The sequence below is a fragment of the Delphinapterus leucas genome, chromosome 14 (assembly GCF_059928025.1).
Source record: "Delphinapterus leucas isolate spDelLeu-1000000601 "Yukka" chromosome 14, BTC_Dleu_Yukka2, whole genome shotgun sequence".
Lineage (NCBI taxonomy): Eukaryota > Metazoa > Chordata > Mammalia > Artiodactyla > Monodontidae > Delphinapterus > Delphinapterus leucas.
Window position 1 is genome coordinate 15,498,300 of NC_143142.1, and position 144,179 is coordinate 15,642,478.

The 144,179-nt window shown below is 42.5% G+C and overlaps 2 protein-coding genes across 5 annotated transcripts; one reads left to right on the plus strand and one right to left on the minus strand.

Moving 5' to 3' along the window:
* Window positions 1-43,240: 43,240 nt before the first annotated feature.
* On the minus strand, window positions 43,241-121,368 carry PTPN11 (protein tyrosine phosphatase non-receptor type 11). Of its 4 annotated transcripts, none has more exons than XM_022600319.2 (17): window positions 121,137-121,368; window positions 103,187-103,309; window positions 97,186-97,380; window positions 95,218-95,410; window positions 92,103-92,219; window positions 91,335-91,448; window positions 73,793-73,889; window positions 71,906-71,983; window positions 71,089-71,168; window positions 70,804-70,962; window positions 66,475-66,606; window positions 62,219-62,373; window positions 61,239-61,306; window positions 60,593-60,744; window positions 50,282-50,394; window positions 47,967-48,069; window positions 43,241-47,258 (listed from the first exon to the last, which is right to left on the minus strand). In XM_022600319.2, the coding sequence occupies exons 1-16, from the start codon at window positions 121,148-121,150 to the stop codon at window positions 48,000-48,002; spliced, it is 1,860 nt and encodes a 619-aa protein (XP_022456027.1). In that variant the 5' UTR covers window positions 121,151-121,368; the 3' UTR covers window positions 43,241-47,258; window positions 47,967-47,999. The 4 variants fall into 4 exon arrangements, with proteins under 4 accessions (XP_022456027.1, XP_089750657.1, XP_089750658.1 ...); XM_089894531.1 differs by having other exon boundaries at window positions 62,219-62,384; window positions 66,474-66,606; XM_089894532.1 differs by lacking the exon at window positions 71,906-71,983 and having other exon boundaries at window positions 62,219-62,384; window positions 66,474-66,606; window positions 121,137-121,367.
* Window positions 121,369-134,119: 12,751 nt separating this feature from the next.
* On the plus strand, window positions 134,120-139,160 carry RPL6 (ribosomal protein L6). The gene is made up of 6 exons (XM_022550887.3): window positions 134,120-134,344; window positions 134,435-134,533; window positions 136,300-136,443; window positions 137,007-137,055; window positions 138,077-138,261; window positions 138,969-139,160. Exons 1-6 carry the CDS (start codon window positions 134,120-134,122, stop codon window positions 139,119-139,121), a joined length of 855 nt encoding a protein of 284 aa, XP_022406595.2. The 3' UTR covers window positions 139,122-139,160.
* The last annotated feature ends 5,019 nt before the right edge of the window (window positions 139,161-144,179 follow it).

The following is a 144,179-nucleotide window of genomic DNA, read 5'->3' on the forward strand; positions in this document are numbered from 1 at the left end:
TGGGTGCTAGCTTCCCTTCAACTTTAAATCATCATCATCAGAGTAACAAACCATAAACACCCTGTCACCTGGGTACAAGGTGTCCACCAAAGTCGGAAGCAAGGTCAAAATGAAGTGGGTTGTTAGGATCCCAGGCAAGACAGGGAGAGAATGACCAACACAGCTCTCTGGCAGAAGGTTAGACTCCCAGGACTCTGAGCCTTGGAGGTGGAGGCAGAGTCTTCTGGTGCTTTCTAGGCAAGCTGGTCCCCAAAGCATCCATCTTCTGCCTCCTGCCCAGACAGTGCTAACAGGGGATAAGAGTGAAGTTTCACACAGCTCTGAAGCCTTCATTTTATAAGGGCTAATGGCTGCAAACCAGGGAAATGCCAGGCTCAGGGTGACTTTCAAAACCCATGTGTGTTCTCTCTTCAGTGTGATCTGAAGGCATCACATTTGGTCATCAGTGCAAACCAAAGCTTTTTTGTCCCCCAGACTTCATTGGTCTTCATAACCATGGAATTTGGCCTAAATTGCTCTATCAGATGATATTTATACAGTAAAGAAAAAAAAGGATAATGATAATATCAGCAAGCATTTTTTAATATTTATTTATTTATTTTGGCTGCACCAGGTTTTAGTTGCGGCACACGGGATCTTCGTTGCAGCATGCAGACTCTTAGTTGCAGCATGCGGGCTTCTTAGTTGCAGCATGCGGGCTTCTTAGCTGCAGCATGCAGACTCAGTTGTGGCATGCACATGGGATCTAGTTCCCCGACCAGGGATTGAACCCAGGCCCCCTGCGTTGGGAGTGCAGAGTTTTACCTACTGGACCACCGGGGAAGTCCCAGCAAGCATTTTTTGACCACTGATTGTGTGGCAGGCCTTGGGCAAAACTTTACAAGAATTATGTCATTTCATGCTCACCACAAAACTCTTTGCGTTTTAGTAACAGTATTTTTTAGGTAAGATAATTGTAGCTCAGAGAAGTTGTGTTTTGTCTAAGAGCACACTACTAATGGTTTGGAGAGACAAGATCTGGACCCATTTCCCAGCTCTTCACCACAGTGCCTCTCTTCCAAGTCTCTGCTGTGAAGGTTCATTTAGTTAAAGAATGTAGTTCCAAGAGGCCAAAGAAATGGTTTCTGAAATCCCCCATGCTCCCTTCCTCAGCAGGGCTTTGCATATGCTGTTCCCTCTACCCAAATGCTTTTCCTTTTCCTCTGTCCCCTCTTCTAAGTCTGCTCACTTTTTAGATATCAGTTCAATTGTCTTTTTTTTCAGGGGAACCTTCTCTCATTTCCTTGACCAGGTCAAATTCCTCTATTATGCTCTCTCGGAGTATGATGTACCTTTCCTGGGTTCACTAACTGCAGTTGCAATTTCACATATTTTTGTGTGATTGTTTGATTAATCACAAAACCTCTGCTAGTGAAAAATTCCATAAAGGAGGGATTGCATCTGTTTTTTGCTCATCCCTCCATCCCCAGCACCCAACAGAGCCCTTGACCCATAGTAGGTATTCTTTTGTATATATATTTAATTAATAAATTACTAAATTACTGAGTGAGAGAGTGAATGAAATAACTAGAAACATACGTTAAAATCAAGATTAGAGGGTTTTCCTCGTGGCGCAGTGGTTAAGAATCCGCCTGCCAATGCAGGGGACACGGGTTTGAGCCCTGGTCTGGGAAGATCCCACATGCTGCGGAGCAACTAAGCCCATGCTCCACAACTACTGAGCCTATACTCTAGAGCCTGTGAGCCACAACTACTGAGCCCGCATGCCACAACTACTGAAGCCCGTGCGCCTAGAGCCCATGCTCCGCAACAAGAGAAGCCACAGCAATAAGCCCGCTCACCGCAACTAGAGAAAAGCCCGCATGCAGCAACGAAGACCCAATGCAGCCAAAAATAAATTAAATATAATTAATTAATTTTTTAAAAAATCAAGATTAGAAATATGAAGATGGGAAAATGCTATAAGAAACGGCTGGGGGTTGGACACCTAGTAGCAAAAGATTATTTTCAATTGTTTAGAAAAGGAAAACAAGAACACAAAGTCTTAAGGCAAAACTGAGGAATAAATTGTATTGGTTCCCATTTATGGTGAAGTTTTAGTTTTAGCTTTTAAAAAGAAAAATAACATCTTAAAAATATAAAAAAGAAACAGCTAGCGGAGTTGAAAATAGCTGCCTCAAGGGAAAGACTAGGAGAGAAGTAGGAAACTAATATTTTGTAATAAATATGTTATAATCTGACTTTTAAACTATGTGTATGTATTATGTCAATACAATCAAATCATAAAAATTAAAAGTAATGACTTTACTGGAATTTTTTTAAATATAAGAAGAAAGATGAAAGCGAAGGAGAGTTTTTCAAACGGAAAGAGAATGGAGTTGGGAGGGGGAGGGGAGGATGTCAGTGAGGAGGCATCCCAGAGAGCAATCCATGCAGTTCAAAGGATCTGGGTACCCACAGTCTAATACTGAGAATTAGGAGTCAGTGCTGACCTTGAACTACACAGTGTAATAGAAAGAGGCCCTCTATGAAATTGTATACAAGATAAAGTATGTGTGAATTTCCCAGGTTCTATGGCTTTGGTCAGATTATCAAAGGAAGCTATGATGAAAGGTTAGGAACTAGTAAATAAACAAGGTAAATATTTTTATATTTTTAAAAATTGAAAGATTTCATGTAAAAATCTAGATTTCCAACTTCTGTCTCCCAAAATACAGTAACACTAACACTGTAATGGCTCGTGGTAATGATTGCCCAGAGCTGAGTTGCAGCTGCTCCCTGTGTAATATGGAAGACCAAATCTGACTCAATACTGGATCTATTTCTTTTACTTTAACCTTTGTATTCTATTGCTTTTGCTACTAATTAAGAATGCTGCCTAGAGCCTGAAATACAGGATAGGCCATTCTCAAGGCTCTGACCTTTAAAGGTGTAACAATTTTCCTTCATATGGAGATAAAAAGTTGCAGAACAGAGAATAACATTGGTCTTGTTGGAGGTTTACAGGAATATGGTGACCTGACCTAATGCCATAGCTGCAAGAACAAAGGATTCCCACACCAAGAAGTTTGCAGCAACCAGCCACACCCGCTTTTAGCATAAAAGAAGCCTGAATTCTAACTCAGGAAAGATGGTTTTTGGTTTTTGTTTTTTTCCCTAGGAAGAATTTTATTGCCAAGTAATTCCCTTAGGGAACAAAGTCTTCTGAGAACTCTGAAGCACACTCTCTCCCCCCTTTCCTTCTGTGATTTAAGATGGTTCTTGGGACGCTAGACCACCATCTTCTCAGTCTGATGGCTTTCCAAATAAAGTCTCTATTCCTTGCCCCAACAACTCACCTCTCGATTTATTAGCCTATCGTGCAGGGAGCAGTATGAGCTTTACTCAGTAACACCTACAGGTGGAGCATATGTTCTCCAACTCACCACATCCTACCACTCTTGTATTCTCCTGGCCCAGCCTGCTTCACTTGTTGTCATTTCATGCCTGAACCCTGTAAGCAGTCGAGTGTGCAACTCCTAACTGTCAGAAAGTGGCTAGTTCAGACTAAAATGTGAGTGGCTGATATGTTTGCATCCTTTTGTGGTTTTTTGTTTTTTTAAATAGGAGATTATTGAGCCCATCAAAATCCCTAATGATGGAATTCATAGGAGACATATTTCTGAGTCCCACTCAGACAATGTTTATACTCCTCACTCTCTCTCCCATTCAGGTTGGACCAAAAGAACAGAAATCCGGTTCCAAGCATTCTCCCTCTAAAAGACTTCTGTAGACGTTCCCAGATTTCTCTGCATTCTATTTTCGTTGTTAATTTAGTTTGCATTGGCTGGTTTTTGTTTGTTTGATTTTGGAGTCTTTTGTTTTATTTTTGGATTGGTGGGTTGTTTATTGTTTTTTGTGGGGGGTTTTTGGTTTGGTTTTTGCTTTTCTAAGACAAATTGTTAGCTGCTGGCAATCATAATTTTGCCTGTCAAAAGAATCTTGGCCTCCAAGAAAATGGGGAGTCAGTAGCTCCCTTTGATTGACAAATACATTTGAAAGCTTTTGTTTTCCTCCCTAGTTCTGAGGTAACAATCACAGACAGCCACTATTGCTGGGTCATGCTGAGAAAAACCCTGTTACCTTTCCATAATAAAATGCTGTGCAGTTTGAAATCATCTCATGCTGGGCCCATTTTCCTAACTGCTTGGCACCTGCAAAGGGACAAAATGACTTTGAATTGAGGGGTGGCAGTGAGAAAAACAAAGGCAACGAAGCCAGAGTCTGTGATGTTCTTTATACTACAAGCTTGAGAACACTGACTTCCACTGCAACTGAAAGGGAGAGAGAGATTCCTTGCCTGAGGCTGGTGCCCAAGAGACTGAATCTCTACTTTACTTGAGTCAATTACATTTGATTCAGTACTTTCGGAGCATCATTATGTGAAATGCAGTATGCCTGACTTGTGGGGGTGCAAAGATGAGGAAGACACAGCCCCAGTTCTCAAGGAACTTGAAGTCAAGTAGGAAAGATCAGACAAAAACTCAAAGACTGATAACAAATATGGTTTCCAACTACATAATCTTTCTGATCTTTCCTGACAAATGTTTATTCCCACTTTTTTTGGTAAATACCACTATGTTCCCAATCTCAAGCTATTTGGCCCAGGTTAGACCCTCACCCCCCCCCCCACTTTCCTATTGCTTCCTGAGAGAGAGATCAAGTTCCAATTACACTGCTTGAGCCCCTAGATCAAGTCATACCTAAAATCTTCCCCCTTAGTCTTTTCTGAGCCTTCAAGCTGTCAAGTCCGTTTGTTTGTTTGTTTTGCCTAAGCAGGTTTGTTATCTTTTTTAACTGAAAAAGTCCTAATAAAAATATATGCAAATACTCTTACTTATATTACCTCATTTCATCTTCAAAACAATTCTGTAAGACTTACAAGAAGGACCCTCAGGGCCCTGAAGAGGGTAAGACCGGTGTGAACACTGCCAGTTCTATTATGTAATGTAACCAAACCTTCCCAAAGAAAATGCTTCCTCCACTGAATTATCTGGGGCCAGACCTGAGCTTTAGGGTATTAAAGGCAAGAAATGCAACTATAACATCAATAGAAGATTGTGAACCTGAAGGCAAGAAGACCTATCAGGAAGGAGGCTAATATAACTTGTCCAGGCAAAAAGGCCTAGACAGAGCAGTGCACTTCTCAAACTTTAATATGTATATGGATCAGCTAGGGATCTCATTAAAATCCAGAGTCTAATTCAGTAAGTCTGGGGTGGGGCCTGGGATTCAGCATTTATTACCAGCTCCCAAGAGATGCTGATGCTAATGCTGCTAGACCAGGACCACACTTTGAATAGACAGGGCTCAAATCAGAGCAGTGAACAGCTGGAAGTGTTTAGGACAGAAGTGGCCAATGAACATGTTTTATTTGGCTCATACAGTATTTTTAAAAATTACAAAATGTTACTATACCAGTTTATTTTTGTGTATGTTTGAAATTTTTCACTATAAAAAGTGTTTTTAAGTTTAAATTAATTGTCAAAATATGAAGGTGATTTTACATAAATGTCCCAAGTTCTAGCTTCTCAAGAAATCAGATGATCTGGCCACTATGGGCCCATAATCCTGCCTGGCAACGTAAGGCTCTCTGGTGGGGCTCCAGTTGGCCCCACAGTCCATTGGCTCAGCACAGCACAGTGGTTAAGAGCCTGGAATCTGGACCCATCCTGCCCATCTGGTCCTGACTTGGTACTTCCTACCCATGTGATTGTGGTCAAGTGACTTTCATCAGTTTTCCTATCTGTGAAATGGGAGTGACATACCGTGAGAACTAAGTAAATGAATATGTGTAAAGCTCTCCAGACAGTGCCTGGTTCCCAGCTGGGACCAAGTAAGGGTTGGGATCATTATTTACCTCTTGGTCCTTGTATGCACCCAAGTTTGCAATCCCTGGTTTATAAGGTGAAATTAAAAGATCACTTTCAATGGGCAAGGCCAGGAATACCCCCTCTTACTATGAAAACCACCATCCCTGGGGTAAGAAGTGAAGATGGGGGTAAAAATCTGATACACACGGGCAGATGCCCACTGTCTCTTAAGCGTCCAGATATCAGCACTTTCTGCATCTCCCCTCTACCTATCCCTTAGAAAGACCCTTGACCAAGGCCAAAGGAGTAAGAGGTATCCCAGCTGATGCCAGGCAACCCCTAGGACCGCTGAAGAAGGCTCACATCCAACACGCGTGGCTACCCGGACCAGGTGTTAACCCCCTGCCCATCTGGGAAAGAGTGACACCGCTGGAGGCACCGCCGCTGCGCCCCAGGCACCACTCGCGCTGGCTACCACCTGTTTTCCGCGCCCGGGCGCTGCCACTAACACACCCTTTCAGGGACCCGCCCCCCCAAATTCCGGTCGGGTCCCGCCAGTCCTGAGCCTTCTCCCCGCCGTCCAATTCCGTCGTCGCCCCAACCCTCAGTTTTAGCGCATCCCAGCTACAGCAGCCCCATTCCCCGGGACATCGCCCTGCGTCCCCCCACCCCCACCCCGCTTCCCGCCCCCAGATAACGCCCCCACGACCTCCGACCCAGAGCTGGCTGCAGCTCCGGAAGGCAGGGCCTGCGGCGGCCCGCCCCCCTTCCCGCAGTCCCCGCCCTGCCCACCTTACCCGCCCGCAGCGACTGTGGGCCCGCCGTCCCTCCGCCTCCAGCCTTGTCGCCTCTGCGACCGCCACCACCACCGCGGCAGAGCCACCTGCGCGTGACCCTCGATCACCAACTCCCTCCCCCGTCCCCCCCCACACCTACACACCCGCGTGCGTGCTCTGACCTTAGATGTGGGAGCAGTGGATGAGGGGAAGCTCATAAAGGGGAAGCTCAAAGATCGAGACCACCTCCCTCCTCCTCCACCACCGCCTGTGCAAGAAAAGTTGTCTCTGCAGTTGGGTTTCTCGGCTGGCAGAACCCATTCACCTACTCCTCCCTCTTCCGTTCAGTCATTCACTCATTTTCCTGATCCCCAAATACACAGTGGTCTTCGGCCCCTGGCAGAAGGGGGGGTCGTCACTTGCTGTCCCTCTACTAGGAGCACTTTCCTCCCCTCCTAAGGGTCCTCAAAGGGAAAATCAGGAAAGGTGGGGTTGGACAGAGGTGGCGCGGGGGTGAGGGTGGGGGGGGTGGGGGGTCAACTGTCATCTCTAGTCTAAAAAGGAACTGCTGCCTGGAATGAGCAAGATTTTTAATCAGTGACTTATACAGTGCCTAAAGTGGACTTTCAGCCAGTTTATTTAACCCCTCTGACCAAATGAAATAGAGTTAATGTTGGAAGTATTAAATGCATTGTTTTATGTAACAGGCTTAAAAAGGTGTCTGGCACACAGTAGGCACTCAATCATGGCAGCTATTATTATTGCCCGCTTGCATTCAGCAAAACACCCATCCCCAAAGGTGGAATGGAAAAGAACATCTTGCCAGTGTGGAAATCATCTCATTCTCTTCCTGTTTAAGGCAAGTGATGTAAACCAAAAGACTGTGGCCAAGGGTGGCCTGCAGAATATGTTCTGTTTGGTTTAGTCAGTGTTTTAAGTGAGTTAATTGCCAACACTTAAAAACTGAGAGAGCACATAAATATGGGGATTTTCAGTACCTCTTTGATAAATAGAAAGTTTAGGCCATACTAAGCCCACTTTCCTGGAGGCAGGAAGCTCAGGAGCAGCAAGTCCTTTAAACAGGTGTTTCTTCTGACTGGTCAGTTTCCACTAGGCCCACTTCGCTCATCTACAAGGTCTTCTTGGAGCCTGTGGACCTTTTGAGTTCGGCCTAAGGTCTAATGCTGAGTTTTCTCCAGTTTCCCCAAGACGTAATTTTCACTATCCCAGGAAACTGACGATCAGAAAGGTCTAGTGAATCGTCCAAGGTCACACAGCTAATAAACAAAAAAACTGAAATTAGAACCCAGTTTTTATATCCCAGATGCCTGAGGGGTAAGGGGAAGCATAAAGGGGAAAAAGTGCTTTACGCCAAACCATCTTTTTGAAAGGAGCATTTTTATTAACAGCCTGTTGGAATGCCAATTTTGGGGGATTGTTTAATAAGAATTTAAATTTTTAGCTTCATCTGAATTGGCAGTGCCCTCTCCCACACTCACTCCACCTCCTTTTTCTTTCTCATTTAAGCACTTTGGAAAATTTCTAAAGGTTTAACTAAGAACGAAAATATTTCTTATTTCATCCATCCCTAATTACTGGCATAAGTGTTCTTTCCTTTTTTGTTGTTGTTTCTTTTTTTATATTTTACTCTTTGTAGTTTATAAATTTTCAAAATCAAAGTGTCTTTCCTGTTAAATTTTCAATTAGGGTTGTGTGGTCTTTTAGCTCAATAAACACACATATAAGAAAAAATGTGTGCTGTGCACATATCCGCCTATCTATATACACTCCCACTCCTCCTAGCAGGCTCTTGGTGTCTCTCCAGGTATCACTGCCCCCAAATGTATTTATAGATCTTAAAATTAAACACCAAAGTCACTAAGAGTTTTTTTAATAAGCATAATTTTATCTTTCACATGAAAGTTTTAGAGAGTTTGGTTGCAACCACTGGCCCTAAAAAAATGATCCTACATTTATTGTCAATTTGTGCATGTTGATAACTAATTCAGAAGAATCTTAAACACAGTGGAGGCAACCCCCTTCCCCCCAAAAAAGAGACACATATCCAGGCCAGATTTAGCCAGTTTATGCCTTCTGTTCTTGACTTTTAGGGCACTCCTTAAGGTGTGTCTACCCCTATGAGGTCAGCGGGAAAGCTCTTCTCCTTAGGCCTTGGACCACTTTGATCCTCTATAGGTTGACAATGTGGGCTGTCAATCATTCCATTCTGTCCAATTACTCTGCAGTGTGGGATGGGTGGTTGGACAGAGGAGGAGGGAAGGGCTCCAGAGACTACAAATTGGAAACAAGGGAGGAGTAAGACGTCCTCACTGTGGTCTACCTTCAGCCTCAAGCATCTTTAAGGTAACTGAAAGTGTGGTCCCCAGACCAGCAGCATCAGCATCACATGGGAGCGTGTTAGAAATGCAGATTCCTGGGCTCTTCCCTAGAGCTATTGAGTCAAACACTCGCGGTAAGGCTCCCAGGGAATCTATGGTTAACATGCCCTCCAGGTGATTCTCATGAATACTAAAGTTTGAGGTTAACCTCGTCCTGAGTGCTTTATGCTACAGAGATTTATGCTTTTAATCTCTTTCTCCACCTTAAGTTACATTACCAAAGGCTCCCTTCTCAGTTATCCTGGCCAGACCCCAGAGAGAAAGGGAGGATAGGAACCCCTCCCATCACACTGAGAATCTTGAATAAATTTATCCCTTGCCTTTGGAATATATCACCTTATAATTCAATATTATGCAAATAACCCAATTAAAACGTGAACAAAATATTTGACAGTTCAAAAAAGAAGGTATATAAATGGCCAATAAGTGCATGAAAAGGTGTTCAACAGCATTAATCATTAGGGAAATGCAAATTAAAACCTCAATGAGATAACCATTATACACCTGCCAGATGGGCTAAAACTAATAAGACTAACAATACTAAGTGTTTGTGAGGATATGGAGCAACTGGAACATTCATGAACTGCTGATGGGAATGCAAAATGGTACAATAACTTTGGAAAAGAGTTTGGCAATTTCTTATAAAGCTCAGCATACACTTATCAAACGACCCAGTAGTTCCACTCCTGGGCATTTACCCAAAAGAAATGAAAGCATATGCTTATACAAAGATTTCCACATATCAGTGCAATTCATAGTAGCCCCAAACTAGAAGTGACCCAAATGCCCATTAATATATGCATAGATAAACATTCTGGCATTTCCATATAATGGAATACTCTTTAGTGATGAAAAGGGAATGAGCCACTGATACACTCAACAACGTGGGTGAATATCAAAAACATCATGCTGAACAAAAGAAGCCAGATAGAAAATGTTACATATTGTATGATTTCATTTATATCAAATTCTAGGGATCTGTCACGATAGATGGCAGATCAGTCAATGGTTGTCAGGGATTGCTGGTGTGGTGATTAAGGGCAAAAGGATATAAGGAAAGTTTCTGGGGTGATGGAAAGGTTCTGTTATCTTTACTGTAATGGTGGTTATACAGATGTAGATATCTGTCAAAACATATCAAACTGTCCACTTAAAATGGGTACATTGTTACACGGAAATCACACCTCCATAAAGTTGATTCTTTTTAGCATTATCGCACATCAATGACAGTTTGATAAGAGTGATTTTTTAAATAAATTTATTTATTTTAGTTATTTATATTTGGCTGCACTGGGTCTCCATTGCTGCACGTGGGCTTTCTCTAGCTGTGGCCAGCAGGGGCTACTCTTTGTTGCGGTGCGTGGGCTTCTCATTGTGGTGGCTTCTCTTGTTGCAGAGCATGGGCTCTAGGTGCGCAGGCTTCAGTAGTTGTGGCACACGGGCTCGGCAGTTGTGGCTCGCGGGCTTTAGAGCACAGGCTCAGTAGTTGTGGCACACAGGCTTCTTCCCGGACCAGAGCTCAAATCCGTGTCCCCTGCATTGGCAGGAGGATTCTTTACCACTGCACCACCAGGGAAGTCCCAAGGGTGATTAATTTTAAGTGCCCGTCTGGCCCAGCTGTGCCCAGGAGGGAATGGCTAACACCAAAAGAAACAGAGAGGTGTCTCTGGTTGGCTTCCAGTCCATCTTAGTGTGGAGCCTGTGCTCTCTCTGTTCCCACTGCAGCTTAGAGGCAGTTCAGCAGTGCAGACACTTTTCCCACATCAAATAAATTCAAATGCCCAGTAACTGGGAAGCAAGCTCCCTGGCTCAATGCAATCACCAAGCACTCCTCACTCTGCCCTTTGAACCAGCCCCACAACCCTGGGGTAGAGATTCTGTAAGGAGCGAAGAAGCCATCCTTCCAGGGTTGCCTGGGGACTCTCACCAGCCACATACAGGCACCTGTGCTCCAGTCTCTAACGCTGCTTTCCTAATTGGAGTCAGGATCATCAGAGCTGTGTTCCTGAGCCTTTTGGCGAGAGAAGAAAGCCACAGGCTTGGGGACTCCAGCACATCAGATCCATTTCTGACCACAAAAGCGGAGCTGCCACGTCTCACAACTCTAAGGGGTGCCATTCATGTAGAATAAATACCATGTAAATGGCGTCCCTGGAACTGAGCAACACAGCGGCCCCTCATGAGACAAGGAACCAGGTACCAGCAGCAAAGCTCTCTGGCATTAGCTGGAATAATCCCCACGAGGGATCATTCTTCTCTTCACAGGCCCTTTTTTTTTAATAAAATTAATCTAGCATAAAATTAACCATTTTAAAGGATTCAAGTCAATGACGTTCACAATGCTGTGCAACCATCTCCACCATCTAGCTCCAAAACCCTTTCATCACCCCAAAAGGAAACCTCTATCCAGTAAGCAGTCACTCTCCATTCCTTTTTCTCCTCCTAGCCCCTGGCAACCACTCATCTACTTTCTGTCTTGATGGATTTGCCTATTCTGGACATCTCATATAAATGGGATCATACAATATGTGGTCTTCCATGACTGACTTCTTTCACTTAGCATCATGCTTTCAAGATGCATCCATGTTGTAGCACAAATCAATATTTCATTCCTTGTTATGGCTGAATAATATTCCATTGTATGGATAGATAACACTTTCTCTTGATCCAGTCGTAAGTTAGTGAACACCTGGGTGTTTGCAGGTCTTTTTACAGCCCTTATTTTAGTCCTTGGAGGTGAATAGGACTGTGAGTTCCTTGGAGGACAAATCCATGCCTTTTGAATTCCTGCTCTAACAGAATACCATAGACTAGGCTGCTTAAACAACAAACGCTTATTTCTCACAGTGCTGGAGGCTGGAAGTCTGAGTTCAGGGTGCCAGCATGGTGGAGTTTTTGATGAGAACCCTCTCCCTGCTTTTGTCCTCCCGTGGCCTTTCCTGGGTGTGTGCACAGAGAGAGACCTCTTATCTCTCCCTCTCCTTATAAGGACACTAATCCTGTCACGAGGGACCCACTAACCTAATCACCTCCCAAAGGCCCCACCTCCAAATACTGTCACATCTTGGATTAGGATTTCAACATACGAATTTTGGGAGGACACAGCATTCAGGCTGGTAGGTGGCAGTTTTAACAAGCAAGGGAACTTACTCCCAAGGCTTGTCTTGGGGGAGATCTCCACACCCGCCTGAAACGTTTATATAGAGGCCACAACTGGGCTCAGTTATATATACTGTCCAGATGGTCTCAACCACACCTACTCTCTCAAGGCTGGGCTGTCCTTGAGAATGGCTCTCACTGCAGGGACAGTGGGCAGAAGGTACACTGCAAGGTCGGGGAAGGGGGTGAGGAGCCTGACTGCCTGGGGCCACCAACCGGTGGTCACATCCTCTCAATGACCTCCTTCAACAGCTGACCCTGACACAAAAATGTGAGTGCAAATAAATTATTTGGGGAGGTGGCCTCAGGAAGCACTGGTAGAGGACAGGGGAAGGCAATGGAAGGAAGCAAATAAAAGTGCATCACTGAGGAGATTGCCATTGGGGCAACAGAGCTCAAACCCCCACTCAATGTATCCTCAACCAAGGAGCAAGGGATCTGGGATCTTATTGTTATCCCCCAGCTATCACCAGTCGTGGGTTGATAACATGCTCCAGGAGAAGGGAGGAGTGCTAACTCCTGGCACTTCTAGCCTGCCCTGTATATAGCCAGATAAAGTCCTCACCTACAAATCTTAGGTGCAGCTGCTGGAAGCTCTCAGGTCTGCATGCCCAAAAATGGAGTGTGCCAAGCAGATATGAGCAGGGCACCCACGACATCTGCTACAGGGGCTCACTGAAGGGTTTTTTTTTTTTTTTTTTTTGCAGTACGCGGGCCTCTCACTGTTGTGGCCTCTCCCGTTGCGGAGCACAGGCTCCGGACGCGCACGCTCAGCGGCCATGGCTCACGGGCTCAGCCGCTCCGCGGCATGTGGGATCTTCCCAGACCGGGGCACGAACCCATGTCCCCTGCATCGGCAGGCTGACTCCCAACCACTGTGCCACCAGGGAAGCCCCACTGAAGGATTTTAAGCAGAGTGAGTTTCAAGGCTCACTCTGGTCTTTGGGATGAGAATAGGCCTCAGGCGACAGGAGTGGAAGCACAAGTGCAGCTCGGATCCTGCTGGCAGTGGTTCCAGCAGGAGATGGCCGTAGTTTGGACCAGGATGGTGGCAGTGGGGGTGGAGTGAGTGGGAAGGTTTGAGATATATTCAGAAGTAGGAACTGCAGGGTTTGGTGATGGACTGGATATGGGGATGAGAGAGAGAGGGCCATCAAGGATAGCTCCTAAGTTTCTGGCTTTGTCAACTAGGTGAATGAAGATGCTATTCTCTGAGAGGGGACTGGAGAAGAGGATGTTGGTATTATTGTGGAATTGGATTAAATTAAGGAGACTGCACCTAACCTGGGGCCTCTCCTATGCTAGGCACTCGGTATGGTTCTGTGTTTTTCCTCCCACTCCCATGTTCTCTGAAGACAAGATCAAAGTCTGCTGGGGCCCACAATGAGTGAAACATTTAACCTCTGGGAAATAACAGATAATAGAAACAAACCTCACAGCTCACCTTGGCAGGTTACTGGAATTCCATGTGACATCCCAACCCAATTCTGGAAGCAGATTCCAGAAATTACCTTTGGTCCTACTATACCAGGGGCAGATCTTTTTCCTGATTGGGAGCAGTTATGGCATAATCTGAGTGTTAGAGCGATGCGGTCATTTTCAGCTGGCAATGTGCTTTTAATTCAGTATTTTCAAATGGCTCAGAGTTTTCTTCTTAACACATGGTCCAAAAATAAACATGGGAGAGCAAACATTTGGGATTTGTTCCAGAAGATTTGAATCAGTCACTCACGTATTCAACAAACATTAGCATCGATTTCAAGGGAACTGGGAGAGAAAGAAGAGCTTTCTCAAGAGCTAAATCATATGGGCGGAGATGAAACTGTTCAAAACAAAGAAAGAAACTGCACTGAGGGGATCAGAAAAAGCGGTGATTATGTCCACAAGTGGCTTTACAGGGAATACAGGGCCATGGAATGATGCAATAGACTTAGAGATGGAGAGACATGCAGAGTTACCTGAACAGGAGTGCAAACTGGTACAACCAGTTTGGAAAACTGTCTGGCAATATCTATTAGGACTAAACATACATATACACTGTAATCTAGCAATTCCATTTCTAGGCATATTCCAAAGAGAAACGCATTCATTTGTTCACTAAAAGACATGCGCTGGAGTGTTCAAGGTTGTGCTATTCATAATAACAAAAAATCAAAACAAAGAAACTGGAAACAACCCAAATGCCCACCAATAGTAGTATGACTGAACAAACTGTGGTATATTTACACAATGGAATATCGTACACTGTACAGCAATGTAAATGAATAGTTTACAACAACATACAATAACATGGATGCTTCCCATACAAAGTCATGATTCTAATAATAACACTTTGCATTTGGACATACCGTTAAATAATTTCAAGAAATACTCAGTAGTATTCCCAGAACAGACACTGTCCTAGGTACTGGAGATACAGACAGCAAACAGGACCTTGAAAAACCCTTGCCTTCATGGATCTTACATTCTAGTGGGGGGAACAGAGAGCAGTAAGTAGTATATCCAAAATCTCCGAACATGTTTTAGTTTGGGTTTTGGCTTTTTAATGGAATTAAATAACTTAATGGCCAGGATTGAACTAAATGAACATGATGCTCTAAACCGGGAGGTGATGGACCTTTGTGGGGCGGGGGGGTGACCCTTGATGGACATCAAGGGACCAACGAGTCTCCTAGAATTATATGTAAAATGTTGTGTGTCTGGGGATTTTTCTGGGGAGATGGCCCAAGGCATACTCAGTTTCTTAAAAAGGTCGCTGACACAAAGGGAGTTCAGAATCTCCAAATTCTCCCCAGTGTTGTTTAGGGAGCATACAAATATTCTCAGAGCACTTGCTTATAATCATGGGATCAACTGTATTTTGCTCCATGTGCTCAACATTATTTCTCTGAACCAGCAAATGTATATACAGCCACAGCCTATGTGTCATTCGTAAATGCTACAAAAGATCACGCTGCTTCACACTCTGATTGCTTAGAGGAACCACTCCCCAAACATCAGGCATGGGGTTGTTTCTCCTTTCTTACCATTCCATAAAGGCTGCTGTGAGAGCTTTGGAAAGATTGTTTGCTCCTTCTAAAGGGTTGTCTTGGAGTGTTTTTGAAAACTGCAAGAAGTGGGTCAAATGGTATCAATGGTTTAATACTCCAGGATGGCTACTGACCACGTTTTCAATATAGCAAGAACAGCTATTAAAAATCACCTACAGGATATGACAAAGGGCTCATTTCAGCTTTAATTCATCACTGATCTTCCTCTCCCCTGCACAACAGTAGTCATTTCTCCGTGATGAAACAGAATGAAACATACTTATTACAATAATGGAAAAATACCTATTTTCTGGCAAGATATTTCATGCTTCTATGACCTTGGAAGTGAAGTTCCTCTCAAATTTTTTTCCTATCATTCACCATAACCAATGTGTCAGTTTCAGGGTAAACAGGCAAGATGGGGGTGAGGTGGGGGGTGGGGTTAAAGGGTGGAATGTTGCCATGGTAACAAAGGATTTCAGTGATGAGTATCCATGGTGATTGTTGCTAAATTCTGGGAGGTTTTAAATGCTTTATTTAAAATACATAACAACTGTGCAGCTGCTGAGGAAGTTATGAGGGGAAGAGAGGAATGGGCTGTTTGTGCATTTATGGATACATGCTTGGTGTGGTTCAGAAGGAAAAAGACAAGGCAGTTCAAGGACAGATGTGCTCCCTGTGTGATGCCTTTTAGCAGCTATCAAGGACTGCTATCCCTCTAACACAGAATGCTCTCACACCCCCGGGTCCCAATTTTACCTCAATCGCCTACTCAACAGGGTGACATCTAAGATAGACTCAGGAAGGAACCAGTCTCCACCCTGCTCCTTCCCTGGGTACCCTGCCCACATCACTGCCTCAGAATAGAAATACCCGGCACTTCTGAGCAGAACTGAGAGTTCCCAAGGGGTGAAGCCCATTGGAAGCTTAAAATGAATGCTGAGGATTGTAAAGTAGAGCCTAGTTTTTCACTCCCAAATTTGCATGGAATACGAATTGAAGAAATGGGACTAGAATCCAGGCCGTCTAGTTAGTAATCCAGAGTTCGCTCATTCTCCTTTTGTATTAGAATGAACTTTGACTATGAACAGCAAAGACCCAACGTAACAGGAACTTTAACAAGATGGGAGCTCATTTCTCTTTTACAAATCAATCAATTAATCAAGCACTAAATCCAGAGGCTCAAGAGGCCAGGCTCACCTTGTTGCTCCACTAGACTCCACTCTCATGGTCACTTCATTGTCCATTATGGCTGCCTTATTCCAGCGATCACAACCAAATTCCAACCAACGGGAAAAGGAAAAGATGAAGAAATAAAAGCAAAGGGTCCAAATGGTTGTCTTTTTAAGAAGGTTCCTGAAAGCTTCTACCTGACGCTTCCCCTTATACCTCATCTACTGTTACCGAACACAAGTTTGTGTGCCCGACAAACAGTGAGGCCAAACAATACCAAAACGTTGGAGTTTGGAGCAGAGAACGTTTATTTCAGCGCCATGCAAAGAGATGGGTGGCTCATGCCTTAAAAACCCCGAACGCCCTGAAAGCTTTCAGCAAAGCCCTTTTATAGGAAAGGTGAGGAGGGGCGTCGTTAGTTGTTACAAACTTTTTTTTTTTTTACATCTTTATTGGAGTATAATTGCTTTACAATGGTGTGTTAGTTTCTGCTTTATAACAAAGTGAATCAGTTATACATATACATATGTTCCCATATCTCTTCCCTCTTGCGTCTCCCTCCCTCCCACCCTCCCTATCCCACCCCTCTAGGTGGTCACAAAGCACAGAGCTGATCTCCCTGTGCTATGCGGCTGCTTCCCACTAGCTATCTATTTTACGTTTGGTAGTGTATATATGTCCATGCCACTCTCTCGCTTTGTGGAGGTTCCTTAAAAAACTACAAACAGAACTACCATATGACCCAGCAATCCCACTACTGGGCATATACCCTGAGAAAACCATAATTCAAAAAGAGTCATGTACCAAAATGTTCATTGCAGCTCTATTTACAATAGCCCGGAGATGGAAACAACCTAAGTGTCCATCATCGGATGAATGGATAAAGAAGATGTGGCACATATATACAATGGAATATTACTCAGCCATAAAAAGAAACGAAATTGAGCTATTTGTAACGAGGTGGATGGACCTAGAGTCTGTCATACAGAGTGAAGTAAGTCAGAAAGAGAAAGACAAATACCATATGCTAACACATATATATGGAATTTAAGGAAAAAAAACTGTCATGAAGAACCTAGGGGTAAGACAGGAATAAAGACACAGACCTACTAGAGAATGGACTTGAGGATATGGGGAGGGGGAAGGGTAAGCTGTGACAAAGCGAGAGAGTGGCATGGACATATATACACTACCAAAAATCTAGAAACAATAAATGCTGGAGAGGATGTGGAGAAAAGGGAACACTCTTGCACTGCTGGTGGGAATGTGAATTGTTACAAACTTCTTGGTGTCAGACCCTTTGTTCTTGAGGTCAGGGCACAGTCAGGTCATGAAATTCCTGTAAACCCCCACCAAAACAAAAGTTATTCTCTGTTCTGACAAGAGAAGGCAAGGCCCGAGGCTCAACTTTCGCCCTCTGAGGTCCAGCGCCTGGCTAAGAGGAGGGGGTCCCTGCACCAGCCGGTTACCCTGCCCGGGAGCATTAGTCCAGCACCCAGTCTCAGTATTCCTGCCAGTGCCCAGGCCCAGCTGAAGAGACAGATCTCAGCTGGTGGCGCCCCCAGGGACAGGTCCCCAGATCCTGCCCAGCTGTTACCACTGAGGGAGCCAGGCGCCCAGGACCCAACTGGCCCTCAGGCTTTTCATTTAAACTGAACAGAGTCATTTGTATAGGATCAATAGGAATACATGTTGTAGCAAATACCAGCTGGGTTATTTCCCAGCTCACCCCAATTGCCCTTCTCTGAGAATAGCCCCAACTGTTAGAGGAACCACTGACCAAAACTGCCCACCCTGGCCAGGCCTGATAGTAACCACTTGCATAAGTTATCTTACAACGGAGGTCCCGGTGAGGAACATGGAACCAACAAGCTACCACCAAGTGGAAGAATTCGGGAAAGGTCAAAAGGAGGGAGGAGACGCCAGTCCATATGTCCTACCAACCCCCCAGAATCCTTCTCGCTGTAATTCATCCTGGCTGAGCGATGTGCGCACCACCAGGAAGGACCCTGAGTCAGAATGACTGGCCAGAGACGACCCGGAAACTAACCCCATCACCATTAAACCCGAGACTGCGAGCCACGTGGCAGAGCAGTTCTGGGTTCCCTCACCCTGCTGCTCTGTGCCTGGGCGCCTCTTCCCAATAAAGTCTCTTGTTTTGTCAGCACACATGTCTCCTCAGACAATTCATTTCCGAGTGTTAGACAAGAGCCCACTCTCCGGCCCTGCAAGGGGTCCCCCTTCCTGCAACACAACCACAGAGGTGGACCTGAAGTAATGATGTGCAAGTCCTTGCAACTTAATCCTGACCTCTGACCACCTCCTAGGGGTAGACAACTGATCTAAGCTGGACCAGTTTTTGAAATTTGAACAGAAAGACCGAAGTTGGTTGAAGCTGTTACCTTAATGGCAGTGTCCGTATACTCCGGTTCCTGAGGACTCCACAGGCTGCGCCCCACGGAGACCGCTGCCGCCGCCATTAGGCTGCAGAGGCGGGGATGGGGGAGAGGTCCACTGCTGCCTCAAGGCCTGAGCCCAACCAAAGGGCGGCTGTGGCGAGGGCTCTGGAGCTCTGCTGGACACAGCCCTTAGCCTTTCCTGGGGCCCCCAGCTCACCCGCCAGCCCTGAGGCCAGAGAGCCTGGACAGCCCCGGGGAGGAGGCCGCCATCTACCGCTTACCGCACTCTACCCGCCGCGAGAACCACCACCAGCTAGGCCGACCGTTGGCTGAGGAAGACCTCCAACCGCTGCTCTGCAGCTCTCGTGCCAGAGGTCTCGCGGTAATGATCATGGTCTCGCGGTAATGGTCATGGTCTCGCGGTAACCGTGGCAAGCTAACAGCTGAGGGCCCACCCTGTCCCTATTACAACGTCTGCTACTGGGCTTCATCTCACTACAAAGTGGGGAGAGAAAGAAGTGAAGAGAGAGAAGCTCTCACAGTCCACATTTATCTAAAGTGAGAACTGTGGTGGTGCCTGAGATGATTTTACATGGTACATAATCACCTTGGCAGAAATTCATCCCTTTTCCATTCCCTTCCAATCCTGAGCATGACAAGGAGAAAGTCTCGGGTTGGTACCACAGGTTCTGTACGCCACTCTCACACTTGCTATTGCCTCTTTTTAACAAAGAGAGAGGGGGGTCTCAGCCTAGAGTTCTGAGTAGCCCCTAATATCCCTAAATACTAAACCTGATGGGCAGAGCAGATGCTGACTTTTGTTTTACATGAGTTGCTGTCCTATCAATCACAGTTGCCTTGCTAGAGCTTTATAACATGATTTTGCTTGTCTTGTTTTAATTGTCATTTATTTTCTTTTTTTTTTGGGTAATAAGATTTTCCATTTACACTTGTTCAGTGATTTCCTTTTAAATAAACACCTTTACATCTTTAAAAGTGAATTGATTTAAAGGGAAAAACATTAAGTGAAAATAGTACAGAGGGTACATGGATATGTGACTGAAGTGTGGAACACACAATCTTAGTGGAAAATACAATGGCTGAGGCTGGAAGGGGCTTGCATTCTAATCCCATTTCTGCCACTGATTTGCTGTGTGGCCTTTGACAATTCCCTTAACCTCTCTGAGCCTCCATTTCCTTACATGTAAAATGAGGAAAACTGGACTCAGTGGTTGCTAAGATCCGTGCTCTGCCCCAAAATATAACTTCCGGGGCCCCCAGACATCATTCCTCTAGCGATAGATACCCGCTTTGCCTCGGTGAGCATTTGAGAGTACATAAAGCAGCAAATGCTTAGCTTAGCGCTGGAGATTAAACTATATTCAGAACATTGCAAATAAATAAAGATTTTTAAGCCAGTGGAGAGCCATCTCCCAAACATGCAAAATTAGACTTAATTATTTTTAAAACAATACATCTCTTAATTTGCAAATGAGCAGAACGGCATGCTAAGCAGGGTCTTATTTTGGACGCTAACTACAGTAGCTTTTTCAATTGAAGATTTACATACTCTCTCTTCACACTTCCCCTCAACTGTTATTAATAACTCTGCCTTTTCCTTGGGTTTAAATTATCCCTAAATATTAAAGCCGGTGTGCAGAGCAGATGCTGACTTTTGTTTTACATAAGTCACTTGTCATTATAACCCAAAACAAAGACCCATTTCCCATTTTGTCGAGAAATCCCGGGAACAGTTCTTAGAGCTTTCTGAGATGCTCTTCCTAGGTTATGACCCTCCAATTTGGCTTAAATAAAATTTTCCATTTCTTTCTTAAAAAAAAAAAAAAAAGAAATCCCGAGAGATGGTCTACTCTGGAGGTCTGGACTTGACCGAGATGGGGGACACAGCTCCACTGTTCCTCAGACATGTTGACACCTGAGTTCCCAGGCATATCAAGAAATGCACGGGAAAACCACAGTGAGATACTATTTTATACATAAGCATTGGAGAAAACTGAAATGTCTGACTATAGCAAGTATTGGAAGGATGTGGAATTCTTACAGACAGGAAGCCAGTCTAGGGAAGCAGTATGTATGGTGGACAGAATGATAGCTTTGGAGTCGTTCATTCAACAAATATTTATTGAGCACCTACTGTGTGACAGACACTGTTCTTGATGCTGGGGAGGGAGCAGAGAGCATAACAGAAAAAACACCTCGCTTTCATGGAGCTGACGTTTTAGAGGGGAAGGGTGAAAAACAGACAAAAATAAATAAGAGATAGAGTGTGTTAGATAATGAGAACTGCCAGGAAGAAAAATAAGGAAAGAGGGAGAAATCAGGGGTAGTGGGGAAAAAATTGCAATTTTTAAAAGGGTTGTCAGAAAAAGGTCAGTGAGGTGACTTTTGAGCACAGACTTGAAATAAACCTAGGTGGCTATTTGAGGAAGAGTATTCTAGGCAGAGGGAACAGCCTGTGCAAAGGCCCTGAGGTAGGAGTGTGCCTGGTATGATTAAGGAAGAGCAAGAGGGCCTGTGTGATTGAAATACAATGAACTGGGCTTCCCTGGTTGCGCAGTGGTTGAGAATCCGCCTGCCGATGCAGGGGACACGGGTTCGTGCCCCGGTCCATGAAGATCCCACATGCCGCGGAGCAGCTGGGCCCGTGAGCCATGGCCGCTGAGCCTGTGCATCCAGAGCCTGTGCTCCACAACGGGAGAGGCCACAACAGTGAGAGGCCCGTGTACAGCAAAAAAAAAAAAAAAAAGGAAAGAAATACAGTGAACAAAGGGATAAAGAGCAGGAGATGAGGACAAAGAAGGAACGTAGGGGGCTTGTCAGCCAGGGTGAGGCTTTGGGCTTTTACTGTGGTAAGATGGGAGCCATAGAAGAGTTTTGAGCAGAGGAGGACTTAGTGTCCCTGGGGCTGCTGGGATGAGAACAGACTGGAGGGTAGAAGGTGGTGGGGAGGACATAATCAGGGAGACCAGGGCAGAGGCTACTGAGATGTGATAGTGGCTGGACCAGGTGATAGCAGTAGGGTTGGGAAAAAGTGGGCAGGTATTTATTTTGCAAGTAGAGCCAACAGATTATGCTGAATCCAGATAGAGCTGAGTTCAAATCCCAGCTCATCCACTCTCTTAGGCATATCACTTATCCTCTCTGAGCCTCAGTTTCCGCATCTGTAAAATGGGGATAATCATTCCCATGGGGGGCTGTGGTGGGAAGTCAGTGAGGGAGATGGTGCACAGTAACTCAAAGCTATTATTATCATCTACTCCAGCCAGTGTCCATCTTCTCGTGGCTACACTGACCGCCCCAGAAAGACTTAGAGACCCCTGGGGTGGGGGGGTGGGGTCACAGAGCCATGTTCTGATATGGAAAAGGGAAATGGGTCTGACCAGAATGGACCCTAAGAAGCTGATGTCACCGGCAGCCTAGAAACGTGATGGGTCACAGGCATAGGAGGGAGGGGACTGACCAGCACATGACCCATCCGTCCTCAGCGAGAGGCCGGGAAATACTTTTTCTGGGCTCCACCTCTCTCTCTGCCTCTGCCAGTCTCCTCTCCTCCCTCTATTAACTGCAGCCTCTTATTCTCGATGGAGAAGTTTCTGGCTGCCTCTGATGGCCTTTCTGCACACTGAAGATGTGGGAAAAACAAAATAATTAAGCCCTGCCTTTCTTGGTATCTTTCAGCTGGGAACCCAAAGTGCTTTTCCAACATTAATGAGACTGTCGAGGCTCCCAGCAGCTGAGCATGGAGGGGAGGTCACAGACAGAGCATGGACCGGGCTGTCAGGGTCTCTCTTTCTGCTGCTTTAAGAGCCCTCCAGAAGGAACATGAGCTAATTCAGAGAAATGTCCATGCCATTCTAAGAGGATGGATGAATCTGCCCTTTGGGCCACTTCTTTAAAAAATGGTAAAATTCAGCACAGAAAAAGGAAGCCAGAAAACCTTAAAATGTTTATGGAAGAAATCTATGTAATTCGCACAGATTACCAACAATCAGTTTATCTGGCTTCCCTCGTGGCTCAGTGGTTAAGAATCTGCCTGCCAATGCAGGGGACACAGGTTTGAGCCCTGGTCGGGGAAGATCCCACATGCCGCGGAGCAACTAAGCCTGTGCACCGCAACTACTGAGCCTGCGCTCTAGAGACCACGAGCCACTACTACTGAAGCCCACGTGCCTAGAGTCCATGCTCTGCAACAAGAGAAGCCACCACAATGAGAAGCCCACACACCGCAACAAAGAGAAGCCCCCACTCTCCACAACTAGAGAAAGCCTGCATGCAGCAACGAAGACCCAACGCAGCCAAAAATAAATTAATTAATTTAAAAAGAAAAAAAACAGCTTATCCACTTCTGCCATAATCAAGCTGGAAATCAGCATAATGTCATGAAGTCAATCAACAAACATTCTGTCATTTCACATGTCGCTCACACATGTTATTTTCTGATCTCTGTATTTAAAATAGCATCCCGCTGCCCCCCCACTGTCTCCTTTATTCTTTGTTCCTTTATCATACTTTATTTGTCTTCTTTCTCCTATTACTATATGAAATTATGATTATCTATTTCCTTATTTAATATTTTCTCCTCCACCTGCAAATAAACCTCATGTCTGCCTTATTTGTTGCTCTGTCCCAGCACCTATCACAGTGACTGGCACATAGTAGGCCCTCAATAAATACTGAATGAGTGGGTGAATGAATGAATGAGGGAACAACCCTTCGAGGTAGATGGGACTGGTATATCTTTGCCATTTAACAGATGAAGAAACTGAGGCTTATCCAGATTAAAGCTAATAGCTCAAGAAGGGGAAGGGAAAGGGACCAACATGGGTGGCTACTATGTTCCAAGGAATGAGCTAGGTGTTCTCTCATCTGAACCCTTTCACAACCCATGAAGGAGGCAAAATTATCCCCATTTTACAGATGACCAGCAAAGTGCAGATACCACCTTGTGATATGCAGAAAAATAGACCCCCTAAAATGTCCACATCCTAATCCCTGGAACCTGTGAATATGTTACTTCACATGACAAGGGAATTAAAGTTACAGACAGAATTAAGTTTGCAAACCAGGCGACCTTAAAATAAAGAGATTCTCCTCGATTATCTGGGGGCACCCAGTGTAATCACAAGGGTCCTTTACATGTGGAAGAGGAGGGCAGGAGAGTCAGTGTCAGTGATGTGACATGAGAAAGACTCAACCAGCCACCACTGGCTTTGAAGGCAGAGGAAGGAGCCATGAGCCAGGGAATGCAGCTGTCCTCCAAAAAGCTGGAAAAGGCAAGGAAATGGATTCTCCCCTAGAGCTCCAGAAAGGAACACAGCCTTGCTGACACTTCGATTGTAGCCCATTTTGGACTTTTGGCCTCCAGCACTGTGAAATAATAAATCTGTGATTTTTAAGCTGCTAAGTTTCTGATCATTTGTTACAGCTACAAAAAGAAACAAATACATACCTCCTGATCATTCAGGAGTAAATCCTTGCAGTAGATCCACAAATCATTACTGCCCTCAAGGGAACTTGCCCAGCTCTCAGACAGACTCTTCTGTCCCTAGCTGAGTGGGCAGTGGGGACATGACCCCTCCCCAGCCGTGGTTGATTGGACCAAGCAAGGGACAACTGAACCAAAATAGGTCAGAGTCTCTCTCTCCTGGGGATTTGGACTGGAGACAAAAGCCTCAAATTAGTTTCTGTTTAGAGCAGCTTCAGGCCAAATCTGGTTTGTGAATGGGATTTATTGGGCCTGCACTGTGCTTTATTTCTTTTTTTTAAAAATCTTTATTAGAGTATAATTGCTTTACAATGGTGTGTTAGTTTCTGCTTTATAACAAAGTGAATCATCTATGCATATACATGTATCCCCATATCTCCTGCACTGTGCTTTAAAATCTTTTTTTAAATTAGTCGCCAATGCATTTAAATCTTTAAATGTCATATTTTCAAAATCTGGATTACCTGCTGCTGTCAAAACTCAGAGCACCTGGCAATACTAGCCCACACCCCTGAGGGTGATAATTGGCCAGAGCCGGGTTGCAGCTCCCGTCTTCAAAAGGGGTCTGCACACTCCTCTTTGCCCCACATCCCACCACCCCCCATTGCTTCCCAGCACTAAGAGCAGGAAGCCATCAACATCCACCATCATGCCTAGGTTATTGTTTGTACTCACGTGTGTCACACTCCAGAGGCTGAGCCTGTGGGTGGCACCAATGGGCTCCCCTGCCCTCTGGATTTCAGTTGGGTGTGGCCAATGGGAGGTGCCAACAGGAGATCAGAAGGCAGAAAGAGCATGTGATTGTATTATTTATCTTACTGGCTCTCTCCCTGTGGGGTCACTGAAGACTGACTATAACCCTCCTCTGAAGGCCACAACTCCTGCCCATGTGGTCCTTTCCATCCCAGATTCCAGAACCACTCCCTCCCCAGTCTTTTGGATGCAGGAGTGGTTACAGCTCTACTATACTAGCCCTGACGTTCTGCGCTATCCATCCTGGCTTCCTACAGCCTGCCCGAACCTTTATAAATAGTCCCTTTATTAAACCCTTATCCTGATGAGGGTCTGCCAGCTGTTTCCTGATGGGACCCTGACTGGTCAAGAGTGAGGACACGCAAGGTGGACCAAGAAGGCCATTGCTTCCACTGACATCACCTGCCTGGGCCAAGGGAAAGCTGTTTGTTGGGGGTAGAAAACAGAGATTGGATGCATGGACTGGGGATCTACCTGAGGCCCCTTGGGGTATGGGGACAGAGCCAAAGTTTGGGAGAGAAGGGAGAGTGGGCCATGAGCTCTTCCTGAGTCATCACATTCGGGCCCATGACTCTCAGGAATCCAAGATTCTAAATTCAAACCCATATTTGTGCCAAGGTATAAAGATAGCTCACATTTTATTTAAGTTTATTTGCCTGATGTATAATTTTCAAATACACAAATAAATGATATATGGGCCTCCCTTTGCACTCTTGCGGCCTGCAAATGTTAGGGGTGCCTCCATCACCCCAAGCCAAGAAGTGAGCATGGAACCCATGCTGGGCTGACTGGATGTCCCCTCTCCCACAGTCTACACCCTGAGCTTTCTGATTAATGCCTTTGACCTAACTGAGCCCGAGTTGGTTTCTGTTGTTTACAACCAAAGAACCTGGACAGATATACACCAGGTATGCCCAACCCCAAATTCATTGTTCCTTCCATTAGAATAGGAGGTAAATACTCACCAGGTCTGCATCCACAGAAGACATAGAAGGTACAGAGAGGGAAGAAGGGGAGGGTAGGAGGGAATCCTTAGGTACATCTCACAAGAGGTATCCAGAGACCGAGATGGATCCTCCATCCCCAATTTCCCCACTCCCCACCAACTGACTCAGGGCAAATAGTGTGTTAAGATCCACTGAGTATCATAAAAAGGTTATGCCTTCAGCTGCAGCCTCCGCCCTCAAATGTATCAAACAAAACAAAGCAAAACCATTTTTTTTTCATTTTTTGCTAGAAATCATCAAAGCCTCCACACTCGATTCTCTGTCTTTTGTAAATATTTCTATCACATCCCTTAAAAGTGATCTCACTGAATGGATGAATAATAATCTAGACAGAGGACAGGAGGAAATTTACATCATTTAAATGAGAGCCTCTATTATGCAAAATAATTATTCAAATCATGTAAATATCATCCTCTCAACTGGATGAACTTGTTGGGGGGCAGGGGCAGGCCACTCTGTGGAGCAGCAGGAGGGAGGAAGCATGATAATCAGGACCCTAGAAGAGCAGCTAGAGGGAACTAAAGCCTGGAATGGTCCACAGTGGGATGGGTCTTTGTACATTAGGTTTGTTTGTGCATTACTCTCTCCTAAAAATATGCAAAAATCTGAGTCATTACCGTGCAGATCACAGGAAATGCACGCCTCAGATGTTGGAATTCCCTCCCAGCAGGGTGTCTTGTAAAAATGAGACAACCTGAAAAAAAGTTACCTTTCAGGATAAATGGGGAAAGGACAAAATGTTTGATACAACAGAGACCAAGCTCCATTATTATTACTGTGGATGCCAGTACCCTAAATAAGAACCCCATTCCTTTGCCTGAGAGGCAAAGGGTCTCCTTTTTTTCTTTCTTTCCTCCTTCCTTTCTTCCTTTCTTTCTTTTCTTTCTTTCTTCCTTCCTTCCTTCCTTCCTTTCTCTCTCTCTCTCTCTCTTTCTTTCTTTCTCTATCTCTCTATTTCTTTCCCTCCCTTCCTCCCTCCCTCCTTCTCTTCCTTCCTTCCTTCCTTTCTTGGTGATGTTCAAAGTTGGGTCTAGATGGCCAGGCCTTCATACTCCACCTTGATCTGTGGGCTGGTCCGGGAAGGGAAAAGAGCAAGGTGACTCTGCAGCTGAGGGATCCTTGAAGGGATTAACAGCTGAGGGCCATCGGCTGTCAGCAGCCCCCAGCAGTGAGGGCAACAAGCCCTCCATTGAATGGGGATCTGGGTGGCACATGGAACTGAGGCTTGATGAGGTTATGGAACCTGCCCAACGTCTCATAGGTAAAACATACACAAATAGTAGAGCCAAGATTTGAACCTAGATCTGTCTGATGCCAACATTTCCCCACCGCCATGCACTTTTTTTTTTAACTGCTAGTCTATACTGCTTAGCAAAAAGCAAAGGAGTTCATAATGACTTGGTTAAAGGGAATAAAAGAGAAAAGATTAAAAGACCAGTCTGAGGTTTGACAGCCTGGGAGCCTGAGTATATGATGGCATCCCTCACAAATGGGAAAGTTGGGGTGTGGCACCAAAGGAGGGAGGCGAGGTGACAGGTTCTGATATGACCAAGCTGCCTGTGGCAGAGGCAGCTAGAATGAAATTTTCCATTCAGGGATAGATGACAAAATCATCATGTTGTGAACTCTCTGAGTTGGCAAAGGGCCAAGAAGAAAACCCAGCATTTGTTTGGAGGATTGCATCATGGGAAATGCCGTTAACACTTGGAAAAGATGAAATGCAGCTGAGGAGATTAAATAACAACACTGCACTTTCTTCCAGGGACTGTGAGGACTTGGGCCTGTCCCCAGAGAGAGGCAGCAAATGAAGACAGTTTCACAGATGATGACAAAATGGAACAAGCACACCATGAGGAAGCAGGAGACCTGAGGTTCAGCTCCAGAATTGCGTTGACAAACATACTGTGTGTCCTTGAGCAAGCTGCTTGCCCTCTCTGAGCCTCGATGTGAGTTACAGTGAGTACAGTGAGTGAGTTCTGTCTTACAGGCATAATATAGAGCAAAATCAGATAGGTTTGTTTCCTAACGATGTCTTAGATAGTATTCTTTTGTCACAGTCACACATCGTTTGCACATTAAAGCTTTAGGAAGAGCATTATTTCCACAAAGAAAAATGTTCATTCTTCATCTGCTTCTAAGACAAGGACCTCTCGATCTGCCTTTTGTTCTTTCCCTCTCGAAGGGGCATTAGGTAAAAGAAATATTTTAGTTTCCTCTTTACTGTAACAGCATCTATGTGCTGATACATGAAAATTAATGACACTCCATCTGCAAGTTTGAGAGGCAATAGGAAGTGATCTAGGATGTGCCAGGAAGGCAGGAGGAGGAAGAGATCCGGGCGCTTCCTTCTGGCCCCTCCCTGCTCTGACAACCACCCCTACCTCCTGCTTCTATCAGCGACCCCCTCCTCCACAGCGCCACCTGTCGCTGGGTCCTCCCATCTGCACTCCCTCTCTTTGCCCGAGAGGTGGTAACGCTCCTTTCTCTGCTAGCCCTTCAGTGCCTCAATATACCCTTTAATTCCCTTGACCACACCCACATCATTGTACATAGTCTTTTTTACCAAACTCTGCTCAATTACCCAGTTAAAGTGTGCCTTCTCTTTCCTGCTGAAACCCTAGCTGATATAGTAGGTGCTCAATAAATACAGGAGAAAAAAATAAATGAACAAGTAAGTGAATAAATGAGTGGATGAAAATGGTAACTGTGTGAGATGACGGATGCATTAATTAACTTGACTTTGGTCATCATTTCATAATGTATATGTATATCAAGTTATCACGGTGTAGACCTTAAATATATGCAATTTCTATTTGTCAATTATACCTGAGTAAATCTGGAAAGGGAATGAGCTGATAAACGAGCAGATGCAGGGGAGAAGCGGAGGATTCGGGTTGAGGTTAGTTAGAGTAAGGTCAGTGTTAGGGTTTGTTTGCAAAACAGACGGAGACAGGACTTCCCTGGTGGTGCAGTGGTTAAAAATCCACCTGCAAACAAAGGGGACACAGGTTCGAGCTCTGGTCCGGGAAGATCTTGCATGCCGCAGAGCAACTAAGGCCCGGGCACCACAACTACTGAGGCTACGTGCTGCAACTACTGAAGTCAGCGCGCCTAGAGGCAGTGCTCCACAATAACAGAAGCCACCGCAATGAGAAGCCCGCGCACGAAGAGCAGCCCCCGCTCGCTGCAGCTAGAGAAAGCCCGTGCAGCAACGAAAGACCCAATGTAGCCAAATAAATAAATGTCTTTAAAAACAAACAAACAAACAAACAAAACAGAGGAAGATGGGATGACATAGAAGGTGAGGAGCTCTGCCCACAGCTGTCTCTGGTGCTGTGTGCAGACCCCTCCATCCCATCTCTGCCACCCAAGAGGACGTAATTAAAGCCCATTAATTACTATTCTGAAGGTCAGCCGGCACACCCCACACTCATTCCACAGACAGTACATTGAACCAGCTGCCACATGATGGTCCTTCCAGAGGCGGCTGGCACCTCCACGAAAGGACGCTAGACCTCAGCCTCGAGCAAGGTCACATTGAAGGGGTCCGACATGCCTGACACCCTTAGTGGACGCCACCAGGCTCCGTGGCTATGAAAGGAAGACATTTCTCATTTTCTACAAGCAATTTTTGTGAGCTACCAGTGCTGTGGCTTAGAATGTACTCAGGAGGCCCCATCTGGCTTACTTCCCTAATGCAGGCATTTTCCTCGTTTACAGAATTCTAGGTTTCTAGAGTGTTCAGCGTTTCCCAAGTTTCAGTTATTCAAAGCCATGGTCACAATTTTACTGTGTCCTTGCCATGCATGCTTTATTATCTATTTTATATAATTGACTCTCACCTCCCTCCCCCATTTTTTTTTTGGTACATACGTTTTAAAACGTCACGCATCAGCAAAGTAGAATGGTTAAGGGCACAGGCTCTGGAGGCGGAGTTCCTGGGTTCAAATCCCCCCTCTGATACGTACTAGCTGTGTGACCTTGGGCAAGTGCTTCAACCTCTCTGTGATTTGATTTTCTCTTTTCTAAAGTAGAGAATACTAATAATAACTTATCTCTTAAGAGAATTGAATGAGTTATGCATGTAAAATCTTTAGAAAAGTTCCTGGAATTAGTAAGCACTATGTTAGTGGTGGTGGTTGCTAGTGTTATAAATAAATGGAAAACCAGTTCTCACTGGCTACACAGACAGAGGGAAAAGGAAAACACAAATACTATATATATATATAATATATATATTATATATATATATAATACATTTATATATATATATATATTCATACAATGGAATACTACTCAGCCATAAAAAAGAATGAAATTTTGCCATTTGCAACAACAGGGATAGATTCGAAGGGTATTGTTCAGTAAAATAAGTCAGACAGAAAAAAACAAATATTGTATGATATAACTTATATGTGGAATCTAAAAAGTACAACAAACTAGTGAATATGACAAAAAAGAAACAGACTCAGAGATATAGAGAACAAACTAGTGGTCACCAGTGGGGAGAGGGAAGGTGGGAAGGGCAATATAGGGGTAGGGGATTAAGAGGTACAAACTACTATGTATAAAATATGTATAAAATAAACAAGCTACAGGGGTATGTTATAAAGCACAGGGAATATAGCCAATGTTTTATAATAACTATAAATGGAGTATAGCCTTTAAAAATTGTGAATCAGGGCTTCCCTGCTGGCACAGTGGTTGAGAGTCCGCCTGCTGAAGCAGCGGACACTGGTTCATGCCCCGGGTCCAGGAAGATCCCACATGACGCAGAGCGGCTAGGCCTGTGAGCCATGGCCACTGAGCCTGCGCATCCGGAGCCTGTGCTCCACAACAGGAGAGGCCACAACAGTGAGAGGCCCGCGTACCGCAAAAAAATAAATTACTTAATTAATTAAAATTGTGAATCACTATTTTTGTTTTATAAATTCATTTCATTTATTTATTTATTTTTGGCTGCATTGCGTCTTCGTTGCTGTACATGGGCTTTCTTTAGTCGCAGCGAGTGGGGGCTACTCTTTGTTGCAGTGCACGGGCTTCTCATTGAGGTGGCTTCTCTTTGCTGCAGAGCACGGGCTCTAGGCACGCAGGCCTCAGTAATTGTGGCTCACGGGCTTCAGTAGTTGTAGCACATGGGCTCAGTAGTTGTGGCTCACGGGGTCTAGAGCGCAGGCTTAGTAGTTGTGGCGCACGGGCTTAGTTGCTCCGAGGCATGTGGGATCTTCCCGGACGAGGGATCGAACTTGTGTCTCCCGCATTGGCAGGGGTGTATTTTGTACACCTGAAACTTATATAATATTGTAAATCAACTATACCTCAATTTAAAAAGATAAAATTTTTGAAAAGAAAGAAAAAAAGCAATGTTATTAAATTTTCTTTGTTAGAAAGAGAGACTAGCCAATGCCTGGCATTAAAACTATATTAGCACCAAGCTGGATGTTTCTTCATGGAAAAGACTGACATAGAATTGAACAAGGAAGGGAATTCCCTGGCGATCCAGTGGTTAGGACTCCAGCTTCCACTGCAGGAGACACGGGTTCGATCCCTGGTCAGGGAACTAAGATCCTGTAAGCCCTGGGGCACGGCCCAAAAGAAAAAAAAAAAAAATTGAACAAGGTAGAACACTTTAACCAGGTGATCCGGTGATATTTAAAGCTCCAAAGTTGTATCATCTAAAATTATCCTTTGCATCATACCCACTATTCCAATGACAGGGGAGAACAGAGGTCATGAAGATGGCCTGCCCAAGGACACAGGAAAATTAATACAGATGTCATTCCCAGCCAAGCTGGAGGTTCTTTGGACATAAGGATGCCTGGAATCTCTCCTAGACGTGCACAACCAAGAGCCCCAGTTCAGCTCTGTTAAGTGGGTTCATATCTTCAGGCGCTGGACATGGAAAGCCCTGAAATGTAAAAGAAGGCTTTTATAAAATTTCATAAATACTTGAGAAGCAGTCAATGGCCGTTACACAAAATGATTTGCAGAAGCTTCAACTATTTTCACCTTCTCCAAACTGCCCTTATGAAAAAGACAGCCATAAACGTGAAGATTTTAGCAACCCTCTCAGGGCTTGTGAACACTGGTAGGTTGCAATCAGTGTCGCAGTTAGCCTCAGGAAATGCAATTCTTTTCGCCACTGAAAATGCCTGCGATATTCTCCTTTGGTTTTCAAAATAAATTCAAATGAGCATCCCTCAAGACAAAGGGAAAGTAACAAATAAAATAAAAATAAAAACATCAGGCTTGGGGGAGTGACACCAGGAGATGGAGTTTGTTGCTGTGGGAGGTGAACCAATTATTTTCTGTCTTACAGGGTCTGTGCTCCTCACCTGAAAAAACAGGGAACTGAAACTAATGGTCTCTACATAGAGAACAGACTTGTGGTTGCCAAGGGCGGGGGGTGGGGCGGAGGGAGAGGGATGGACTGAGAGTTTGGGGTTAATAGATGCAAACTATCACATTTAGAATGGATAAACAGCAAGGGCCTACCGTATACTGCAGGGAACTATATACAATCTTCTGCGATAAACAGTAATGGAAAATAATTTTTAAAAAGAATGTCTGTATGTATATAACTGAATCACTTTGCTGTCCAGCAGAAATTAGCACAACCTTGTAAATCAACTATACTTCAATTAAAAAAGAAAACTAATGGCCTCTAATGACTGCCACTTACACCTCACACACACACGCGCGCGCGTGCACGCGCACGCACACGCACACATACACACACGTGTTCGCGTGCACGAGCTCTAACAGGGCAAACTAGCTGCTCCTCCCACCCACCCAGCCCTTCCCCACATTGTTCTTAGTTAAAGGTTGTCCAGCCTCCCAGGAACCCAGACTCCAGACTTGAGGCCTCCAAGTACCTTATCTCCATCCCACCCATCCACATAGCACACCAAATCTTGCTGACTCTCATTTTTTTATTTCTTTTTGCTTTTATTTATACAATGCTTATTATCTTCCAGAAAAATGGGCCAGGGGTGCTTCAAATATGATCTCTTTAAATCCTTACAACAGTCAGTAATGAGCACCTTTTATTTTGCTGCCCAGCACCCACACCCTTTCTTCTGGTAATGGCACCCCGTTTTCTTTTGAGGATCACCCCCACTCTCAGTCCATGAGGCTTAGGAAAGGCCAATACACACCCCCTTCCAATGACCCAGGTCTGACCAGTGAGTGTGTGTATTCCATCCCCCTGGCCATAAGGATTCACTCAGGAATGGGTATGTGAGCTGTGGTGATACAATTAAAGCCAACCTCATAATTTTTATAAGAACTATTAGGAAAGAGGTACTCTCTTTTCATAGGATTTGCTGAGGGAGTATGATGTAGGCTTGGCGATATTGGCAGCTATCTTGCCACCATGAGGAAAGAAACAGCCTGAATAGAGCCAACAATGAGTCAACAGATAAATCTCCAGTGACTTTACTAGAGCCTCTGGATCCAGCCATACGGGAAATTAAGCCAGTCTCTAGTGAGCATACAACACAAGTAGTTACCTTAGTGGGAGAATGAAAGCAGAATATCTCAAGTAGAACAGTGAAGCATATGCAACAGCCCTGAGGCAGAAGCATTTTTGTGAAACAGAAAGAAAACCATTGTGGCTGGGGTGCAGAGACCAGGGACAGGCAAGAGTGGAAGAAAATAAGTTCTGAGAGAAAGGTAAGGACCAGACCATCCAGCACAGGCCAGAGTAAGTATTTAGATATTTATTCTAAAGACAATAGGCAAAGTTTAAAGGAGAGGGTTAATAGTCTGATTTGAATTTTGAGAAGTTCACTGGGGCTGCTTGGAGGACAATGGACTGGGGTAAGGAAGAGAGCAGGGCAGATATTGGAGGGACCATATGGGGACCACTGTGATCATCAGGGGAGATAAAGGGTGGCCTGGAACACGGTGGCACGTGTCCAAACAGCTGCCCTTGGAAAGGCCATAGAGAGGAAGGGAGGCCGGCCACGTGCTCTATCTCTCTAGCTACATGAAGTGAAAACTAATGCAACAGCCAAGGCAAGATTTGCCGCCCCCAGCAGCCCTCCCGAACCACCGAATCGTGGAAAGCTAACACAATCAATAAATCCACAGCTGCTGGGCGAAGAGTGCTGCTGTGCATACATATAGCCACGAAGCAAGGAGCCGGGAGATATGCACCAGTTACATTCAGTTACGACTGAGCTTGCAAGAACCTGGAAGCTGGGCAAACTGTCTGCCAGACAGGACCCCTTGTACCTGTTTGTCTTTTCCTGTTTACACTCTTCAGTGGTTTCTTCTACTGAATGATATTTCCCTTGAGTTAAAAAAATGGCAGAAGGGGAAAGATTCCTCAGGGGAGAAATTAGACAATATCACCTTGGCCAAGTGATCGAGGTTAACATCATCAATAACAGGACAAATGACACCATTGTGCCTCTTAATGGGACACGCCGAGAAGGACACAACGTTGCCCACATTGTTTTTGCCAAAAATGTTTAACCCCAATCTAATCACAAGAAACAATCAAACAAATCCAAATCGACAGACTTTGTACAGACAAATGGCTTGTGCTTTTCAAATACCAATGTTGTGAAAGACAGAAAGAGGGACGGGAACTGTTCTAAATTCCGGGAGACTGAATCAAAAGGACTGCTAAATGTCATGCGTGATCTTTGATTGTATCCTGCTTCCCAGAAAAGCAAGACATTTGGGGGACAACTGGGGAAATTAAAATACTGACTGTATGTTAGACAATGGTGTTGTGTCAATGTTTAACTTCCTGAGGGTGAACACTGTATTGTAATTACGAAGAAAGATGAGGATGTTTTTAGGACTTGGGCACTGCAGAGTTGAAGGATGAAGTGTCATGATGTCTGTACCTGATTCTTAGGGAAAATAATGATAGAGACAGATAGGTAGATAGATAGATAGATAGATAGATAAAGATAGGTAGGTAAGTGGGTAGATAGAAAAGATAAGTGGGTAGGTAGATAAGATAGGTAGGTAGGTAGGTAGGTAACAGATAGATGGCATAAATGTGGCACCATGTCAAAAATGGCTCTATCAGGGTGACAATTATGTGAGTGTTCATTGTACTAATCTATTATTCTTGCATTTCTTTTGCACATTGAAATCTTCAAATTAGAAATTGTGGGAAAAATCAGTAACACTCACGCATATAGGACCTAGCCGGTGTCCTGCTGTCACTGTGATAAGTCATCTCCCTGATGGGGAACGCTGGGATCACCATGCACCCTGGTTTGATCAGGACAGACATCATTATTAACAGCACCCCCTGAAAAAATGCTCACCCTAGTTATGTCCAAGATGGTTGCCCAAAGTGGAGAGAAAACATTGCCATCATCGGACTTTTGAGATATCAGCGTGTATCACTCATTCATCCACCAAATGTGTACTGAGCACTTGATGGTGTGCTGAGTACAACGCTGAATAAAGTCAGGAAGTTTCCTGCCCTCATGAAACTGATGGTCTACAGCCGAGTTTGGCAAATTACAGCCCACGAGCCACATCCAGCCTGTTGCCTGTTTTTTAATAACTCGTGAGTGAAGAAAAATTTTACATTCTAAAATGGTTGGAAAAAATCAAAAGGAAAAGGAAATTTTATGACACATGGAAATTAAATGAAATTCAAACTTCAGTGTCCACCAATAAAATTTTATTGACACATAGCCCCGGTCATTCATTTACACATTATCTCTGGCTGCTGTCGTACGCCAGCTGCAGAGTCGTGACAGTGATGGCATGGCCCACAAAGCATAAAATATTTACTCTCTGGCTCTCTGCAAAAGAAGTTTGCCGACCCCTGGTCAAAGTTGTGTTTTCAGTGGAGTTCCCAGGGTTGCCAAAAGGTGAAGTAAGATAACATGCAAGTGTAACAGTACAGGACCTGGCACTTAAGTTCTCAGTCGATGTGTGTTGGCTAACTGCCTCGATTTACTCACCTGTCAAATGAAGATAATAACTGCACCTACGGGGTGTGGTGGTGTGTGGATGTAGTCAGAGAATGCAGGTCAAGCCATTGGCACGGTGCCTGCATCTGGCCATCACTCAACGAACAGCAGCTACTGTCTGTTACACACGCTGACTTGAGCAATGCGCTCGCTATTCACAAGGTGCTTGTCACATTTGTTAGCGTAATCTTTTTAATGCTTCATCCTGAAATATTTCAAATGTTCAAAACAATATATAGGACATGTAATATAAACATTATAAAATGTTATAAAATCCATAAAAAATGTGGAACATATAATCTTATAGTGTAAATACATTATAAAATGTCATAAAATCCGGAAGTATATGGAACATATGCTCCTATAATGTAAACAGGTTATATAATAAGACATACAAATTAATAACACGAAAAAATGGCTCAAATAAGCATCTTGGAAGCCACTGGAACCTCACTTGCCCCTCTCTGTTCTCATCCAGCCTCATCCCTTTCCAACGCCAAAGCAAAAACTATCCAGAGAGTGGGGGTTATCGTCCCCATATTTTCCTTCAGAGTTTGACTACAAATGATTTTCTTCTCCAAACATTGTATTATTTGTTTTTCAATGTGGCTGAGCACGCAAAATAAAGGATCTCATCCCATTCATCTTCTCCCACGATTTTCTTGTCCCTTTGTCACGATTTGTCCATGTTGACATGATCCACTCCTTTCCTATTCTTTCCCTACACATCAATCAGTGTATGGAAAACACCACAATTGATCCCATCCATTCTTCTGTAGAGGGGCATTTGAGGGTCTTCCATTGTTTTGCTCCTACAAACAACCATTCTTTTATATGTCTGTTAGCTCATTTTATCTGCACAGGCAGTATATTATGATTGTCACCCCATTCTCAGTGAGGTTCTGAAAGCTTAAGTTACTTGCCAAAGTCACGTGGGCAAAACGCATGACCTGGTCTTTACTGTCAGTCCGTCCCCATTCTCAGCTCTTTCAGATCAACCTCCTTCCCAGATTGAAGCAATTTCCCACTTATTGACTATAATAAAAGTAAACGGTTTTTGCTCGACCATTACCTCTTGGAAGGGCTGTGTAAACTCTAATGCAACCCATGAATTTCGTTCACATCATCCCTGCTACGTGCCATCAGCTGGTAAATTCATATAACACAGGAACAGGCTATGTCAAGGGCCTGCAAGACATTCCCAAGCCCTATAGGGAGAACATACATGTTTATTGGTTGAGCACCTACTATGTGCCAGGTCACCCACTGCCATTAAACTTCTCAACAGCCCTTCACAACAAGGTAGATTTCCTAAAGAGGAATCTATCGATCAAAGGTTTGAACTGACTTGTCTTAAGATCCTATAGCCAGAAGGTGACAAAACCAGGAAACAAACTCAAGGCTGTGGGATTCCAAAGCCCTGATTTTTCCCACTAAATCAACATGCCTAGAACAGAATGTTCCATCTCCTCCTGGAGTCTAAAACTCAAATGTAATTAACACCTTGTATCAAAACATATATTTTAACTTACCCTTAGCAGAAACTTGATGGTTTATTCTTATATCTAAAGAAAGGAATTAGGACTTCCCTGACGGTCCAGTGGTTAAGAATCCGTGCCTCCACTGCAGAGGGCATGGGTTTGATCCCTGGTAGGGGAACTAAGATCCCACGTGCCATGCAGTGCGGCCAAAAAAATAAATAAATAAATAAAAAATAGAGAGAGGAATTATGGTGGTTCCAAACAAGGATCTTAGTCCATTTTCAAAAGTGGAAAAGGTATTAAACGCAGTAAATCAATTCACAATAGGCCACTGCTAGAGGCTCATTTGTATGGCCAAAGCTCAGGAGTCTTTTCTGTCCACAACTCAAACCTTTGTTAGATATTTTCTAAAGCCTTCATACAAACTAACACTTGAGAGAATCCGCCTTTAGAAAGAAGGAAATTGATTTCTGTATGAGAAAAAAAAAAACAGTAATAGGGGAAGCAACCATCAAACATGTATGAATGAAGATGAAAAAAACTACTTTTTACAAGTCGAGAAATCTATCTGGACCCAGACATCTGTCACCTCCCAAACAGACTTTAATTTTAGAGTTTGCTTCCTTTACATTTTTTTCCCCTTCTCTTCCCATAGTTAGATGGATTTAACATATGCTTGGGATTTCACAGACTCGGTTTTGGTAGGTGCGATGTCTAAGAATATCTGAAGCTGTTTTCAAGACCTTATGGGATGACGTTTGTCTTGTTCTCTGAGAGCCAGTCTTTGGATTTTACTTACTCTTCATGGCTACTCTTGTGATATCAAGTGATTCCCAAATCTCTGTCTGCAGACGTGAACTGACCCAAGCACGGGTATAATTTCCAACTACCTTTCTCTCCACGTGGAAATCCTCCAGCGCAGCTCATCTCAAACGTGCCCACGCGTCCCCTGCTGATCTTGTAAAAAAAATACAGGTTCTGATTCAGTAGGGCTGAAGGGGAACCTGAGACTCTGCATTTCCAGCAGTTCCAGGAATACTGTTGCCCTGTCTCCTTGACTTTCAGAAACAGCAGTGGCTTGACTAGGATGGCAGTAGTAAATGTAGGGAGATGCAACAGGCCAGGGATAGATATACTTTAGTAGAGTGGCCAGAACTGTCTGCTGGGTTGGACACGCAATGCGGGAGGGGTCAGGGACGATCCCTAGGTTTCTGGCCAAAATAACAGGGTGGTGGTCATGCCAGGTCCTGCACCCATGGAGTAGATGCTGAGACTGCCAGCCCAGATCTTAAAGGGGCAGGTGCAGCCTTCCCCTGGCGCTGGGCGTGACTGCTCAGAGCTCACAGCTGCCCCCAGGGAATCAGAGTGAAGCTACCTCCACCTGCGACCAAGTCCTGCTTTCCCCACCCTCCCCTGCCTCCCTCTCTCCCCTTCTCCGGAGGGCGTTTCTTCTGCAAATCACTTGCCCAGGAGTTCCTGTCGCAGGCTCCACTTCTCAAGAACCTGACCTAAGACAGATGGGGAAGGTCTCCCTGAAATCTTATGATTTAACCCAAAATTTTTGATTAAAAAGGCTTTGGGGGGTTTTTGCCTAGGTATAATAGGGCTGGGGGCGCTGGGGAGTGGCGCCTGAAGGGAACAGCGTTTCTTTTCGGGGTGATGTAAATGTTCTAAAACTGACTGTGGGGCTGGTTGTATATACCTGTGAATATACTAAAAACTGTTGAATGGTACAGTTTACACGGGTGAATTGTATGGAATGTGAATTACATCTCAATTTTTAAAAAGCAGTTAAAAAAAAAATAGTTGTCCATCTTCTGCCCAAAACAAAAAAGGCCACCCTTCTTGGTCGAGGCCCCAGGTTGCCTTCCCAACCTTACCTCCCATTCTGGCCTCCAGGTATGGGCTCCAGCCAAGTTAGGCCCTCCCCCTCCCCCGCCCCCAACCATGTGCTCTGCTGTTCTGTGGCTTTGCCTGCCCGCCATACCTCCAGGAATGCTCCACTGGGTCCCACCTCCAGCTAAGTGTGAAGCCCTCGGTCTCTCCCGGGATTCCTCAGGGGCCAGTGTGGTGAAAAGGAGGGGGCATGGACTTTGGAGTCAGACCCACCTGGACTCAACAAATCCTAGCTCCCCACTTACTGCGTGGGACCTCAGATAAGTCACTTCGTGTCCCTGAACCTCAGTTTACTCATCTGTAAAATAGGGATCAGCCATTCATCCTACAAATACTGAGCTACCCAGGCACCATGCTAGGCACTGGGAACATGGCTGTGAGCAAAACAGATGGGGGAGGATACCTGCCTTGCAGGTTCTGAAATCATCTCTGGTAGTGTTTGGCACATTTAACTGTCATTTAGTAAATGAAGGGTATTATCATCATTTCCTTTCACTCTTTTAGTCTTGATCCAGGGCTCATCCGCAGCTGCTTTATTTTCCATCTTGTATTCAGCCTGTGTGTCTCCTCTCCCTAAATGGGCCATCAAGTTCTTTAAGACAGGGATCAAGACAGATACTTGTTTTGTATTCCTCACAGCACCTAGTCAATGGCTCACTCTACTCATTAAAAAGTGGTTGAGGGGCCTTCCCCAGTGGTGCAGTGGTTAAGAATCCACCTGCCGGGCTTCCCTGGTGGCGCAGTGGTTGAGAGTCCGCCTGCTGATGCAGGGGACATGGGTTCGTGCCCCAGTCCGGGAAGATCCCACATGCCGCAGAGCGGCTGGGCCTGTGAGCCATGGCTACTGAGCCTGCGCCTCCGGAGCCTGTGCTCCGCAATGGGAGAGGCCACAACAGTGAGAGGCCCGCATATCGCAAAAAAAAAAAAAAAAAAAAGAATCCGCCTGCCAATGCAGGGGTCACGGGTTCAAGCCCTGGTCCAGGAAGATCTCACATGCCATGGAGCAACTAAGCCCATGCACCACAACTACTGAGCTCGTGTGCCATGACTACTGAAGCCTGTGCGCCTAGAGCCCATGCTCCACAACAAGAGAAGCCACTGCAATGAGACGCCTGCACACTGCAATGAAGAGTAGCCCCCTCTTGCTGCAACTAGAGAAAGCCTGCGTGAAGCAACAAAGACCCAACGCGGCCAAAAAAAAGTGGTTGAATGGATACATGCATGCATTATTGTTTGGCACTTCTGAATCTGAAAGAAAATCTGAAGTAATTCTCAACTCACTGGCCCAGATAATTAAGACCAGTCTCAAATGGTAGCTGGTATAGAGCATCCTGGTGATGGCAAGAACGCTTTCCCTCATCCCCACTGAGAATGACAATCACAGCAAGGCCCAAACAAAAATGCACAGACAGGTGCATCCCACATGCACCTAAAGAGCGGTTTATAGAAATTGATCCTGGTGACTCAGTAATTTCAGTCGTCAGTCAGTCATGGAGAATTAAGTATCTTTATTCCTAAACTCAAAACAAGACAGACCCAGAACTTGAAAGAAAAAAAAAAGGCAAGTGACCTAAAGAGTTCACAGAAAAGCGTAAACAAAGCATTTGAAAAGATGCTTGGCCTCCTTCTTAAGAGAGATGCGAATTTAGTTACACTGAACTATCTTTGTTCACCTATCAGACAGATGAGGGCTCAAGTCTGAAAGGTAGTTTGATAAAGGTGTGAGGAAAGAAGCTGGTAGGGCTATAACTAGGGTCAGCCTCACTGGGGCACAATTCAACATTCTACATCCACGTAACAAATGTAAACCCTGGGAACCAGCACTTACAGTGAGGCATATGTTCAAAGTTGCTCTCGGTCCTTGGGGATAATGAGAAAGACTGTTCACGGGAGACAGGTGTGGACGAGATTTCCCACTGTATGCTCTTCTGAACCTTTTACACTTTGTTCTAAGTGAACGTATTACCTACTCAAAAAAAATACACACAATTTTTAAGTTCAGAAGAGCTTTAAGCCTAAGGGGGGAAATTCTTTTAAGCAGACACATTGGTTAATGGGTGCAGAATTTCAGTTGTGATGATGAAAACAGTTCTAGCAACGGATCATGGTTTAATGTCGCACAATAATGTGAATTCCCTGCACTGTATACTTAAAAGTGGTTTAAATGGCCAATTTTGTGTTACCCATATTGTACAATTAAAACAATTTTTTAAACAAAGTAAAGACAAGCACACAAGACCTCATGAATCATGAGGCCACATTCAAATACCATCACCAGGAATTCCCTGGCGGTCCAGTGGTTAGGACTTTGCGCTTTCACTGCCGAGGGCCCAGGTTCGATCCCTGGTCCGGGAACTAAGATCCCTCAAGCCACGTGGTGTGGCCAAAAAAAAAAAAAAAAAAAAAATACCATCACTTGGAAGACCTAGATCACCTGAGTTATCTAGGGTAATCCTGAATGAACAGATGTTATCTTTCTTAATAAAGGATGATTCATTAATTGTAAAACTAAATTACAATGTAACCTTATTGACTTTGTAAATTTATATGAAAACATTTACAATGCAGGAAAAAAAATCCTTTGCCTTATGACATGAACTTGATATTTCCCTTGAAAAATGTTATCTCAATAATGATTACATTCAGAATGAAACGGCTCATTCCAAACCATAATTTATACTCTATACTAGGAAGTCCTTGCAAAACTGGCCTAGATTATCCAACACAGTGAATTTATATTTCATCAAGAACTGAATGGTTAAAAATGCAGTAAGTAGATGCATGGATAGAGAATAAAGACACTCATAAATATGTACTATATTTTGTTGCAAAATGTGTCCAAAAGAGTGCTAGAACTGCCACTGGTATAGATCATGACAGAGAGAGTTATTCTTTGTTCAGAGATGAATGGAGAAGCAAGAGCTGAATAGAGAAATAGCTATTTGCCTTGCATGTTCATTTCTAAAAAGAGATCCAAAGAAACTGGCCTTGACTGAACCCATAAGAAAATGAAAGGACAGTTTCCCTCTTTCTCTATACATACACACACACACACACACACACACACACACACACACACACACACACACACACAAGGTTCCCCACTGGTCAAGAATACAGTTAAGTGATCTTCACCATTGAATCCTAACTCCCTGTAATTCACTCCTCTATGTAACCATCAATTTCAGTTAATACCCTTATTGTTTACTCTAATCGAATTATAACTACCTGTATAACTGTTTTATTCATCCATTTCCCAGTCCCTAGCTTCTAGTGGGGATTTAATCTTTGCTGAATGGAAGAGAATTTGTACCCAAAACGGTCTATGGCCTTACCAGGTAGAGACATGACAACAAGTCTGAGCAACACATGAATTTCTTTGTCCATAAACCACACACAGATTCTTTTTTTATATATAATATTTATTTATTCGGCTACGGGTCCTGGTTGTGGCACATGGGATCTTTAGTTGCGGCATGTTGGATCTTAGTTGTGGCATGCGGGATCTAGTTCCCTGAGCAGGGATCTAACGTGGGCCCCCTGCATTGGGAGCATGGAGTCTTAACCACTGGACCACCAGGGAAGTCTAATCATGTCCTGTATACATTATACAGACATACTTTTTACTCGCTATTTACTCATAAGTTCTTCCAAATAAAATTCCCTGTCTCCCAAAGCTACTCATAAAATAGGCACTCAAATGCTTGAGGAACTGATTCATTCATTCTGAATTCCAGGTTCCCTTCTAGATAAGAGCTGCAAAATGTCAGCATTTGGCTAGTATAAGAGGTTGAGGGACCTGTAATCCCAGTTTTTCCTGGACATTTCAGATGAAGTAAATGACAAATACTATAATATACGAAAATGGTTTTATTCCTAATTTTTAGTTCCCATACAGTTTACAAATACACTTTTACTCTGATAATACGGCTTTGCAACTAGCAAAGCAGTTGAACTAACACCCATAAATACAGGCGAGGAGACAATTAACATCCACTAATGTTTCTCTACATAAACTATTCTTTTAATGTCATTTTTTTTAAAACAATTGCAAATAGACTACATAATATACGTGGGCAAAAAGGCAATTAAGTGAATCTCTTGAAACACTAATGTATAATAAACAGTGCATATTATCAACATTTACATGATTCACACCAAAGTGATGACATCCTAAAACGTATTCCTTTTAAAGGAGAGATTTATCAATAAAATATTACATATCTTTTAATATTCTGGTACAATACTTCATATACTGCAGGAAAATTAACTGTAGATCTAGTCATCGACTTAATAAAGGATCCTTTTCCATTAGCTTTTATTAATAAAAGAATCACAACTAGGTCATAAATAAACAGGCAAATTATTAATTACATGATTTGAGGTTTAGGATGAAAACTTGTAAAAATTAGTTTGATATACAGCAAAGTTATACAACACACTAAAACCAACTGTTTAATATTTTTGCCTTATGTGAACTGCCCATAGTAAAAAAGGAACAAACTTTTTAAGGATGGAAGATATAATAAACTATATTTTGGAACTTATTTTTCAAGAGGAAGAGGAAAAAAGATTTTAACGAAATTAAGGGCTAATACAGATCCTAATAAAGGCATATTGAAATCAGGGAGGCCATGTGCTTACGATGTAAAACTTTATTCCGCCAACAACATACAGAAAACAAAAACTGCACTGGGTTTGTACTTACGTCTACAGTCTAAGTTTCCCTTACGGATTAACAAGCTACAACAGAACACTTCACAATTGCATACCTTTTTCCACATTCCTCTGAACTAGAAATAACCCAGGACATTATATTAGTTCTTAAAAACCCTAGTAACCCCTTAATAACCCCTAAAAATAATCTTGATGATTTTCTTGGCTGTTCCAAAGCAACTGGGCTACGTAAAGAATGCACGAACACCCAAGAAAGTAGTACATGTATTTTCTCATCCCCGTTTAGCCACATTTGGAAAGTCACCGATTTCAAAGGGCGAGATGACCACAATTTTCAGGAGGGCCACACACTGGATACAAGGTGTCTTTTTGTTTTGTTTTGTTTTGTTTTTTTTTAAAAAAAACAGGCTATTAAGACTCTGAAATTTGGCTTTTTTAAAAAACCCCAATACCACATGCCAGATAATTTCTTCACCCCAAATATAAAATCCTATGCTTGTAATTCTAAAATACTTAGCCAGCTATGGGAATATTGTGCAAATTTAATGTCTACCAGCAACCCAGAAGCAGACTGCAGACGTGTAGCTATCACACCTATTTTCCAGGTAACCTGATTCAACTATTACTGACTGCTGTGGTCCCAGGCCCTCTGACTTCCTCAGAAACCACCTCTTTGGAACTTCCATTTCCACTGTTTTTTTTACACCCGCACCTCGAGCTCACCTCCCCCTCCCCCATCTTCACAGCCCCTCCACGTGAATCCATCCCATGTAATCTTACCGGAGAACCTGCACTCACCTTTACCAAACACACGACAAACCTAGGCAACCTAGGGACTATTAATCTTGTCTTGGCATCAGTTTACACCACATAATAGGTGCTGACTTCGTGGAGGGAAATCTAAATGAAATCAATGTCCTATTACAAACGAAGCTGGCCAGGATCAGGTGTTTCCAAGTGCAAAAACAACTGATCTTAAGCTACAGGCAGAGACGTTAATGCAGCAGATATGTTGTACAATCAAATCCTTGTATGCTGGTGAAAGACCTTGCCCCCAAAGTCCAGAGTCAAAACGTTATCGCAAAAACGAGGACCATTCAATGTGACAATGCAATACAAATAACAGGATTCAAGATCCTTGTTGCAAGTACTGAACTGGAATCTCTTTCTTTACAGGCTTGACAAGAAGACAGCAGTCATTTACATTCCTCTTAGAAGGTAATTTACCTTCAACAATTCTAAGTTCAATGGATGGGGGGGAGGGGAGGTGGGGGGAGAAGTCAATGTAATTTTGTCTGTGAAAATGGCAGCCAGGCTCTCCCCAAACAACCTCAGGGTTTCAAAGGAGGTAAAGACCTCAGAAAGGAGCTACTAACAGGGTTGGATCTAGTCCTTCCTTTTCTGGAGACAAAGCAAGAAGAATTCGATTAAGGAGATCATGACTTAACGGCAAAGCTGCCATGGCATTTTATTATCTTTACAAAGTCCACCAATGATGCTTCAATTGAAATACACTCATTGAATGATGATTCAACACACAGGGCAAAGAGGGATGTCTTTGGAGAAGGCACTTCAGGTAGAACATTAGCAAATCCTACTGCTTGGTTAAAACAAAAATGAGCTACTGCTAATTCAATCTGACTAGTGGCCTCATGAGAACTGCCCCTCCGCACTGCAGCCTTGACTGCGTGCATGGGTGTGGGGCCCGACTGAAGCCAGGGGCGTGAAGAAAGCACCCCATTCACCTCCCTCTGCAGCAGCCAGGGCAATGAGGCGGCTCTGCTTTAAATGCTCTGCCCTCCCGAACACACCCAACCTTAAGAGACCAGTTTCCCAAAGCAATGGTTTAGAACATACGCTAAGAGCCAGCAGAACTGGTTCAGGAAGCTCGCTGAAGGCCCTCTGTTTCTGCCTGACTTCCAGCTTACAGCAGCTATCATAACCAGCTTCAGCTTCCCAAGGTCACTAGCAGCTTCTACTTTTGCTAACCTCTTTTTTTAGCTGTTTTTCCATGGCACTGGTTCTGACGGTCTGTTACACTGGGGGCCTCCAAGGAACCTCACCTCCACTTCATGCCCTCGTGCAGTCTCCTCTTCCCAAATTGGAGCTGGGCCTGGGACTGGTTTTAATCAATAGAAGGCAGTAGAAGTGATGCTGTGACAGTTCTGGGTTTAAGTCTTAAACCTGGCCACTACTGCTTTATACCCTTGGGACCTCTGAGCTGCCATAAATGTGGTCCAGCTACCCTGTGGGCGAGGCCACGTGGAGAAGGTGAGACCTGAGGACCGCATGCAGATGGAGAGGCCCAGCCATCCTGCCAACCACGAGTGACAGCAGCAAGACAAGGAGAGGAACTGCTCAGCTGAGCCCAGCCCAGTTTGAAGAGATGGGGAAAAGCCAGTTGTTGTTTAAAGCCACTCAGTTTTCAGGTGGTTTGTCAGCAACAAGTGATAACCCAAAACTGGTTATCCATAGGTGCATTTTTTTCCTAAATACAATTACTCAAATGAAAAGAAAAGATGACAAACGTTTTCCCACCACGAGTTTCTCAGTCAACAGGCTGAATGGTAATTGGTCAGCTGTTAAGAAGAAACCATGCCTTTTATCCTAAGTTCCCATGATTTCCGCCCCCATGATTTTTCAATGGCAATGCAAGGGGAGACAGTCTGGGGCACTGGCTTAATTATTATTTAGCCAAAATAAGAGGCCATCAAAATGCATTATCCACTACTGGATAAGTGATGATAAATGAAATTGTTCTCACTTCTATAGGGTGTTGTTACTTAATTATCCCCAATCATTTTTCCTCTTACAAGTGCCCTATCATTCCCCACAAAGCAGGGGGGAAACTAAGTTTGTTGAGGTTATCAAAAGAAAAAATGACAATAACTAGAATTTCAATCACCATCATCTGGAAAATATAGAGCACAATTTAACTGCTTCCTCAATTTAAAATAAAATTCCATAAAATATAACACTGTCTACATCATAGAGATGATTTCTTCTTATCTGAGGACATGAGTAATTGGAAATCAGGTATTGTTGAGTTAGAATACAGTGGTCTTTAAATGGTTTCAAATTTTGCTTATCAAAAGGTAGTCAACCACAATGCAAGCCTTCCAAATTCAAATTCATTCTTCATGTAAACTTTCTTGCATCTGTTCTTGATCTTTTCAGGGAGAGGGGGAAAGTCCACATCTGGCAAAGAAATAAGTTAGAATTTTTAAGGAGCATACATCTAAAAGTTTGGCAAGGCAGTAAACCATTTTAAAGTAGATTTAGAGCTTTTAAATATACTATTCATTGAAATAGGAATTTCGACGTGAAATGCTAAAAACTTACCTTTTAAACATACATCACACAATTGGGTCCCTGTCTAAAAAGGTGATTGGAAGGAAGGAGACGTACAAGGGAGACGAATTCCCAGCATCAGAGCTGGGAGGGATGTGGAGTTGAGCCAGTCAGAGGCCCAGGAAGTCCAGTGCCCTGTGTCATACAGCCAGCCAGTCAGAGGCCCACTGGGGTGAAAACTCAGGCATCCTGACTCTGACCATCCAGTGCCATGTCCCCACAGTCCCTAGATCCCTACAGATCATCTCCCAGCACAGCGTGGGTTAACCTACTTTAATAAAAATTGCAGGAATGATGATATCTGCTCTTCATCACCAGTATCAACCATTTTTCTGTAAGTGCTAACCCTGCCCTTCACAGAATTAATTCTGTATTTGATTTCAATATTTAATGAATCCAGCTTGGAAAAAGAAATACAGGCAGAAGAAAAAAGAGGCTGGGTTTTAAAATTCAATTGTGGTTCACTTTGTTAAAACAGTCACAAATTATTTGCCTGCTTCAAAATGCCACAAATGATATAAACAATTAACCAGTAGAGCACTTCTGTTGAAATACCTATTTCTGTGCTTGAAGTCTTGGCGGGTCTTCTCATCTGAAACTTTTCTGCTGCTGCATCAGACCCACATTTTCATAGACTCTAGCATTATCTTCTCTCATTCTGAAAAGAAGAAAAGGAAGACGACACTAATAAAAACGCAGACATACTGCTTAACCTTACACGACAGTTATAATGCACATACTCTATTCTCTGGGGACCGTATGCGGCGCAGACATAGCTCCTGCCCCCAGGAGCTGACATTACAGGAGAGGATATCGGACAGAAACACACAGCAAAATAACTCTGAAGTAAGAGCCTCAAGTCCCTGTGCTCCCGGGGTTTGGCGGAAGGAGAGTTGTTTTCCAGGAGGGTGGAGCGAGGCAGGCCTGTACGATGAGGCATTGGGTTAGACCTTGAAGGAAGGTGGGACATGTGCATAGAGAAAAGAATGGTATTCATTGTGGGCAGAAGGATCTGAATGGGCCAGAGCAATGTAAAGGCAAAGTGTAGGAACGGTTAGGCAGGGACTACAGATCCATTCAGCCCCCAATCCGGCGACATGAAGGTGAACATGAAGCCGACCGGCAGTTTAGGGCCCCAGGGTGGAGGGGCAATACATCAGAGCCCAGACTCTGGTTTTTTGTGTTTTTTTTGCGGTACGCGGGCCTCTCACTGCTGTGGCCTCTCCCGTTGTGGAGCACAGGCTCCGGACGTGCAGGCTCAGCGGCCATGGCTCACGGGCCTAGCCGCTCCGCGGCACGTGGGATCTTCCCGGACCGGGGCACGAACCCGTGTCCCCTGTATCGGCAGGCAGACTCTCAACCACTGTGCCACCAGGGAAGCCCCCAGACTCTGTTTTGCTGAGCAGAGTGGAGACCAGAACAGTCCAGGGGGACGAGGAACCCAGCAGCTCTGGGCTGGTCAGAGAGGAACAAGCTGAAACAAGCAGCAGGGGCCAGGGTCTCCTGGGTCTGCACCCTACAAGGGGGACAACGGGAACGGAGAGGCAGAGAACCTATTAGTCACAGGCAAGCCACTGGTAAAAAGGGAGTCGTCAGAGCTGATTCTGTTGAGCCAACATGTAGGGAAAGCTTTCTGGCAAGGACTCGGAGCCCTGACGTGCTGGTTCCACTGCAAATCACTGCAGATAGCAATTTAAAATCAACTTTCCCCATCAGTCCGCTGGGAAAGAAAAAAGCAGGCAGAAGGAAGAGGCGGCTTGGTGGAGAGCATACTTTGGCTATATAATTTCATTTCAATGTTAAATAGAAAGCAAATGTAAATACGAGCCTCATATATGTTATCAAAAACGTTTATATAGAGTACTAAAGCCAACAGGGGTTTAAAAATCCACATCAGAAGCAAACAGGGATAAGACTCCTAGGGGAAAATAAAAAGTAGATGTTATACCAGAGAGTGACTTTAGGATACACAGAAAAAAAATAACTTACAATTGTTATTCACATAATCGATTTAACAAATATTTTCTTATCACGTTTTAGTTTAAACATGGAGTTGGCAAAGTTTTTCTGTACAGGACCAGACTAAAAATAATGTAGTCTCTGTGGGCCATACACGGTCTCTGTCATGTATTATTCTTTGTGTGTGTGAGTTTTTAATAACCCTTTAAGAACCGTCCATGAGCTGTACAAAAGCAGGCCGTGGCCCAGATTTGGCCTGGGGGCTGTAGTTTGCTAACCTGGTTTAAATACCCACAGTAGATTTCTGCTGACTGTGGAAAATTAGACCATGATTGTGTTGACACATTGATGGTCAATTTACTTACTTTTACATAGCGAAGAGTCTTGACTCATCAAAAAGGGTGTTACCTACCTCTGCAACAATCCACACCCCATCAAAAGAAAAATTAGATTCTTGGGACTTCCCTGGCGGCGCAGTGGTTAAGACTCCGTGCTCCCAATGCAGGGGTCCCGGGTTCGATCCCTGGTCAGGGAACTAGATCCCACACGCCACAACTAAGGTTTGCATGCCACAACTGAGGAGCTGGTGAGCTGCAACTAAGGAGCCTGCCTGCCACAACTAAGACCCAGCACAACCAAATAAATAAAATACTTTTTAAAAATTAGATTCTCCTTGGAGAACCAGCACTTGATATCTGTACAGTCCCGTAGACTCCTAGCCAGTGTAGCAAGCAGCCTTCAGTTTAGGTCAACTAAAATTTAGTTTAGCTAGCCACTGGCACACTCAAGAACCAGTTAGGCAACAATAATGTGCACCAAGGAAAGGCATGTGCTGCAAAGACGTATCATTTTTTAAAGCTTTTCTATAGGATTATGTTCAGGTAAAAAGATTTTCCTTCATTTCTACTTACTCTGCACAGGACGGCGTTGGGGTACAAGGCGGGAGGGGACTCTGATCTCCAGTTGCCTGGTCCGTCAGGGAATACTTAATATTTGTGTATTCGTGCCCTTTCCTCTTGCTTTTCTGCAAAGTGAAGATTGCATATATGAAGAACTGTGACTTTTTTGAGGGAATGAAGAAGTCAAAAAGGCATTTCATTAAAAAGGAAAAAAGAGAGAGAGAGTTTGACAGACAGACAAGTTGGACCCTGAATACTGGTATGTTGACCAAATGTCAGGGAATTCACCTCCTTCATGTAAATACATTATATGGGTGAAAAGGACCTTTGAACCATACAGTTCAAAAGCAGAGTCATGCATTAACAACTTACTGTATTAAATGAAATGTACCTGTTTCTGGACTAAGAGAGAATTCACACGCTCTTTGACACATTAGCATCTAATCATTTCATAGTTCACTTGCAACACATTTAATGATTTTCAAGTAAACAGGTGGGAAAAGAGTTTCAGAAATAAACGCACTCCAAGTAAAAACTGCACACAGGTACAAAAGATGGCAGCACTCTTAGCAGAATAATACACTTTATCGTATCGTCCCCACCCCACCCCCACTCCAGAAAAAACTCCAGCACATTTAAAACTTTACTTTCAGCCCAATGATACTCTGGGGGAAAAAAGGCAGAGAAAACCAGTAAAATGTAATCTCATTTCAGATACAGAATGAACTGCATTAGGTAGGACTCTAGTTAGATGATTTATCATTCTTTCCTCCTAAATTCACCCAGAAACAACCAATTCCGAAAATCTAACCCATCAAGTTATCTTCATTATATAATGCTGCCTTCATTACAGGATTATTCAAGAAACAGTAAATGTTAGAAAGAGTAGCCATATCAAATACTGACGTATAGCAGTGACTTTCATTCACTGTTGTTGAGAGGGTGAACTGGTACCATCACTTTGGTACACAACTGATAGTACCAACTGGTTAGTATCTGGTAATGATGAAAAGGCACATATATTTTACAACCTTGAACATTTACTTCTTGAGAAACTCACGCACCCAAGCCTAGAAAGAGCTGACAAGGATGTCCAGTGATGTGCTGTTCCTAACAGTGTTCACCAAGAGAACACTGAATACCTCACAATGAACACCTCACATTCATATCACGAAATAATATGCAACAGTGAAGAGGAAAAGTGCATGTGTGTGTGTGTGTGTGTGTATCAAAACAGATTACATACACAATGTTAGGTGGAAAAACACAAACTGCAAAACAATGAAACAGTATATCATCTTGCTAAATATTCTAAACATAAAAACAATGTCATATATTGTATACAGATATTTGTATTTAAAAATTTTTAAATACAAAAAGAGACTGCAAGGTTAGTTACTGCCTTGGGGTTCCGAGGGTGAAGATGAGGGGTGGCCCCAGGGGTGGGTGTCAAACGGAATCTCAGCCATATAGTGGTTACACTTGATTGCTTTTAAAAAGAAAAAAGATTTGAAAGAAATGTGACAAAAGGAAATGGTCTATTATGGGTGTGGTACTGAATGTTTTATATTTTTCAAAATAAAATGTAAAGCATAAAATAAATTTAAATCCACCAGTGGAATTTCTTTTTCCTCTCCTTGCTCAAAACTCACCAAAAACAACAGCTAAATAAAAAATGGAAAATTTTACTATACATAAAACAAGGGAATGCTACAACTCCAATCTACAAACTATAAAGTGTCTCTGATACAGTACTGTGAAAACTGGACCAAAATAAGAAGGAAGCTGAGAAGTAACACATACCCCTCAGGTGGTAGCAGGAAAAAGAAACCCCTGAATGTCGCTGTCCCAGGAGTGAAAGGCCTGGAGCTGAGCCATGGCAGGCCATAGGAGAAGTGGGGGAAGGCTTGTCAAGAGCCAGTTCAACACAGTAGAAAGGCCCACAGTCTGAAGAGCCTTTTCTGCCGTCCACTGCCACCCTCCCAGCTGAGGTGGCCTAGAGGAGAGGCAGGGTAGGAGGGAGCATTATTAACCCCTCTGACTCTACAGGCATTGCAAAGTGTCAGAATGACCCCCTGAACACCAACACACGGATGTGCTCCCAGGGCGAAGGTAACAGGGCACTGAGACAACAAACCCAAGCAAAGCTGTGGACCTCCTCAGCCACCCTGCCTCCCCTCGCTGTGGACTATCCGGTAATGAAGGGGTCAGCACAGAGCCTATATAAAGAAGGGGGGAAGGTAAAAAAAGGAAAAAGGGAGCAAAGAGCAAAAGGCAGATGGAGAAAACACATCAAAAAAGAACCTAAACAAAGAAAGAAGAAAAGATGAACACAGATAGTTCTGCCTTAATATCACAGACTTTACAGACATGCGCTTTCTTAAAGAAGAGTGTAAATAAGAGATTATATGACAACAGAGGAGATGAAAAGCAAGCTGGCGAAGCAACAAAAGGAAATAAAAGAAAGACACAAAATATAGTAAGTTCAAGTCTACTTAGAGGTAGCAAAAAATTAAATAACTAAGAACATAGAAAGGGACATTGTAAACAGTCTAGAGGAAAACGTATTTTTTAAACTATTAATAAAATACATAAAAGTGATGGAGAAAGCTATTAAGAGATTTGATATATATTATGGAATTCCTGAAGATGGGAACAAATAAAACATAAAAAAATATTCTAGGACATAATGCAAGAAAATGTTCCTGAAATCTCAAAGGAAAAAAAAATCTGAACCTGCATTTTATTTTTTTTATTTTTTAATTTTTTTGAATCTGCATTTTAAAAGGAAAAACTTCACAATCAATCTCCCAAACATCAATGATAAAGAATATGCCTGGATTGGATCTCCAGGCAGAAAAAGTCAGTCACATATAAGGGGGGATAATCAAATTGACTTTAGACTCCAACACAGCCACATAATTCCAAAAAATCCTGTGGGGAAAAACAAAAACAAGAATCTTATACCCTACTAAGTTACCCTTTAGATATAAAACCAATGTTCGGACATTTTTAAGCATGCAAAAACTTAGAATGCAATTATCTTAAAAAAAAACAAAACAGCTAGTAATGAAATCTAGCCAACAGAGATAAATCAAAATCAAAACAAAGAATTCAGAGAAACAGATACCGTGATAAAAGGACTAGAGTTTTGATCTAAATACAGCACTAACACTGAACAACTGTCATAATTATAGATATAAATGTCATAAACCATGACAAAAATCAGGAGATAAAAGAAAAATGTGCTAATTCTCTTTCACAGAGTTAAATATCAATTATTATTACAGTAAAAACAGTTAAAATTTTCTAAGCACTGGCTTTGTGTCAGGCACTATTTGAATATATTATCTCATTTTAATCCTCATAACAACCTTTTGAAATAGATACTATTATTAGCCCTATTTATTATTTATGTCATTTATTATTTATTTTGGCCACACCACACGGCACGTGGGATCTTGGTTCCCCTACCAGGGATCGAACCCGCGATACCTGCAGTGGAAGCGTGGAGTTTGACCACTGGACCACCAGGGAAGTCCCAGCCATATTTAACAGATGAGGAAGTGGTGTGCAATTTCTAGTCATAACCTTACAACAGGGGTTGGCAAACTAATGGCCTATGGGACAAACCTAGCCCAGACCTTTTGCAAGGCTTGTAAGAATAGTTACTTCATCACAAGTTTAATGGTTTTTAAAGGGTTGTAAAAAAAGAGAGAGTATGCAACAGAGACCATATGTAACTGGGAATACTAAGAGACTCACCATCTGACCCTCGACAGAGAAAGTCTGACTCCTACGTTAACAGGCAGCTGCTTGCCCTCCACCTCCTCCTACTCTTTGCAACCATGTGAAAAAGGAAACATCCTAAAGGACAGTAGAGGGACAAGACTGAATGTACCTGGGTCCCTGGATGAACCTAGGTCCACACCCTATACCCTCTGATCCCCAAATTGCCTGCCAGCTTGGACTTCTCTATAGAGAAATAAGCTTCTATCTTGTCTAAGGCACTATTATTTAGCCTCTGTTAAAGCAGCCAAACCAATTTATTATAAATTGCAGTCATTACAGAACTTATAGTCTAGGGAAGAAGTTGCAAAAAAGAAATCCGAGGAGAAAATGTTTCATTGAGTCTATATAGTATTTGAATTTTTTGAACTGGTTTTAAAAATCTAAAGTCCTGGGCTTCCCTGGTGGCGCAGTGGTTGAGAGTCCACCTGCCGATGCAGGGGACACGGGTTCGTGCCCCGGTCCGGTAAGATCCCACATGCCACAGAGCGGCTGGGCCCGTGAGCCATGGCTGCTTGGGCTGTGCGTTCGGGAGAGGCCACAGCAGTGAGAGGCCCGCGTACCGCAAAAAAAAAAAAAAAAATTTAAAGTCCTTGTGAATAATCACCTCTGAATAGCAGCCATACACTTTTTAGCACTGAAATGCTGACTTACATAAGGAGTAATTTTTTTAAAGATACAATATAATTTAAAATTAAATATTAGCTGGAAGAATTGACAGAGAGCATCACTTACTTAAAAGTTTAAAAATCCTAACTCTTTTTTTTTTTGCGGTACGCGGGCCTCCCACCGCTGCGGCCCCTCCCGTCGCGGAGCACAGGCTCCGGACACGCAGGCCCAGCAGCCATGGCTCACGGGCCCAGCCGCTCCGCGGCACGTGGGATCCTCCCGGACCAGGGCACGGACCGGCGTCCCCCGCATCGGCAGGCGGACCCTCAACCACTGCGCCACCAGGGAAGCCCCTAACTCATATTTTTTTAATAAAAAATTTAAATATACAATAAATAAACTGAAGCATAAAGATGCTTTCTACTCAACACTTTTTTCAAAATTGTGGTTTAAAATAAAACACATGAGATATATCCTCTTTACAAAACATTATGTGTACAGTATAATATTGTTAACCACTTGCTATTGGTGTACAGCAGATCTCTAGAACCTCATCATCTTGCATGACTGAAACTCCACCCCCCCATTTCTTTCTCCCTACTACACACTTTCTTGAAAATCAAAATCAATATTTCTACATGAAGTGATGACAAAAGAATTTTCCAATGAGGAATAATTAATGCAAATGGAACAGGAATTATTTTTAAAAATCATAGCAGCTCGAGGAATAACATAAAAATGCTGGAGCTTTTTAGCTTATTTTGGAAAAACAAGAAATAAAACTGATTCACAAGTCAGATGGGTTTGTTTCTCGGAACCATGACAGCCCAGGCTGTCTTATAGATCAAGAAAAATTCTCAGGGAGTAGGGGCTGTTTTGTTCCATTTTGTTTTATTTTGCTTTGAGGAGTGGAGGGAAGTTTATTTCAGAGGAGGTCTAAAAAAATGATCTGAAATTTATCTATCCTCCACTGGAATTCAATGACATAGCATGGTTACCAAGTCGCTTGCAATGTTTATAATAAATCTTACGGTCTTGTCAACTGACACACAGCCAAGGTTGAAAGGAGGAACCAACCATGAGGCTCTAAAATCATCTGGTATTCACTATCTTTCCATGTGAGTAAACCCAGTTACACTCTTAAACCTTAAATTACAAAAAAGCCCAAAAGCCCAGAGCAGGGAGAGGGTACAATGAAAATGCTCTTGTCTAAGTTACGGAACAACAAGATGATGCATCCAGGGTGCTCTGGGCTCACATGTCAGGATTACAAACACCCTGACTCCTTCCACATCTAATCACAGAATCTTACTGCTTCTACTCTCCCTGGGTTCACTATCAGCCCCTGCTATCCTGTCCAAACCACCCTCGGTTCTCACTGACGCTGGTCCCCCTGCAGCTGCTCAAGCCTCGTGCCCACCCAGCCTTCCCTCTCAAGCCAGGGCCCTCTTTTTAAAATGACAATCTCTTTTTTTTCATAAATTTATTTATTTTTTATTTATTTATCTTTGGCTGTGTTGGGTCTTCGTTGCTGTGCGTGGGCTTTCTCTAGTTGTGGTGAGAGGGGGCTACTCTTCGTTGCGCTGCACAGGCTTCTCACTGCGGTGGCTTCTCTTGTTGCGGAGCACGGACTCTAGGCGCGCGGGTTTCAGTAACTGCGGCACGCGGGCTCAGTAGTTGTGGCTCGAGGTCTCTAGAGTGCAGCGTCAGTAGTTGTGGCGCACGGGCTTAGCTGCTCCACGGCATGTGGGATCTTCCTGGAGCAGGGATCAAACCTATGTCCCCTGCATTGGCAGGGGGATTCTTAACCACTGTGCCACCAGGGAAGACCCGAGGATCTTCTTATGTCACTCCCCTGCTTCAAAATCCTCAGTGATTTCCCATTTTCCTTAGGATAAAGTTTTAAATCCTCAATATGGCCTGCAAGACCCGCCCCCTCGAAATCTGGCCTCTGCTGACTTTTCTAATCTCACCCAACATGCCCCATGCTCTCCCTCTAACTCCTTCTGCTTCATCGTATGGATTTATTTCCATTTCAGGAACATGACTACTTATATTTCCAGGATCTGGCACAGTGCCTGGCACATAATACAACTGACTTTAATTAATGCAGGAATGAATAAACAAATGAACAAATGTGAGAACACCTTTTTATTGAACCAAGGAGATTATGGAACATATGTGAAGAAGCACAAGGCTAGGGAAACAAATAAAATAGGACAAATGGAGGCATGGCCTCATACATATATGTGTGTGTGTATATATGTATATATATATATACACACGCACACACATGCACACACATATATATATGAGGGAGAGAGAGAGAGAGAGGGATTATATAGAGAGAGCTAGACAAGAGAAGTAATTAATTTGCTAATTAGCAATTCAAAGAATATTATACCAGTACAAACAAACATACCCAGTATCCAGATCTTGGCTTTGAAATACCACTCTTCAATAAGAAGAATCAGGGCTCCTTAGAAAACTGGCTGGGAAAGTACAAGATGAACCTAGATCATCTTGTGGTGTCAAAAAGAGTAAGGAAGTAATCAAAAATGGGAACATATCAAAAAAACACAGGAACCAACTCGAAAAGGTTCCCACTAGGCAAATTTGGGACAGTTTAAGCAACAGAATAAGTAACAGTAATGGACTATAACCCATTCTGACATAAATAAATAAATGAATAAATAAATAAGGAAGATGGGAAAGCTATTTCTTATAGTAGGCTTCCATCTAATAAATGAAAAGGGAATGGTGGAAAGAGAAAATCACCATTGGGCAAATGTCACAGTGGTAATTTTTCCTGGCAAGAATCGTGAATGAATATAAAACTGGTAGGCAAAAAGTATGATGAAAAATTGTTCATTTATATAGTTTCTTGTATCTACCTACAAGATATTAATTAAAAAGGGAAAGACAGCAACTTAACAGTGGAGAAATCAGACAGACAACACCTTAATCAAGTGATCAAAGTTAACACCGCCAGGAGTGAAACAAACCAAGAGGGAGCTCATGATGTGATGCACCAGGAAGGACACAGCATCACTTCTGCGACCGTCCTGGCAAAAATGCATGACCTGAATCTCATCAAGAGAACACATCATACAAATCCAAACTGAGGAGCATTCTACCAAGCAACTGGTCTGAACTCTTCAAAAATGTCAAGGTCATGATAGATAAAGATTGAATACTGCTCCAGATTAAAGGAGACTAAAACTACATGACAACTAAATGCACCACGTGACCCTGAACCACACGAAGGATATTAGTAGGACAAATTGGCAAAATCTGAACACGGTCTATAGGTTCGAAAATAGTTACTGTATCAGTGCTAATTTCCTGATTTTGATAATTTTACTATGGTTATATAAGAGAATGTCCTTATTTCTAGGAAATACACATCAGAGTATTTGGAGGCAAAGGGACATTAATGTTTGCAACCTACAAACATTTCATTTAAAAAATTATATAGGTATATATAAAGTTATTTATATATGTGTGTGTGTGTGTGTATATACATATGGAAAGAGAAAGAGAATATGAATCAGTGATAAAGTAAATGTGTTAAAATGTTAACAGTCAGGAAAGGGAATTCCATTATACTGTTTCTGCAAGTAAAAAAAAAATTGTTTTAATTCTGAAATGGAAGTTAACAAAAGAAATCTACTTCCAAGTAAACAGCAGAATGTGAGAAGATCCATTTATAAAGAGCTGAGAATTTTCTCAGTCTTGCTCATTTGCATTTCCTCTAGATTCCCACCTGTTTCTGCATTTCCTCCTTCCAATGCTGTTTCTCTACTGCCTTTTCTTTTTTTCATTTATCCCTCTGTAGCACATTCTTCCACTCCCAAAGGTCCTCAATGCTTCATAATTTTGGAAATGACTGTATTTCAAAATAATTAATTATCCTAAATGAGTTTTGTTCTTTTGCTTAATTTAAAAATCAGGTGGTTTTAATGTTCTTTTTTTTTTTTTTTTTTTTTTGTGGTACACGGGCCTCTCACTGTTGTGGCCTCTCCCGTTGCGGAGCACAGGCTCCGGACACGCAGGCTCAGCGGCCATAGCTCACGGGCCCAGCCGCTCCGCGGCATGTGGGATCTTCGCGGACCGGGGCACGAACCTATGTCCCCTGCATCGGCAGGCAGACTCTCAACCACTGTGCCACCAGGGAAGCCCGGTTTTCATGTTCTTAAGTCTGCCACTTAAACCTTCTGCTAAAATAAAGTACTTCTTACTTTACCACTAAATCAAGTAGCAAGTTCCTACACTGAATCAAACAATACAATGCAGAAAACAACATATTACAGGATCTAATTTTTAAAAATAAATATAATCTAAGCCTACATATATTTAGGCTACATAAATCCAAAGGCTCATATATCAAATAGTAGTTCATGTGCTGACACGTATTGGCACCAAAAAAGTATTGGCTGAGTGGATGAATGCATGCATGCATTCTAGTACTCTTGGGATGGGATTACCAGGGACATTCAGTTTCTATCGTCTACATTCTGTAGACTACATTCTGTCTACATTCTACCTCTCCTACCCCTCACCTCCAATAAAAGAGCAGCAATAAAGGTTTTTTGTTTTTTTTTTTAAGTAGTTCCTAAATCCAAATTACAACTTCAAATTCAGGGTCAGAGGGACCATATATGGTAATGGGAAGATCTGAAGTGCCAGAAAAGCTGGGAGGGAAAGTCCCTAAATTCTCCAAAACAAGAAGAAAAACCAAAGCTTCTGAGTGAAATAGAGAGCTTTCCCCCCAGCTTTTCTGAACAAGAAAAGACTACATTATGTTCTTCAAGATATTCCCGAATAACTTCCCATTTGTACCAACTGTACTATCCTCTCTTGTATTTATTAGGAGTCCTTCTCTTTGGGTAGCTTTATGCTTTAAGTATTCCTGGCCCAAATTAATATAGCTGGAAGACAAATATAAAATAGCCTACAGTAACCATCTAAACAGTTCATAGCACTTACAATAACACAAAGTCAGACTTAAAGCAGTAAAGTTCAAAACCAGTAGCTTGTTAACTATTTGGCGGTAGCTTTCTATACACACACAGCTTCTGAAGATGTTTTTGTACAAGGAAACAATCTAGTGAGTATTTCTGTGTGGACTGAGAACCTACTAAACTAACTAACTAACTTTGGCTAACCACACTTTGATAACGTGGCTGCTATGCTGCTGGGCTAGAAATCTTTCAATTAGGTGGCAGGTCCTATTTTGAGAAGCTGAGTTTTCTGGAAGGCAATAAACAGGGTAAAGCAGGCAAATCCTGTTGATGTTTAGACACCATCCAGTCTGCAGCACAGCAATGGGGCTGGGGCTGGGGCTGGGGAGGGAGATAAGCCTAAGCTCCCAAAAGAGCAGTCCGCTCAATCCTCTTTAACTCAGCTTTGTGTCTGTTATGAATAGCTTCCAATGGAAAGGCACCAATGCCACATTGTTCTTCATTATGCATGGCTTATTAAAATTGAAATTTTACTGTTTCCAACTCGACCAAATTGGTGGCTCAAACCCCCATGTGCTATTAAGAGTGAGGCGTTCATTTAAGAGATGGAATCAGGATGAATATCGCCTGGACCAAAAGTGGAACAGGCTGGAAACTTTGAGGCTTTGCGTTCTAAGCTTGCCGTGTGAGCCTGGGAAAATCCCAATTTTTCTGTGGCTGTTTCCCCAATCTGTCAGGCCTGGTGCCCCTTCCTGAGCTACTCCATACTGAAAAATGAGAGCTGTGAAGTAGGGAATAATTCGTTTCCAGAGAGGCCCTTCCTGGTTGGGAACTTGTTTCTCCTTTTCAAAGAAAGACAGTTATCTATCAGAGCCTGTCCTTTTGCATGGAAGGAGAGCATATCCAAGCTGCCCAGAAAAAACCACTGAAAATCCACACGCCAGCCTTCTAGGCTTGGTACCTGCTCTTCTTCAATCCTGCGCTGTAGTGTTTCAATATAATGCTGGACGGCCATATAGATGAATCGGTACTGTGCTTCTGTCTGGACCATCCCTGACCTCTGAGACCGCACCATCTGAATGGTTTTGGGAACGTCAATGTCACAGTCGACACCTACAAAGCAAGCACCATGGAGTATCAGGATAAACTGCAGAGACAATGTGAAGTGGTTTAATGCACAACTGTTAGCAAACTCAGAGATAAAGCAAATTTAGTCTTTAATGTTCTAACCGAACACGTTCCAAGGGCTACAGCACTGGCCTTCTGACCAATACCAAGGATCCTAGAAGATTACAGCGTAAAGGGTCAGCAGTGAGGGGTCCCTCACGTTCCAACAGCACCGTCCCATACCATCAGCAAGGCAGCTGCATGTTCAACAGAAGACCAGAGCAGTGGCACCCACAGCTCCTAGGCTTTATTTTATGCCAAAAGCTCAAACAGCATCACTTCTGTTCTCTGGCAAACATACTGAAAGCTGAAGTCTCCGGCCTAGATTTTTGTGAAAATATTTTAACACTCAATTCTCTTCTACAGGCTACTTTCACTAGCACTTTCCTTCCATAAACTGAAAACAGGAACTGTAGCTTCTTGTCCTCCAGATGACCTACCTTTCTCTCTGATGATGTCAATAAGAATATCAATCACAATGAACGTCCCTGTTCGGCCAATTCCAGCACTGTGGGCAGAAGGATGAAGAGCGAGGACAACGGAGTCATTCATGAGGGTTTTATATGCAAAACCAAGCTATTAATATTAACAGAAACAATGTCTGCTCTTGGGAGTGTTTATAAGATTGTCCATTTATATTCGCAAATATATTAGCAAAGAGCACAGGGCTTTGGACTCAGTCCATCCTACACTTGGAGTCCAGCTTCTCCAGCACAATGTGCCTGAGGCAACTCCCTTAACCTCTCTGACCCTCAGTTTCCTCATCTGTGGAACAGGTTGTTGTGAGGATCAAATATGAGTAACGGATGAAAAGCACTGAGCTCAGATGCTGGTATAGAGCAAGTGCTCAATAAAAGGGAGCTTTTAAAGAACTGAATAAATAACATTTCACCCACATCTACTTGCATATGAAAGAGATTTAGGAAACCAAACTTTCCCCAGTATAATCATGAAACCTAAGCTTGGGCACCAGCAGCCTGCGAACTCTGGTGCAGAGGCCATGGGCCTGGCTTCTAGAAGCCTGGATGGGGAGCGGTCCGAATCTTCTGAAGCAAACAAGTATATTGTCAGGGGAAAAAATATACCTTATTTCCATGGAAAAAGAGAACAGAAGCACAATCAAAGAGATGAATCCTAAATTATTATATTAACAAAGAAAACCAAGCAAACATTACCAGACTAAGGGCTCCTTGAGAATAAGGACTGTGTTTACCACCCTGTGCCCCACCACCCCCAGGTACACGGTGGTCCCGTAGGATCTAGAAGAAATGTACTTTGGGTCAAAGTGGTCCCTTAATGCCTCAAACAGAGATTAAATTTTTCCCTCAGTTAAAGAGCTGGGGATGGGCAGGTAAAAACAAGCCCCCTGGGCATCAGAACACAGGACAGGCAGCACCCTGGAGGTGGGAGGGTTGGTCACCTGCAGTGAACCACCACAGGCCCCGCGTCCGTGATGCTCTCCTGCTTATGGTGGACCTCCTCCAGGAAGTCCAGCACGCCCCCGGGGTCACTGGGCACTCCGTGGTCCGGCCAGGTCCGAAAGTGGTATTGCCAGACCGTTCTCTCCGTATTCCCCTGGAGTAGAGCCAAGAAAAACCAGAAAAGAATTAAATAAATCAAGGGGTTGAGGACTCGTCTGGTCCCCATCTTTCCCAGATCCTACGTGAGCCAGGGGACCGGGCCCGCACAGAGCCTCCTCACACACTGCTTACAGGTCCCCTGCACGAGTTTCCCAGATCTCTCCTACTTTTGGGTCTGACTGAGCAATCCTGGAGGCAACCCTTGGCCTCTGCCATAAGAACCAAGATGTCTCGTTCGGCTATTTGTTCTTCAGGAAACTACAGCCTGAATCAGTCTCTGAATCCTCAGCCAGGGGCCGATGAGGTCCCTGATCCTCCTCATCCAAGGGCAGCTCTACCCGGGAGGCAACTGAGGCCTCTGGGACTCAGGGCCCTCCTCCCACCAGATGAGAAAACGGGTATTCCCTCAAGCACTTGTTCCTCTTTGTCTTTTTGTACCTGGCCCTCCTCCCCTCCCCCAACACACACTTTTATTATAATATGATATTTAAACCTCTGTTTGCTGCAAAGCAGATAAGAAGACAGGCTTTGCAATCAGATGGGTGGATTTAGGCCCAAATTTCAGGATTCACACTCACTGCGGGCCCCTGGACATCTCTAAGCCTCAACTTCTTTATTTGCCGATGGAGATAAGAATCTCTCAGTCACAATACCACTGTGAGGACTAAAGACTAAACAATGTCAATTAAACACACAGCCACTGTGCAGGAGACAGTTAAGAGACTCAGCACACTGGTGCTCTTCTGAGGACTGACATTAATAAAGGTCAACAAGGATACCAAGACCACAAAAAACCAAAAAGCATCGTGTTCTGGGTCTACCCAGATTAGATCCCTGTAATGGCACTATTCGTCACTACATCTTCTTCCGACATATCTGGAGACAATCCAAGCTAAGTAACATTTTTAAAGGGGATTTTAAAAAAGAGAGAGAGTAACTAGACCAGTGTCCACCACCAGTAACCTTCAGAACATCCAGGGAATCTGAACCACAACCAAGATCCTTTCTTGAATTATGTGCATTTAATTTGCTGAGTCAGAAAAAGATTTTTCTGGATGTTACCAGTGAGCTAAAGATCAGGGGGCTACCAGGGTCACAGAAAGGACAGGGAACGAGAGAGATCCAGCGCCCGGAGCATCCTTGCTCCTCATCCTTCGTAAATGGCCACTGAGGTCTCTGCTCCCACCCCTCCTTCCCAGGCAATCAGGAGGCATAAATGAGATCATGTGATAGCACTTTAGAAAACATGGAACGAGCTCTACAAAAAAGCAGATAATCTGTGACCAGCAATTTTGGAGGAATGATCGGTCCCATGCCAGCACCTGCATCCGAGGGTGCAAAACACAAACCCAAAACGCCAACTTTTCCCGTACCTGCTCTTCCCAAATCTCCGATAACAAGAAGGATGGTTTATCACTAAAACTGAAGAAAAAATCCACCTGCTACTGAGAAACACCTGATGATGAGAAGATGGGTAGTTATCACTAAACCTGAAGAAAAACCTATCTGGAATCTTTGTCCGACGTCCTCTAAATCTCTGTCTCATTTCTGCTGGACAACTCCTCTCTCAGACTCTCCAAGTGAACCTCCACCCTCTCCCCACAACCGCACCCCCGCTGACATCAGAAGTTTGACATCCCACCCTGGACCACAACTGCCGAGGCTTCCAGCTCACTTCAGTCCCCCGACCACCTCATGGAACTCACCAGACCACTGAGCCCCTCCCTCCACCCTCCGCCTGCCTCCTCCTGCCCTTGCTGCTGGCTTGCCCAGCTCAGATTCCACGCACTCTCCTCACAGCCACTCTCCATCACAGACCTCCACTCCCTCCACCCTCTCTCCATCCACTGCACACACAAACACACACACCCCGCCCCGCCCCAGCAAAGCCCCAAGCCTGGACGAACCTAACCACCCACTTTCTCTGTTTTGTACCCAAGGAACAGAGTGTCCTTGGAGAAAACTCACACCAGGTGACTGGTATCACTGAATGGTCATCTTCACCACCTCAGTGGGCACTCAGCACTGCCCAGAAATTTACTGGATTTCTGGCTTTGCTACACAATGACTATTTCATCCTTTCCCCACTTTCCTCAAACATTTCGCCTCTTCTTATTCCCTTTGAATGTCAATGGATGGCCTTGCCTCAGGCCTGATAGAGAATTTAGAGCAAATCCCTGTCAGCTCCCCTCCCTATATCTGTGGCCACCTTCTCCTCTTTCCCTCCTGTGGCCAAGAAGTGCTATCCCCATCGATCAAAACCAATCCATCCACGATGCTCTAGATCCCACGCCCCTCCTCGTCCAGCCTCCACCCCTGCCTCCCTGGCATCCTCGCCTTGACGTCTCAAACGCATCTCAAACTTTACGTGTCCAGCAGGTTGCGCTTCATCCTCCCTCCCTCCTCAAATCTGCTGCAGCCCTCGCCCCTCATTCACGCCATCATCAAACCCCTTCACATTTACATCCACAATTATCTCCAGTCGGTCCCCTTCTTTCCATTGCCCCTACCATGTTTTACCCAAACGATTCAAGCCCTACCATCCTGTACATCTTCCAGCTTTTCAGACTTCTGCCACAGTGCCACCGTCCACTCAGACTCAAAACCCTACGACGTCTGATTCCGCCTCCTCCTCCAATAGCCAAACTATCCCTACACACCCTACAGACTTCACCCCCCAAGGGGTCTCTCACATCCCTTGCTTCTCTTCTAGAGTTTATTCTGGCATTTTATATCATATTCATTTCCAAAGGAAGGAAAAAGAAGCAAAACGTGGAGAGAGGCCATCAGACCTAGACCTCTGCGGAGCCCTCCTGGTTACAGGCGTCCTGGCCACTGGAGTCACTCCATCCCACTCTTCCCTCAAGGGGCTGTAGGACACCTTCCTGGCACCTGTCTCCACATGTGTCCACTTGGCACAAGAACCGTCACGGGTCCAACACCAGCCAATGAATAAAATTTACATTTCCTTTTTTTTTTTTTTTGGCCATGCCTGCGGCATGTGGGATCTTAGTTCCCCAACCAGGGATCGAATCCGGGCCCTCTACAATGGAAGCACAGAGTCCTAACCCCTGGACCAAAAGGGAAGTCCCTAAAATTTACATTTCTTCACATGAGCGTTAGGGCTCTTCCCAACTTGGTCCCAACCTCTCTCAACCCAAGTTTACTCCCTCAATTCCCCACTTGCCTTCATTCCCTGTAAACCCCATTTCCTTGACATTGGCACTTCAGAACCCTGGCTGACAATGACACTTCATCTGGGAGACCCTCTCTCCACCATCTTCTCCCACAGAGACCCCGACCTAAAGGCCCACCCTCTTGTGAGACGGTCTCCCTGATGCCTCGGCTGGAAGCCCAGCCTCGGCAGAACCCCAGCACCTTAGACGGGTGTGACAGCCGGTGTCTGCTCGAAAGCACAGGACTTTGTATACGTGGCTTCTCTCGGCTACATGACTGCAATTCCCTGAGGACAAAGGCTATTTCGCTTACCTGTGTGTCCCCAAAGGACTTTGAAAAAGTAAGCCCCTCTCACCATGCAATTAAAATGAATCCAAATCTTGTTGGATTCAAAGTTAGTCACCCCAGGGACAAACCTGAACTACAAGCAATTAAAAGCTGATGCCATGGAATTTGGTCACTGAATAGGCCTCAGGGCCTTTGCACTCGCTGCTCCCTCCGCTTAGAACACTCCTCTCCTGACCCTCTGGATGCTGCTCCACCTTCAGGTCTCAGCTTGCGTGGCACCCCCTCAGAGAGGCCCTCCCTGTTTACTCCATCTCGGGTACCCAGTCACTCTCTAACATACCATCCTGTGGCTTTCACAGCTGGAGCACAATCGGAAAGCTTAGTTGGTTATTTACTCCTTAACCTTCCACCTCCCTAGGCTCTGTGGGGGCAGGGACTGTGCCGGTCTGGTTTGCGATGTATCAGTAGTACCTTGACGGTACCTGGCACATAGAAGGCGCCTGATAGATGGATGTTATTCAATGAGTGAACGAATGCCTGAAGGTATGCAGACAGGAGTAACTGCACAACCCTGGATTAGCGCACACCATGCGCAGTTACCAAAGTCACTAAAGTACGACAATATACTTACTTGTCCAACCTTCGAAAGTTTAAGTTCTCTTAACGTATAGTCATGAGCAGCACTTTCTTTGACGTTCCTAACGCGCATGACCCCGTATTCTTTTAGCGCATACTCATCAGGCCAGTATTTGACACATTTACTCTGGAAGGGATCAGAGAAAAGACAGTTAATCTCTGTGAACTCTGACATGAAAGCCGAAACCAAAAGAAAACCAACGCTCAAGTCTTCCTTGATGACCACTAACATGGAAAACGGCCTGTCTGGTATCTAACTGTTGGGTTTTGAAAGAAGGAAAGAAGAATTCAAAAAGAAAAGCAGGTGTGTGGAGAACCAGGGAGAAGTGGGAAGAGAAAGCCGCTGTTGCAAAATTGTCTAATTTAAGCCACAGGTCCAAGGAGAGCCAGTGTTTGTTTATTTCTCTCTAAAGAACCAAAGAGGCAGAAAGAAGGGGACTACCCAGTATGAGGGTGCTGCCTAGCATGCACTCAGTTCTGAATTCCAGAGATCTACCAGTCACTGTGCAGGGAAGGCAAGCAGGGGCTCTGGAGGTGGATGGGCTGCCCAACGAGCCAGACTGTCTGGTCCATTTCCGTGCCAGTGTAGGAGGTCTCCCCGCCTTATCTAACCCAAGTGTGAAATAACTCCAGCACAGAAAGGCAGCTGATGGGGTTTTGAACCAGCTGCTTTTTCTATATCCAGATCCATCTGATACCTGCTACACACGTCACCTTCACTTAACTGGGTGCCTGGGAACGCCAAGCCTGCAATAGCTGCTGGCTTCAGAGCAGGCAGATTGGAGAATATGGCACCAAAGGAATCATTCTGGTTGCCAAAGAGGAAGATATTTTGCTCAATGAGAGATGAGTCTGCGTATACTTGGTGATGTGTCCTGGGCAGAGAATGCCTTTGTGTCTTGCTTTTTCCTGGGAGCAGTCACCCATGCCACTCACTTTCAACAACAACCAAGACACAAATATCAGCAAGAGAAACCTACCTTGTGCATTAGGAAGACAGAGAAATTCACTGTTATAAAACGAGAAATCAGAGAGCAGCTGCAGACGTCCCCACAGTCAATGACTGAGGGAAAGAAGAAAAACATGGCAGGAGGAAAGGTCAACAGAAGAATTAATGGACAGCGTTTACTTTTCTGCTTAACATGGCTTATGTGGTCTTTTATGCATTATTCTGAATTCAGCTTTCCCTCCACGATCCTGTAGATCCAAAAACCTCTTTGACAGATTTGACACAATTTTTATTATCCCCAAATAAACACTTTGACTATTAAATGTATGCAATGCTGTCACTCTCCAATCAATTCTGAGGACTGCTGGTTGCTCAAAAGAAGACAAATTAAATCACAACTCCTAACATTGTAGCTGACTCTGCATGTCTGCAATCTACTGTGCCCTCCTCCCAGTTTCCCAAACTCTGATGTAAACCTTGGCAAACAAATTCTAAAATGTGAGTGCTAATACTTTAGCTTTTAAATTAAAGCCCAGGAATCAAGGGGAATTCAGAATCTGGTTTTTCTTCTGTGCACTGGCGGGGATAACAGGCGAACAAGTTACCAGAAACGCTCGCGGGGAGACTGAAAGCCCATCACGTCCTCCTCTCCAGCAGCAGAGTACAGACGAAGAATGAGAAAACAGACAAAGGCTGGGAGAAGGAGGGAAGGAGTGGGGGGCAGAGTGACTTGGCCCAATGTCTGTCTATTCTAGGAGTTTCTGGCAGCTCTTCTGAGAGGGACCAATCCTGATCCCTCTGAAGTGACCTAAGAACCCTCTCTTCACAGCCCCCAAGTCCTCTGAGAACAGGTGACCTCCTACAACTGCAATCAGGCAACAGGCAGGACAGAGGGCTGTTTCTGTTTTCCTTTCCATACTTAGAGCAGGTGACACTCACCTGAAGCAAAAACTATGAAGACATTTTAACTTGTCCATTAATGCAAGAACATCTACTGTTACTGCAGGCAGCTGCTAGCGGAAGCCTTTGTTTCACAATGACCAGACCTGGCCTCAAAGGTATTCAAAAGTGTAACAACTAGCAGTACAACAACGAAAATCTTACAAAATCACATTGCCTTTCACAACTGATACGAAAATTACATTAGAAGGGCTAATATCCAAAATCACCCATCTGTCTTTTTATAGGGTATGACTGCTACATTCCATGCAACTTTTACATAAACCAGTTAAAGTATATCTAAAGAAAAGAACTTTTGACTAGAACACAAACAAAAACAGAGAACTTTTCCATATTAAAAAATGGACAAAGAGATGACACAGAGCTGTCACTCAGTGAGATTTGTCTGCTTCTCTATAGGTGTGGGATGTTATAACTTTTAAAAACCTGAAGTGTCATGAAGAGTGCAGGGAGATGGGTACTAGGCATATGCTGCTTGGGGGGAGCGTACACTGGGACAACCACTCTAGAGGGTAGTTGGCAGAATTTATTAAAATTTACAACATGCAAAAGCAAAAACAATAAATAAACAAGAAAAAATAAACAAAAAAATTTCAAAAATGGAAAAAAAAAGAGAAAAAAAGAAAAATTAAAAAAAATTTTTTTTAATTTACAACATGCACACCCGCTATGACCTAGCATTTCTTCTTGACATCTAACCTAGAAAAACACTTACCACATACAAAAGCAAAAACAAGATTGTTCACTTCAGCACTGTTTATAAGAGCAATAACTGAAACATTTAAATGCCTAATATATGACTGTTAAACAAATGGTGGTACATCCATACCATGGAATACCATGCGATTGCTAAAAAGAATGAGATAGGTCAATATGTACTAACAGAAGAAGTTAGAACATATATTTAGTGGGGAGAAAAAAAACCAAGATACACAATAAAGTTACTGTATGACAGCACTTTTTCATACAGTACTTGTCCGAAAATAGCACTATATACTTCTTTAGGAGCATGTATGTATGTAAATACATGTACATGTGCAAATGTAGGTATATAATGCCTATTATACACATGCATATGCAAATGCCAAGAAGACAGTGTAGAAGAGTACACATCAAACTGATAAGAGGGTTTATGTTGGAGGAGGGAACAATTGGGTGGACAAGGGATGGTGACAAAGGTCATTTTAATTGTAAGGAGTTTGAATGTTTATCTGAATATATTGTCTGGATAGTTCAAATTAATTTTTTAAATGCTTAGAAGTCCTAAGTATAGTTCACATGACAAGTGAAATCAATGTTTATTGATTAGTCCTCTAATCCCCTGAAGGTACCAGACAGGCCTTCTTACACTCCCTTTATGACCTCTGCTTCTGGACACAATGGGGTAAAAGAGACTGGATTTACTCTCCTACCTTAAACCACTAAAATGGAAAAATGAAATGACATATATAATAGGATTAGTAACAAGGACATTTAAAAAATTATTATAAATATATTCCATATGTTCAAAAGGTACAGTAAATGATGGACATGTTAAGAAGAGAGACATAGGATATATTAAAAAGACTCAAATAAAACTTAAATGAAAAGGACAATGTCTACTGTGAAAATTACACTGGATAGGATGAACAGCAGATTCTACACTGCAGAAGAAAAGATTAACTGAAACACGTATAGCAAAAGAAACTTATCTAACTTATCCCAGACACAGAGGGAAAAAAGTGAACTGAAAAAAAATGAAGAAATTCTCAGTGAGCTACAGGACAACTTTCAAACAGCCTAATATATGTGTAATTGATATCCCAGGACAGGGTGGGTTGGCAGTTCATATGTGAAGAAATAGTAAACATTATTCAAATTTGAAGAAAACTATAAACCCAAAGACCCAAGAAGCTCCATGAACCCTAAGAAGAAGAAACAAAGAAAACTACACCAAGGTCCGTCATAATCAAATTTCTCCTACTCCCTTTTTTCCAGAGGGTCAGAGTAAGCTTACTGTGTTTACTCAGCTTTTTTTTTTTAAATAAATTTATTTATATTTTATTTTTGGTTGTGATGGGTCTTCGTTGCTACCCACAGGCTTTCTCTAGTTGCGGTGAGCGGGGACTACTCTTTGTTGCGGTGCGCGGGCTTCTCATTGCGATGGCTTCTCTTGTTGTGGAACATGGGCTCTAGGCGCGCGGGCTTCAGTAGTTGCAGCACATGGGCTCCACAACGCAGGCTCAGTAGTTGTGGCGCACGGGCTTAGTTGCTCTGCGGCACGTGGGATCTTCCCGGACCAGGGCTCGAACCCGTGTCCCCTGCATTGGCAGGCGGATTCTTAACCACTGCGCCACCAGGGAAGTCCCTATTCAGTTCTTAACATGTTCAACCTGACATGTCCAATACTTCAAAAAAGTAGAGTATATAGCATACCTTTCCTCTCTCCACTTCTTTTGTTGTCATGACAATCACTCGGGAGTTCTCTTGAAACACCATCCGCCAAAAGTCATTCACTGTGTTTTGCAGGCAGCCCTGTGTGGCAATGTAACTCTTTCTGGGCTTTGAGTTGTTGCACTTGGTTTCAAATTCAGGCTAGAAATTTAGGAAGAAAATACTTCAAACATTTGAAAACTGCTTTCAGGCCATGAGGAAGTATTTAAAATACAAAAACTGGCTAGCAATATACAGTCAGAAAACACCACAAGAAACAAAGTTTACCATGATGATGTTTGCGTTGATGTAATCTGAAACAGGCTCATTGGGATCACCATCGTGTAGGACAACCCTGGTGTGGTCAACTGGAAGAAAAAGAGACCATGGTCACAAAGGTACTGAGACCTCTTCAGGACAAATCAATTCAAATCAGTTCATTCTCAACGAGTCCAAGTTTTGCTCATTTCATGATAAAACAACATTAAAAACTAAATCCTAAACAATAATCTGAATATGATGCCTCATAATGCTTTCTTTAAGAGAATAAAGTAGCAATGTCAATTCCCTGGTTTTGATAATGTACTATGGATATATAGAATATTATTATTGGGAGAAGCTGGATAAAGGGTACATGGGAACCCTCTATATATTTTTGTAACTTCTTGTGAGTCTAAAATTATTTCAAAACAAAAGGTATTTTTGTTTTTTTGGGGTTTTTTTAGAGGAAGAGTAAACTACAGGTAAATGACATGATGTCTGAGATTTGCTTCAAAACAATTCAGGAAGAGAAGAGAAGTGTATCAGAATATAGATGAACCAAGATTGGGCAGGAGTTGACAATTGTTGGAGCTGGGTGATGGGTACGTGTGGGTTCTTTATACTATTCTGTCTACTTTTGAATGTATTTTAAACTTTCCATAATAAAAAGGGTGTTTTTTTAATGAAGTAGAATTAAATACAGTATCTAGACAACAGGATTCTGATGATATCCTACTGACCAAATTTTATACAAAAGTACATTACTGATTTTTAAAAAATCTGAGTGTTCTACCTAAGCAACACATTTTACACTGAGAAATAGTAATAAAGTTGTATGTCTTACTAGAATAACGTTCTTTTGCTTCAGACTCCCCATCTTTAAAGAATATGATGTTAATCAGAAGAAACATCTGATTGGGATCTTTAAGGGAGGAAAGGGCAATAATATTCTATTTATCAATAGATACTGCATACCACTGTTCCCTTCATCTTTTCCTACATCCCCACATCTTACTAATGAGTACCATTTAGACCTCTTGAGCAGAAATGAAAACTTAAGACACAAAGAGGGCAATGCTTCCCCAACGTCATTAGGACCATGCTGTGGCTCAAAATGATTCTCTACAAATTCCTCATTGTCTCTCCTCAGTATTAGAAATGCCTCCACTTTCTCCCATCCTCAACTGCACACATTAAAAATATCTACATGGATGTGATATACATATACACTGTGTGTGTGCACCTATGTATACAGAAAGACTATGCCACACACACACACACAGACACACACGCACACATGGGATGGGTTTACAGTATCTGACAAAATAGCTCTGGCCTGAGGAGACATTACAGCAGTGCTCTCCCCTGATCATGCTACCCAATAAACTTCAATAATAAAGTTTTTGAACACTGAAATATATATACAATTATAGATACACACAAGCCTTATTTTTATTTTTTTTTTTTTTGCGGTACGCGGGCCTCTCACTGTTGTGGCCTCTCCCGTTGCGGAGCAAAGGCTCCGGACGCGCAGGCTCAGCGGCCATGGCTCACGGGCCCAGCCCCTCCGCGGCATGTGGGATCTTCCCGGACCGGGGCACGAACCCGCGTCCCCTGCATCGGCAGGCGGACTCTCAACCACTGCGCCACCAGGGAAGTCCCACACAAGCCTTATTTTTAAATTGGGTAAAAACATTATGCACGCTCTGCCATCAAGCTGCACATCAGATTAAAAATTTACTTTCTTTTTTTTTTTTTTTTTAGACAAAGGATGTAAATCAAGAGACGTTCTAAATGTTCCTTCCCTGTCCCATAGCAGACTGCCTTACCCAGCCCACTCTGGAGACCCTGCATTAGAGCTCAGGGCTAAGAGCAGTGACTTTGGGGGCTCCAGTACCAGTTCTCCCACTCACTCCCACTTGTGACCTTGCTAAAATGGTCCCTAAAATGGGGATAATAAGAACTCCTGCTTTGTGTGCATGGGATACGGATTAAGTGAGATATGGACTCAGAGTCTGGCACAGAGACAGCACTCAGGGGAGGTGAGCTATCACAACTGTGTGGTGCCATTTCTGGGATCCTCACCCAAGGCCTACATCCTTCTGGGCCTCTTTTTCACTACAGTTCAACTCAGGCTCTACCTGGCAGCACCTGGGTGTTAAAGGAGGTACTGCTTTATGAATATCACAAGGTCTACTTCTGAGCAAAGCATAGGTATGCACCTGAATCTCCAGTAATTCGAGCTCAAGGGATGAGGGATGTCGGAAAAGATGAAGGGAACAGTTGGAAGAACCCCCAGGAGGAGTTCGTCTGTTCCCCGGATGAGGGAACAGAACCCCAGAAAGGAGGCGTGCCGTCCCCAAGACCCAAGGGCTGGGCGCTGCAAAGCAAGGACACAAGCCTGGGACACTTGAGCCTGATGGTGAGACCCTGGGAGATGGCAAGCCTTGAGATGATCTCTCCTACGCAGACAAAATTAATTAACAGAAGGAAACAACCACACACTAAGCCTCCCAGTGGCAATTTTACTCCGTAATCAACATCACAGGAACTCAGTGAATGAGGCCATCCATCCCCAAAACAGCTGATTATTTTGGAAACTACTTACAATTAAAAGAAGCTAAGGCCTTGGATCTGCTGAGAAAGCACATGGCCCCCAGAAAAGTTACTGAGACACTGGGAATCAAAACCTCCAAGAATGACTATTATGGAGAAATACATTGATACTTACAGGGCAGGATGTTTTTATATCTATTTTTGTTTTTATTCTCTTGCCTCTGACCCTCTTTTCTGCTGTAGAGAAGTTTGCATTCCTGTTGTTGTAGTGTCTAGAGAGAAACAAAAGTAAATATTATTATGCACCAAAAGCTTCAAAAAAGAAAAGCTTGACCCAGCACTTCCACTTTAGGGAATTTATCCTAGGAAATGTTCCAGAGTCGTGGGCAATAGCTAAAAGAAAGCTCACCTTAATGCTATATCAAGAGTGGCAGGAACACTGGAAACAACATAAATGTCCAACCAGAAAGGGCTGCCTAAATAAACACTTTCATTCATTCATACAAAAAATGTTCTACGGATGTTTAAAAGATATCCTAGGAGAATATTTAATGCCTTGGAATGATGATCAGAGTAAGTATTAACTGAAAAGCAGGTCAAACTTCCAAAACAGTGTCTTACATAAGCCCATATGTCTGCACGCACCTGTGTATATAAGAAATGGCAGAAGGATGTACACCAAAAAAGTAACGGGGATTATTTTTTTGAGAGCAGTGGGATTATTCTTTTTCTTTTCTTTCTTTTTCTTTTTTAACTGTTTTTTGCCTAAATTTGCTACAATAAATAAATATTTATAAGAAGAGAAACCTTTTAAAATAACAATTATTAAGAATGAAAGCCAGTGAGCATTGGTATACAGCATCCAAATAATACATATGATCCATGTTCTTGAGGATTTTATGATCTGCCTTTTACCATTGATTAATTCAGAGCAAGCTGAAAGTCAGTTCTCAAATTTGGATCCTGGGGGACAGTAGAAGTAGTTCTGGTACCACTAGATCATGGGCATGCAAGCTTTGTTAGCAAGGCTTTAGAGTCCTCCTATGCCTCAAACCCATGTCAGTGCCCTGGGCAGCCAGCCTGCGTCTGCACAGACACCCGCTCTCCTATGCTCTGAGGGGAGGGGGCCCCTATCCTCTACCACAGCCAGAGACGGAGGAGAAGAACTCTCGGGCTCCCAAAGCAAGGGGTCAGGAAGGACACCTCTGCAGGTAAAGGAGGTGGGGAACGCGATCAGGGCAAGAGCCTAAACTAGGCAGCCACAGCGGAGCTGGCCCCAGGGGAAGAGAGGATGTGGGGAAGTGGTGAGAAGCACCAGCTGCAGAAACAGACAGGAAGGTGGACAAGCTAGGCTGAAGTATTTTCAAGGAGTAGGTTTTCATTTTCAAAATTACCACAAGTGCCTCTTCAAGGGACCCTTGGTTTCAAACAAGCCTAATTTGAATGGGGAATCACAAATGGGGCAAATCAAGAAAGTGAAAGGAAGACTAAAAAAAGGGGGGGAAAAGTGTGTTATATATTTTTTTAATATATTTATATATGCTAAAATGATTTTCCCTTAGAGATTTCTCTACAAGGAGAGGCAGAGTCAGTATTTCGTAACACAGCAGCCCTGTTAGATTTCCATTTCATTTATCTGAATTTCACAGACAGGTACGAAAGTCAGGAGTTTAAATTGCTAGTTTGACTCTCAGTTTCAAAATGCAATATTTGGCCTTGACACTCAGCTCATAACCAAAGTGTTCAGCCAGTGGAAACCTGGACAGAAATAAAATACAATGTATGCAGAACTCTGACAATCAAACGGTCACTCAAAATTCTTAAATGAGGTCACTTTAAGTAATTACAGCCCTTTGCCTTCTTGGAGCTGGCATTTCCTCTGAACTGTGAGCCAGCCTTACCGTGCAATATTGCTGTGTTAGGAAGAAAGTCTGATCTTGATTATTAGACATTAAGGTGAGGTTCAAACACTATGAACCGAATCAATCACTTAAACATCAACCAAGTGAAGAGAAACAACATCAACAAAAGCTACAATGGGGTGGGGGGAGGGCGGGACACATGCTAGGAAATAACTAGATGCTTGATTCAAAACAAACTTGACAGCAAAGCATTCAAGTGTTCACTTATGGAACAAACTTCAAGTGACGCTTCACTTGTGGAGGGCACACTGCCAGAGCAATCTCTAGGAAAGGCAGATTTCACCCAGTCCCGCCCTGTTTAATCACCTTCAGTTTCTCCCTCTGCCTTCAAGATCAAATGCACGCTTTTCAGAACAACTCAGGAAACCTTCTCTGAGCTAATGGAGGCCTGCCTCTAACCTCAGCTTCGGCTTTGCCAAGTTACTATCCTGTCCATGCCTCAGTGTCCTCAAGTGTAAAGTGGGGCTAATCCTAATTACCTACCCCATAGGGTTGGTGTTAACAGTTAAGGCGCACTGTCTACACTCTAGCCACACCAAATATACACAAGAGTCTTGAACTCACCATGTTTCTTCAGGCCTTCATGTTTTTATTCATGCCATCCCCTCTGCCTAGAATTCCCTTTCTCTGCCTTGAGTACCTATGAATGGTTACATTTTACTTACTCATTAGGACCCACCCCAAATACCTCCTCCTCTGGGAAGCTCTCCTGACCCACTCAGCACGACCTCCCTGTGGCTCACAATACCAGTTCAAGGGCTGCAGCACCTCCCTCCGTGAGTACGCTCGTCACACTGAATCCCAGCTACGTTTTTACAATCTTGTCTCTTCTATTAGAGAGCATGGACCACCCTTGTTTGCCTGCAAACAGCACAGCATCCAGCACAAAGTAGGCACTCAAAATGTATCCGCTGAATGAACAAATAAATACAGAAGGGGGTGGAGGGAGACACACAAACCACAGACCATCGTGGCGATGGCCTCGGCACTACAGGGCCCCCACTCAGCATCCCATGCTGACACTGTCGGCCTGGCTGCAACATAAAGAAAAACCACGTAGGCAAAATATTAAAACAGCATTTCCGGATCTTTAGTCATTTGAAAAGCATCTTCAAGATGCTGTGCCATCTCAGCACATCACCTGTTATATCAATTGTTTTCTTAAATTAACAGCCTCCTTTTTTCCCCCCTTCAGAAGATGTATTTCAAAAGGAAACTGCATATTACTAGCGCACATGAAAACCAGTATCACTTGCCATATATGGAAGGTAACCAGAAAAAGGAATATAATAAAAACAAAATATTGTCAAATTCTACCTGGATACTGTAGCATGCCTGAGACTCTGTAAAGGAAAAGGGACACTGGCAGGTGTTAGAGGTAGGTGTTAGAGGCATACTAAAACTGTACTCAGACCTTCTCCTAAGCCACGTCAAAAGGAATGGGTAAGGGTTAAAAAAGAGAAAAGCCTTCCTCATTCGCTAATTCGATCTTACTGTAATGGGGTGCCACGGAAAATCATCTCACACACCAAGAACACTTTGCTAGAATAATCCAGAGTTCCAGGCCAGGGAAATCCTCACCAATACCCATAGCATGTTGGCTGGACCATCTACTCAGCTCAGCCTCTGGCTTCCCTCATCCTGCGTTAAGTTACCAATTGCATCTTCCATGCGGATTTGAGGTTTGAACAGCACACAAGTTGAGACAGTTTGGGCCCTGGAGTGTTCCAGAAAGGACAGGTCCAGGGACCCTGTGTCCCGGGTGCAGTAGGGTGCTAACCGCCAGCGGCTGGCTGGCAGCTGTCACGGATTAGTAATGACTAACAGTGTGCCTCTCCCCCTCCAGCCCCTGCTCCTTCCTCAGTGCCCATTAGCCCATTCTCATCTGCGCCTGGGGCCCAAGTTGCCTGAACACATTTCGTTTCCCACAGTGGAAGGCTGCCATCCATCTCCAGTGAGACTGAAAATAAAAAGAACTCAGAAGTTGTCACTTTCCATGTTCTGCCTGCAGAGGCTCCCCGACTGCACCCGAGATAATCAGCTACGGCCTGCTAAGGGGCGCTTCCTCCCCAGCAGCAGCAGGCTGATGGCCGGAAGAGGCAGGAGAATAGCCACCAAGCCCTGCCCCCAGGAGTTTACAATCCCTTCAAGGTTGATCTTCCACAACCTCCCTCTCAGCTGCCCCCAGGGCACCAAAAGCTGTGAATGACCTGCAGCTGAATGTCACTGTCTCCATCCCCATTCTCCACTGGGCCTGGCAGGATGCCAGCGATAAGGCGTGGGACAGGCAACGAGAAAGCTGGGGCACAGGCTGCAAGATACCCCATTTTCCCAAGTAAAACAACCAAAGGGTTTGCAACCAAGGATGAACCCTCAGAAAGGACCAGAGGCTAGTTACAGTCACCTGATCACATGAATCAACGGTGATCAACAAATGGATTATATCAAACTTTTAAGCGTTTATAAAAGGCATGAAGAGAAAGGCAATCCCCAATCCACATTGTACATTAGGCGTGCCCAGCAGCATGACCGAGTGTGGATGGAACAGGTGTTCACAATGCAGAACGGTCCCTCACAGCTATGGCTGTTGAACATCTGTGCTCCCCACACCTGGACCCCTGCCAACCTCCAGCCTAAATGCCAGTAGCGGCATCCCCAGTCACCGTGATGACAGAAAGAGACCCTCACAGGCTTCCAAAGTCCTCTGATTAAAGACCACTGGAACCGGCTCTTGACCAGAATGTCACGAATGCAAGTGGAGAAACAGGATCAAAGAAAGACAGACAAACAACAAATGAATGGGCAGAGCCAGGCAGCCCCATGTGCCAGGACAGTGGCCTGAGAACCATTTGCCTGCACTGCTCTGAGCAACAGGGACAAATTGCTAAGGGAAGAAAAAATAACGCCACTGGCCAGACCAAACTGTACAGTGTTTTTACAAACAAAGCTACAGGGACTTCCCTGGCGATCCAGTGGTTAAGACTCCACGCTTCCACTGCAGGCAGCAGTGGTGGCCACAAACAACAACAAAACGAAAAAACAAAGCTACAAGGGGAGGAGACAAGATTAACAAAATACTGATAAGTGTTACAGCTGAGTGTTGGGAAAAAGAAGGTCCATCGTCCTGTTTTCTCAACTTTGGCGTGTGTGAAAACTTCAATAATAAAAAAACGTTTTTATAAATTATAAAAAGATAAAAATGTAAAAGCTCCTATTAACTCTCCCCCTACCCCACTCATGGCTGGTCACCTGAAGGAGAGAAAGAGGGCTGAGGACGGCTGTCAGGCAGATGGCCTCTCTGGTGGGGGCCACAAATAATAAGACAACAGTAACCACGTAGGCAGGCGCCAGACTGGGCCTTCTTCCCGGTCTGAATGAACTTCTGTTTCCCTTTGGCATCTGCCCTCCACACAGAGGAACACTAGAATTCTCACTCTTTACTGCAAACTCTGTGGTGTTACCAGGCACCACCGGCAGGTGAAAGCCCCCATTTCCAGATGCCACGCTGCACGGCCGGTCACCATTTCCCCACGGTGGAGTTGGGGAGGCTCGTCCCCAATGAGTCCGCGGCATCATCCAGGAGTGAAAGGGCAGCTGGAGATTCTCAGCACCAGAGAAGGTCCCAACTGATGGACAAGCACTTACAAAGCACCGTGAGGGACAAAACCAATCCAAGATTTGGTTCCTTTCCAGGTGCTTGTTTGAAGTTAAGTCACCTCCTTCCTCCAACAAGGTGAAGTAGAAAAACAAATCTAGAAGACACGGTCCCCAGAGGAGAACAGGTTCTGACATAGGAAACAGCAGCAAACAGTACAAGACAAATCTATCATTAATAATCTATGATTAAGTGTGTAATTAATTATGTGGTGTGGAATTTAGGGAGTGAGATCCATGAAAACTAAGTGAAGCAGGTTTCTGGGAGGAGGTGAGGCCTGAGGCAAGTGAGGGGCTAAGATGGGTACAAGGAAGGGAGGAAAACATCCCAGCAAGTTAGGGACATAAGCAAAGGTGGCTAAGAGGCCAGAGTTAGTGGCCTCAGAGTTAGGGTGAAGGAAACTGGTCAAAGAGTCTGGAAGCTGAGTTCTGTCAGCGTGGGAAATGAGGTTAGATGGGGAGATGGGGAGATGGGGGGCCTTGAGAACTGGGCAGGAGATCTTCAACGGCTGAGAAGCACAGCACGGTAGACTTAGAGTCAGAAGTTCTGGAAGTTCAAACCGCAGCCAACTACTTGCTAGCCACATCCTTGGGGACAACTTTCTCCCTTCTTCTGGGCTTCAGTGTCTTCATATTCAAAATGAAAATGCTATGCCTCTGGTGGGAAATCGGGAGCCACTGAAGGTTTTTGAGCAGAAGAGTGACAGGAGAAATGCTGAGAGTAGATTAGCATGAAGGGCGAATGGAAGGGCAGAGGCCGAGAGTAAAAGGGCAGCTGGTGTCTTGTGAGGCGATGAGAGCCTGCACCCCTGGCATCAGGCGAGACTCCTGTCTCTGCTGCTGCCCACCTGGGCAGTCCTGGGCAGGTGCCTTGATCTCTCAGAGCACCCAGGGACACAAGATCTACCTACCGCATAAGATTTGGGGATGCAATGAGGTGATTTCCCTAGCCCAAATTGCAGCACCAAGCAGACAATAAATGCTAATTTCTTTCCTTCCTCTAAGACCACAAATACAACTAGGAAAGAAAAATCAACCGGACCTGGTGAATGGCAAGGTATGGGAGAAAGGAGAGAAAGATGAGTGAAGGGATGCTCTGAGGATTCCAGCCTACAGGGTCAGAGAATACACAGGACAACCACCAGAGATGAGAAGTAAAAGGGGATATTTGGTCTGAAGGGGAAAATAACAAAATAACAGGTCTGGTTGTGAATGCTTGAGTTTGAAGAGCTATTACAGCCAAGAAGAAGTGTGGAAGGCACAATTCAAAAGGTAGAACCAGGGCTTTGCTGGTGGCGCAGTGGTTGAGAGTCCGCCTGCCGATGCAGGGGACACGGGTTCGTGCCCCGGTCTGGGAAGATCCCACATGCCGCGGAGCGGCTGGGCCCGTGAGCCATGGCCGCTGAGCCTGCGCGTCCGGAGCCTGTGCTCCGCAACGGGAGAGGCCACAATAGTGAGAGGCCCGCGTACCGCAAAAAAAAAAAAAAAAAAAAAAGGTAGAGCCAGAGCCCGGAAGCAACACAAACTTAGTGGTAATCAGAGGAGGGTGAAAATGGATGTGCTCCTCAGTGAAGAGCAAGTTTAAAGCAAGATAAGCAGAGGGCCCAGACCACGTCCTGGAGAACCACCAGAGTTAACTGGTTGGGAGAAGAAAAAGCAACGAACAGCAAGAAGAGCACAAGGGAGGGGAGGAAGGAATAAACCAGGCACATGCCGCTGCGGATCAGAGAAACAAGAAAATGGTGGGAACGAGAAACTGACAGCTGTCTCAAGAGCGGCTCACGGAAGAAAGAGGCCAGAGAAAAGACTATTTTTTAATCTTAATAAGAAAGCCACTGGTGTCTTCTCAAAGTGTTACTTCAGCATACTGTGGGCTGTCACATTCCAAGGTTAAAGAAGAAAGGGGCTAAGAAGAAATGGAGGCTGCAACACAGGCCCACAGTGCGGAAAGCAGCAAGGTTGTTCAAAGGCAAAGGGGAAGGTACAGCAGAGATGTGAAAGCACCTGGAAGCACCTTCGGTTCTTCAATTCTCTGTAAAGATGTCAAGCATCTCCAGCAAATGAAAACAACTCTAAAGAGAAAAACCTGACACTGGAGGGGCACAGAACAAAAGCAAGGGCGGGCGGCGGTGGTGGTGGTGGTGGAGTGGGCTGAAAGAGAAATAGTTCAAAGGAAACAAAGGAATTTCTCCAGAATGGAGCTTGTGGAATAAAACCCCTTAGCCACTGTGATGCTCTGCCCACCAGAAGGGAGCAGCCCTTCTATCAAGCAGCCGGGAGCTCAGGCCTGGATGGAAAAGCCTGGTGACAGCTCAAGGCTGCCCTCCCGGAGCATTTTTAATCATGAGGCTGGAGCCCTGGTTGGGGTAGCTGTTCAATATGGCTTTGCTTAGTCACCAAGCAGAAGATTTCCACTAGAGATCACCAGCAAGAATTATTTTTTGAGACACAGCTTTGGGGTGCAGTTAAAGCCTTGTCTCCATAAAACCTAACCATCTCCAAGTAGAATTTGTGGGTTTGAAGAAAGGCACTAGCTCTGTCGGCTGGCAGAGCTGCTGGTGGAATCCAGGATATCTGTGTGGCTGTCAGAGAAATGCCTGCGATGCCCATGCAAACGGAGCACAGCTTCAGACCACGACAGGGAAGAGAGGCTTGTATAACAGAAGGAGGCTGGGCTTAAAAAAAAAAAAAACCCAATTACTAAGGAAAATAAGCTTTAAAGAGCTGAGAAAATAGAACCCCAGTTAAAAAGGTGTTGTGGAAGGTTTGTCTGTGTGTACTGTGTTTTTTTTTTAATCAGAAACAGAGGGTTCAAAACTAAAATCTGCCTGAAATTCATTACTGCGACCCTGAATGACATCCTTTTAAGCAAGTGTGTAGAGGGGTCTCAGAGACTAAAATGTGCATTCACCAAGCCTCAAACAGGGGCTCCAAATGAAAACTGCATGGGAATAAAGACGAACATCTCAAAGCAAAGCCTGGAACATTCCTCCACACTTTTTAAGCATCAGAAAGCTGTTCCCTATTGAATATAAGCAAAGGGTCTGAAGCCAATACAAGTCTCTCTTGCTATGGAAAACAGCTCAGATTCAACACAACACAAATACTTATTTTGTGCCTCCTGTGTGCCAGGCTCTCTGCTGGATTCTGGGGCTACAGTGAACAAAACAGGACTATCTGTCCTTGTGAGGCCCACAGACTGACCCGGACTATGTTTTTAGATAATATGCACACAGCAGACATAAAACAGCAGGATCAAAGTTTGTCTCTTCATTTTTTCACCAAGAGTTTCATTTGAACAAGACCTCTTTTTATTCCAACAGACCTCGTAACGCCATCTGCTTCTGTGGATTCACAGTGACAAGAAACAAACATTAAACCAATAACTACACAAATTATTCATGAATTCCAAGGATGGTAAACTCTACAAAGGAAAGGATCTGCTGCTATGTGCACATGTAACAGGAAGAATCAATCCAGGCATAGGGACAGGGATCAAGGAGGTTTCCCTGAGAAAATGACAAATGACCCTGATGCTGGGAACTGAAGAATGAAGAGACGTTAGCAAGGTGAAGTGAGGAAGGAAGAACATTCTAGTATAATCCCACCTGTAACACAATTGAATTAGCTGAAGAATCATATTCCCATTAGGTATGTAATAGGCAGTTCAAACTTTAACATGTCTAAAATGGAAGTTGATCACTTGCCCCAAAACCCATCCCTCCCAGTTTCCCCCAAAACTCATCCCTCCGAGTCTCCCCCAAACCCATTCCTTCCATTCTTCCCCATCTAAGCAAACGGTAAGTCCATCCTACTAATCGCTCAAGACAAAAACTTTCACCTTTCCTGCCTCACCTCTGTCTTAACCATACAATTTGTCAACTCTACCTTCAAATACTGACAATTCTACCTTCAAAAAAGTCTCAAGTTCTCAAGCACCTCCGCTGCTGCTGCCCTGGTCAAAGCCAACATTATTTCTCTGTTCAAATTATTGCAATTTGCCTCCCTGCCCATCTCCCTGCTTCTGTCCTTCCCCTTGCAGACTGTCCTCCGTGTGGCAACCTGAGTGATCACCTCACTCCTGTGCTCAAAACTCTCCTTAGATTTTCCATCTTACTCCAAGTAAAAGCCAACAGCCTTACCCTGACCACAGTGCCCTGTGGGATCTGACCCCTCCGTTATGGCTCCACCTACATTCCCTCTTGCTCACCCTTCTCTGATAGTACTGGCCTGTCCGCTGATTGTGCACCACGTGCATTAAGCACATTCCCACTTCAGGGCCTTTGCACTTGCTGTTCCCTTTGCCTGGAATGTTCTTCTTGAGGTTATCTGCATGCCTTGTTCCATTATTTCCATCAGGTCTCCACTCAAATGCCACTCTGTCAGAGAGCTCTATGTAAAATGGTGATGCCCCCATCAGCACACCCTTTTTATCTTCCCCTACTTTATTTTCTTCACAACATTTATCACCATCTCACATAATGAATACTTACCTGCTTCTTTGTTTACTGTCTGTCTCTCCCAACTGACTCCACAAGGATAAAGACTATGACTTGTTCTCTGCTACATCCCCAGAACCTAGAACAGAGACTCCAGCATAGAGTCTGTGCTTAATAAATATTTGTTAAATGAATGAACAAATTAATCACTGCCACCACCAATGGCTACTGTTTGGGGGAGATATTTTGGGGATGTCTGCCCAACTCCCTATAACCTTCATCTGAGAACTATTTTTCCCCAAACACAGTGGTCCATGAAGATGTCTTTGTTCTATGTGATGGTGTCCTTGGACCAGAGATGGATGGCGTCTGAGCCAGTGAAAATCGCTGAGACTTTGATACAATGACTGAAAGTTGCCAGTTTCAATATCTGAAAGGGGTAAGAAGTAAAGTTTGTAAGTCAAGAAGCAAAGAAACCTTCCGCAGGGAAAGAAGAACGAAGCAGGTGTGTGGAGAGCCGGGGTTCTGGGTACAGAGGGGACAGTGAGATGGAAGAGGAGGGTGAAGGCAAAGTCTGGCAGCCGAAGGACAATCAACAGCAAGATTTCCATCCTCAACTTGGGTCCTGCAGTCAGATGACGTCCAGGCTCAGCTCACAGTGCCCCTTGGCAACTCAGGTCTAGAGACTCAAAGGGAAGAACAGGCACAGAGAGAGGGCAGATACCCTATAAATGCAGCCATGCGATATGCCTCTCACGGTGACACACAAGGGCTGAATTCAGGTTTCGGGTAACTTGCACAACGCAGGGACAAAATTGCAGGATCAAAACCTGCCTGATCAGTTATTTAGTGTCCATCTCATTTTGACAGAACTTTACTTCATTTCAACAAATCTAGAAATACTTTCCACTTCTTTACAGTCATGGCAGAGATATGCAGGAGACAAAAGATGTTTACAGAAAAGGACAATCTCATTTTACCACAGTAAAAAAAATTGGGGAAAGAAAGGAAAAAAAATGGGGACTCTATAGGAAAAATTAAAAACTTGGGTTTGCAATGTTTTGACCAGACCACATATCCTAGAAGAAAACCACCAACCTGAATTTATTTCAGGAGCAAAGGAGAAAAGAACCAAAGAGCTTCACAAGAGACTTCGTATTTTAAGATGCATCAAAATCGGAAGTAATTTATAAGTGTCTTCTAGGGGAAAATTACCCAAAAGAACACAAAGAGTTTCACAGAAAACGAGAAGCCGGGCATACAAACAAAACATAGCTATCAGAGTTAAATTATCAGTGGCATTGCAATTTAGAGCTTTGGTTCACCTTAAAGACCATCAGAACACACAGTAAGAAGGAACTGATCCCAAATTTATCACCTTCTGGGAAACAACTAAGGTACAATCACTAAAATAATTAATGCCTTGCTGTTGGATCAAACTTCAGCTTCAGAGGATTTAGATTTTAATGAGTCTCTGCTTCCACATGCCTAAGTTCTTCTATAATGGTTCATTCTGTTCTCAGCCTTATTCCCCTGGCCCCAACCTTAAAGGGCAATTTTTTGAAAACTGACTGGATTTAAGAAGCAGGTACATAAGAGATCTAGAAAGCAGGCCATCAGCTATTTGGATCTAGCTTCAGTTTAAATGAAACGTTAATGCCCTGATTTAGTGCCTGACAATTTATCACCCCAGCCTGACATCTACAGAGGACTTAGTAGAGTACAGATGTGATCTTGTTTTTTTCCATTTCCCCTGAAAGCCAACTCAGTTTTCCCCCATTTTGTTGTTAATAATGTATAAAAGATGAACAGAATTTCAGATGTCACGGACTGAAACCATCAGATCAGCGTTTAGAATCAACCTTTTTCCATGGCCAGAAAAGTCAGGCTAGGATTTCCCTCTAAGTTCTATCCTGATCCCGCCAAAGGGATCATAAAAAACTCCCTACTGCCACAAGCTGTAGGAAGGTTTGACTTTGTTTCTCTAAGCATTGCCTAAGTGAACTTAAAGAATCCACCACTGCACCAGATACCCAATTTGCTGCTGTAATTTTTTTAAAGTTCATAGTCACTTTATAGGAAAAGTGGTCTGTGCAAATGATGGCCTCAGCTATTTTGAAGTGTAACATAAAAATGGGACTAGATTATAAAATAGCTCACTGGGACTTCCCTGGTGGCGCAGTGGTTAAGAATCTGCATGCCAATGCAGGGGACACAGGTTCGAGCCCTGGTCCAGGAGGATGCCACATGCTGCAGAGCAACTAAGCCCGTGCGCCACAACTACTAAGCCTGCGCTCTAAAGCCTGCGAGCCACAACTACTGAAGCCCGCGCGCCTAGAGCCTGTGCTCTGCAACAAGAGAAGCCACTGCAATGAGAAGCCCACACACCGCAATGAAGAGTAGCCCCCACTCGTCGCAACTAGAGAAAGCCCGCACTCAGCAACAAAGACCCAATGCAGCCAAAAATAAATAATTAAAATTTTTTTTAAAAATAGCTAACTTTTTTTTTTTTTAATTAATTTATTTATTTTTGGCTGCTTTGGGTCTTCGTTGCTGCGTCGGGCTTTCTCTAGCTGCAGCAAGCAGGGGCCACTCTTCGTTGCGGTGCACGAGCTTCTCATTGTGGTGGCTTCTCTTGTTGCGGAGCATGGGCTCTAGGTGCCTGGGCCTCAGTAATTGTGGCACATGGGCCCAGCTGCTCCGCGGCATGTGGGATCTTCCCGGACCAGGGCTCGAACCCGTGTCCCCTGCATTGGCAGGCGTATTCCTAACCACTGCACCACCAGGGAAGCCCCTAGCTCACTTCTTACATTTACCAAAAAGGTTTGATATCTTTTAATTTTAATTAAAAATACTTTTCAGACTTTAAATATGCTAACCAAAATCATGTAGGATATATAATAAAAATTAAAGATGAGTAGGGGGTTCCCTGGTGGTGTAGTTGGTTAGGTTTCGGCACTTTCACTGCTGTGGCCTGGGTTCAATCCCTGATCAGGAACTGAGATCCCGCGAGCCACACGGCCCGGCAAAAAAAAAAAACAAAAAAAACAAAAAACAAAACTTAAAGATGAGTAACAATCAGCACTTTTTTTTAACACAGAATGTCAAAAAAATGTTAATATTAACAATAATCAGCAAAAAGAGAAAAATATGCATGCACAAGGCTATCCATTGTATCTTCTTTGTAATATATTTGGAAACTATCCAAATGCTCATCAATAGGTTGAATAAACTATGGTACATCCACACAGCGGAGTACTGTGCAGTAAAAGTGAATGAAGACTATCTGTAGATACTACTGTGGAGTGATCTCCAATGTAATAAAAAAAAGAAGTTGGAAAAAAGTATTTAAAATTATGCTACTATTTATCCATGAAAGGATGGGTTATGAAATTACAGATATATATTTGCTTATACTTTTTGAAAGGTAATGATGAACTTCAACTTTTTTTTAAATGGCTATAAATATAAGGAGGAAAAGACAGGGATAGAAGATAAACTTCTTTGAATGTACTTTTTATATTTGACTTTAGAATCAAAGGCAATATTTTATATAATTGTAAATAAAATTTTATAGAAAGAAATTTCTGAAATCCAAACATAAAATGAAACAAATAACCTAGTTGTATATCCAGTTAGTATATAAACACATAGAGAAGAACTACTACAAATGAGTTGAAAGCACAGTAATTTGACTATACATCTCTGAAGGATCTACCCTAAGGATTAAAAAATAAAAGCTGGAAAAAAAATTAAACTGTTGGGCTTCCCTGGTGGCGCAGTGGTTGAGAGCCCGCCTGCCGATGCAGGGGACACGGGTTCGTGTCCCAGTCCGGGAAGATCCCACATGCCGTGGAGCGGCTGGGCCCGTGCGCCATGGCCGCTGAGCCTGCGTGTCTGGAGCCTGTGCTCCGCAACGGGAGAGGCCACAACAGTGAGAGGCCCGCGTACCGCAAAAAAAAAAAAAAAAAAAAAATTAAACTGTTTTCAGTAATGATATTATTGGGGGTAACGGAAGTCTTATTAGTCTGAGTCCTAAATTTGAATTGGAAGTATCATTTGGACTCATAATTTATTTCAAGAAGACAATTTTTTCTAGCTCCACCCATTGAGATGGAAATAACCAACCTGACAACAATAAACACTTCTGGCTCCCAGACTGTAGTCTCTAAATACCACTTCCCAGGAAAGGAAGAAAGAGAAGGAAGGAAGAAAGGGAGGAAAATGAGAGAAAAGCTAACTCACTCCTTGGAGAAATGACTGATTCCAGTTCTGACATGGGAAATGTATTACACTGTAACAACTTATTACACCAGAAAGTAAGGAATCTAGCAAAAACTACCAGAGTTGTATAGGAAGGAGTAGAAGCCAGCTTGCAGAAGCTCCCACTGGTCAAAGCTAAAATAATTTGAGCAACAGAAGTGATAATAAATGCCATAGATAGAAGCACACTAAATATGTTTAAAAAATCCATAAGTACATATTGATAAAAAAAATTTGTTTTGGAGAACACTATTTTTAAAACTACTTAGTAAACAGGAAAGAATCAAGCATATATCCTGCCTTGGTGACAAAAAGCTTATCTTTATAGAAATATTCCAGCTAATAATGACGAATGATAAAGTTATTACACACCTTATAAGTGAATGGATCTAGGCAATAATTACCAGTTGCTCCTTAGAAAATAAAAAGAGAAGCAACAGGATATAAGCACCTCCTGACACACCATCTCATATGTAGTCTTGCCAAAGAAAAACTGGATCTAACAAAGTATCTAGATAGATCAACTTACAAGAAATACAGGGGAGAAAGGTGTTAAAATCCACCACAGAGACACACTCAGAAAAATCCAGATCATAAGTAACTCTCTGGACAAAGGACCTGCTTTCTCCAATAACAAAAACAGTAACAAAAAACAGGGTCCTATGGTCTGAATGTTTGTGTCTCCCCAAAATTCCTATGTTGAAATCCTGATGCCCAAGGTGATGGTATTAGAAGGTGAGGCCTTTGGGAAGTGATTAGGTCAGGAGGGTGGAGCCCTCATGAATGGGATTAGTGCCCTCATACAGAAGGCCCACAGAGCTCCCTCACCCCTTCTGTCAGGAGGGAATACAATGAGAAGTTGCCAATCTGGAAGAGGACCCTCACCGGACCATACTGGCACCATGATCTCAGATCCAGCCTCCAGAACTCCAGAATTCGGAGAACTCTGAGAAATATATTTCAGTTGTGTATAGCCACCCAGTCTATGGTATTTTGTTATATCAGCTGAATGCACTAATACAGAGCGAGAAGAAAAGGGAATGGAAGAGAAAGGAAGGGAGGGGAAAGGATGGAACAGAGAGGCTGAAAGGAGAGTAAGAATATAAAGAGGCTTAAGATTTTTAAAACAGTGGGAATTCCCTGGTGGTCTTGTGGTTAGGACTCTGTACTTTCACTGTCAAGGGCCCAGGTTCGATCCCTGATTGGGGAACTAAGATCCCACAAGCCTCACGGCAAAACAAAACAAAATAAAACAAAACAAAACAAAAAAACCAGAGTTTAAAAACAGAGATCCATGGGGAACTTATTTGAAAAATGATCCAACAACAAACAAATTTAAAAAAAAAAGACAACTATCCTAATTGGAACAATGACTAGCTATTTGATGAATTTTTATTATCTTTTTTTAGATGTGGTAGCAGTGTTTTGGTTAATTTTTAAAGAATTCCATGAATACTGAAATATTTATGATATTTCATGTGATATCTGGGGTAACTGGTGAAACTGATAATAGTACATGGGGGTTCTTTATACAAATCTATTTTATATTCAAATTTTTTTTCAAAATCAAGTGGGGAAAAAACACTTCCCAATTCAAACAATCTGCAAGTGTGTGTGTGTGTGTGTGTGTGTGTGTACCAAGAAAATGTGAACAGTGACTGATATGTGTTAATATTAAGAAATTGTTGTTAATAGTTTTAGGAGTGATAATGATATTCTGGTTATAATTTTTTTTAATGAAATAGTTACAGATGAAATAACATCTGGGATTTGCTTCAAGATAAGCCAGGGCTGGGGGAGTTAAGTGGGGTATAGTTTAAAAGGACTGGCCAGGGGCTTCCCTGATGGCGCAGTGGTTAAGAATCTGCCTGCCAATGCAGGGGACACAGGTGCGAATGCTGGTCCAGGAAGATCTCACATGCTGCGGAACAACTAAGCCCAGGTACCACAACTTTTGAACCTGTGCTCTAGAGCCCGTGCTCCACAACAAGAGATGCCACCGCAACGAGGAGCCCACACACCTCAACAAAGAGTAGCCCCTGCTCGCCACAACTAGAGAAAGCCCATGTGCAGCAACGAAGACCCAACACCGCCAAAAATAAATAAATTAATTAATTTAATTAATTTATAAAAAATAAAAAGACTGGCCAGATATCAACAATTGTTAATGCTGAGTGATAGGTATATATTGCTATAATTATACAATTCACTCTGCTTCTGTATATATTTGAAATTTTGCATAATAAAAAGTTTTTAAAAATAGGCTTTTCATTCAAATCTTGATGTAAGATTTCTAAAATTTCTGCACTTATCCCTCTCTCAACTCAAAGCTCCTTAAAGACGAAACCCTGTCCATCTTGTTCACCATGGTGTCCTTGGTGACTAACCCAATGCTGGTATAAAAGAATAAATGTGAGGTCAAGTCCCTGGTTAGCAATGTTCAGCAATGACCATGACTGTTCTATTCTGTACACATCCTCAGTGCTGCAATTCAATCAATATTCGTGGTACAGAAGTTGGACAATTTACTTAACCTCCCTGAGTCTGAGGCTTCTTGTCTGTAAAGTGGAAATAATATCTCACCAAGTTGATCTGACATACTGTGGTTAAAAGGACTTCATGTGGCCATTCATTTGTTCATTCATTCCACAAATATTTATGAATTCTAAAGTCCTACAAAAAGTATGGAATAATCGTTCCCATAAACAGAGTAGTATTAATAAAATAACATAAATATTAGCTAAATGTAAATACTCATTCAACAAACATTTATGGAGTTTCTGCTGTGTACTAGGCACTGTGCTACATGCTAAGAATAACTATGAAGGTAAATATGGCACACACACACAAAAAATTGTTTTTGACGAAGTTTTCTGTCACAGGAATGATAACAGAGAGAATAAGATTACAATGAGTTGGCAGGTGACAAACTTCAGTGCAAGAGGAACACAGCCCACTCCCACTGGGGACATTCTTCTACCCAAGCTGGTTTCAGGAAAGAAATCAGTTCCCTTAACCTCTCAAAGATATAAATTTCAACTCCCAGATTAAAGCCACCATGAGATAACTGTCTTTCACTTATTCACTGCAGTAAAGCTATAGATTCTTTCTAAAGACCACAGCCAATGCTGGAAATCTTCCGAAGAATTAGATTCTTTTCTTTTTCTGGGGTTTTGCCAGCAGTCCAAACCAAAAGACCCAAATGGAGCTATTGGCTCATCCATGTAATATTAACTGCCAACTCCCTTCTCCCAGAACATAATGCAGCTCTATTTGAAAAAGCCCCCTCAGCAACTTGTTCCATGTCAATCAATGGCCAAATTAAGAAAGGATGCAGATCTGAGTCTTTCAGATCCAATCCCAAACATAAAACCAACTTCTCTTCCATTAAGAACAGGATTTAATAAATCATGTAAAAAAATTATTTTTAATAACTTACCTCAAATTCTTCCCAAAAGCCTTGTTTGACTTTATCTGTGGTCTCAGCTAATTTGCTTAGTTCTCGAACCCGACTTTCTATTTCAGCAGCATTGATACGAGTTGTGTTGAGGGGCTAATCAAATTCAGCAGTTGGTGTGAAATGAAGAAAGTATTACAGAAAAAAGTGTTAATGCAAAAAAAAAAAAAAAAAAGACTTCTATGTTGGTGTTCATAGAGGCAAGGACAGGAAGTTCACAGTAAATGTTTTCAAATAGAGTTTCACTTTCCTTTCTGTTCTTTCAGGAAATATATGTTTCTTCAATCTCCACACACTTTGCTGATATAAATTCAACCTATTTTTCTTTATAAATAGACCACAGTGTTAGAGATGGTATCATTTGCCACTAAGTAATAAGTGTGAGCTTTGAAACAGCAATAACTCCAAAATGTAAAGGTATGATCACCTAAAGGTAACCAAAGGTGCATCTACAATGAAAATTTGATAAAAACTTTGCTTTAAAAACTCCATAAGGTCTTTTAGAATTACATACGGAGATAATCATGAAAATGATGTACTATCTAGAATTTGTTTCCAAATACTACAAGAAGAAGGTAGTGAGTGGAGTAATAAATGAAACAAGATTTGATGAGTTGATCGTAATTGAAGCTGGGTGATGGGTACATGGAGGTTCACGATACTATTCTACTTCTGTCTGTTTGGAATATTCTATGTTCGGACTTCTTAAACTCTATAAGGAGGGGGAGTTTAGCTTTCCAAAATGCTTACCTGCTTGAGTTGTAGTACTGTGCCCAATGTTTCTACCATAGGATTCTTCTTGTAATGCTCCACGAGATCTGTCAAAGAGTCAAACCGTTCTCCTCCACCAACATCATATTTCAGTTCCTTTCAAGACAAAAAAAAAATTATGTTCATGACCTTTATGTTAAATTACTGTTTTTCCCAACTCAAGTACAGAGACTAACTCTCCCCCAATAATGGAAAGATTGAAGAGCTGTAAGAGCACAAAGAAAGGGAAGCAACAAAGATGATGAAAATGGAGAAGCAGATCCAATGTAAAAGAGTTCATTGTGAGGTGTGAGAAGCTCTAAATAAGTATCCAACATTAACTAGGCCACAAAAAAGTTTCTCCCTCATAGGCTAACTAAGTAGCTAGAAAAAAAGAAAAAGAAAAACCATATTTACTATTTACTTATACTCTAGGCTAAGTGACTATACACAAGGCTGCTGAACAGAAGATAAATTACTACTTCTCTCTGAAACACAACAAGCTCTAAGGCTGGTGAGGCAGCACTGAAGTCCAATATACAAGCCTTTACTTCCATCTTCTAATGAAAATTTAAAAGGGAAATTATAAACAGAGACCAGAAAATTTTTTCTGACAAGGAGACCAGAATAGGCTGTTTCAGGAAAACAACAGGAAAATGGTTAAACTTAGAAAATACAAAACCCTAGAAATGATACATGAAGATATTTGGGTATGACCTTTTATTTAAAAATAAATCGAGTGAGGGGGGAAGAAGCACTTTCAGAATGACAGAGTAAGGACTTCTGAAAATCTGCTCTTTCACAAAAGTAACAAGAACCCTGGCAAAAATTGTCATCAACTTTTTCAGAACTCTGAAAATTAACCAATAAAGTTCAAGGAGCATTTAGTCAAGAAAAAGATTGGACCTTGATGAGAACAACAAATTGTGGCCTTTTAACTTGCCCTATTCCCACCTACCTCTCCCCAGCTTCTTGGTAGCCTTGAAAACCAATAGTCTCATAACCACAGTAGCTGTGAAAACAAAGCAGCTTAGCATAACTGGAGTAGACAGATGGATTTGGAGCTCTTTCCAGACCTATCCCTAGACAATTATCACTGATCTGTTTAGCAGCTCCCTGGGAAAGCCTTATTTTCAGAGCTTGTCTTTATTTGATTGACTTACAGCTTACTCAGCCAGCCTTCAGGGGATCTCCCAAAAACAATCAGCAGCAATTGTTTAATATCACAGGGGCCTAAGGGAGCAATACCAGTCAGGGCAAATAAGAGACTGATCAAAAGCTTAAAAGGAAAACCCAGGCATCGTCCACAGGGGGCTCTGAAAACCTCCAACATACCCTTGAGAATCTAGAAGGACATGTGCATGTGCACATGCATGGCTGTGTGAAGTCCAGGAAAGATCCAAAAAGGCCCTAATCTTTACGTCTAGCTCATCCTGAGGTTCTGTGCAAGCAGGAAGTGAAGACTAAGGCAGAGTTTTAAGGTGCCAGAGCACTGAGGGCAGTCGTGCCCCAACACACACACACACACACACACACACACACACACACACACACAGCCTCCCTGGCAAAGGCTGGGAGATTTAATGTTTCAAGGCATTTAAGGAAATCTCTGTTCAATCATTAACTGATCACTAAGCTACCCAAGCAAAGACTTCAGTGGCCACACAAGACAAAGACAGGAAAGTCACTGAACACACAAACAGCAACAACAACTACAGGAAGAAGAAAAAGTAGCAACAACAAATAATACTGCCTGAGAAAGGAGGGCAAAGGATTTATATTATATTATTTAAAATGCCTAGTTTCCAACAAAAACTTATGAGACATGCAAAGAAACAAGAAAATATGGTCCATACTTGGGGGGAGGGTGGGAAGCATTCAACAGAAACTGTCCTTGAGAAAGCCCAGACAAAGACTTTAAACCAGCTAATATAAATATATTCAAAGAACTAAAGGAAAGTATAAATTAAAAGAAAGTATGAACATGATGTCTCATCAAACAGAGAATATCACAAAATGATAAATACATAAATGTATATAAATATTCATAGCAGCATTATTCATAATAATTAATGGGCCAAAATGCCCATTAATTTTTTAATGGATAAACAAAATGTGGTACATATCCATACAACAAAATGTTTGCCAATAAAGAGTTTACTGACACATGCTATAACATGGATAAACCTTGAAAAACATGCTAAGTAAAAGAAGTCAGTCACAAAAGGCCACATATTACATGATTCCATCTATATAAAATATACAAAATAGGCAAATCCATTGAAACAAAGAGGTTAGTGGTTGCCAAGAGCTGGGGGGAGGGGGAAAAATGGGGAGGGACTGGTAATGAACCCAGGGTTTCTTGTTGGGGTGATGAAAATGTTCTGGAATTAATGTTGCTGGCTGCCTAATTTGTGAATATACTAAAAACCACCAAATTGTCCACTTTAAAAGGGTGAATTGTATGGTGTGTGAATTATATCTCAATAAAGCTGGGTTTTTTGGTTTTTTTTTTTTAATCTTATTGAAAAACCGAAGCAATAAACCAACCTCCCTGGTCTAGCCATCACATTAAAAACAAGAAATGGTGAGTTCAGTTCTCCCAGCCTTAACCAGAATTCTATAATATGAAAGTACATGTAGTCACAGGCTAGACTGTGCTGACCCAAGGGAGAAGATGAGGCCATCGCTTTAGAAATTGAGACAGAGGCAGACTCCAGCTGTAACCAAGCACAGACTGAGATACTGCAGGGCTGGGAATTCCCTGGCGGTCCAGTGGTTAGGACTCCATGCTTTCACTGCCAAGGGTTCAGGTTCAATCCCTGGTCGGGGAACTAAGATCCTATAAGCTGCGTGATGCAGCCAAAGAAAAAAAAAAGATACTGCAGGGCAGAAGGTGACGTACTGAGGCATGACTTAATCTGCCAGAGATAGAGAGGAAATAAGTAATTTAATAAAGTTCGGAAATGATGAAACAGTTATAATTAACAAGGTACTAAAAGTGTAGAAGCCCTTAACTAAATGACTTTGGAAGTAATGGTGTCGGTCTTCTCCCAGCCAAAAAACCACCCAAAGATGACGTTTCGCCAGACCCACAGTTCAATCCGGGTTTTACCTGACAGCGGATCATAACATGGGTCACTTTAGACTTGCCGTCATTGCTCTCCCCTTTGTCATCTCCGGTTCGGACAGAGAGAACAAAATCTCCAGGGTGGCTCTGGCTCTCCCGCACAAGAAAGCTACCGTGTTTTCCTTTCTCGGTTAATAATTTCTCTGCTTCTTTCCCAGACAGATGTCCATGAAACCACCTAAATTTTTTTAAATGAAAAATCAATTGAGTTCTGCCATGCATTCACAACATTCTTTCACAAAACTACCGTACAGTCACCTCTACTCAACACAATTAAAAACAGGCACGTTCCTCCAAGAGATTTATCCATTCCACATAAGACAGAATTTGCATCCCAAGCAGGCAGGAAAAATGACAATGGTTAGGATTCCGGGCTTTCACTGGCATGGCCAGGGTTCAGTCCCTGGTCAGGGAACTAAAATCCCACAGATCACGTGGTGCGGCCAAAAAAAAAAAAAAAGAATGACCATTAAACTCCTTAAATGAGCCCACAATCATTTGGAGGCAAATATCCTCAATCTTTCCTATTTTCTTTTAAATCCCCCATCTTTTAAAAAGGCAGTTTGTCATTTCTCTACTGCCAAACCCTAAAAGGACCAACTATTTAATTACAGTCATTTAAAGAAGTTATAATAGAGAGTTATGGTAGCGACAGAGAACCATTTGAATGTTTGCCCTTGCTTTGGCATGCAAACACTACATTAAAAAGGATCTTCATTATAAATTAGTTCAGGCATTCCAAGCTTTTCCAGATTTCCAATCTATACTTCAATAGCCTCCAAGTTTGCTGTCAACATCCTTGTACTATCCACTGGGTCATCATTTCAAATTTTAATGCACGTAAGACTTGGAGTAGAGGCAAGGGATTTTGCTAAAAATGTGAATTCCCATGCCTCACAATGAGAGATACCAATACACTAAGTCTGAATGGGGCCCAGCAATCTGCATTTTTAACCAGCACACCAGAGTCCTAATGTAGGCCGTCTGAGGTCAGACTGTGAAACAGTGCTACTCTAAGTTACTACAGAAAACATCTTAACATAGTCATATTAATAATGTGGCTTTTTCCCTCAGGATCTTGGTGAGGAAACAAGCATGATCACAGCACATAGTGCTAATGGCTCAACACTAAAGGAATATACTTCGAAGTATTTTTCATCTACCCTCAACTGAACAGAGTAAAATTAAATAAACTGCACAGAGTTGGCTGACAGCCTTTTGCTAAATAATGTGGCTGGAAAACAAATTATCAGCATAAAATACCAGTGACACGAAGGTATAAGTAGAAGAAACCTACCTGAAGACAGAAAATATTCAAACCTAATTAAGAGACCCTGATTTGGTACTGAGTCAGAGAGAAGAGACTGGGAATGCAGAAAACCAATAAAATTAATGCAAGTTAAGTCAAGCCCCAGCTTTCATCAGCTTAGTTCCAACACTGGGGAAAGATCTCTGAAATAATACGATTCCCTCTAATTAGGGTCATTCTCACACATTTGTGGATATAACATAAAAGAACTGATGAAAAATCTGACCGAGTCCTCTGCTTTCCCACTTCTGAGCTTAAACTGACATCTGTTGGTGGCATTGCTGAATAGCTGGTCAGAAGCTACTACAGGGAACTGCTATTTTGGTGTTCCCATTATCATTTGTTTTCCTCTCCTAACGCTCAAAGTTCGATAATGCTCAAGGTCAATAATCTTAAAATTATTGCATGTATCCAGTATATACAGGAATAGTCTGAGACTTCTGTAGAACGAGTGTAAGTAACACTGACTGAAGCTTTTGCCAGAAAAGGCCCCTCTGAGAATAATCTGATCCTATTACTCTTACTTTAGTAACACTTTTAAGATTACAGTTTGAGAAACAGAAGTCAAACCCCCATAATGCATTCACCTCACACCTATGGCGTGGGAGAGATGCAGACTCTGCAGTTACGAAAATGTAACTGACCTTTCAGAGGTAGGATCTGCACAGTTCAGAGGATATTTGAGCTCAATAACATCTCCATTCTTCTCTTTTAATTGCCCATGATGTTCCATGTAATACTGGACCAATTCAGCCAAAGTGGCAAACTTCTCCCCTCCATACAAGTCATAGTAATCACCAGTGTTCTGAATCTTGATGTGGGTGACAGCTCCATTTCTTCTAAAATAGTACATTAGAAAAGTGGGGGTAAAAGACAAATAAAGAGCTACTAGTAAAAATGGATCTCATATCCGTTATCAGATTTCACCTAAACATTGAAACAAACCCAAGGAATGTGCAAGTTTACGCTTTTCCTAAACAAATGCAGTGAGTGAAATAACCACACAGTCAACCATTTCAACACAAAGGGCTCTGCGTATATTGACAATCATTTTTCTCATCAATTAATCAAGACAAATATCACTAAAATTAAACGTACATTTACCTTATAATCCAGTAAACCCACTCCTAGTATTTTGCCCCTAAGGAATGAAACTGCATGGCTACCAAAAGACTTGTACAAGAATATTCATTGCAGCCTTTTTGTAGCAGAAAAAAATTGAAAGGTCAAATATTTATGGCCAAAATGGATACACAAATACTCATACAATGAAATATCACACAGCAATTTAAATAAAAGAGACAGAGGACCACTGATATATACAATCAACTTAGGTGAATCTCAAAAACATTACGTTAAGAGAAAGAAGCCAGACACAAAAGAATATATACTGTATGACTTCATTTATATGACGTTGTAGAATAAGCTAGTCAATGGGGATAGAAAAGAGAAGAGTGGTTGCCTCTTAGGGGGAGGGAGAATAGAAACCGGCACCAAGAAACTTTCTAGGGTGATAGAAATACTTAAAATTTTGATTGGAGTTCTGGTTGCATTGATAAACACATTTGTCAAAACTCATCTCACTATACACTTAAGATACTATACATAATTGTATCTTTAAAAATCATTTTAAAGACATATAATTAACAGAGTTTCCCATGTGAGATAGCTAGTATGTCAACCCAATGAATTGACAACACTGACCAAAAGTTTCTAAAGCTTGGTATTTTAGTTAGCCTAGGCAGTTTGATGATTTCCATTTGGTTTTCTGTACTATTAAGTACATCTCAAGGACACCCGTAATCATCTTTGTGGACCCAAGGGGTCTGGCAACCCCAAAATGGTAATCACTGACCTTTTTTTATTTTTTAGTCTGACCCTAGAGTGTTATTGATAAAGCCTCTGTTAAATATAAACACAATTCTACTAAAGATAAAGGAAAATGGAAACGTAGGAAAGTAAGAAAAATTGTCCTACAATGTTAATAACAATATCTACTTCTAATTTTTGGTTACAATCTTTTCCAGTGGGTAAAAAAAGCACTATGGGTCTCTCTCCTCCAGCTACACCTGATTCTATTTTAACCTCAGCTTTCTATCTCTAACCTTGACTTAACATATCACAAAAACAGATATTTCAGGTATGGACTATAAAGCAACACAGATGGATCTCAAAAACATGATACTGGGAATTCCCTGGCAGTCCAGTGGTTAGGACTCGGCGCTTTCACTGCAGGGGCCCAAGTTCAATCCCTGGTTGAGGAACTAAGACACCCCAAGCCACACAGCGCAGCCAAAAACAAACATGATATTGCATGAAAGAAGCACAATGCAGAATGATATGCTCAGCATGTACCATTTGTGAAAATTTCAGAATGCACACAAGTAATATTATACATTATTCATGACACAGACCACAGACATACGTATATATTATATTTTATTATTATATTACTTTTATGTTATATTACTTATTATATTATATGTACTTTTTTTAAAAAATAAATTTATTTATTTTTGTCTGCTTTGGGTCTTCGTTGCTGTGGGCGGGCCGTCTCCAGTTGCGGTGAGTGGGGGCCACTCTTTGCTGCAGTGCGCAGGCCTCCCACCACGGTGGCCTCTCCCGCCGCGGAGCAGGGGCTCCAGGCGCGCAGACTTCAGCAGGTGCAGCACATGGGTCAGTAGTTGTGGCTCACGGGCCTAGTTGCCCCGGGGCATGCGGGATCCTCCCGGACCAGGGCTGGAACCCAAGTCCCCTGCATTGGCAGGCAGACTCCCAACCACTGCGCCACCAGGGAAGCCCTGTACTTTTTTTTAAATGAACTAGAAAGAAATACACCAAACTCAGAAAGTAGCTGTCGCTGTGGCAAAGAGAAGAACAGCAGGAAGGGTGGTGAAAAAAGGGAAATTTTGCTTTTTTTTATATTTTATTTTGAAGAAAAAAAATGACTGGCAATAAATACAATATGGGTAATTGGACATAATTTTTTGTATTTTTCTGTATTTTTTTTTCCTCAAAATTAAAAAAAGGGGATCTTCCTTGACTAAATAAGGCAACCTAATCATCAAATTTTCAGCATGGGCACATAACAAAAAGATTAGGTCACCTGTAGAAAACTAGAACAATAAACTTGTCATTTATGCATGCACACACACACACACACATGCATCTCAGTGTCTATAATATACATCATATACATAAGAAAACATATATAAAGTGAAACTTGGCAGTTTAAGAGTTGTTAAAAGCACTGATTCTAAGACAGTTCACCAAAAATATATACAGATGACATTTAACCTTATTAAAAGATGTTCAGCTTCAATCATAAGAGATATTAAAATTCACTGAGATACCATTTCTCACCTATCAGGTTGATGAAAGTGAAAAGCTTGACAACACTCAACTGGAAGCTGTGGAAAAACAGGGACCCTCAGACACTGTTGGTGAGAATGCAAAATGGTACAATCACTGTGGAGGGGAATTTGGAAAAACTGTACTAATATATATTGACTCTCTGCCCCAGTCATCTCACTCCCGGGAATTCACCTCTGAAGATACATTTCCAAAAGCACAAAACATATGCAAAATGTTATCATATTAAATGCAGTATTATTTATCATTGTAATATATTGGAAATAACTAAATTCCCATTTATAGGAAATTGTATAAAGTTACATGCTATGCAGTTAATTTAAAAAATGAGAAAGATCACTAAAAGATTTCTGTAAGTGAAAAAAGTAAACTACAAAGAAATAGACTTAGTATTCCACTTCGTGTGTGAAAAGAAACACAGAAAGATAAACCATAAATTAATAAAACTGGTTACCTACAGGGATGGAAATAAGGTACACGGGGTAGGGATAAGAATAAGGTTTGTCAGAATATACCTTTTTATACAGTTTGACTTTTAAATCTTGTAAATGTTTCACATATTCAAAAAATAAAATCAACAAGGATCAAAAAAATGAGTACAAAACCAAAAAACTGAATACAGAAAGAAAGAAATGACTCTAACTTTGCAGTAAGTTTGTAACTACACAGAAAATTAATTCCCGTAGCTTTTGAACACAGTACAGATTATACACCCTTAGTGGTATATATGCTGTGAACAGAAACACTCCAGAGAAATCATGAACTTTACTTAATGGCTTTGTAATTAGAAATGATAATGGTATAGTAATTCTGAAACTATCTTTGTATTAGAAGATTGGGCAAATGAGGTCATACATTGATGCTGCTGTGAAACACGGTTCTCTCTACAGAAGGGAAACACAAATACGGAATGGGAAAAGGTAAGGAAACTGGGCTGAACTAGAGCTATCAGACTTGTCTGATATATATTTATATATTTATTGATACTGATATATTTAAAATTTGGTTTTAAATATATAAGTATTTATTTCCCAGCTCTGTCTACTATAAGGGCCTAGAAGCAATGACACTCCAGAAGATGGGGCAAACAGATATTATGTGCTTCCTGATGTGAAATAAAGGGATGGCTTCAAAATCCACTATTGAAATGACGAGAGAAATTTGAATATGGACTGTGTGTTAGATAACATTATGGAATCACTTAAAATTTCTCATATATAATCATGATATTGTAGTTATACAGGATGTCCTTGTTCATAGGACATGCACACTGAAGTACTCAGAGGTAAAAATAAGCATCCTGACATCTGCAACTTATTTTCAAAAGGTTGGGGGAGGGGAGAGTATACACATACACACACACACTCAGAGAAAAAGAGCAAACATGGCAAAATGTTAACAGGTAAAGGGAATGTGGGTATTCACCGTACTCATCTTTTGACTTTCATAGAGGGCTGAAATTTCTCAAGATAAAAAGTTGAGGAAAAAGAAAAAAAAAAAACCTCACCAGTTCTGTGGTCCCGGCTCTGCCACTTCCTAGCTATGAAACCAGCTTTGGAAATTAACCTCTGTGCTTCAGCTTACTCACCCCTAACATGAAGATAACAGTGGCATTTATTCATAGGTTGTTGGAGAGATTAAATAAAATGATATGTGGAGAGTGCTTAGCAAGATGGCCTGGAATATGCCACGCCCTCACTGACGTCTGCTATCATCCTCCTCCTCAGCATCATTGCTGTTATGATTATATAATCTCCATCCAAACTCTTACAGGTCAAATGTCACTCAACGGTAGGTTAGAAGTTTGTGCTAGGATAAGCCTGGGAAAATTCATGAAGGCTTCTGCCCTCTCCTTGTTGCAAAACGGAAGTAAAAGCCAACAATGTGAGCTCCTTGAGAAACTAATCGATACCAAAAAGGGACTTGCCAAATCCCGAAGGAGTCCTAAATAAATCCTCAGAACATGTTTTCCTTACTTCTTTATTTAAAAATAATAATAATAAAAGCGAATTCATAGAGCAGTTTAGTTCTGGCTCCTGGAATGAGCTAGAGTAAGGAGAATGAGTATATAAGAGAAAGTCAATTTCTAGAAAAACTCTCCCACATGTGTCCAAAGAGACATGTAACAGATGTTGCCAATACTGTTCAAAACAATTTTAAACAAACTAAAAACAACTCAGTGTCCAACAATAGGGGATGGGATAAACTGTGGTATATGCACACCTTCGAATATTATATAGCCATTAAAGTTAATAATTAGATCTATATGTATCAGCACAGAACTCAAAAAAAATTTAAAGGTAGTCTCAGAATACGTACATTATAAAGCCATGGATATGAATTCTAAAAACACACAAACCAACCTCATATCATTCACACATAGTACAAATGCAGTACAAGTATAAAAACATGTTCAGGAAGGAGATATACCAACCTCTTGATGGTGGTTTCCTCTGAGGAAAGAGGGAGGGGAATGGGACTGGGCAGGGGAACAAATGGGACCACAACTTCCTCAGTGATGTTTTATTTCTTGAAAAAGAAAAGTGATCTGAAGAAACTCTTCTTCTTTCTTTCTTTCTTTTTTCTTTTTAAATTAAAGTATAATTGATTTACAATGTCGTGTTAGTTTCAGGTGTACAGCAAAGTGATTCAGTTATATGCTTTTTCAGATTCTTTTCCCTTATACGCTATTACAGGATATTGAGTATAGTTCCCTGTGCTATACAGTAGGCCTTTGTTGTTTACCTATTTTGTATATAGTAGTGTGTATCTGTTCATCCCAAACTCCTAATTTATTCCCCCACCCCACTTTCCCCTTTGGTAACCATAAGCTTGTTTTCTACGTCTGTGAGGCTGTTTGAAGAAACTCTTAGAGAGTATTTTTCCCATTTGGTAATCAACAGATGGGAAAGGAAAATGCAGGGAACAAGGATGGAGCCTTGTTTTGGACTGAAGCAGGATCGACCCAGGCTTTAGGAACTTGCTATGTTATGCTCCAGCTCATCCTCAGTGGCCTCTCAAGAGAGAAAAAGCCCACCTTCAGGCCCCTTCTGCTGACTCCCCGAGCCTCTCACTCTCAGGAGGCCACGTCCTGAACCCCACAGCAGGCCTGAATCACACCTGATCTGTGGGCCAGGGCACTGGCAAGGCCTCACCCACGGGGCAGCAGGCAGACCTTCAGACTCTAAATGAGGGTCACAAGTTGTCCAAGTGTGGTCCTAACATTTCCCCCCTGGAAAACACTCTCAGGATTCTCTTTTTCTTGCAACTTACCTAACAGAAAGTGTAAAGTCTCCAGGGTTACTTTTACTGGGCCTTGCCAAAAAACTGCCATCAACTCCTCTTGTCAACAGTAGGTTTTCTGCCTCCACGCCAGTGATATTTGGGTGAAACCATCTTGAGAGAGAGAGAAATAGACCAATGAAAAACAAAGGACTCTGTCGGCACTACTTCCCACACCGTCACAGCTAAAATGCTTATTAGTAGAGTAGCAAATAAAAACACCAACCCAATCCCTTTCCCTTCTTCTCTTTGGTCACCGCCTCCTCCTTGTCTTCCCCATGGTAGGAGCCTGGGATCCTGCTAGCACAGTAGATGGGGCTGGGGGCATGGTCAGTGGGATTGGGGCTGAGGTGGGTGCTATTTATATAGGGTGGTGGGGAGGGCCTTAGCAATAAGGTAACATTTGATCAGACCTGGAAGAAAGGAGGCAGCAACATGCAGCCATATAGGAAAGGAACATATCAGGCAGAGGGAGGAACAAGATCAAGGGCACGGGGGCAGACCGTATTTGACATGCTCAAGCACTCAAGAGGCCAGTATGCTTGGAGCAAAACACGCAAGGGACAGAGCAGTAGATGAGGCCAGAGAGGTAATGAAAAGCCTGATGATGCAGGGCCTCAGAGGACACTGTAAAAACTTCAGCTTTTATTTTTTGTGAAATGGGAAAGGACTAGAGGGTTTTAGGCAGAGGAGCAACGTGATCTGACTTATATTTTTAAATCAACTTCAAGCTATCGTGCAAGGGTAGAAGCACATAGATCAGTTAAATAAGCTATTGTGATAATCCAGGCAAGAGATGGTGGTACCAAGGACCAAAGTGGTGGAAGGAGTAGTGATAAACGGTCCAACTGGGAACATTTTAAGGGTAGCCAACAGGATTTCCTAATCTATTACATATGAGATGGGAAAGAAAGAAAGGAGTAAGAACAACTCCTAGGTATCATGTCTGGGCAAGCGGAAGGTTGGCGGTACCACGTATGAGATGTGGAAAAAGGGTGCGGAGAGGAAAAATCAAGTGTTAGATTTGGTACGTGTTAAATCTTTTTTTTTTTTAATTTTTTATTTATTTTTGGCTGCATTGGTACGCGCGGGCTTTCTCTAGCTGCGGCGAGTGGGGGCTGCTCTTCGTTGTGGTGCGCGGGCTTCTCATTGCAGTGGCTTCTCTTGCTGCGGAGCACGGGCTCCAGGTGTGCAGGCTCAGTAGTTGTGGCGCACAGGGTTAGTTGCTCCGCGGCATGTGGGATCTTCCTGCACCAGGGCTCAAACCCATGTCTCCTGCATTGGCAGGCGGATTCTTAACTACTGCGCCACCAGGGAAAGAAGCCCTGGTACATGTTAAATATGAGATGCTTAATCATCTGAGTGTCTGGTACATATTAAGCACTAATGGTTAGATATTACTGACAATCATGACAATAACTATAAGATTGTTCTGACAAGAAATAATCAGAAAAGGCAAGAACCTAGACATAGTCTATCAACATTCCTGTTGTTTACATTAACTGAAATTTATTTTCTTTTTAATTTTTCCTATAGCATTTTACTAGCATTTTGGGGGAAATCTAAACATCATTCTGATTATCCTAGAGAAAAATCACAGGGTTCAGATCAAAAGGAAAAAAATATTAGTTTGCTCTTTACTCCCTCTGAGAGCTTGTCAGAAGACTGAGGCAGAATTTTATCCAGGGAAAACTCAACCTCAATTTATAAGATACCTATCATTCCAGCATCCAATACTTTTGTATACAGTATGATTACTAAACTATCCTTTTTTTTTTTTTTAAATCTTGTCCACAGCTTCTTTAATCTATGGTTCCCACCTGAGTCCCCACAGTCCTAGGGAATCAAAAAGCAATAACAGAAGGCTTCCAGTTACTTTTAACTTTTCAAAAAGTATAGTGAAAATCTTATGTTAATCTTCAATTTGTCTACTTGTATAAGCTAGTTAAAATGTCAAATCTCTCTTGCTTTTGGCTACAAAACAATTATGTTACTTGGTGTGGTAGCCTGAAGCTGAGTGGCATATATGTTTTCTTCTACAACAAAAAGGGAAAACTAATTATTATATGATGAATACAGGTTAGGAAACAATTCTCTTTAGAATACTGGGTTTATGGTTTAAAAAAAAAAAAAAAGAGGAGACCCCAGAAGTAAAAAAGCTGAGAATCGCTGGCATGTGGTGGCAAAGTTTTATGGGTAGGAGCACGGACTCTGGAACCGGACTACTTTGGTTCAGATCCCAGCTCTGTGTGATCCCAGGCTAGTTATTTAAACTGTTAACTCATCTATAAAATGGGAATAGCAACGGCACTGTGTCATAGGGTGTTGAGAGGATAAAATGAGTTAATATTTATAAAGTGTCTATAACAGTGCCTGGACTTCAGGGTAGCCAAGGACAATGATGACTGCCTAAATTCACATCTTCCCACATATCCTTCAAAAACAATACAGGGGACTTCCCTGGCAGTCCAGTGGTTAAGACTCTACGCTTCCAATGCAGGGGGCGTGGGTTCAATCCCCATGCCACACAGTGTGGCCAGAATAAATAAATAAATAATTTTAAAAAATTAAAAACTAAGGGGAAATTTTTTTTAAATATGGAATTTTTAAAAAAGAACAAGTAAAACCACACAATAACCTAACCATGCCCTCAACAAAAGTAGAAGACAGAGAATGCCCAAACTTCCAAATTACCTGTAAGTAAAAAAAGAAGACATACCAAATCTCAGTAGTGATCTCTCATCTTCTTATTGCAACCCTCTGTGCCAAGCCAAGGGCATTCTGAGAAAAAGTGCATGTCAGAGAGAACAGGGGAGCTAGTGGCAGGCCTAAAATTGCTGTAAAACCACCTCCAGAAAAAGAAAGTCCACCCTAAGTGTGAAAATATTGAAAAAGTTTTCTTGTAGATCAGAGCCCTATTTATAGGAAAGGGGAATGATTTAAGGTGTAGTGTTAGAAATGCATGGTCTCTGGGGAAGAAAAAGGCAAAAAAGATACAGGATCCATTTGGCAATTAGGTGACAAAAAGGAAAGGAAGTAGAAGGGGGAAATTTATTTACCTGCAAACAAACAAACAAAAAACCCAGAGGACAAATAACCTCTCCCCTACCACAAACACAAATACATACACAAATCCACTAAAAAAAAAAAACCTGGACTTTTCTATACTGACAGAAGAAAATGCCATTGAATTAGGAACCTTTAAAATATTTAAGAGCCACAAAATAAATAGGAAAAAAGTGAATAAGTCTATATAAAGTTACTACAAAAAAGAAGAGTCACACATCAGTCAGCTTTTGAAAATTACCCCAGACAAACACCCATGATGCAGAAGAAAACTATGAGACAACACTCCAATCTGAATTAAATATACTCAAGATTTGGGGATATGAAAAAACACTCTGAATAAGAAATTTAAAAGTTAAAAACAGATATGGACAGGGCTTCCCTGGTGGCGCAGTGGTTGAGAGTCCGCCTGCCGATGCAGGGGACACGGGTTTGTGCCCTGGTCTGGGAAGATCCCACATGCCGTGGAGCGGCTGGGCCCGTGAGCCATGGCTGCTGGGCCTGCGCGTCCGGAGCCTGTGCTCCGCAATGGGAGAGGCCACAACAGTGAGAGGCCCGCGTACCACAAAAAAAAAAAAAAAAACAGAAACAAAAACAGAAATGGACAAAAAAGTAGGAAAAAATGAAGAGGGAGTTGATCAAACTCACAAAGAAAAAGGAAAAGAAAATCATCTCAGAAATGAAAACTAAATTACTAGGCACCCGAAGGAGAATAAGTTCAAATGAAAATCTAATAAGTGGCATTAAAGAAAGGGAGGAAAACAATGAAGAGAATAAAATATGATGAAGAAAGAAATAAAAGAGATCACAAAGAAAATGGTTAATATGAAAGACAAGCAAAGAAGAAACAACATACATATAATTGGGGTAAGGGGAGAGGGGAAACGCAATGGAACAGAACAAATATTTAAACCTAAATTGAGAAAACAAATAAAATAAGATGTGAATCTATACATTGGAAAGGACCACCAGGTACTTGGGAAAATTAGCCCAGAATAATTGCTCTGGCACTTGTTCTAATGAAACTATTACGCTTTAAAGACAAATGGAAAAATATCTTCAAAGCCTCCACGAAAAACAAATAACTTACTGTAACAAATTAGATTAGCATCTGACTTTTCAAAGCCAACATATAAAGCAAGTTGATAAATGAACAAGCATTTTTTAAAAACTCAATGAAAGAAAAGGGTAAACTAAGAATTTTATATCCAGCTAAGTTATCCTTCAACTATCAGCGCTACAGACAAAACAAGTTTCAACATACAACAACTAAGGGAATGCTGTACTTATCAGTCTTTCCTGATGAATCTACTAGAGGAAAAACTTTATCTATCTATCTTGTTGTAACAAGCAACATTGACAAAATAACCGATGGTGAGCATTTAATAATCTATAAATGTCATGTAAGACTAAAACAAAGATGGGAATGAGAGTAGAAAACTAATGTACGACAGTTATATACTGTGACACAGTAGAATTACTACAACTAGAAAATGGGAAAAGGAAAACAGAAAAAAACTCATTGTTGTATAGGCAACAGGCAATAGATGGGTGTTTAAGGATAATGAAAAAAATCTGATAAGCCTGATAATAAAAGTCAAATAACAAAACAGAGGACTAAGGACATTCAAAAAGGTGTAACTACTAGATTAAAAAAAATACAAACCTTCCTAAATACCCCCTCAAAAAACTGTTTTCAACAAAAAATTTTTAAATATACATCTTAGAAAAAAATTATATATATATATATAATATATATATACACACACACACACACACACACACGTACATACACACACACATCTTGTGAGAAACAATGCAAGGAAACACTACCCACGAACAACATGGGCTTTAGAGGCACCGATCCTTGCGCAATTGAAAATTCATATATAACTTTATAGTCAGCCCTCTATATCCACAGTTCTGCTTCCAACTGCATGGTTTCAACCAACGGCAGATTGTATCATACTGTGCTACATATTTATCGAAAAAAATCCGTGCATAAGTGGACCCGTGCAGTTCAAACTTGCGTTGTTCAAGGGTCAACTGTAAGTATAAAACATTAAGATAGAGGACTTCCCTGGTGGTGCAGTGGTTAAGAATCCGCCTGCCAACGCAGGGGACATGGGTTCAAGCCCTGGCCCGGGAAGATTCCACATGCCGTGGAGCAAGTAAGCCTGCAAGCCACAACTACTGAAGCCCGCGTGCCTAGAGCCCGTGCTCCACGACAAGAAAAGCCACCACAATGGGAAGCCCGCACACCACAACAAAAAATAGCCTCCACTCTCCACAACTAGAGAAAAGCCCATGCACAGCAACGAAGACCCAGTGCAGCCAAAAATAAATAAATTTATTTTTTAAAATGTTATGATAGAGTTGATACCAAACCTATCAGTCATAACAATAAATGTGGATGAGTTTGCTGTCTATTAAAAGAAATCAACAAACCTATGAATATTTATGTACCAAATAACACAGCAATCACCTTTGTGAAGCAAAAACTACAGGAGATGCAAGGAAATGCAGATGGAAACACACCAATAATAGGAGACTTTAATACACCACACTCAATACAAGATAAAATAGACTAAAAAAATAGGTAAAGAGATAGAAAATCTAAATAACATAAACAACAGGGTAGATCTTATGTGCATATATTGTACTCCACACCCTGATAATAATTACACATTTTTCTCAAGCGCCTAGAGCACTTCCATAAAAATTGATCAGATATATACAGTCACAAGGAAAACAGTAACCCCTATAAAGTAGAACTATTACACAGAACAATATCACAATGCAATAAACCTGAACTTCACTAACAAAAGCAAAAAACAGAAAGGCCCTTCTACCTGGAAATTTTAAAACCTTCCATTAAACAACTCTTAGGTAAAAGGGGAAATACAAGCTGAATTACACAATTTGTAAGAAATAATGGCGGGACTTCCCTGGTGGCACAGTGGTTAAGAACCCGCCTGCCAATGCAGGGGACAGGGGTTTGATCCCTAGTCCAGGAAGATCCCACATGCCGCAGAGCAACTAAGCCCGTGCACCACAACTAGAGAAAGTCTGCACACAGCAATGAAGACCCAAAGCAGGCAAAAATAAATAAATAAATAAATAAAGTTTATCATGGATTCTATTAAAAAAAAAGAAATAATGGCCATGAAAACACTACATATCAGCATCTATGGGATACAGCTAATGGAGTTATCAGTGGAAAATTCACTACACAAACAACTAACATTAATAAAAAATATAAGAGAATAAAAATAAAGTCCCAGTTCAAAAAAAAAAAAAAACCCTAGAAAAAGGACAAAGGATAGCACAAGGAAAGAAATCTATTTTATAAAGATAAAAGCAGGGGACTTCCCTGGTGGTGTGGTGGTTAAGAATCTGCCTGCCAATGCGGGGAACATGGGTTCGAGCCCTGGTCCGGGAAGATCCCACATGCCGCGGAGCAACTAAGCCCATGCACCACAACTACTGAGCCTGCACTCCAGAGCCCGCGAGCCACAACTACTGAAGCCTGCACGCCTAGGGCCCGTGCTCCGCAACAAGAGAAGCCACCACAATGAGAAGCTCGCTCACCGCAACGAAGAGCAGCCCCCGCTCGCCAGAACTAGAGAAAGCCCACACATAGCAACGAAGACCCAATGCAGCTAATAAATAAATAAATAAGCAAAAATCAAAGAAAAACAAAACAAAAAAGTAGTAGATCTAATTAATAAAAATCCTGCTTTTTAAAATTAACAAAATAGACAAACCACTAGTTAACTTATTCAGGAGTACAAAAAAAAATCACAAATACACAAAACAAGAAATGACAAGGGAGAAATAAGCATTGAAACAGAAGAAAAAAAATTTTTTTAAGAAACTACTTTGCAGACTGCTGTGCAAATAAATTATAAAATCTAGATGAAGTGAATAATTATCTAGGGAAATAAAGACTGCCAAAACTGAGTCCATTAGAGAGAAAACTTAGGCAAACCAATTTCTATATAAAAATAGAGAAAGCAATTTTAAAACTACCCCACAGAAAAGCACCAGGCCCAGATGGTTTCAAAATGGAATTCTATCAAACTTTCAAAGACCAGACCATCCCAGTGCTCTATAAATTATTCCAGAGAGTCAAAAGGAAAGGAAAACGTACCACTTCCTTTCATGAAGCAAATATAACACCGATACCTATACCAGATAAAGACAGCTACTTCAGTGATACGGAAGGCAGACACCTTGCTCCTAATTTTAATAAGATTCTAATTATTTTAAAATTATAATGATGGTTGTACTGCAGTATTTTTAAAAAAAAGTCCTTAAACCTACAATTATCAGGTTAATGAAGTGAACGAAGGGAAAAACCATTCTGTCTCCCCTCTACAGCTCTCTCCCAGCATCTTCCTCCATTATTGGTCTTCATTAAATGAAATACTGCGGGCTCAGAGGTTGCTTCATTTTTAAATACCATCCAGCCTGGGCCGCCACCACCTATGGGGGGGATCTGTTCCCTTACTGTCACCACTGTTATCTCCTCTTTCTTTTTTAAAATAGATTCTAGAAGAATTTCTCAGGTTTGTCCTCAACCTCACCACTGGGAGGGCTGCCTCAAGGGCACACTTTACTGCTTCTAGCAAGATATTTTTGTTTATCTTCCTGTTTTTCATTCCCATTTCATCTTTCCTTATCTCAGCCAACTACTTCAGGCAGCTCTAATTTTTTATAGACTCAATGTCCTTTAGAATCTTGTTGAGAACACAAACATAAACTTTCTAAAACCTTTTAAAATTCATTTACTAAAACAGCACAGATAGGTATGAAATTCCGAGAAAAAGCCCAAGCTTCCCTTGCATCGTCAGAAGTCACTAGTTAGCAGTTTCCTAATCTTTGAGAAATGTCTCATGCATATACATACGTATACTTACCTACGTGTGCATGTGTGCAAACACACTACTCTCTCTATGCCAGCCTGTGTGGAACACACACATACACAAATGCAATCCTGATCTACACCCCAATTTTTTCACTTACTACGACGCAAAGATCTTTCCGTGCAAGCATTCTTTTTTTTTTTTTTTTTTTTTTAATTTATTTATTTTTGGCTGCGTTGGGTCTTTGTTGCTGCGTGCGGGTTTTCACTGGTTGCGTCCAGCGGGGGCTACTCTTCGTTGCGGTGCGCGGGCTTCTCGTTGTGGTGGCTTCTCTTGTTGCGGAACACGGGCTCCAGGCATGTGGGCTTCAGTAGTTGCAGCACGCGGGCTCAGTAGTTGTGGCTCGCAGGCTCTAGAGCGCAGGCTCAGTCGTTGTGGCACACGGGCTTAGTTGCTCCGTGGCATGTGGGATCTTCCCGGACCAGGGCTCGAACCCGTGTCCCCTGCATTGGCAGGCGGATTCTTAACCACTTTGCCACCAGGGAAGTCCCCGAGCATTCTTTTTAATGGCTATACTCTATTCCATTATAAGAATGTATCGTCCATAATTTAATCCCTATTAGAGGACATTTATATTATTCATAGATTTTTGTCATTACAAATAATGCAGCATATCACACCCTTTATAATCATCTTTATACACTTTTACAAGTAAATAAATATCTGTAAATTAAAACTGTAGAAATAAAACTGCTTTAAGAGTTTTTTTTTTTTACTCTGACAAATTTGCCAAGCCACACTCAAAAGAAGGTACCAGTTTTGACTCCCATGAATTAAGCATGAAAGCCCGTTTTCTCCCAGTTTTGACAATACTACGTATATTACCAAACTTTTTTATCTGAGTCATGGAAAATGGTACCATTCTAGTTTGCATTTCTATGTGAGACTAGCACTTTTTCATGTTTTCAGACCACTTTTTTTTTTCGTTTTCTGTGAGTTGTCAGCTTGTCATTGTTCATTTTCTATTGGATTTTTTTTCTTACTGATTTAAAGGGGCTCTTCTTGATAGAACCAGAAAATGATCCTTTATTATACATGTGACAATATTTGTCTTAGCTTTTTTCCCTTTTTACTTGCTTGTGGTTATTTTTTTTCCCCAAAGAAATTCATCTTGGCATGGTTAAATTTATCAGCTTTTTCCTTTATGGCTTCTGGGTTTCTTGCTATGTTTAGAAAAACTTAACCCACAGCACTGTTGTGAAATGGAAATAAATTAATACACATAAAGTGCTTAGCACAGAAAAAAACTCCAAGGAGTTTCACCTGTGGAACTAGGAATTTAGTTTTAGGTCAGAATAAAACACAATAAAGGCACAGATTTTAACAGGACCCTGCAATAGGTACTAAAGAGGGGGGATGACTGGGAGAAGAAAGTAAATAAGACAGAGATGAGAAGTTACATCAAGAAAGAGTATGGAGACAAAGAGAAGACAGAATTATTATTTACTACTAATAATATTTTATATTTAATAAAACTTTATAAATTATAAAATAGAAAAGACTTCTCCATGCTTATATTATTACATACACTTTTTTTCCCCTCAATTATCAACTAGCTCTGATAGCAAGGGAAAAAATAATTTACTGGCCATTATATATTAGGGCTGGTTAAAATTATAGCTACATTTACTGTTTGCCATGTGCCAGCGTGCAAAGTAGACTCCAGAAGTCAAACTTTTAACCATTACACTCTGGTATTTATTTCTAAAAATTTCTAAAGCAGAACTCTGACTGTAGATGGTCTTCATTCACAACCATGTGTTCTCACCTTTGTATATTTTACAAAAATAACACTTATGTAGAGTATCCTGCTGATGCTGAGGGACATTATAAAAGTGACTTCCACTGCTGAAGGTGGCGCTAGGTAACTACAACCACCACCCATCAGGTAGATTGGCAGAGGAGATAAGGCAGGTGGTCTCTTTAGCCCTTTATTAAATAAACCATTATTATTGCATTTCCAGCCAACTTCTAATTATACCTATCATGTTTTTAAGAGTGAACATACAGACACACACACACACAAAAGAGTGAACACAGGAGAGTGATGTTTACAGGGGAAACTTAGTAACCAGCATTTAGCTCAAAGGCTAGACAGAGTATGGGCTTAATAAACATTTGTTATCGCTGTTGTTATCATTATTATTATTGGTGGAAGATATGCAGATAGATTCTTCTCTTGCATAATTATGTTAGTTTCACACAGACCATTTTGAGATATGAATCATTTATGTTACACTGCCTTTTCAAAAACTGAACTTCACAGCTCAGGAGCTGTCCCTACATTATCTCAAACAGTATATAATTAGAAATTGAAAGTTCTATTCCATAACCCACCCACTTGAGTTTTGATATACTGTAAACTCTCCTTCCTTGGCTATTTTTTTCAAAAAGCCTTTGTATTTACCAAAAAAGTCTTTCCCAATTACATGTTTAATATTTGTAGTGCAATTACTGGCAGTTTTGTGATTTGCAACATGCTTATCACTAACACAGAGCAGTTAGAGTTCATTCAACCCCTGAGATCTTAGTGAGAGACGGTAAGGAAGAATAGTGGAGTTAATAGGACTAGTATGATATTATAGAGCTGGCCTCAAGGATTATTACACTGGTAATATTAGGTACTGAGGCTGTACATCTCTAAACCCTGCCCCCATCTCCCACCTAGTGTGAATTCAAATAGCAGAGGTTAGTCTCCCCAAAAGGTAATGCAAATGTATCTGTATTATCTAAAAGGAGGGGAAAAGGGCAAATTAGTATATCTACATTTGGGTCTGTCAACAAGGTGCGTCCATACAGGATGAGAAAAAACAGATAAATTTCCAGTCTTCCTCATGTATACAGTGGGCACTTGGTGAACGACTGCTGCCTGAATTAACTTCGGGGAATGAAGAAAAACCAGGGAGGAGAAAAGAGAGAGGAAGGGCATAGCGAAAACGTCACACCGGGAAGCGGGGGAAGAGCATTCTCCTCTTGCACATTCTAACCCCTGCAAACCTGCCAGAGCTTGACAATCCCTTCTAATCGGTCATCCTCTGGCACTGTCTATTATTTATTAAGACTCTCAGGTCATAACATGGTCCAGGTCGGTACCACCCATCTCACAGAAAGAGCTTGAAAACACATACACACACACACACACACACACACACAAACACCAACACTTATGAAAAAGAGCCTCAAATCAATGTCTAAAACAAATCAGCCCTGTGCTGAGTGGGTCTGAAGAAAGGAAAGACAGAATCCCTGCCTCCAAGAGTTTACAAACCCAAACTATTTGCCCAGAAATCCTACCAGAAATCTAAATCCCTCATTAGTGCATACAGATTCTGCAAAGGCTTAGCTCACTGACGCCAGGATCTTATTTATGTCAAGTGAGTTTATAAAAAAAAAAATGCTGATGAACCAAAAAGAAAATACAATGATGCTGAATATTTTATCTATGTCCCCTTCCCCCAGTGATGTGGGGAAACAGTCAAGCAGGCCAATAATTTCAGGAACTTATTCTCAAGGCTGCTATGCTAAGAAGGGAATTTAAACTAGGGATCTGAAGTCTTATTTCAGTTTCTTGCCTAAATATAAAGTGATACTGGGTATAGCTTTCTTACCCGCTGCTCCAGAAAAATCATTATCTTTGTCCTTGGGGAGAAAGTTTAGAGTTTGGTACTTTCTGCAGATTACAAGAATATTCCTCTTTTCCAATTAAATTTTAATTTTCTATGGGAAAAGGATGAGTCACAAGGGAGGGGCAGTCGATAGGGACAAGCATTCTAGGTAACAGAGGCAAGAAAATAAGTTAAGGCAGTTAGCTTTCTAATGGTAGTGGATAGCTGCTATGTCTTTATAAATCATTATCTTTTCATAGAGTTTCACTGGTCAGCATCTCTGCTCTGATGACAAGACAATAAATGGAAACTGCCTCCAAAAGTCTTTCCACAAATGGCTTCTACCCTGTTCAAAGCCTCTCTCTCTCTTGTCTGCTCTCCCTGGGTCCACTCCAGCCTCCTACAATCCTCCCTTCACAGCAGCTAGAGGGATATTTTTAAATAGATCAGCTCACGCCACTCCCCTGATCACATCCTTCTACAGTTTTGCATTGCTCTTAAAATACAACCCAAACTCTTCTCCATGGTCCACGTGACAGTGAGGACCTTAAAAATCCCTGTGTGGCCTAGTTTCCACCTACAGCCCCCGTCTCAGCTCCTCCACGTGCTCCCTCCTGTCCTTCAAGCACTCCAAGAACTCCCTACCTCAGCACTCCCGCACTTGCTGTTTCCTTAAAACCTGGAACACCCAATGCCTAGCACGGTGCCCCCCGCACGTAGTAATCCCACGATAAATAAGTTAAATCCCAAGTTCTTGAATGAATGGGTCAGTGTTTCATTAGAGTGGGTCAATGGAATGACACAGACTTGGATCTATAGTCTACTATTTTTAAAATAAACATATTGCGTGTGTGTATATGTATGTGCGTATAGACAGACATATATACAGTGTGCATGAATATGTATATCAGTATACAAGTATGTACGTATTCTAAACAGTATGCTCTATACTGACAAATTTTAGTTTCAGTTTGGTACTATGTTCATCAAACTCATTTGATGCTGGCCTACAAGTCTGTCTCCCTCTCTAAATTCAATGCTCCTTGTGAACATGAATCGTATCTTTCATATTTCAGTGCTGCCAAGGACCACAGCATATACAAGCTTGCTAAATGCACACAACCCTCCAAAACTCAGTAATGAACTGGGCTGCATTTTAGGGTGTTTGAATCCATTTCGGGGAGGGTCTCAAACCGTTGGTTGCAGGCCACAACTGCCACAGAACCTGCCAAACATCAGTATTTGCCTTCCCCTTCCTTAAAAAGGTAAGCATTGGAGGGCAAGTGCTGTCTGTGTTTCCCAAAGGGAAAGAGGAATAAGCACAGTATCTTCTATTGTTCCATAGCTGCCTAACAAAGTACACCAAGGCCCGCTAGTAACAATTACAAACAAGGGTTGGCTCTGCTTTTCCAGCTCTTGTGCGACTCTCTTAACATTCGCCACACTGACCACTTGCAAGAAGGGTAAGTGATCTTAGCAGTGGCCCCTGCATTTGAGCAGCTCTGAACAAAAACCCGAGCTTACATCGGGGCAAGACATTAATAAAGACAACCCAGTTTCAACTGGAAAGACGTAGAACTGTTATTTTTCAGTAAGGCAAGTTTATTTACCCCTACAGGATACAAACAAACAGGGCCACTAAGGAGAGCCTGGGACAAATGTACCTGACCTGCATCAGATAAATCAAAAGCCTAGAGTCTGAGAACAAGCTAAATTTCCTGGCCCTCTCAGTTTAAGCCCTCAGACACCACCTTCCAGAGGAACAAAAGCAAATGCAAAAGATGCACCAGATGCTGAAGAATACAGCCAGTTTTGTCAGCTAAACAAGGCAGAGTAGGGCAGCCGAGCAATCTCAAAATCTAAACTCAGCACTAGCATTGCTATATTACCTGGGTGGGAGGGAGAATCATATAATTGCTCATACCTTCCTTTCCTTACCTGTGATGTTGAGATGTATCAGCATACTGAATATATGACACTGTAATTATTAAATGCATACAAACTCTAAACCTTAAACCCATGAACCAAAAAGAATTACTTTGATAATTAAACAAAACAAAATTCAGAATATTAGTCATTCAGGAGTCAGCTCATATGATCACCTCCTCAGAGATCTTTCCTAAACCCATTATCAAAACTAACCACGTTCTCCACATTCGGTTTATTTTTTTCCCTCCCAGCAGTTATTACTACCTGAAATAGTCTCATTTATTCATGTGTTTGTCCACTTTCTCTTTCAGCCATAAGAACAACGATCTTTGCCTATTCTACTGCTTCATCCTGCCTGGTTCAATAACTACTTGTTGAATGAATTAATTCTGAGGTTAAAAATCATTTGAAAAAGAACACAGTTCGAAGACTAACACTATCTGATTTCAAGACTTGTTATAAAGCTACAAGATCATGTGGTATTGGCATAAGGAAAGTCAAATAGATCAATGGAACAGAAGAGAGTCTAGAAATAGGCCCACATATAAATGGACAACTGATTTTCAACAAAGGTACAAGTTCAATAAAGACGGACAGTCTTTTCAACAAATGGTGCTAGAATAACTGGACACCCATATGCAAAAAGAGAAGATACAGCCACACCTCATACCACATACAAAAGTTAACTCAAAGTGGATCATAAAGCTAAAACTATAAAACTTGTGGAAAACAAGAGAAAACATTTGAGACATTTTGGGTCATGCAAAAATTTCTTAGGAATGACACCACAAGCATGATCCTTTTTTTTTTTAATTGATAAAGTGGACTTCAGCAAAATTAAAAACCTCCGTTTAAGACATTTTAAAAAATGAAAAGACAAGCCACAGACTAAAAGAAAATATTTGCAATTCTGATCAAAGACTTGTATCCAGAATAAGAAACTCTCAAATTTCAATAAGAAAACAAACAAGTAAATTTTATTTTTTTTTCACAAGTAAATTATAAAAGGGAAAATATTTAGGGCTTCCCTGGTGGCACAGTGGTTGAGAGTCCACCTGCCGATGCAGGGGACATGGGTTCATGCCCCGGTCCAGGAAGATCCCACATGCCGCAGAGCAGCTGGGCCCGTGAGCCACAGCCACTGGGCCTGCGCGTCTGGAGCCTATGCTCCACAACAGGAGAGGCCACAACAGTGGGAGGCCCGCGTATCACAAAAAAAAAAAAAAAAAAGGGGGGGTGCAAATATTTAATCAAATAGACGTGTCACCAAAGAAGATATACAGATGGCAAATAAGCACATGAAAAGATGATCAACATCATTAGTCACCAGGGAAGATACAAATTAAAACTACAATGAATAAATATCAAATCATTATGCTGTACACCTGAAACTAATATAATGTTCTATGTCAATTATACCTCCATTAAAATACGAAATAAGTAAAATTAAAAAGTGCTGATATGGGGGAAAAAACTACAATGAGATACAATGACACACCCTTTAGATGGCTAAAATTTAAAAACTGACCATTCCAAGTGTTGGCCAGGATGTGGAGGAACCGAACTCTAATACACTGCCAGTGGGAATGTAAATGGTAATGTAAATGGTAATGTAAATGTAATGTAAATGGTAACCACTTTGAAAAAGTTTGGCAATTGTTGAAAGAGCTAAATATACATCTGCTATGTGATCCAACCATACCACTGATAGGTATTTACCAAAGAGGAATGAAAGTATACATCCATACAAACACTTGTACTTGAACATTCAGAGCAGCTTTATTTGTGAAGCCAAATTCTGAAACAACCCAAACATCCATCAATAGGTGGATGGATAAATAAACGGTGGTACCTCCATAAAATGGAATATTACTAATCAATAAAAAGTAAGGAACTATATGACACACACTACAACATGGATGAATTTCAACATAATTTTGCTGAGCATAAGAAGCCACACATAAAAGTCCATTTACATAAAATTCTAGGAAATGCAAACTAATGTATAGTAACAGAAAGCAGAAGAGTGTTTGCCTGGCAACAAGGAAGGGATTATAAAGGGCACGAGGAGCCATCAAAGGGGTGATGGATATGTTCATTATTTTGATTGTGGTGATGGTTTCACGAGTGTATACACGTGTCAAAACTTATCAAATTGTACACTTAAATATACGCAATTTGTTGCATGTCATTTATACCTCAATAAAGCTGGGTTAAAATAATAAAACAGACCTATGATCTGAAAAATAATAATAAATAATCCCCAATTATGTGTGTTACATTCATAATCTGCTTTTTAGGTGGCACACGTTTCTTTTCCATAATAGGTAAGGGAGGGCTGGAAGAGAGGAGGAATTACTCTGCTTCAAACTGTCATCTTTACCACTTGCTGCTTTGGCTATACCGACACTTCCTGGCTTCTAAACTAACAAGCTGGACAATGTAGGGTCTATTACTACCCAGCCCCTACCCAACTCCCAGCCCCCAGTCTTTGTCTCCTAAAAGAAGCAGATCCTTACTTGTCTGGAAGAGCAGACACAAGGAACAAAAGGCTCAATGACTATTTGACAGATTAAATAGACAACTGTTTTATTTAAAAGCTCCCTAAGGAATTAGAACATTTGAGGCTATACACTGTTCTGCTGAAATGCAATTATATATTACCCAGATCTGTAAGCACTTGCCAACAGACCTGTCCAAATCACTCACTTCCCAAGTTTTCAGTTTTCTTCTTTCTCTCTTTTCATTCCATGAATGAATAATGTGCAGGTATTTCTGAGAAGACATTCCTAATATTTTGAAAAGTCTCTCATTCAAATAACTCCAACAGCTTGAAACAGTTTCTCAAATGTCTAAGACAGTGACCATAACAGGACAATGAAGTCTAAACAATGGGTCTTATATATGAATCGTATATAAAGAGTGGAAATACAAAATAGCAGGATCATTATCTGAAAACAGTAGATCACACTACTGTTTAACAACAAAATTAAGGCTTACAAATTATTGGCAATACTTATAAAATAATAGTAACCTGGTAATTAACAAGAGGGTTCTGGCTCCATCATTTATTGATTGAGTGACCTTAGGCAAGTTGCCTAACTTTTTTTTTTTTAATTTATTTATTTATTTTTGGTTGCATTGGGCCTTCGTTGCTGTGCACGGTCTTTCTCTAGTTGCGGGGACCGGGGACTACTCTTTGCTGTGGTACGTGGGCTTCTCTTGTTGCAAAGCATGGGCTCTAGGCGTGCGGGCTTCAGTAGTTGTGGCTCATGGGCTCAGTAGTTGTGGCTTGGGGGCTCTAGAGCACAAGCTCAGCAGTTGTGGCGCAAGGGCTTAGTTGCTCCGGGTCATGTGGGATCTTCCCCGACCAGAGGTCGAACCCCGAACCCGTGTCCCCTGCATTGGCAGGTGGATTCTTAACCACTGTGTCACGAGGGAAGCCCAGGTTGCCTAACTTCTGAAACTCACTTTACTCATCTTTAGAACGGGGATAACAATACCTACCTCATAGAGTTATAGCAAGGATTAAACTTGTTTGGCATACAGTAAGAGCTAAATAAATGTTAGCTATTAGTAGTATGATTGCCCTGAGCTTTCAAAGGATCTCATTAATTCACTAACCTTCCTTCTGACTCTTAGGTTCAAATCCTATCATTTACTAGCATGTTTCTTCTGAGCCTCAGTTTCCACATCCGTAAAACGGGGGTGATTAATGTTACCTGACTTTTAAGGTTGTGAAGGATTAAATAACTAGACATACAGCTCCCTTCCCTTCCATCTCCCAAAGCGAAGATCGCAGAGGAAGGAAATACTTCTAATAGCTGCAGATACAGTCAGTTTTTCCATTTCTGGCACGTGAGGGGTGGGGGGGAAAAGGAGATGCAAAGAGGCATATAAAGGGGTCAGGGATCCTGAGTAAAGCCCCCAAATGCGCGCAAGAGGCAGAGGGACCCAGAGCGGCTCGACCGTCGGGGGCCTGGCCCCGCGCAACTGGCCCCTACTCTCCCCTCCCGCGTCCCAGGCCGAGGAGCCTCCCCAAGTGAGCGGGGTTATTTCGGAATCACCATGAGGCAATTCTCATGAGGCAATGGGTCAGGAATGCGGCGCCGAGCCGGGCCGCTGGCGTCCGCGGTTCCCCGGGCGGTTCTACCTGCCCCGTCCAGACGGGCATCCCCAGGGCTGCGGGAGCCGGAACTCGGGGAGGCAGGAAATGAATGGGGACCCGAGGGGTGGGGGCGCGGTGGGGCCGGACCCCCGGGCCCGGGAGGGCTAGGGGGTTGGGACGGAGCCTGCCCCCGCGACCCCGGGCGGGAGTCCGAAGCCCAGCCGGGCCGCCCCCTCCCGGGCGGGGCTGAACGAAAGCGGCGGGGGCCGGGCCGAGGCCCGCGCCGGGCCCTCGGGGCTCCTCACCTCCGCGATGTCATGTTCCTCCCGCCCTCCGGCTCCGCGACGGACCCGCTCCTAGCTCAGGCTCCGCTGGGCCCGGTCACATCGGGCTGGCCCAAGGGAGGCCCGCTCCGGACCGGACGGGGGGCAGAGCCAGCCGGCCGCGCGCAGACCCCCCTCCAGGCCTGGGGATCCCAGAGACTGTGCAGCCGCCCCCCAAGCCCGGTTCGCTCCTCCTCCTCCCCCGCCCTTCGCTACCGGCGCCGCTGTGACGTCACCCCACGCGACGCCCGCCGCTATTTCCTGTTTCCACGCCGCCGTGGACTGAGCGGCGGCTGGTGATGGCAGTTCGGTGGCTCACTAGAGCCTTCTCCGCGCTGTTTCCAAAGCACCTTCTTATCCTCTTTTAGATCTTGGCGTCAGGCGGTGCATTGCGCGCTCAAGTTGCACGCACTCGAGTGAATTGATCGCATCCGCTCCCACCGTGTCAATTTCCATCCCTGCGCCAAGTCGAATTTCATTCACTTCATTCCACAAATAGTCGCTCCACTTACCAGCTGTGTAACCTTAGGAAAGTTGTTTGGTTTCTCTGAGCCTCAGTTTCCTCCATTCCTTCATTTCTGTAAAATGAAAATAGTAATTGTATTTTCTTCGTAGGATTATGGGGAGGATTAAATACGTAAAATGTTTAGAACTAGGCCTGGCCTATTTAATAAGTGCTTTGTGAATATTAGCTGTATTAAGTATCATTAGAAGGACACATCTGAGTGTTTTCTATCTGCTAGGCACTGATTTTTGACTATGAGGATACAACAGTGAACTGAAAGGACAAAAATCCTGGTGTTCTCATGGGAGGAGCTACAGTAATCAAGATAAATAAAACACACAAGATAATACTCCGGTCCTCATTTCCCTTCTTTTTTCCATAGCCCTTTATATTATTTTAAATAGGTTAGTTATGGAAGGCTTCACTAAGGATGACATTTGAGTAAAGGAGCAGTCAGTGGGAATAATTTAGGGGAAGAACATTTAAAGGTCAGAGAGAGGCCGGTGCATAGACCCTGAGGCAGGAGGCTGCCTCCTGTATTTGAAGAAAAATGAAGAAGTCTCTGGCTGGAGCACAGTAGGAGATGGGAGGGGTATAGGAGATGTAAAGAGAATAGTAGAAAGGAGGTGAGAAAGGGGTAGAGATGGTATGGGGTTGTAGAGGCTATTTAAATGAACAGTAAAATGGAGAGCCACTGAAAGATTTTCAGCAGAAAATGAATGTAATCTATGCTTTAAAAGTATTACTTTGGGTACTTTGAGTTATTGGATCAAGAGGGCAAGGCTGGAAACAGAGACCAGTTCAGAATAGTAGAATACTGTAATATTGGAGATGATGGAGATGAGGTAGCTCAGACCAGAGTGAGAAGGTAGAGCTTTTTTACCTGATGAATGCTCCTGTGACTCATTAAGGGCCACAGATCTAGTAAATGGAAGAGCCAGAATTCAAACCACATCTATAGAGCTCCAAAATCCTCATTTTTTCCTCCCAATGCTCCCCATCTCATTCCTATACAAAGAATTCTCATACAGTATGCTAACTGCTTCAGCATTGATGTTACCCAAAAATCCTTACAAAAATTGTATTTAATATATGCCAGTTTAATTTAGTTAATAGGTATTCAACAAGCAGTTGTCCAGCCTGTTTCTCTCCATTCCCCTGAAGCCTGGCCCCACAGATGACCCAAACAACATCCTGACTGACCTTAGGCCTGCAGGCTTGCCTTCTCCAATCCATTCACCACAAAATAGCCACAGTAATCTAAAATGCAAAACAAGTTGCTCCTTAAATTGAACACTTCAATGGCTTTTCTTTTTTTATATATAAATTTATGTATTTTTGTCTGCGTTGGGTCTTCGTTGCTGCGTGTGGGCTTTCTCTAGCTGCAGCAAGTGGGGGCTACTCTTTGTTGTGGTGAGCAGGCTTCTCATTGCAGTGGCTTCTCTTGTTGCAGAGCACGGACTCTAGGCGTGCAGGCTTCAGTAGTTGTGGCACACAGGCTTAATTGCTCTGCAGCATGTGGGATCTTCCCGGACCAGGGCTCGAACCCATGTCCCCTGCACTGGTAGGCGGATTCTTAACCACTGCACCACCAAGGAAGCCCTTCAACGGCTTTTCATTGCTTTTAGGATGCAGTCAAAAAAAAAATTTTAACAACCACCTGGTCTTGTCCCAGCTCACTTTACTAGTCCCTTCTCTCCCCACCACTCTATGACCCAGCAATGCTGAAAAACTTTCAGTTCCTCTCAATAGCCATGTTCTCTCCCAGCTCAGGGCCTTTAAACAATCTACTCCGTTTCCCTGGAGGATTCTGACCACCCTCCCCATGAACTCTAGTCCATGTCACTGATCTCAGGCTAGAGGTCATCTCCTCTGGAATAGAATAATCTGATTCTCCCAGTCCATCTTAGATGGTCCCCAAGACAGCTATCCTAGCTTAGAACTGAACACACTCCATTATAAACCTAAGACACAATATCATATGAGGATTAAGTTCTTAATCTCAAAAGGTCAGCCAGCCTGCCTGCCTGCCTGGATGTCCTTGGGTAAGTCACTTGAGTCCTCTGTGTCTCAATTTACTTCTCTGTAAAATGGAGGGATCAAAATGCTACCCACCATAGGGTAGGTTGTGAAGAATAAAAGAGTTAATGTTTGTGAAGTACTTAGAACAGTACCTGGCAAAGTAAGCATGTGATAAATGCTGGTTATCATTTGTGTCTTTTCCAAAGTAAACTGTAAGCTTCCCCCAGGCTCCACCCCTTGCTCTGAGGCTTGCAGGATCTTAGTTCCCTGACCAGGGACTGAACCCAGGCCATGGCAGTGAAAGCGCTGAGTCCTAACCACTGGACTGCCAGGGAATTCCCAAACTGTAAGATTTTTGAGTGCAGAAACCATTGCATCCCCAGTTTCTCCAGTGTTCTGTACACTCCACAGCTAGAATGATCTTTCTACAATACAAATCTAGTCATGTCCTGTTCTATGAAGGAAGTTCAAAGTCTTTAGCACTGAATGAAGATCCTTCCGTTAACACATCAGGCCCTTCTAAACGTGAACTATGCCTACCTGTTCAGTTTCCTTTACCTCTACTTCCTCACATAATCTGGCAGTTTCCAAAGGCCTCTGGCTGTTTCTTGTATACCTGTCTTCCAAAGTTTATTCCTTCGGTCTGGAATACCCTTTAAACTCGTCTCCATCTGGAAAACTAAGTGTCATGCAAGATTCAGTTCCAACTCAACCAGCTCCTCTAGGAAACATTCACTGCGCACACCATTTGACTACTTCCTGAGAATAAAATAGAAACCCTGTCCCTGGGAATTCCCTGGAGGTCTTCATCTTTATACACCCAGAGCCTAGCACAGGGCTTGGCATATAACAAGCTTAAGAAATATTTATTTAGATATACTTTATTTTAATTTCCCTCTCAGCTACAAAAACAACACGAGCTCCTTGAAACAGGTCAAATAAAAACAGTAATTTTCCCTGCTCTACAATGTATATAACCTCCCTTCTCCAACCCCCACCAGGATTAATGGTTTGGTGTGTATCCTTCCACACTTTTCTCTATACTTACATGAACCCACACACATATCCCACACCTACGCTCACTCAAACACATAACATATATAGGGATATTTTTAATGCAGTCATAATATGTGTATATATTTATGGGTTCATAATATGTATATATTATACATACACATACATATGTGTATATATGTACATATGTGTGCATATATGTATAAAAATAAAACTTTGTGATTTTTTTTCTCTTAAAATATAATGAACATCCCTCTAGACCAGCACTGATTTTCCAATACAAATATAATGTGAGTCATACATGTAATTCTAAAGATTCTAGTATTCACTCATTTTTTTAAATAAATTTATTTATTTATTTTTGGCTGCACAGGGTCCTCGTTGCTGTGCACGGGCTTTCCTCTAGTTGCGGCGAGCGGGGACTACCATTGTGGTGTGCAGGCTTCTCATTGCGGTGGCTTCTCTTGTTGTGGAGCACAGGCTTTAGGTGCACGGGCTTCAGTAGTTGTGGCACACGGGCTCCGTACTTGTGGCTTGTGGGCTGTAGAGCTCAGGCTCAGTAGTTGTGGCGCACGGGCTTAGTTGCTCCGTGGCACGTGGGATCTTCCCGGACCAGGGCTCAAACCCATGTCCCCTGCATTGGCAGGCGGATTCTTAACCAATGCGCCACAAGGGACATACAGTATTCACACTTTTCAAAAGTAACAAGTGAAATTAATTTGAAAAATATGTTTATTTAACCCAATATATCAAAATAATATCGTTCTACATATAACTAATAAATATAAAAAATTGAGTTATTTTACCTTCTTTTTTTCTTGTTAAACCTTTGAAGTCCAGTGTGGTTTTTTTTTTTTGGTTTTTTTTTTCTGTACGCAGGCCTCTCACTGTTGTGGGCTCTTCCGATGCAGAGCACAGGCCCCGGACGCGCAGGCCCAGCGGCCATGGCCCACGCGTCCCCCACATCAGCAGGCGGACTCTCAACCACTGCGCCACCAGGGAAGCCCCAGTGTGTATTTTACACTTACAGCCAATGTGTAAAATCTCAGTGTGAACTGGCTACATTTCCAGTTTTTAATAACCACATTCGGCCGATGCACCCATTCTGGACTGCAGCTTGTAGACCCTCAGGCTTAGGAGCTGTTTCAAGCACACAGCCTTGAGAGAGTAAGGTATTCTTGAGGCCATCTGTACCAAATCCGTGACTGAACCCAGTGAAGACCTCTGTATAAACATTTAAGATTCTGGCATCACATGCGGAGACCTACTCTTTTAGCCACCGGCTGCTGGATACAGCCTCATAGACAAAGGGCTCCCAAGTCATCCTCTTATAGCTGAACAGCTACTATAGACCCTCATAATCTGACTTCAGAATGGAGACTGCCACAGTCACAGCCGTGCAGCTAACAGGGCCTTGGTGCTCCTGCTGGGTGTCAGGCCTGAGCCTCTGAGGTGGGAGAGCTGAGTTCAGGACACTGTACCACCAGAGACCTCCTGACCCCATGTAATATCAAATGGTGAAAGCTGTCCCAGAGATCTCTGTCTCAACGCTAAGACCCAGCTCCACCTAATGGCCAGCAAGCTCCAGTGCTGGACACCCCATACCAAACAACTAGCAAGACAGGAACATGACCCCACCCATTAGCAGAGAGGCTGGCTAAAATCATAATAAGTTTACAGACACCGCAAAACACACCACCGGACGCGGCCCCGCCCACCAGAAAGACAAGATCCAGCCCCACCCACCAGAACACAGGCACCAGTCCCCTCCACCTTGTGTAGGAAGCCTACACAAGCCTACACCAACCTCACCCACTGGGAGCAGACACCAAAAACAATGGGAACTATGAACCTACCACTTGAGAAAAGGAGAACCCAAACACAGTAAGTTAAACAAAATGAGAAGACAGAGAAATATGCACTAGATGAAGGAGCAAGGTAAAAACCCACCAGACCAAACAAATGAAAAGGAAATAGGCAGTCTACCTGAAAAAGAATTCAAAGTAAAGATAGTAAAGATGATCCAAAATTTTGGAAATAGAATGGAGAAAATAAAAAAATGTTCAACAAGGACCTAGAAGAACTAAAAAGCAAGCAAACAATGATGAACAACATGCTAAATGAAATTAAAAATTCTCTGGATGGAATCAATAGCAGAATAACTAAGGCAGAAGAACGGATAAGTGACCTGGAAGATAAAATAGTGGAAATAACTACCACAGAGCAGAATAAAGGAAAAAGAATGAAAAGAATTGAGGACAGTCTCAGAGGCCTCAGGGACAACATTAAATGCACCAACATTCGAATTATAGGGGTCCAAGAAGAAGAAGAGAAAAAGAAAGGATCTGAGAAAATATTTGAAGAGATTAGACTTGAAAACTTCCCTAATATGGGAAAGGAAATAATCAATTCCATGAAGCACAGAGAGTCCCATACAGGATAAATCCAAGGAGAAACACACCACGACACATATTATTCAAACCATCAAAAATTAAATACAAGAAAAAATATTAAAAGCAGCAAGGGAAAAGCAACAAATAACATACAAGAGAATCCGCATAAGGTTAGCAGCTGATCTTTCAGCAGAAACTCTGCAAGCCAGAAGGGAGTGGCAGGACATATTTAAAGTGATGAAAGGGAAAAACCTACAACCAAGATTACTCTACCCAGCAAGGATCTCATTCAGATTTGAGGGAGAAATTAAAGCCTTTACAGACAAACAAAAGTTAAGAGAATTCAGCACCACCAAACCAGCTTTACAACAAATGCTAAAGGAACTTCTCTCCTCAGGAAGCACAAGAGAAGGAAAAGACCTACAAAAACAAACCCAGAACAATTAAGAAAATGGTAATAGGAACATACATATCAATAATTACCTTAAATGAAAATGGATTAAATGCTCCAGTCAGAAGACATAGACTGGCTGAATGGATACAAAAACAAGACCCAGATATATGCTGTCTACAAGACACCCACTTCAGACCTAGGGACACATACAGACTGAAAATGAGGGGATGGAAAAACATATTCCATGCAAATGGAAATCAAAAGAAAGCTGGAGTAGTAATTCTCATATCAGACAAAATAGACTTTAAAGACTATTATAAGAGACAAAGGACACTACAGAATGATCAAGGGATCAATCCAAGAAGAAGATATAACAATTGTAAACACTTATGCACCCAACATAGGAGCACTTCAATACATAAGGCAAATGCTAACAGCCATAAAAGGGGAAACTGACAGTAACACAATAATAGTAGGGGACTTTAACACCCCACTTTCACCAATGGACAGATCATCCACAATGAAAATAAAGAAGGAAACACAGGCTTTAAATGACATTAAACAAGATGGACTTAATTGACATTAGGACATTCCATCCAAAAACAACAGAATACATCATCTTCTCAAGTGCTCATGGAACATTCTCCAGGATAGATCATATCTTGGGTCATAAATCAAGCCTTGGTAAATTTAAGAAAATTGAAATTGTATCAAGTATCTTTTCCAACCACAACGCTATAAGACCAGATATCAATTGACGGGGAAAAAAACTGTAAAAAATACAAACACATGGAGACTAAACAATATGCTACTAAATAACCAAGAGATCACTGAAGAAATCAAAGAGGAAATCAAAAAATACCTAGAAACAAATGAAAAGGAAAACACAACAACCCAAAACCTATGGGATGCAGCAAAAGCAGTTCTAAGAAGGAAGTTTATAGCAATACAATCCTACCTCAAGAAACAAGAAAAATCTCAAATAAACAATCTAACCTTACACCCAAAGCGATTAGAGAAAGAAGAACAAAAAAACTCCAAAGTTAGCAGAAGGAAAGAAATCATAAAGTTCAGATCAGAAATAAATGAAAAAGAAATGAAGGAAACAGTAGCAAAGATCAATAAAACTAAAAGCTGGTTCTTTGAGAAGATAAACAAAATTGATGGAGCTTCCCTGGTGGCACAGTGGTTGAGAGTCCGCCTGCAGATTCAGGGGACACGGGTTCGTGCCCCGGTCCGGGAAGATCCCACATGCCGCGGAGCGGCTGGGCCCGTGAGCCATGGCCGCTGAGCCTGCGCGTCCGGAGCCTGTGCTCCGTCCGCAACGGGAGAGGCCACAACAGTGAGAGGCCCGCGTACCACAAAAAAAAAAACAAAAAACTACACTGAGGTATCACCTCACACGGTCAAAATGGCCATCATCAAAAAACCTACAAACAATAAATGCTGGAGAGGGTGTGGAGAAAAGGGAACCCTCTTGAACTGTTGGTGGGAATGTAAATTGATACAGCCACTATGGAGAACAGTATCGAGGTTCCTTAAAAAGCTAAGAATAGAACCACCATATGACCCAGCAATCCCACTACTGGGCATATACCCTGAGAAAACCATAATTCAAAATGAGTCATGTACCAAAATGTTCATTGCAGCTCTACTTACAGTAGCCAGGACATGGAAGCAACCTAAGTGTCCAGCGACAGATGAATGGATAAAGATGTGGCACATATATACAATGGAATATTACTCAGCCATAAAAAGAGATGAAACTGAGTTATTTGTAGTGAGGTGGATGGACCTAGAGTCTGTCATACAGAGTGAAGTAAGTCAGAAAGAGAAAAACAAATACTGTATGCTCATACATATATATGGAATCTAAAAAATAATAATAATGGTTCTGATGAACCTAGGGGCAGGACAGGAATAAAGATGCAGACATAGAGAATGGACTTGAAGACACGGGGAGGGGGAAGGGTAAGCTGGGACGAAGTGAGAGTAGCATTGACATGTATACACTACCAAATGTAAAATAGATAGCTAGTGGGAAGCAGCCGCATAGCACAGGGAGATCAGCTCAGTGCTTTGTGATCACCTAGAGGGGTGGGATAGGGAGGGTGGGAGGGAGACGCAAGAGGGAAAGGATATGGGGATATATGTATACATATAACTGATTCACTTTGTTATACAGCAGAAACTAACACAACATTGTAAAGCAATTATACTCCAATAAAGATGTTCGAAAAATAATGCAATAAATATAATATTTCACTTTCACATTTTTCAATAAAAATAATTGTAGTTTCTTCAAAAACTTTAGGAAGTTATTATTAATATTGTCAATATCATCCCCATTTTATAAAAAAGAAAACTCACGTGCAGAGATTTATCATAAGATCAGATAGCAAGTGATCCCCGGCTAGAAGGATAATACCCTTTCCGCAGCACAACTGCCTACTGGTTTTCTGTCTTTCTGTAGCACAAAGAGATACGATTCAATGTAAATGTATGTGTGACCTCGGCTAACACATTTATTGTAATCAAGCCTCAGTTTTTTCATCTTAAAGTCCTACCTCATAGGGAAGTCGTGTTGAGGCTTAAAATGATTTAGTGTCTGCAAAAATGTTTACTTTGTAATTAATAAAGCACTGAACAAATTTATGAGCACTTTATAGTGGCAAAACCCGGTGCTTAATCATACCATTTATAACAGAGTGATGGTATTTTTCCCAACTAACGAATGCTAAATTTTGCAATACCGCAAAAAAACACAAGAGGGTGTTCATTATATTTTGATTTCAATGGCAAGTCATTTCACAAACATTTTGGGGCCCTGACTATGTGAAAGTCTCTGAGATTGTCAGAATTTTTGAGGGGCTCAAGTAAACAATTCTGCACTTTATTCACTCTGATACGTTTTCTAAAGTCGCAGTTTCTAAGAGGTGTTTTGTTCAGGAACTGGACAAATAAAGGTGCCGACATTCCCAGTCTCAAAAAAGAGCTGTGCCTAAGCTTTTCCTTGAGAATATTACATGCCTGGACAGTGAATAATCCTAAATGGGTATGAAACGGAGCAGGACCCTATGGTCCTTGCCCCCCTTGTCCTCAGCCTGCCTTTTGTCTGTGGAAAAACTTTAGACAAAGAATAAGTTTAATCAGAGAAGTGAGAAAATGCAGAAGCAAAGAAAATCGGTCAAACAGGAGAAAACCATGGTAGTTTAGTCCGTAAGCAAAGTCAGGGACCTTTAGTTCCTTCTCAAAGACTACAGATGATATTCTGAGCCATATCCTGTGAGTGTCTTATAGATACTAAAACCCCCACCAGGTGGAAGAAGTTAACTACATGATGACCAGACTGTAGCCATGACATAAGCTGCCATGATTCCAAGAATTGGCCTCAAGAAAATGGGAACAAACCAGCCCTGGAACTGAGGACTCAGTGTACTTAAAACAATCAAGATGACACTGTTCAGACCACCGAAAACCCATTTCAAGATGACTGTCAGAGCTGATTGTGCTGTTTCTATATGTAGCCCCCTCCCTCAGCCTATAAAAACTCTCGCCCTTGATTGTCAGGGGTGGGTGGGGGCGAAGTCGGCCCTTTGGATAGGAGTTCCCCCCTCCCCCTCCCCCTGCCCCGTTGTCGGCATCCAAAATAAAGCAAGCTTTCCTTTTCACTAACCTTGCCTCTTTAATGGCTTTTGAGTGGGGAGCAGCTGGACCCACTTTGGGTTACAGGTATAACATGCAGCCTATTAAGATCACACTCATCCTTAATCTGTATGGGAGGCAGACATGTTTAGAAGTCACATGTTTCAGCAAACGTGGCAATTCTGCCTTTACTATAGTCTGAAGGATCCCACTGGAATCTCTGAGGCTTTCAGAAGCATCTGATCACTATGTATGTATCCTCAGTCAACCAGAACCAGAAAAAGGCTACATGATTCCAGGGGACACAGCCAGGAAACGATGGTTTGGATACATCAAGGTGAAAAGCTCTAGCCACCAGCAACAAATGGAAGAGAATGGAAAATTCAAGCCAAAAGATGTCACATTGTGTACATGTTACCTTAAGGGCTTTGATGAAGTTAAAAAACAAACAAACAAACAAAAACTATAAGATATACTGTGCTGTTTGTTTTGCAAAAGACAATAACTATTCTTATTTTTAATTCTAATATGAGCAAAGAACTCTCTTATTCACGTTCATTAGTCAGCTCTTTAATCTTTACAGACTTTTGATTAAGAGTGCACTCTGGGCTTCCCTGGTGGCACAGTGGTTGAGAGTCTGCCTGCTGATGCAGGGGACATGGGTTCGTGCCCCGGACCGGGAGGATCCCACATGCCGCAGAGCAGCTGGGCCCGTGAGCCATGGCCGCTGAGCCTGCGCGTCCGGAGCCTGTGCTCCACAACGGGAGAGGCCGCAACAGTGACAGGCCCGCGTACCGCAAAAAAAAAAAAGAGTGCACTCTATGGATCAGATCCATGCTGTGGGCAAGTTACTGCACCTCTTTGAGTTCCAGTTTCCTCATAATAGTATCCTCTATAGAATTTTTGGGAGGATTAAATAAAATAAAGCAAGGCTCATAGAACAGTTCTAGGCACATAGCATACAGCATTGCTCTTATTTATCCCTGGTATATAACTTTTAGCAGAATACTTGCCACATAGTAAGATCCCACAGGGTCCTGCTCCATTACATCATCCACAACCATGATGTACATGGTGATGCTGGTGGTGGTGACAACAAGAACTAACATTTATTTAGCAGTTACCATGCATCAAATACCATTCTTAGTGATTTTTTTTTTTTTTTTTTTTTTTTGTGGTACGCGGGCCTCTCACTGTTGTGGCCTCTCCCGTTGCGGAGCACAGGCTCCGGACATGCAGGCTCAGCGGCCATGGTTCACGGGCCCAGCCGCTCCGCGGCATGTGGGATCTTCCCGGACCGGGGCACGAACCGGTGTCCCCTGAATCTGCAGGCGGACTCTCAACCACTGCGCCACCAGGGAAGCCCATTCTTAGTGATTTTATGTACATTAACTTATTTAATCTTCCCCAAAACCCTGTGAGGTAGATATGGTTATCTCCATTTTAGAAGTGAAGAAACAGAGTACAAAGTGGCCAGAAATGCTTGTAGAGGGAATAAACAACCATGCTCTTTGATGCCTCCATGCCTCTTGCATTTATTGTTCCAATTGACACTTTCATCTGCCAAATTTGTATCTATTCTTCCAAATCCAACACAAAAACAAACTCTGGTGCAAAACTTTCCTAAATCTCCCAGAAGAAATAACTTACAATTATTAATTTACCTGTTTGCTTTTCCCTTGAATGTGTGTTCTTCAGAACAGGAATATATTTTATTCATTTTAAAGTCTAGCTTTTTTCCTATTGTATAGCACAGGTAAGCAAATATAAAAAGTTTCAACTTTATGCCGGTTCCCAAAAGTACTTTGAGAATTCTACTGGTCTATAAAATGAAGCATTTTCAGAAAAAAATTTCTCCACTTTCGCCTCCTATTGAGAAAATTAGCTCTGTTTACAGTACGAACGAGGAAAAACTACATTTCCCATGACGCCCCTGACCCGGAAGGACGTGAGACTCGACACCTCCCGTGATCGCTTATAGACCGGAAGCCGGTGCCTTAGTTCTCTTTCCCATCTTGCAAGGTAAGAATGGCGTCGCCTCTCTGCAAGACTTGATTTCAGGATCCCAATCCTTCGCCATCTTAACCAGGAGGGTATCAAGTCGACAACTGCAGGGGTCGGACACGCTCAGGGCCATTTGGGAGGCCTCCCAGACCCTTCATTTCTCTCGCTTGGGTTTACGGTGGGGCACGAAGAGGGTGCTGTGGGGCACGAAGAGGGTGCTGTGGGGCACGAACAGTGTGAGGTGGAATGCTGCAGAGGCTCCGGGGCTCCGGTTGCTCGCCACCCTCCCGGGCTGGGGAAACAGGGCCCCTCCAGGGATTCGTAGCGGGCCAGTGGGGCAGCAGGGACAAGGGCGGCGGCGCGCGCTCTGAATTCCGGACCTGGGTTCCAAAAGACGACGCCGAGCTTGTCTCCGCCACGTTGTGGATTTGAGACTGAGAACAAATGCAACTTTTCCCGTCTCCCCACGTCCGCGGCCGGAAGTCGCCTGCTGGGCTTCGCTTTTTTCAGTTTGGCCAGAGTTTGGGCCATTTGTGTGTGTGTGTGTCTTCGCCTCCTAAACGGAATTTCTTGAGTGAGACAGTCTGATAAGAGCAAAAGTCCTGAAAGCAAACGGTTTCAGGTTACAGCCTCGCTGCTTTCTGGCTGTGGAGATTGTTAAAGCTAAGTCTAGGATTTCTAATTCGTAAAGCAAATAATGGAATAGGGACTTTTGACCTCTAAATATATGTAGCGAACAGATAATAGTTGTGAGATATATTCAAATCGTCAAGAAGGTTATACTGTATTGGGGAGACAACCCAAAAGTTAACCATTTATGGATATTGTTGCAGATGTGTGGCGATTTGGAGGAAGGCCTGTATCTTATAGTGGGAGGGATGTAAAGGATGGAGAAGGAGGACAAGGACTTGCAGTCTGGGAGGCCTGTCGATGTATAGCTGTGAGATAATTGGTGAAATGCCTTTTTAAAAAATATATGTATTGGTAGATGGCGGGTGAAAAGGCTGAGAAGCCAGATACTAAGGAGAAAAAACCTGAAGCCAAGAAGGCTGATGCTGGTGGCAAGGTTAAAAAGGTGAAGCAGGTTAAGAAGGGGAAGCCCCACTGCAGCCGAAACCCTGTCCTGGTCAGAGGAATTGGCAGATATTCCCGATCGGCTATGTATTCCAGAAAGGCCTTGTACAAGAGGAAGTATTCAGCAGCTAAATCCAAGGTAAGGGATGAGGGGAAGCCCTGAGCATTATATCTTAACATTAAAACGTTTGTCTGCCTCTGACTTTTTGACGCATTTGTGTCCTACTAGGTTGAAAAGAAAAAGAAGGTGAAGGTTCTTGCTACTGTCACAAAACCAGTTGGTGGTGACAAGAATGGTGGTACCCGGGTGGTTAAACTTCGCAAAATGGTAAGATTTGGAGGAGATTGTAATTTGGGTGTTTAGTTGAAGCTTGAATCCTGTGAGGGTTATTTATTTATTTATTTTTAACCTGCATTCGGTATTGGTTGCTGCGCTCAGGCTTTCTCTAGTTGCGGTGAGCGGGCTTCTTATTGCGGTGGCTTCTCTTGGTGTGGAGCATGGGCTTCAGTAGTTGTGGCTCGTGAGCTGTAGAGCACAGGCTCAGTAGTTGTGGCGCACGGGCTTAGTTGCTCCATGGCGTGTGGGATCTTCCCCGGCCAGGTCTCAAACCCGTGTCCCCTGAATTAGCAGGCGATTGTTAACCCTTGTGCCACCAGGGAAGCCCTCCTGTGAGGATTTTTGTGTGTGTGCTCAGGTTTTAGAAGTGTATGTTTACCAGAGGATTATTAATGGAGGATAGTTCTGGGTTTGCAACTTCGCTTTATTATTTACTGTTCTTAAGTAGAGTTACTTTTCTGTGCTTTTGTTTCTTGTAAAATGGGAATAAAGTTTTGACTCACAGGGTTGTTGTGAGACTTACCATACGTAGAGCCTAGGATGCGCCCAGACCTGTAGAACATTTGTCCACTAGAGTGGGTGTTTCTTGGCCCCTCTTTACCATGCACAAGACCCAGCGTTTTCTCTGTGAAAAATAAAGGTTTGTTCTGTGATTTCCATTATGGGACTATTGCAGATGTATTACACTCTTCACAGTTGAATATTACTGCACTAGAGGGGAAATGGCACTTTGATTTCTTCTTGTCACGGCTTTTGTGAGCTGATTTTTCTATTAGGTATTAATGTTTGTGGTAAAAGAAAGACCGTCCACTAAAATGATACAGTTAGAAATAGATTATTTTGAGTTACTTGTCATAAGCGAAAGAGTCTTTGTGTGGGGTCTTTTTAAAAAATTAATTAATTTATTTATTTTTGGCTGCATTGGGTCTTCGTTGCTGCGCGCGGGCTTTCTCTAGTGGCAGAGAGAGGGGGCTACTCTTCGTTGCGGTGCAGGGGCTTCTCTGTGGAGCACAGGCTCGAGGCGCGGGGGCCCTAGAGCGCAGACTCAATAGTTGGGGCGCTCGGGCTTAGTTGCTCCGCGGCATGTGGGATCTTCCCAGACCAGGGCTCAAACCCGTGTCCCCTGCATTGGCAGGCGGATTCTTAACCATGTGCCACCAGGGAAGCCCTGTGTGGGGTCTTATTTTTACAATAAATGAACTGGCAGTCTTGATCTAAACTAATGTCTGTGGTTTTATACAATTTATTCTTTGTGGATAAGATGGAAGTGATGCGTGTTAATGTGAAGCATATGAAGACACTTAATTTGAGTTGGAAAACAAGCCATGCCTTTTTTCATAACATACAAAATTGTGTCAGGCGTGTGTTTCTGGAGAAGTAGGGACCCCAGAGGGTCAGGGACCCCAGAAAAGCTTGAGAATCACTGCTACACAACAGTGTATAATGATAGCTTGCCATGTAATCTCTAAAGTTTGGTTTATTCCAAATTTACAAAGGTAACTTGCTTGATGCTTTCCCTCTTTGCTTGGATACAGCTCCTTCAGTTAAATGGATTCCACCCTATGTTTTGCATGTAAAGCTATTGAAGCAGCGTTGATCTTTTCTACCTTTAAAATATTAGAAGTGAAAATGCAGTAGTGTGAATAAAGTGTTTCAAGTGACTACAGGATTGTAGTGAAGGTTTCACTGACCTCACAACCAGCTCTACTGACTTGATTAGATTATTTAAATAAGTTGGACCTATGGGCTCTCTCCAGCCTAGGTATTATCCTACTGAAGATGTGCCTCGAAAGCTGTTGAGTCACGGCAAAAAACCCTTCAGTAAGCATGTGAGAAAACTGCGTGCTAGCATCACTCCTGGAACCATTCTGATTATCCTCACTGGGCGCCACAGAGGCAAGGTGAGCAGAGCATGACATTGAGGTACCTGGAGTACTTGATCCTACTAAGTTTGCTCTCTGGATAGGATTTATTTACCTGTGTGAACTGCAGTTAGTAGCAAGAGGTTCTGTGGGAGAGGTGAGAGTGATCCATAACAAAACCAACAACCCAGTAACTATCATAACGTGTTTAGTCAATAACAGACAATAACATTACCAATTCCTGTTGTTGGTAATACTACTTGTTACAAGTGATTCAGATGTCCCTGTACCCAAAAATGTTTATGTATTTGAGTTAACTTCTTAGGATGGATTTGCAGGGATAGAATTACTGAGTTAAAGGGTACTAGTATTTTTTTAATGTTAAAAGTAGTGGCTGCTCATTAAAAATCAAGCACACAAAAGTACTGCTCGTATCCTAGAGTCACCCCTGTTATTAGTTTGATAAGTTACTTCCAGAACTGCTGCACATATGCATATGTAGAAATTTCCTTTTTTACCAAATTTAGGAACCTGTGATTTGATTAATTCAGAAGTCAGTTTCTAATTTGTGGAACCATCTAGCATTTCTTTTTAATCTACAGAGGGTCATTTTCCTGAAGCAGCTGAGCAGTGGCTTGCTACTTGTGACTGGTAAGAAGATCCTTGGATTTAATATACTCTGAAATTTGCAGGTCTCCCCACCTTCAGTTTTACTGAGAAATAATTTATATGCATCACTCTTGCGAGTTTAAGGTGTACAACATGATGGTTTGATTTACATATATTGTGAAATAATTACCGCAGTAGGTTCAATATCCATCTTCGCATTTAGATAAAAGAAAAAACTTTTTTCCTTGTGATGAAAACTCTTGGGATTTACTCTTCTGAAGGTTGTATTTTTATTTTAAAAAAATTTTTTTTTAATATTTATTTTGGGTGTGCCTGGTCTTAGCTGTGGCATGTGGGATCTTCATTGTGGCACGCGGGATCATTAGTTGTGGCATGCTTGTGGGATCTAGTTCCCCGACCAGGGAACGAACCCAGGCCTGCATTGGAAGCACAGAGTCTTACCCACTGGACCACCAGGGAAGTCCTGAAGCATGTGTTTTTAAATGCTTGAAGTATACACTTTGCTCCCACCTAAATAGAAGTTTCAGTGTCATGAGATTCTTTGCCCTATTTCATTGCCTTATGTACATGGGAGTTCTGAGGAAGCAGGTATTTAAAGTTTGCGTGGCAACATATCACCAGGTATAACTGCCACCTAAAATGCAGAATGGTTGGCTACTAACTCCTAGGAATGCATCCTTCATAAGACTTGTAATTGGTCTGCTACTTGGCACCAGGATGGAGTTCCTGGATAGGGGAAAAGTGAACTGTTTACTCCAAAAAACAGTGCTCGGTTTAAATTTGTCCTCAAGGACTAGTGATTTTTGACCAATATGTATAAGTGACTATGCTCTCTCCTAATCTGGGTAACTTTAAAATTTGAGGATGGGGGGAGCCTTGGACAAACTGAGATCTTGAAAAAAGCCTTGATGCTGACAGTAGAAAGCAGTTTGGAATTTCTTTGGATCCAGAGAAAAGTTAGAACTTCAACAGGTTTCTTCAAATCCAGTCAGTTCTTGAATCTTTGTATCCCCTTTCCCCTCACTATATTTTCCCCCCTTAGGGCCTCTGTCCCTCAATCGAGTTCCTCTGCGGAGAACACACCAGAAATTTGTCATTGCCACTTCCACCAAAATTGATATCAGTGGTGTGAAAATCCCAGAACATCTCACTGATGCTTACTTCAAGAAGAAGAAACTGCGTAAGCCCAGGCACCAGGAAGGTGAGATCTTCGACACAGAGAGAGAGGTAAGCTATTTCTGTCTTTGCCTCTAATAGTTCTGGCTTTCCTACTTGGGAGTGAAAATAAACAAGGTTAAGAATTGTTGGAAAAAGAAAAGCTGTAAATAATGAGGACTATCTGGGAAATAATATTTTTCCAGATTCTGCTAATTATTTTATTTTTGGCTGCATTGGGTCGTCGTTGCTGTGCATGGGCTTTTCTCTGGTTGTGCCGAGCGGAGGCTACTCTTTGTTGTGGTGCGTGGGATTCTCATTGTGGTGGCTTCTCTTGTTGCGGAGCATGGGCTCTGGAGCGCAGGCTCAGTAGTTGTGGCGCATGGCCTTAGTTGCTCCACAGCATGTGGGATCTTCCCTGACCAGGGCTCGAATCCGTGTCCCCTGCATTGGCAGGTGGATTCTTAACCACTGCGCCACCAGGGAAGCCCAAGAGTTGCTATTATTATATTAAAAATAGGTTGTATTTCACAGCCCTCCAAGGAAAGAATTATCAAAGTTGACTTCTAGGGACTTCCCCGCTCGCCACAACTAGGGAAGGCCTGTGTGCAGCAACGAAGACCTAACACAACCAAAAATAAATATAATAAAATAATTAATTTTTAAAAATTGCCTTCTAAGTATTCCTGGGATTGAGTACTTGTGACGTAGGATTTCTTAGTTAATGTGGAGTTTGGTACTTGTGCCCATTTTTTTTTATGATTTTTCTTTTTCTTTAGAAATACGAGATTACAGAGCAGCGGAAGGTTGATCAGAAAGCTGTGGACTCACAAATTCTGCGAAGAATCAAAGCTGTTCCTCAGCTCCAGGGCTACCTCCGCTCTGTGTTCGCTCTTACAAACGGAATTTATCCTCACAAAGTAGTGTTCTAAACTTTGTACAAAGAACCTAATTAAATAATTGGGTCCATTTCCTTTGTGTCTTTTTTCTTTTTTTAATCTGCCTGAAGGTGTGGTATGGCTCAGCCAACTTGATGGGATGTTAGCCTCTACTAAGAGGAGTGGGATTGGAGGGGAGTGCTGTCAGCTGCAGTGGAATCCCCTCTTTGGGTCAACATCCTTAGCTTCCTAAGTGTCTTCTCAGCTTTTTCACCCGGCACCTACCAATACAAAGTCATGGCATTTCCGCAACCATCACTGAACAGGTCAGTACTAACAGTACATGGATAAGAAACAAGTGTGGGCTCTCAGGCCACAAACTTTCCTCCCTTTTCATGACTTAACATCCATTTCTGCCCAATTCAGCCCCTCTCCATAGTCATTACTATTAGTTTCTTGTGTATCTAGTTTCTTAAAGCATACACAACAAATTAGTATAATTATTTACCTTTCCTCGTTTTTAACCAAAAGCCCCATGTGCAGTACATGCTGTTCTATGGGTAACAGATGAATTTGATTACTCCATAGGAAGTGTCCCTCTTTACTGCTGCATAGTGCCGCAGTGCATTCTGTGGATACTTGGGTTTCCATCATTTGTAACTATACAGGTTTCCCCTGCTATCTAAAAGTAGAGTATGCTTCTGAAACCTTTTGTAAGTCAAAATGGCATAAAGTGAAGAAATTACCTTATGACACATCTTGCTAACAGAGGCATAAAATGGGATAAAACACATGCTCACAGTTCAAAGTGATGGCTCTGGATGCTGAGATGCCAGAGTAGTTCCAGGGAAGGAGCTTGGCGGTGCCACTCCCACTGCCCAGACATGCTGCCGTCTCTAGTGGCTCTGCAAAACAAAACCGCTGTTTTCCCCCTTGGCCTTTTTTCATAAAAGTGAAAATCTTGATTTTTTTTTCCAGTTAACAAAGACAGGTACAAATGAAATTCTTTCAGTTAAAGCAAACTTTCAGAAAGTGCTGGGTAACAGAGTGCGATGTAGTGAGTAACTTGTGGTGTGCATACAGATGAGCAAGCATCAGGTAAGAAGTAGCTTTTTGCTGAGTCAGGATTTAGGCAGTTTTGGTAGGTGATGCCAAACTGCCCTCCATGGAGGTTGTACCATTTTATACTCAGGTATAAGAGTGCCCGTTACCCTACAGGCTCCCTAAAATGATGTGCCATTAGACATGGGTTTTTGGCAATAGATAGGTGAAGAATCACTGATGGGTTTTTAAAGTTATTTTATTGATGATTTACATTTGGTAAAATTGATTTTTTGTGTGTGCAGTGCTGTGGCCTTTGCAGTTTGGGAAGCACCACCAAAGTTCCTTCCAAAAGTCAGTTTCCACTCCTAGTAACCACTGATAAAATTTTTGTTTTTCTAGTTTTGTCTTTTCCAGAACATCATGTAATATGTTTTGTGGCATAATGTCTGTGATATTTGTTCACATTAATGGTTCAGTAGTTCTTTTGTCAGTCAGCATTCTATTGTATCAGTGTGTCACTGTTTATTCTAAAATAATACCCATTGAAAGATATTTGGGTTGTTTATAATTATTGGAGATTATGAATAAAGCCACTATTCACATACAGGGTTTTGTGCGGACATGTTTTCATTTCTCTTGGGTTAGAATACTTACAAGTAGGATTGGCTGGGTTGTGTAGTTTAACTTTGTAAGAAAGTTTCAAACCTATTTTGTATCCCACCAGCAATGTGTAACAGTTCCAATTATTCCACTTCCTTCTCAGCACTGGCTATTTTCAGGTGGTTTTTTGTTTTTTTTTTTTTGAGGTATAATTGACAAGTTAGTTTTAGGTGTACAGCATAATTTGTTATTTGTATATATTGCAAAATGATCACAATAAGTCTACTTAACACCCATCACCATACATAGTTATAAAATTCTTTTTCTTGTGATGAGAACTTTTAGAACTTTTAAGGTCTATTCTTAATTGACTTTCAAATATACAATATAGTGTTATTAACAATAGTCATCGTGCGGTACATGACATTCCTATGATTGTTAATTCTAACGGTTCCAGTAAGTTTGTACTGTTAGGTATATAGTGATAAGTTCTGATACATTTTTTGAAACAAACTCCAACATCACTTCTGACTAAAGCCCTTTAAGTGGCTCCTTATCACTCTAAGGTTTGGCTCCAAAATTATGGCCACGAGTCCTCTGGCCCATTTCTCCAGTCGACTCATTTTTACTCTGCCCCTCAACATATTAAGTTGCTTTTAGTGCCTCAAATTGGGCTGTTTTTCCTGCTTCAGAGCTTCTGCACACCCTGTATGTTGAACTGCTCTTCCCACCATGTGACTGGCCCCTACTAAATAGTAATGATAATTTGACTTGTCAAGTAGGTTACCCAGGAGCAAGGAAACATTGCTCAGGCCAATGCAAGCATCTAGTCCACTTGACAGATGTATTATGATAAAAGGTATTGTGATTTATCAGTGTCTGTGAGCTTAGGGCTAGAGCTACCTTCAGGGTGTTGAAAAATAAGGTTTCTGTTCGTGCAGATTCACACCAGTTCTTGGGTATATGCAAGGATGTTCATTGCAGCACCAAAGGTTCCATCGGTAGGGGATCAGTAGTTTACATCCATACGTTGGAGTATGATGTAGCGTTACAAAGAGTGAAGTAGCTGCATAAGAACTGTTGTGAAGGGACTTCTCTGGGGTCCAGCTGTTAAGACGCCGAGCTTCCACTGCAAGGGGCACAGGTTCGGTCCCTGGTCAAGAAACTAAGATCCCACAAGCTGTGTGGCGCGCCACCCCCCCAAAAAAAAGAAAATGAGAAGATTGATACCCACAAAATATAAATTGTTAAAAATTCAGATTGGTAAGAAAAAGACTAAAATCTTGATAGACAAAAAGGCAATTCACAAAAGAAGACATATATATTACTAGTATTTATGGAAAAAGATCTAGTTTCCCTAGTAAAGAAATGTACATTTAAAATGAGATACTGATTTTACCTATTAAGATTAGCAAAATATATTTTAACACTTCATGTTGTTGAAGATTTGTTGAAATGAACATTCATGAACTGCTTGTGGAATACAGATGGGCAGAATATTCAAGACAGCAACTTTATAATATGTATCAAGACTCCACTTCTAGGAATCTTGAAGAAATAATCACAAATATACAAAAAAAAAGTCATGTAATAGTACATAGTATCTCATTTTGATAAAAAAGATTATATATATGTGGTAGATTGTAAAAATGGCCTCAAGAAATCTTTTTGTACATTAAGCAGTGGTTCTCAACTTTTTTTGGTCTCAGGAGCCCTTTACAGTCTTAAATTATTAAAGATATGAAAGAATTTTTTATTTATGTGGGTTATATCTGTTGATACCATATGAAGACCAAATAATTATTAAAAGATTTGTTTTTAAATGACAACAAACCGTTCCATGTTAATGCAATATTTTTGTGAAAAACATTTTCCAAAACAAAAATGAGAAGAATGGCATTGTTTTACATTTTTGCAAATTGCTTAAGTCTGGCTTAATAGAAGACAGCTGGCTTCTCATATGTGCTTCTACAGTCTGTTGCATTATCACATATGTCCCGCAGCCTCTGGAAACTATTCTACACTCATGAGAGAATGAAAGTGAAAAGACAATGTATTAGTAGCAGCATGATAAATGGATTTCACTTCATGGGTTCATTTTAAGAATCTCAGGGATGCTAAGGATTCCCAGATCATACTTAGAACCACTGCACTAGTCCCTTAGCAAGGTTCCAGAGGTGGAATCCAAATCTCTACCTTTGAGATGTCCTCCTTTCCAGTCCACCTGCTTCCTACAGCTCTGGTGCATCAGTGCAATGCTTAGGGCAGGACTGCTTGTCGTGGACAAGGCTGGGAACCTCGTGCCTGAGATACTACTTCCTTAGCATCCAAATACCTCTTGTTCAGTTTTCCTGTTGCTGCTGTAACAAGTTACCACAAAGTCTATGGCTTAAAGCATCACAGGTATATTCTCTTACAGTTCTGGAGGTCAGAAGTCCAAAATCAGTTTCAGTGGGCTAATGTCAAGCTGTTGGTAGTGAGTGGCCACCCATACCCCTTGACTTGCGATCCCTTCCTCCTAGGTACACCAGTGCAAATGCTTCTGTCTTCACATCACCTTCTTCCTCTGATCCTAGATCTCTCTTATAAAGACCATTGTGATTACATCCCAACTGGATAATTCAGGGTATCTCCCTGTGAAGATCAGTTTCTCTACTCAAATACTTCTGACACCAAAATGTGTGGGTTTTCCACACCGAGCAATTCTCCAGTTCTCTGCAGATACCAACTGAATGTCCTACAATTCAATTCCGATGCTACCTACCCGGAGTTAGCATGGACCCCACAAGTTAAGGGCTCAGTCCCACAAGACTGCCTCTCACATGATGCCAATCACAAGTACTGGGTCCCCAGCTTACCCACACTTCTGTCTGACTTGGCTACAAATGGAGGGTTCCCACGACTCCCTCCTCAGGTTTCATAATTGGCTATAATGGCTCACAGAACTCAGAGAAACACTTATATTCGTTCACCAGTTTGCTATAAAGGATACAACTCAGGAACAGCCAAATGGAAGAGAGAAATAGGGCAAGGTAAGGATGGTGCCTTTAGCACCATACCCTCTCTGGGTGCACCACCCTCCCAGCACCTCTTGATGTGTTCACCAACCAAGAAGCTCACAAGTATTTATGGGGCTCAATCACCAGCACTACCACCCCTTCCCCACTTTTCCTTAAGTCTGGGTAGGACTGAAATTTCCAAACTTCTAATCCCTTGGTCTTTCTGGTGGCCAGCTAGGGGTCCCTACCCTAAGTCACCTCATTAACATAAACTCAGGTGTGATCAAAAAGAGCTCCTGGGGCTTCCCTGGTGGTGCAGTGGTTAAGAATCTGCCTGCCAGTGCAGGGGACACGGGTTCGAGCCCTGGTCTGGGAAGATCCCACATGCCGCAGAGCAACTAAGCCCGTGCGTCACAACTACTGAGTCTGCGCTCTAGAGCCCGAGAACCACAACTACTGAGCCCACGTG

Bases quoted from the DNA above. Each gene is read 5' to 3' on its own strand.
- RPL6 (XM_022550887.3), top strand. From the start codon at position 134,120: ATGGCGGGTGAAAAGGCTGAGAAGCCAGATACTAAGGAGAAAAAACCT. The intron at 136,444-137,006 runs GTGAGCAGAGCA...TTTAATCTACAG, and splicing joins CTGGGCGCCACAGAGGCAAG to AGGGTCATTTTCCTGAAGCA. The intron at 137,056-138,076 runs GTAAGAAGATCC...TTCCCCCCTTAG, and splicing joins TGGCTTGCTACTTGTGACTG to GGCCTCTGTCCCTCAATCGA.
- PTPN11 (XM_089894531.1), bottom strand. The intron at 70,963-71,088 runs GTAAACTTTGTT...CTAAATTTCTAG, and splicing joins TCAACGCAAACATCATCATG to CCTGAATTTGAAACCAAGTG. The intron at 61,307-62,218 runs GTGACCAACCCT...TTCTGCCCACAG, and splicing joins CCTGTGGTGGTTCACTGCAG to TGCTGGAATTGGCCGAACAG.